Below are 144,179 nucleotides of genomic sequence, written 5' to 3' on the forward strand. Positions count from 1 at the left end.
CAACTCAACATTCCCAGACGCTTTGCTAGATACAGTCTCAAACCTTATTACATTATACTCAAGCCTATGCATTCTTGGGGACCTAAGCATTTGGTTTGACAAACCCAATATGCCCCATCCAAAAGCTACCACCACTGACCTAGTCGCATTGAACCTACATCAGATTGTACACAATCCCACACACATCGCTGAACACATCCTAGATGTCATTTTTGCTAAGCCTGAACTAGTTACCGTTCATGGCATTACGCCAATCACATGGGTCAGACCATCATTTGATAACTTTCCGACATAAAACACCACAAATGAACACACCCCACAACTACTTACATACATGCACCTATCAACCTTGAAGCAAACTCAATTTTGATGACTTAGAAACACAATTAACAGCCAACACAGATCTAGATACAATTAATTCTGTTCCAAAAAATTATGAGTGGCTACAGGAAGCTTTTGATATCCTAATACCACTCAGAAAAAATAAACAGGACAAAAGAAAACCAACACCTTGGAGAAACACAGAACTTAAAAAGATAAAGCAACAAATCAGAAAGTTGCAGCCGACCTGGCACAAAAAAAACAACAGTCAAGACAAACTGCAGCTACACAAACTTAGAATATATAAATCTTCAATCAAAAAAGCTAAAAAAAGGTACTACTCAGACAGAATTCAAAATGCTAAATCTGCAACCAAAGAATTTTATAAAATTCTCAATGAATTTTGAAAACCTACATGCATGGAAGGAAGTCATCCCACTACTCAAGATTTCACAAACAAACTGGCAACTCATTACACAACCAAGGCAGACACATTGCTTTAAAACAGAAGAAAACCATCAGCACCAACCCCTTTCCTTAAATACCCTCTAAGACTAAACCAACCCAGCCTCTACAGTCCTTCAAACAAATATCACAAGGTGAATTTATGGATTTGGTCAAATCAAGCAGACCTTCCGGTTGCCCTTCTGACCGTTGCCCACCACACATCTTTAAGAACATTATTTTATCTACTTCTGCTGCCACACCTGTAAGAAGAATCATCAACAACTCTTTAACTACATGAACTTTTCCTGTAGACCTGAAAAAGGCATACATACAACCGTTATTAAAGAACACAGACCAATCACAAATGGACCTTTCCTGGGCAAACTGACAGAAAGAGCAGCATTCACCCAGATGTCACAATTCATTGAAGACAATTCTATATTTTCAGACGTCCAAACTGGATTCCGCCCAGGAAGAGTCACTGAATCAGCACTCATAGCAATCTGGGATGATCTTAAAAACACAGCTGACCGCAGTGGAGTTGCTGCACTACTTCTCTTGGACCTCTTGGTTGCCTTTGATACGGTTGACCATGAGACCCTAATTCAAAGACTCCATGAAGCCGGCATAGAAGGGACTGCTCTTGTCTGGATTACATCCATCCTTCAAAAAGTAATTAATCTTATCCATTCTCACTCCTTCTCGTCCAAACCCTACCTCACAAAAGCAGGAGTCCCCCAAGGATCAATCGTCTCACCTTTGCTTTTCAACATCTACATGATATCATTAACAGAACTGATCAATGATTTTCATCTCACATGCTACAACTATGCAGATGACACACAAATACTACTTAAATTAGAATGCCCCAAAAACATTGAAAACTCACTAATCTTCAGTTGCCTCAGAGCCATTGATCAGTGGATGACTTGGAGCAATCTCAAACTAAATGCCTCCAAAACAGAAATACTCATATGTAGTGACTGGAAAAATTATGACCCACTGTGCGCCTTGCCTGCCGATCTCGGACCACCTCCTCAATTATCCAAGGAAGTTAAAAACCTTGGAATCACCATGGACTCCAACTTAACTATGAATGCCCAAGTGGACAAATTAGCACAAACAAGCTTCATCACCTTGAAGACTCTACGACGCATCTTCCCCACCTCGGATTTCCACACAAGGTGCAGGCTACTATCTCGCTAGTTCTATCCAAACTGGATTATGCCAATGGCCTCGAACATGGATCATCTCTATCTATTATGAAAATACTACAACGTATTCAGAACTCCGCAGCCAGACTACTATTACATATAAAGCCACAAGCCCACATCTCCCCTGCCTTGAGAGCACTCACTGGTTACCCATTGCCAAAAGATGCACCTTCAAGCTGCTGTGCATCACCCACAAAGCTATACATGGAACATGACCGCTTATTATCAGAAACAAAATAACCAAATACATTCAACAAAGAAACCTCCGCTCAAGATTGGCACCCTGCCTTAGAACACTATACCATACAAGAAAAAGACTATAGGTGGTACATCCTTCTCCGTTCAAGCAGCCAAACTATGGAATTCATAACCCCCAACTATTAGAGCCACAGATAACTATCTAGTCTTCAGAAAACTACTCAAGAGTTGGCTCTTTCCTTCATAACCACCATATTCAAACAGCTATGGACTGCATATGCCTATGTTGATACATATTTGTATCTGATTCTGTGTATATTCTAGTTATACATAGTTCTTTAGAAAATATGTATTGCTACTATGTCAAGTGGGCGAGGCTTCATTGTTGAAGATTCCAAATCCACTGCTGCAAGGCTTCAGGTAGCACAGACTCCAGGGAATAAGAACAGATTCACTGCAACCGAAAAGTTGAAAAATGCCTAAAAAACATTTTACGCAGGAATAATGAGTTTTTGAATTTTGAAATAGCAGCTTCACCAATAACAATTAAGTCAAATGAAATCTAGTTTAATTTTGAAGGCCGGGGTTGCATGCAAACTACTAAGGGTCACAAGCCACAGCATAGGGGTCGCATCTGCGACACTTAGGTGATGTCCATGGTAAGTCTACTCAACCACTTGATAAAGGGTTTGGTTTCTAACTTAGATGGACTGCTGTGATAACTTTCATCAGTAATGGGGAAAGTATCCTATCTGTCATATTACAAGCGCATTTTGCCTATGGCACTTATAATACGTGCAGACCTATTATTTCAGGTAAAGGCGGTCCTACTGAAAAACTGTCTGAATATGTGGATGAATTTTTTAAACCTATAGTGCAAAAATTACCATCGTACATCAAGGACACTATGTATATTTTAAGTATTCTTAATGATGTGGAATGGGAAGAAGGCATGTTAACGGTTACACTAGACGTGGTCTCTTTATATACTTGTATCCAACATAATGTGGGTCTGGAAGCTACAGAATGGTTTCTAAACAAACAACCTGTGAATAGGTGGCAACATACGAGGATGTTATTGGAAATGATTTCAATGATTCTTGAAAATAATTATTTCATTTTTTAGCATGATTGGCTCAGACAAAAACAAGGGGTGGCCATGGGCTCCAGATTCTCTCCCTCGTATGCAGGACTCTTTATGGGCCGATACGAGGAGAGGTGGGTCTGGGGTCCAGGTGCTGCCCACTGACAAACCTTTATCCTCTATTGGGGACGTTATATTGACGATTGTATCATGTTATGGACAGGGGGTGCCAATCAATTATTGGATTTTGTCGAATATTTAAACTCTAACGATATGAATGTTAAATTTACTTGCAAGTACAGTGCGAAATGTATAGAATTTCTGGATGTAGAACTGTACATAGAGAATGGTTGTATAGAGAGCAAATTATTTAGCAAATCTACTGCCTGCAATGCAGTATTACATGCGGCAAGTGTGCATCCCAAACACCAAATTGATTCAATTCCTTATGGAGAGATGGTTAGGTCACGGAGGAACTGTAGCAATGACATGAAATTTGAAAAGTGTATCGAGGAAATGGGTAATCGCTTTAGAAGTAGAGGCTATAGTGGTAATATAATTACCAAGGCACAGAACAGAATTAAACATGTTCCAAGGCATGCAACTTTGATATCTAAAAGCAAGAATGCAAGGGTGCACAAGGAAGAGAAAGTGAGACTGGTTACTGATTTTACAGGTAGTACGGAGATTTTTAAGAAGTTTATCACCAAACATTGGCATATCTTACTTCGCGATGAAACAGTGACCGAGTTTCTAACCAGCAAACCTATTTTTACTTTTCGTAGGGGGAGGACATTGCAACAGATTCTTAGCCCAAGTTTTCCTAGAACTGTTCCTAAAGCCAATTGGTTGCCAAAACAGAGGATAGGATTTTATCGATGCGGAGACTGTGGACTCTGCAAGTGGGCCTGCCATGGGCAGAAAGAATTCTCTAATATATTGGGTAAAACATTTCCCATTAGGTCCAGTATGAATTGCAACTCTTCCTTTGTGGTTTATATATTGGTATGCAAGTGCAAAAGATACTATGTTGGGAGTACAATCCGACCTCTAAAAATAAGAATTGGAGAACACGCCAGAGCACTAGCACAGCAGGATATTAGATACCCTGTGGTAGCACATATGATCAACTGTGTGTCTCAAAATACAAGAGTCGGATTTACGTTCTTTGGTTGTGAACAGGTGTTGAAAGATCAGAGAGGTGGGAATAGGGAATTAACGTTACGAAGAAGAGAAGCAATTTGGATAATGCGGTTAAGGGCAGTAGAAGACGGTCTAAACTCAGATAGGGAATTGGAATTATTTCTGGGAGCATTAATATACTAATCTACAAAAGTCTGGTTGGTAATCTTAACAGCAGCACTGTCAAGTATATTTGAAACGGTAATGTGACTCACATAGGGTATAGTTTAATGTGATGATGTCTTATGTAAGATTTGTTATAAATGAACTACAAATTGTTATTCTTCTTGTTTAAAAAATATGATGGAATCTAATATAAGTGTTACTCATGCATTATCCGTGAACGGGTGGTGGAATTTATGTGAAGGGATATTCTGGGCCAGGCCTAAACACCTTTCTTTTTCATTGTTTTACTCATTCATTTATACTTCATAATTACACTCTATACTTTTCACGTTTTAATTATGCACTAATTACTTTTTCAATGTGTATTCTACAACTGTTTGTTGTCACGCTACAAGTGAATGGACAGGGTTTTACTTGAATACTTATTGTACATTAACACGTGGGCGAATGGTTATTTCTTCCAGAGGTGATATAGGTTATGGTATTTATTGAGACATATTTATTATTTTCAAGTGTCAAGTAAGAGGGAGGTATTATCCTCAATAACTACAAAATGATGTTCGAAATACTTATATTTCCTCTTGGTTGATTAGTATTTAAACTGGCAGTCTGGTGTCTTTAGTCCTCTGTTTATGTTTAGCAAATTACTAGGAGATCAGTCCCTTTTCTGTTTCAATGTAGGATAAGTCTTTATTAGTGGGAGAGGGAGAACGCTGTACACGGCGGTTTTCTGTGTGAGTTGGTAACAACTCTAGTGGAGCGCGAACGGGATGTGATCGGCTCATGTGTTTTTGAGGAACGTCAATAGCGGCAAGGGAATTCGGAGGCGGTTTCCGCAGCAGGACATGATTCCTTTGTTCTGCGTTCTGAGGAATTACAAGAAGGTATTAGCAAACGAGGAGTGATTAGAACTTCTCGGTTAACACTAAGGTAATAGGAGGCGTGTCATGAACGCGGTTATTCAATACAGCTTAGATTTGGGTTGGGGAGCGGTAAATTTAAATAATTTCTGTTGAACCAACACGCTAGCAAGAGCTTAACAACGATGTGTAAATGAAAGAAGGCATAAATATACTTTTTTCATTTCAGGATGAACTCTGGTGAATTTTAATTGAGCTGAGTGAAAGAAAGGCTATAGTTCAAGTGTGACAGCGGATGTGTTAGTTAATTGGAACTTTACTTGACGTGGCGTGTATTTTGGAATATTTGAGGTAACGCGTGACCGGGCATTTCTTTCCCGGGCTACTTTAGATCATCGGTGGCGTTCGTTTCTATTTATTTGTGTTGTGACAACAAATGGGTGTTTCTCTATTATTTGGTTATTGTAGTGCATGCATTTCAGACTTTTTCTTTCTACTTTTTGACAGCGAGACTACTAGTGCATGGTAAGGGCAGTCACATATTGGGTGTTTATATGGATTAATATTGGAATTTTCTTAGAATAATCTGGGCATGTGATACTAATCCTGTCACAAAATCCTATTTGGATATGGACCCTCACGTTTTTACCACTGCTCTACAAATTTGCTTAATTAATCTATCATTACTACATTGAGTATATTTAATATTTCTTCAATGACTCTTGGGTTCCAGAATTACTGTTTAAGTGAAGCAACTATATTCCAGCCCTGAGGAAGTCAAGTGACGAAACATGTGTTGGCTGTAAGATCGTTGCAGAGAACTTGGATAATTTTGTTTCACTATGGATTTTTACCTGAACTTAAGGTGATGATAAGGATTCTGGGAACAATTGTGTTCAAACTGAACGGATTGTGGACTTTGATGGAACGACTCTAACATATCTAATTCATTTGGAAGGAGATGGACTGATGAAATTGGACTTGTGTGATCATGATATTGACATGTAAGGGGTAATAAGTCTGTGGGAGTGAGTATTAAACCAGATTCCTAAAACATTAAGAATACAAGACCTTTTGACTTGTCTATTTTGTGTATATCAATATAACTATTATCTCAAGAAAGTGGCTGCTTTTGCACAAACAGCCATGAGCGGCGGTGATGGGCCACCCAACCCCTTATAAGCACCAAACCTTGCACTGTGCACAGCCTTCACCCATGCGCAGGGGAGGTTGCCCGCAAGACCTGGCCTGCAGCCACACCCTGTGGCCAACACCACCCAAACACACGCTGTGCACAGCTCTTTGGCCTTCCGCGGAGGGAGTTGGCTGCAGCTTTTCTGGGTGTGAGAATAGGTGTGAGATGGTATATCTGGGGGGAGAGTTTGACTGTCAGATTCTCTGTCTGGGTGTTTTAGTGGGTGCGTCAGTGTGTGCGCAGGTCTGTGAGAGGATGCATGAGGGTGTCAGTCGGTCTGTGAGTGGCTGCGTGAGTGTCTGAGTGGGTCTGTGAGTGGGTGCATGAGTGTCTGAGTGTCTGAGTGGGTCTGTGAATAGGAGAAATTGATTGAAAGACAGACAGAAAGCGAGAAAGAAAGAGGAAAAGAGGTTGAGTTTTTCTATGCTTAGAATGAGATATTTGTGTTAGATTTAAAATATAAAATGCATTTATTATTATTAAAAAAACGATTTAAAAAATCTGTCTGAACTGCGGGACTCCACATCCCTAGATATGTAATTTTGTTTTTTCTTTAATTACTCTGAAACTACTGAATGGATTTATAGCAAATCACAAGAAGGGCTCTTTCTGGGCCAAGAGCTAGCTTTTTGCTAAATTTGGTGAAATTTCGTCATGCGATTTGGGCTGCCGTCGTGCTTAAAATCCCTATGGCAAACTGCATGGGGAAAAAGCATTTGGGACTATACCGCAGAACTTTCTAGTCAACTGCCGAAGTGAGTGGCATACTACTTTAAAAAAAATTGTGAAGATTCATCAAATGGTGCCAAAGTTATTGATAAAACAAAAAACGCTTTCCTATGGAAACTAGGTCTTAACTATAACCACCTACTGGTGACTGCCAGTAAGTAGTATAGATATATATATATGCTCCTTTTGATTAGTTTGACCCCCGGGCCTCTAGAGGCTCAGGGAGGGTGCTGCGTGGTCCCCTTCCCCTTAAAAAATACAGTGGGCTCCAGGGATGGGGTTGTCTGGGCCGAATACGGCTTGGGAAGGGAGGCTACATACCCCCTCCCCTAAAAATCACTTCAGGCCCTGGGGAGGGGGTCCTCTTGGTTAGAAGTGGCTCAGGGAGGAGAGCCATGCACCCCCCAAAATTAATAGTGCTGTCCCCCCGGGCCCACCCTGGAGGGTTTAAAAAAGCCTTCAGCCACGTGCAGCAGACAGTTGGCCACAGTGCCTTATGTTTGTCAAAGGGGAGGGGGGGGGCACATGGCCCCTCCCTCCGGAAGCCTTTTTAGGGAGTGGAGACCCTTTCCTGAGGTCCTTATTTTTTTTAAGGGAAGGAGGGAGATATTTCTTGACAGTGGGTGCCCTGGTGTTCACTGAGTGTACCCACCATATACTCGTTGGGGAACCACGAGGCCTCCACAGCCCTAGCCAGCTCCTCATATGCAGCTGAAGACGGCATTGCTCCTGCCCAGAGGGAGCAGTGACTAATGCTGCTCTCTCCGGGCAGGAACAATATCATGATCTGTTTCCCTGTCCGTTTCAGTTCGGGTAGGTAAACAGATCAAAAGTATGCTCCAAGCCGGTGGGAGCATTTTTGAAGCTCCAGTCACTGGGAGCAGACATTGGTGGACATTATAAACATGGCGGTAAACACCGCACCGCCGGCGGTGGTGGTAACTAACCCCAACAGGCTGGCAGTCTGGAACGCCAAATAATGAAGCCCATGAGAAACAAGTAGCGGTCCATCCACACACTGCCATTTTTGTAGTCCCGACGATGACGGAGGAGGCCACCCTCAGGCCAGCAGAAAGGCCCTACCCACCCACCAAATAATGAAACACCACACCGCCATCAGTTCCGGGCGGGAACCACCGCCAGGCAAAGTGTGTCGGGAACAAACAATATAAAAGGAAACACTCACTGGAAGTACCCAGAACACGTCGACGCAGACATGGAGCGAGACTTGGAAATAATGCCAGTGCTTCTCCTTGCCATATTCCTTCAGGACTGTGACCGACGACGAAGACGACAACAGTAAATACCACAGCCTAGTACACACGGGAGGAAAGGGCACAGTTACACACCCACCCCGCAATGCATTCCCAACCCCTCCCACCATCCCAAGCCACACATACCATAACAAAATGTACTTACCAGACACAGGCCAACAAATACCTGAACAAATGTACACACCTGTGCACCCAACACCCCTACAGTGAAACGCTGAACAACGTCACTCTATTGTGCCAACAGCACTGGTGGGCACTCGATTTTTATTACAAATAACATAAGTAATGTCCAAATAAGGCCATTGGCCAGTCCATCGTAAAGTCCCTGAAGGGCAAATATAGCCCAAACATGAACCCCATGTGTGTAAAGGGGAAAGGGGCATCAATGGGGCAGCCAGGAACCTCAGGGAATAGGGTCTGCAAGGGGGGTCTTGGGCTTAGGTTTGGGAGGTGGAGGGGGTTTGGGCTTGCTCTTGGAAGGAGGTGGAGTGGGCCTAGAATGGGGGTGGCAGAGGGACCTGGAGCAACAAGTGGCTTCTTCCTCCCTGGGGAAGGGGCACAGGAATGGAAAGGGCAGAGTGGAGCGGACATAGACGATGAAGGATTGGACTGGGCAAGGACATGGGAACGTTTAGGGACAGGACGGGTGGGCCAGTGGGTACAAACAGGGCAACATGGGATATAAAAAGCTTCTTAGGTGCAGTTGGAGGGGATCTGGAGCCAGGTCTGGGAGTGGAGGTTGAGGGAGTACCAGGTGTAGGTGTGCCGGACGTGGTTGCAGGTGCCTGGATAGTATGCTTATGTGTGGTAGATGTGTGTGGTATGGATGTGTGCAAACGTTTGAGTGTTTTGGGAGGAGGGGGGTGGACACAGTGGGAGAAGACAGGCTGCCAGTGTATATGGATGTTGTCTGGGTGTCTGCAGGTCTGGTGAGTGTGCTGCAAGTTTCTGTCAATGTAGTCGTGGTGAGTGCAGGTGTGGTGTCTAGGGTGCATGTCTGGATGTCAGATGTTGTGGTGACTTCATGAATGGGGGCAGCAGCAGTGACTGAGGGTGCAGTGCGTGTGGGTGTGCATGGTGAGATGACAGACAGGGTGGAGGGGGAGGATGACACACTGGGGAAAGTGGATGTTGTTGTGTGTGCTTTGGTATGTTGGGTGTGTGCCTGCCTGTGGTGGGAAGTGTGGTGCTTCTGTTTGTCTGTGTGCTTCTTGGGTGTTGATCTGTGTGCATGGCTGTCTGTATGTGTGCTTGGGATGGGTTAAGGAAGTGGGGTGCTGGCAGGGGTAGAGGTGGTGGGGGGGGGGGGACGGAAAAACCAGGGACACTGGCTGACGCTAAAGAGGAGGCCAGAGCCTGAAAAGATCTCTGTAGGCCAGACTTGGCACCGTGAATGCCTTCCAGGTATGCATTTCATTGCTGCATCTGGGATGCTAGCCCCTGGAGAGCATTCACAACGGTTGTCTGCCCTACAGAGCTGGTTCTCAGGAGGTCAATAGCCTCCTCTGAGAGGGCAGCTGGGCTGACTGGGGCGATGGAGACGCTCTCCCTCCAGGGTGAGCGGGCAACTCAGTGGGGAGCAACTGGAAGGGCAGTGATGGAATGGGGGGTAGTGGAAGATGGCAAAGAATGGGTGGGCCCAGTAGGGTCCACCACCACCAGGGAGCTGCCATCGGAGGAGGTATCAGAGTCACTATCTCCAGTGGTAGTTCCCTCTCCCGTGGTACTACCCTTGCCCTCCAACCCACTGGTCCCCCTTGGCGTCGGTCGACTCTGCCTCCTTGGAACCGTGGGCTGCTGCATCCCCACTCGCTGGTGCCTCAGCTCCCTCGCCAGATGATGCTAATGTACACAGGGACACAAGAGCACAGGGGTGGGGAAACAAGAAAGAAGTATGTCAAATCCTGAAAATATGTACATTTTGGGTCACAGACATCCCCACCCAGGTTAGGTACTAACCCTCAGCAGACACACCATATGTTATGAATGTGCCCCTGACTAGTAGGTATGACCCCAGCATATACCATATAACCTTAATGAAACACGACTCTGATACACTGTGTGAAGTACACCCATGAGAGGCCAAGCCAATGAAATTACAAGTTCATAAGGCCACAATGAATACCAGATGACAAAAAGGGGACCCCTCATAGGCCTACAGACCCTGCCAAAACTAGCTATGACACTATCCCAGGGATGTGGAGGGGGGCCGGACTGCAGGGACACACCTGTCTAAGTGCCTGGCAATACAATGCATGCATCCCACAGCACCCAAATACACCAATCAAAGTGGTATCACAACAGTGTTGGTACTCACCCCCTTGTGGCTGCTGTGCTGCCTTCAAGTGTCTCTCCAAATCCGGATAGGCCACCGCCAGAATGCACACAGGCCTTTCTTTTGTTGGGCGCTGACCTACATGGGACACACAGAGCAAAGAAACAGATGTCAGTGTGGGTACTCCGTACACAAATGCCATGCCCTTTCATACTGACATGGCCCATGTAGACATGCATATGAACAAATTACAAGCAGAAAGTGCCAGACAACCTACAGCTGGGCAGTCACACATCAAACACACATGCATACAGGCATCTGCCACAATCACACACATTTAAGGATGACAGATGGCAACTCACCTGCTCCTCTGGTCGCCCATACAACTTCGCATACAGGGGTAGGACCCCGTCCACCAGCTTATCCAGCTCTTCCACGGTGAAGGCCGGGGCCCGTTCCCCTGTGACACGTGCCATCTCAGAGACCAGAGTCAGGACACAGCAGCACACGCAGTGGAGTACTACCCTCCATGTGACGCAGGAGTCAAGGGTCTGTTAAAATGGCAGTAGATACTGTGGCGGTGTGCACCATCACCGCCGGCGGCGGTGATCATGATTGGCCCAGGTTCCCCATTGACAACCATGTAATCCAATGATCAGGTGCACGGCGGTGAACACCGCCTTCCGCCATGACGACTAACACCAGCGGAATGAAGTCACTTCCACACTACCATACCTGGATGGCCGGAGGATGATATTTTGCATCCACCACGTCTCAATAGCTTTGCTGGGGCCCCACTCTCTCTCCCATTCGTCGACACTGACATGATTCCTTGATCCACACATGTAGTCCCGGTTAGAAGTGTGTATACAATGTGATGCCATTGTGACAGAGAAACCTCAGCACACATTAGCCTCACAGTGGCCCATATTTATACTTTTTGACGCAAAACTGCGCTAATGCAGTTTTGCGCCAAAAAAATTAGCGCCGGCTAACGCCATTCTGAAGCGCCATGCGGGCGGCGTATTTATTGAATGGCGTTAGCCGGCGTTAGCCGACCGGCGCTGCCTGGTGTGCGTGAAAAAAAAACACGTACACCAGGCAGCGCCGGCGTAGGGAAAAATGGCGTTTGGGCGTCCAAAAATGGGTCAAGTCAGGCTGAGGCAAAAAAATCGTTTTAACCCGATTTGCGCCATTTTTTTACGATGCCCATCCCCCATTGAAATTACTCCTGTCTTAGCAAAGACAGGAGTCATGCCCCCTTGCCCAATGGCCATGCCCAGGGGACTTCTGTCCCCTGGGCATGGTCATTGGGCATAGTGGCATGTAGGGGGGCACAAATCAGGCCCCCCTATGCCACAAAAAAAAAAAAATATATACTTACCTGGACTTACCTTAATGTCCCTGGGGTGGGTCCCTCCATCCTTGGGTGTCCTCCTGGGGTGGGCAAGGGTGGCAGGGGGTGTCCCTGGGGGCAGGGGAGGGCACCTCTGGGCTCATTCTGAGCCCACAGGTCCCTTAACGCCTGCCCTGACCCAGGCGCTAAAATCCGGCGCAAATGCGGGTTTTTTAGACCCGCCCACTCCCGGGCGTAATTTTTGCCCGGGAGTATAAATCTGACGCAATAGCATCGCAGTCATTTTTTAAGACGGGAACGCCTACCTTGCATATCATTAACGCAAGGAAGGTGTTCACGCAAAAAAATGACGCTAATTCCATGAACTTTGGCGCTAGACACGTCTAACGCCAAAGTATAAATATGGAGTTAGTTTTGCGTCGAATTTGCGTTGAAAAAAACGACGCAAATTCGGCGCAAACGCAGTATAAATATGCCCCAGTGTACCTCATTCTTTCTGTTTGTGTGCGTTACCTATGCGACGCATTTTGAAAAGCACAGTGACATCATGTGATGCAAGTGTATGTTGACACTCAAAATGTGTTCTTTCCTCCCCCCTAGGTACAGACCCATGTGGCGAGGGAGGGCCCCATCTGTTGACAGACTTCTGGTAGATCTGGCCACTATGGAGGAACATCACATCAGTATCACCTACCGACTTAATAGAGCTCCAATCCATGACCTTTGTGCATTAATGGATCATGTCCTGAAGCCAGCCAATCGGAATCAGCATGTCATCCCTACAACTGTGCAAGTGCTATCTGTGCTCGCTTTTTTGGCCACGGGCTCATTTCAGGTGACAGTGGGCACGGCAGCAGGGGTCTCACAGCCAATGTTCAGCCATATCCTGTCCAATTTCCTGGATGCATTCGGTCAACACATGCAAACTTATGTCCAGTTTCCCCAAAGGGCTGAACTCACCACCATCAAATCTGGATTCTATGCCTTTGCTAATATCCACCATGTGATAGGTACCATTGATGGAACCGACATAGCTCTCATACCCCCAAGAGTGAATGAACAGGTGTATAGGAATCGTAGAACTATCACTCCATGAATGTACAATTGGTGTGTACTGCTGATCAGTACATTTCACAGTTCAATGCCAGGTTCCCAGGATCAGTCCATGATTCATTTGTCCTGAGAAACAGCAGTGTGCCACACATGATGGGACAACTACAGGGGGACAGAGCTTGGCTCATAGGTGAGTGTGTATGACACTGGATGAGTTACATAGCTAACACCCTGGCTGTATACAAGTAAAAGCAGTTTATTCAAGTCCTCTTTCGCCCACTTTTGCAGGTGATTCTGGCTACCCCAACTTGCAATGGCTCCGGACACCTGTGAGGAATCCCAGGACAGATGCAGAGAGGCATTATAATGAGGCCCATGGTCGTACTAGGAGGGTGACAGAGCACACTATAGGACTCCTTAAGGCAAGATTTAGTTGCCTCCATCTCTGTGTAGAATCCCTGTGCTATGTCCCTGACAAGGTATGTAAGATAGTGGTGGCCTGCTGCATGCTGCACAACTTGGCTGTGAGGAAAGCTATCCCCCTTCTGGAAGAGAAGGGTGCTGTCCAACCAGCCCTGCAACCTCAGAGGGGGAAGAGAGTGATGGTGAGGAGGAAGAGGGGGAAGATCTCAACTCCGGGACCCAGCTTATCCGGCTATACTTCCAGTGACTCTAAGGTACTGTTCAATGATGCTGATGTCTTCACTACATAGTTTCAGTCTGACTCATGTAATAAGTACTGTGGTGTCTTTTGTCAGTGACAATGCTAAATCATGACTGAAGTGGCATGTGCCAGGGAACGCAATTTTAGGTACAGTGCAACATACTTCAGACACTAACGTGTATTGTATCCCCTCCTGCAATAAAAGTGGGATTATGATAGTAACTGGCTAATGCATTCACATTCACAATTGATCTCTCATATTGATTAAGGACATATAATTTGAGGGCATAGGTGTATTTATTCAATAGCAATATATACATAAGTGTTGGGACAGTGAAAGGGAGTGGGCACATGGAGAAAAACATACTCAGGTACATATGCTCACCTGTTGGTTGCACTGGGGTATAGTCCATGTGGCTATTGGAAGATGGTGTGATGGCAGTGGCATGTCAACAAGGTAGCCCAGTGGCACACAAGGGAGACAGTTCAGGGCAGAGTCACTTCCTGGCGCTGGGCTTGGTCTTGGCTAGTGTTTCAGTGGCATATCTGGGTCTGAGGGCACGTTTGCGAAGGTGCAGCTGGGCTGCAGGGATAGGGGTGCTGGTGTCCTCTGCGTCCTCAGGCAGTGCTACCAGTCCAGTAGATGCTGCAGATGTAGATGGCAGGGCAGTGTCCTAGCTAGTGGTAGGGGCTTGCAGGTGGGTGGAGGACTCAGGCTGGCCGTGGTACTGGTGCTGCAGCACCCCTGCAATAGAGGTCATGGCGGCATTGAGCTGTTTCCGTTGCTCCAAGGCCTCCTGGTGGTGTGCTATCTGCAGCCTCTGATTCTGCTCCAGGGTGGCCAGGATCTGGCCCATCCTGTCCTGGGTATGGCGGTATGCTCCCAGGACCTCAGAAATCACCTCATGGGTTGCAGCATCCATCCTTTGGCCACCCCCCCGGGCCACTGATGCCCTCCCACTGGCCCTAGCCCCCTGTGCCCCCTGCACAGGTCTGGCAGTCCCACTTGCACTGGGCCTTTCATTATCTTGCCTGTTGGTGGGTGGAGACTCTGGCCTCAGTACATGTGGGCAGCCAGCCCGTGGCCGGAAGACACTGGTGTGGGGTCGTTTGTTCAGAGCTGAGGATGGTGGCTGAGTGGTAGGGGTGTCAAGGTGGGGCTTCTGGAGGGTGACAGTCCAGGGGTGTGGGATGGGCCAGGGATTCCCTCTGTCCAGACATCCCTCTGCACTCTCCTGAGTGGGGCCTCCGTCTTCAGGTGGAGGACTGGCACTCCTTGACGTCTCTGTCTGGGTGGCATGGGTGGTGGTGCCTGCGTGTGGGAGAATAGACATGTGGGTGTACTGTACTTTTTGGGCAATTGCTGCACTGGTCTGCACTATTTGATGCTTATATTCCCCTGTAGTGCTATGCATGGTCCCTTCGTGTGCATTTTGGTGCATTTTTTGTGGGAGGTGGAGGTGCATTGTGGGTGCTGTAGTGCCACTGGGATTCCATGCCAGGGGTAGGTGACTGTGCACAGGGGGCTGGATGGAGATTTGTCTGTGGGATTCTGGGCATTCAGGGGACTGGGATGTGGGTGTTGTGGACTGGGTAGGGGATGGGGTCCTGGTGGTAGTGAGGGAATGGGGTGATGCATGCATTACAGGTGTGGTGACTGTTAAGATATTGTAGTTGACTTACCCGAGTCCAGTCCTCCTGTGAGTCCGGTGATGCCCTCTGGGTGCAGGATAGCCAGGACCTTCTCCTCCCTGTCGGTGTATTCGGGGGGAGGAGGTGGGGGACCACCACCAGTCTTCTGTACAGCGATGTTGTGCCTGGATGCCATGGATCGCACCTTCCCGCGCAGGCCGTTCCATCTCTTCCTGATGTCCTCCCTTGTGCGTGGATGGTTTTCCATGGCATTGACCTTGTTGACTATCCTCTGCCATAGCTCCATCTTTCTGGCCACGGGTGTCTGCTGCTGTACCTGTGCCCCGAATAGTTGTGACTCGACCCTGAGTATTTCATCCACCATGGTCCTTAGGTCCCTGTCTGTGAAGCAGGGGTGCTTAGGGGGTGCTATGGTGTGTGTTGTGGGTGGTGTTTTTTAGGTGTATTGGTGAGGGTGCTGTTGTGTGGTTGGGTGTGTGGCTTGTGATGGTGTTTGGGGTATGTATGGGTTTTGGTGGTGTATTTGTGTGTGTGACTTGTGTGATATTGAGTTCAATGTATGCGTGTTCTGTTATCAATATCTGTAGGCTACTGGCGTTGCAAAGGATTGTGGGGTGTGTATGTGAGTGTTTTATAGTGTTGTGGATATGTGTCAGGTGAGAGGGTTTCAAACTTGCCAATGTGTGCATTTGTTGTTGGCCGTGGAGGTCTGTACCCCCAATGGTCGTTCGGCATTCGCTGTCTGTCAAGCTGATTTGTGCATCATTACTTGGTGGGAAGAGGATTTGTCTGCATGGCGGGGTGGGGTGTACTTCCTTTCTGCCGTTGTTGGCTCTGTCCATGGGTGGAGGTTGCAGGATTTTTGGAGGTTTGTCTTTTTGGCATTATTATTTGGCGGTGTACAGTTCACCGCCACTGGAGTTCTTTTGTTCACCGTCAGCACGGCGGTCGACGGTGATTACCGCCAAGTTCATAATGAGGGTCATTGTGTTTGTTCCCACTTGTGGAGGGAGATTCACAAATGTTCCTGCCAAGGGGAGCAAACACAGATTTCCCTACATGCTTCAGTGCAGGCAGGCAACCTGCTATGTCCAGGAGGTGAGTTCCCCAGGACACAGCTAGTGTGCCAGCCCCAGGGGATGTGGTTCCTGGGGCCAATAATGGCTTAGGGAGGGTGGCCACACTCCTTGTTAAAGAGTTTAGCAGCCCTAGGGGAAGGAATCTCCGGGGCCTTTAGAGGTTGAAATCTGGATCTGTGGATTTTTCGGAGGTTTAAAAAAAAAACGGGCGGTCTCCTGCCCATTTCTTTTAATTAGCCCACGGGTGGGCCAGGTCCCAGCGGCATTGGGGCTTTAGAAATGAATAGGGTGCACGGGCCCCCCTCCTAGGGCTTCTATAAGCCCCGGGGACCGACACCTCCCCGGGGCGATCACAATGTAAAATGTGGGGCGGCGCGAGAAGTGCCATCTCCCCTGGCCAAAATACTAATTTCATGTGGGGGAAGCCCTAAGGCCTCCCCCGGACCCCCAGGGACCGCTACCTCTCCAGGGCAAATATAGAATGAAATGAGGGGAGCCGCATGCCCCTCTGCACCCCCCTCCCCGGGGCTTTAAACAAAATGCGTGCCGGGTGACACATGGCCCGCCACAGCCCTGGGGACCTCCACATCCCCGGGGCTTTAAACAAATTGAGTGCAGAGGGGCCACACAGGCCCCCTGCAACCCCAGGGACCGCCACCTCCCTGGGGCTTTAATCATAAATTAATGCGGGGGATTGTGCACCTCCCACAACCCAGGGACCACCACCACCACGCAGCTTTAAAGAAAATGAGTGCAAGGGGCACCACCCCCCACCGCCTTAGGGACCGCCACCTTCCCGGGGCTTTAATTAAAATCAATGCAGAGGCCGCACTTTCCCCGCAGCCCTGGAGACCTCCATCTCCCCAGGACTTTAATTAAAATGAATATGGGTTCTGTGAGACCCCCCACCCCGTAGCCCAGCAGACCGCCACCTCCCCAGGGCACATATAAATGAAATGCAGGGGGGGGCACACCCATGCTGCAGCCCTGGGAACCCCCACATCTCCAGGGCTTTAAACAGAATGAGTAGGGGGACATGTGCCCCCCCCCGTAGCCCCAGGGACCACCACCTCCCAAGGCCTTTAATCATAATTAAGGGGCCCTACAGCCAACCCCGCTGTGCATGGCCAGGTGGTTACAGGGGTTGGCCACAGGGCCTGGTCACAGGCCAGGATCTGCAGCCAACCCCCGTTACGCACAGCTAAAGGCCATGCATGGAACAGGGTTGTGTGGTTATAGGGGCTGGCCACAGGCCAAGCCCTGAAGTCAATATACGCTGTGCGCGGTCAAAGGCCATGCACAGCAGTGGTTAGAGTAACGTATAGTAATGAAAATTACTTTACGCTAAAAAAAACATAGAAATTCACTGAGAAAACCCCCCAGTTTTTTGCGTTGCCTGCTCCTTGACTTTCCCTCCGTCTGACTGCTTTCTCCTTGCTCTCAGCCCCGTTTTGTGCATGCCTAGTGCTTGCCTTTCCCTCCATCTCACTACTTTCTCCTTGCTCTCAGCCCTGTAGTGTCCATGCCTCCTGCTTGCCTTTCCCTCATTTTCACTGCTTTTTCCTTGCTCTCACCCCCCATTTTGTGCGTGTCTGTTGCTTGCCTTTCCCACGTTCTGACTGCTGTCATTTTGGTTTCAACCACGTTTTGTGCGTGTCTGGTGCTTGCCTTTGCTTCGTTCTCACTGCTTTCTTTTTATTCTCAGCCCTGTTATGAGTGTGCCTGCTGGTTTCCTTTCCCTCGTTCTCACTGCTTTCTCTTTCTTCTCAGCCCTGTTATGTGCATGCCTGCTGCTGCCTTTCCCTCGTTCTCACTGCTTTCTCCTTGCTTCCCCCCTTAACATGGTTATCAACATCATTGATGACATCATCAGTGAGTGTGTGTTTCGTAAACATTTCTGAGACTCATGCACCCACTCAGACCCACTCATAGACTCACACACCCACTCAGACACTCACGCATCCACTGACAGAGACAGGCCCTGGGGCCAACTCGCGCCCTAAAGTAATTATAACTCGCCTCTTCACCATGCATAGCTAATTTACTCCACATATTATGTCAATGTTTGGAATAACATTATTGATAAGAAAACTGTGCATGGGGCAAGGGTACAAGTTATATTACCTTAGGGCGCGAGTTACAGTTACTTAAAAGAACTATTGCTATAACTGCTGAATTTCTATGGTTTGTACGAGTAAATTCTGAACCTAACTATAATGTCCCTGTAACCTATGGCTTTTTCAGTGAATACACATATATATATCTATAAAAATGCACACACATATAGTTCAGGTTGCCAGGTTGAGGATGCCGTCTGCAACACCTTACCTAGGGACATGCCTTGAGTCTTGTCTGGCACCACTCCAACATCGAGGAATCAAAAGTCCCCATTTGTTTTGCAAGACTTCGGGGTAGCATTGACAGTGAAGACGGCCAAGGTCAGACAAGCGGTATTGGGACACCAGGACCAGGAAGCTGTTTCCTAATTTGTAAACCAGACAGGATGAAGGAGGGGCCATTTTCATCAGAAGCAGAGCCAGACTTGACAATAAATACGGGATGCAGAGAGGACGCAAGAGACACCACCATTGTGCAGAGAGAAGGGAGATAAGGAGTCAAGACGCCTGAAGTGACCGAAGCCTGAGATAGTGATACGAGGATTGCCGAATCTGAGAGGAGTTGCCAGAAGGCTCTCCCCCCAGCCCAGAAGGAGTGTGGCTTTCTCAGCTATGTGACCGGTTATGATTTCAGCACGCCAAAAAACCTGAGGCGGAGACCTGAAATGAAGGGTTTTGTAGTGGAAGGGTTTTTTTTGCAGGCGGTATATTCAGGTGTGTTTTAGGATTGTAAGATGCTACCTTTCTGAGTTCAGGGGTGCTCCCAAAGGCATAGCACATAGTTGAGAAGACAGTAGGCTATATTGCCCCTGAGGCAAACAAAGCTATACCTTCTTGCGCATGCTGTCCTCACCAGCATATCACAGGCATTGTTGAATCTCTCCTTTCCTTTTCACCCCTGGTGATAGTGGAGGGAGATTATCTCAATTATAAGGCAAGAGGAATGCCTAGAGCGTAGAGATAAATCTCACTCAAATCGGCTCCCAGATAAGAGAGCTACTGTTTCTTTTTCTTTTTATTTGGTTCCTTCGGTCTTACATTTCTTTTGTTTGTTTGGTGATTGATTCTATTTTCTTTATGTCACCGGCCATTCCCCCAACAACCCCTCACAGGACTAATGTCACCGCCCTCTTTACATCCCAGAGAAGACAAGGGCACTTTATTATTAACCCTTCGGGGCTCATTACAAGTTTGGAGGTCAGACGAGCTGACCGCCAAACTCGTGGGGATGAGGCAGGGTCGTAATGTGGCAGTCGGACCCCCTAGAGTGCGGCGGTCCGACCGCCTCTGCGAGTCTGGCAGTCCTTCGACCGCCAGGCACGTAATGAGGCCCTAAATCTGGAAACTCTACCTGGTAAACACTTACCTGAGATCTTTTACTTTCTTGTGGGCACCAGCGAGCCCACAAGAAGAAAAGATTTAGGAAAACTACAGTGCTCTAATAGCTGTAAAAATAAATAAATAATACTGAGAAATCCTGTATCTTGCATCCTGTATCGCATGCCAAGGTTACAGGGACGTTATAGTTAGGTTCTGAATTTACTTGTACAAAAACCATAGAAATTCAGCAGTTATAGTTGGAGGTCTTTGAAGTAAATAAAACTCAACCCCTTCGCCATGCACCGCCAATTACTACACATGTTATATCATTGATGACATATTCTATGCCATCTTTAATATTCACACTGCAACATTTGCAATAAAATTATTGATGAGACAACTGTGTAAGGCGAGGGTGCGAGTTTTAGTTACTTGAAAGAACTCTAACTATAACTGCTGGATTTCTATGGTTTTGTATGAGTAAATTCAGAACCTAACTATAACGTCCCTGTAACCTTTGTTTTTTTTCAGTGAATTTCTATAGTTTTTTAACGTATAGTAATTTTAATTACTATAGGTTTATCTAACAGCCACCACGCATAGCCTTTGGCCGTGCATGGTGGTGGTTGGCCACAGGGCCTGGACTGAGGCCAACCCCTTATAAGCACCCAACCTTGCACCGTACAAAGCCTTCTCCCATGCTCAGTAGAGGGTGACCACAGAGGTTGTCCTGCAGTCAGTCCCTGCTGCCAACTCCTCTTACCACCCAACCCGATGCTGTGCACAGCCCTTTGCACATGCAATGCGGAAGTTGTCCATGACCTCTCTAGGTGTGAGAATAGGTGTGAGAGGCTGTATCTGGGGGTAAGAGTGGCTGTCAGAGTGTCTGTCTGGGTGTGAGACTGCATACATCAGTGTTTTAGTGGGTGCATCAGTATGTGCGTGGGTACATTAAGGTGTCAGTGGGTCTGTGAGTGGGTGTGTGACGTCTGAGTGGGTGTGTGAGTGGGTGCCTAACTATCTCAGTGGGTCCGAGTGGGTGTGTTAGGGTCTGACTGGGGCTCTAAGTGAGTGTATGAGGGTCTGAGTGGGTCTGTGAGTGGGTGCGTGTGTGTCTGAGTGGGACTGTTAGTGGGTGCATGAGTGTCTGAGTGGGGCTGTGAGTGGGTGCATAAGTGCGAGTAGGTGTGTGAGTGGGAGAATTGATTAAAAGAGACATAGAGAGCAAAATAAAGTGAGAGGGAGAGAGATAGTTTTTTAGTCTTTGATGTCTGATATACTTAGAAAAAATTATTTGTTTCCAATTTAAAATCAAATTTTCTTTTAATATAAAATAATTATTTTTTTATTAACTAAAAAAATTGAAATGAGTCCAGCTAAACTCGAAGATCTAAAAGTCAGTGTGAAGGTCTACGACCTTCATACTGAGCTACGGTGTTTTTTTCTCATTTTTTTTTTTTTTGCCCTTTATGGACTACTTGGACCGCGAGGGTGCCCAAAAGGGCTCCCCCGCAGTCCCTCCTTATTTATTTATTTTTTTTAATAAAAGAAATGTTTTATAATAAAATGTCCTTATGGGCTACCGCGCACTGCGGGGAAGCCTTAAGGCTTTCCTCGCAGCACCATTGCTTCAGCAAGCAAGGAGCTGCTTTGACAGCAGCTCCGTGCTTGCTGAAGCATTTCATCCTGTCCCCTGCATGCATGCAGGGCACAGAGATGAAAGCTTTGCTGTTTGACAGTGGGACCTGCTTTAAAGGTCCTGCTGTCAAACAGCAGAGTGTTTGCAGTGGCTTGGTTTGGCTGCAGCCAAGCCACAACAAACAGCTGTGTCCCAGGAGTGGGCACCCCAGGACATAGCAGGAGCCGGCCCTGGGGGGTGGCAGTCCCAAGGGCCTTCAGAGGCTCCACAACGGTGGCTGCGAGGCCACCCTCCAATGAGAATAGCCCTGGTGGGTGGTGGTCCCCGGGGCTTGGGATCCCAAAGGGACTCCCTTTCTTTTTTTCACACTTTGCTCCAGGGGTTCACTGCCCCCGCATATACTTTCATTAATGCCCTTAGGGATTGTGATCCCCAGGGCGTGGTTGGGCTGTGGTCCCCCTTATTTATTTAACTAGAAGCCCTGGGGGGGTGGTGGTCCCCTGGGCAGGCGGTGGTCCCATAGGGACCCCCTTCACTTTTTTCAAGCTTTGCCCCAGGGGTGGTGGTTCCTGGACCCTGTGGGGGCCACAGGCCCCCCTACATATATTGAAAGTAAAGCCCCGGGAGGTGGTTGTCCCTGGGGCACAGGGGAGCATTGGGCCCCCTCACATATACTTAACTGGAAGCCCTGGGGAGGTGGTGGTCCCCTGGGCAGCGGAAGGGCTGCAGCCCCGCATATAAAAAAATAAAAGCTCTGGGGAGGTGGTGATCCCTGGTGCTGTGGTGGGGCCGGAAGGCCCCCCCACACTAAATTTCAAATGACCCCGGGACTTGGCCTACCTGGTGGCCTATAAAAGAACAAGCGCTGGAGCACAAGCCTGTTTTTTTTTTTAAAATGCCACAAATTCGCGAATATTGCAATCTCGAGGCAAAAAAATAAATCATTAAAAAAAATTGTTTTTGATTTTTTGATCTGGGGGTGTCCCTCTGTGACCCCCCATACCAGTGCTAAGGGGTAAGGGTGTCTCTACCCTGGACCCTTTTATTTTATCTTTACTTTTCTTTTCTGGAACTCGGCTCCAGCTGAGTCCCAAGATGGCTGCCAAACACTTCCTGGTTTGAAGCCAATCAGCCAATCAGAGCTGTACATTTCCCTGCACAAGCTCGTCTTTGTTCGTGAATACTTCGTGGCCAGAAATATACAAATTTGAATTTCCCTAAATTTCTCTAAAACTACTGAATGGATTTACTCCAAATACGCGAAAGCGTAATCTATTTACTGGCAGCTAGCTTTATGCCAATTTTGGTGTAATTCCGTCCAGTAGTTCGGGCTCTAGTCGTGTCTAAACAATCTTATGGAAATTAACATGGGAAACGCAACCTTTTTTGTGCCCCCTTTTTCTCGGCCCCTGCTTGACGGATCACCCCAAAACTTTCTATGCGCAACAAGAATCACCGCAACACAAGCAGACATGTTATTTGCAGAATCAAGTTGCTCCAACCAAAGCAGGGTCGTTGCTGAGCAATGGGTGCAGTTACCCATTCACAAATCCAAAAAATCAATGTGTTGCCATACTACGACACAAAATGCTTACCCTCCAAAAATCATTTCCAAATTATATATGTACACATATATATATATATATACACATACATATTCACTGAAAAAAACAAAGGTTCCAGGGACATTATAGTTGGGAAATAGAATTAAAGAAAATATAGAAATTTTCTTTAAAAACAAAGGTTACAGGGATATTATAGTTAGGCTCACATTTCAAACATACAAAACCATAGAAATTCTGTTGTTATAGTTAGTTATAACTTGTGCCCTAATGTAACTCATGCCCCCGCCATGCACAGTTCTCCTCAAAAATGTTATTGCGAATATTACATTGATATTATCAATTATGTTATAAAATATGTCCTGAGTGTTGTAATATGTGGGTTAATCAACAGTGCATGGTGAGGGTGCGAGTTATAGTTTCCTTAGGGCACGAGTTTATTTAACGTAAAGTAATTTTAATTACTTTACATTTATCCAACCACTGACGCACACATCCAAAGGGGGTTGGCCATGGCACTCATGAAGTGCTTCTTTGTTTGGTGGAGATGTGATGATTTTCCTGTCCGTCAAGAATGCGTCTCCAAAATTGGCGGGGAACACGCTCGGGATCCTTTTAGTAAGCTGTCCATCTTCATGGGGAAATGGGGGAAGACATTGAATATCACTAATGTATGTTATTTGGGCCAAAAGTGTGGGGCTTCTAGGCCATTGTACATACTTGTAGTTTTTAAAAGGGATAACACAATCTCTGGTCTCAGCAGCAGATGACAAGAAAGAACCCACTCTTCACAGTCACTACATGAGATGTTGCGCTTGAAAAGAACATGGATGCAAACACCTCCATCAAGGTTTGCATAGAACTTTTCATAGTGGAAATGCAGAGATACACAAATTGTCTGCCTTCACCATGTGCAAGAAATATGGATGTTTAGTACTTCACAGAGGTGAAGCTTCAACTTGGGCCCCTACTTTGTTTATATCTGTAAGTGCTTCCCTTTGAGGTTTCATTTCTGTGAAATGAGCATTGTGCCAGAATGAATTCTGCCCTCCATATTTAGCTAACATAAATACGCAGGACAGGCATTTAAAAAAAAAATATATGTCAGGACCATTGGAGGATCCCCAAGGCCCCCGGCGTCCCAGCTGGCTCCCTGCCTTCTGCAGGGGCTGGTATGGCTCCAACATGCAGGGAGCTGCTGTAAATGCAAAGGGCAATAGTTTCCATATTTTAGTAGCACAGCCGGAACTGAGCATGGGTGATCCCTGCTTGCTCCATATGACACCCTTGGCAGGAAAGTTATATAAGGTGCAGGGGCTGGTTAGACACATGGACTGAATGCTGAGGGAAGATACAGTTGAGCTGAATTTCAACTGCTGAACCAAGGACAGCAAAGGCATGCAGGGCATACTAAAGTTTAGTGAATTAATACAGCCGTTTAGATTGGATGGCCGAAGCCAGTATAGATGTCTAGAGTAGTGAATAGACTAACGGGTTATGTGTGTTGACACTGGGCGGTGGAATTTTTTATTTGCCCTAAATTTCATGTTATGTGCAAGATGCTTAGAATTGTGATCATTCTGATACACTTCTTATGTAGACATGTGCACCATAATAAATGATCATAACACTGTGAAATGTCAATCATTGTGTGTGTTGTGGTACCATGACAGGGCTCCATTTCGTTACCTTCAGATAACAGATTCTCTGACAGGTTTGTCTGATTCCCATTCCCAGTCTAGCACAGAATAACTCACAAGAGGAGGGGTGAGACAGCCTGTCCGTTCTCCTTTTCAACAAAAAGAATAGTTTCCTTTGGGAATTAAGAGCACCTATGGGTCATGACCCCAATAATATTGAAGTGGAAACAAGGAAAGACCTTACTGTTAGAGAACTTGGATTGGGACAAAGGATGACAAGCAAACTGCATGATTAATGCGAAATTCTGAAATCTCTCTAGAAAGGAAAAAAAGCAGACCCTTAGGGAAACCAGGATACGACAAAATACATTAAGCTCAGTTACACAGAAACTGAACTTTCCTCACAGAACTGGTTAAAGTAGTGAACAATAAGAAAGAATACTGACAACACATCTGACCTTTGGCAGATCTATGCACTCGAAAGCAAAACCCATAAACCTCGAACCATGTCCGCTTCAGAAAGGGGGGGGGGCTAGGTCTTGTGACTAGGCGAAAACTTCACACTGAGGAAATATTTAATTACAGGGGAGATGAACAAAGAAATAGGATTATTATGGCCGTTTAAAATTGTGGTAGCTGCAGAATTAAGTAATTAGAGGCCAGATTTGGCAGGTGCCAAAGCAGGGTAGTGCCACATTGCTTAGAGAGTTCTCAGCTCAACTTGCTTCCCACGAATCAGACACAGAACGCTCTTCCAATTGAAAACAAGATAAACTTGTAAAAGGTCACCTTGCTTTTTTCAAGATGTTCCCACAACCCGCAAGATTGAAATGTGGATAGTTAGACAGCAAGGGGGTCTAATTAAACAATGATAGGCTAGAGTGCTGAAACTTCACTGATTTCCTGGAAATGTAGACCAGGCCTTAACATGGGCATACTGTGTGATGCAATCATCAGAAGGGCTGACACAACCACTTAGTCTGCCAGCAAAGGAAATGAGGCTATTTCAAGTCTTGTGCTACTTCAGCTTTATGATCACCATGAACTGGGAAGAGATCCGCAGAGAGGCAGAGGCCAAAAAAATAAAAATCGAACCTGTACCAAATACATTCCTCCTCGAATGTGAACGAGAAACCGCAATGTCTTGGCCCGACTTCCAATTTTCTCATGCAAGGTCACTCAAGAGCACTTTGTCTCCTGCAGAAGCATGAATGGTGTAAAGTCAAACTATATCTATATATATATATATATCATATATCTCAGCAGGTAATTCTGCCTCCCTCGGAGAACAACTCAAGGGCAACTGGAGACTATCATTGTCATCTCCTGTTTTTCAGACTAGACTGGCACTTTATGTTGAGATCTGCTGGCACGCACAATGCCATGGAGCCCAGTAGAGGAAGCCTGTCTGGAAATCAGATGAAGATTTAGAGAGAGTGGAATTCTGCCTTTTGACGACTATATTGCGACACCCTTGAAAACTGAACTGTCCCTAAACACTGAATCCTTTGGACTGGAGCACAATTTACCCAGTTGACTTATAAGCCAAGTCACAAAGGTTGTCTCAAGCCGTTTTTAGGTCCTGTATGGCCTGCTACGCACTTGATTTGATCAGAGCATGCCTCTGCATTGAACTGAAGCTACAGCCCATACCATCCACATGAAAAAAGGAAGAATCCAACTTGAGGCAGAGAGTAGGACCTGACTTGTTGGCTAATGAAACTAAGTCATTGTGCTTTTCTACAAATAACATCTGACAATAGTCTTGCATGTCAGTTAGACTCTGGATGGCTGCAGTCATGCCATTGGTAGAACAGTAGTTGTTATATTAACCACTTGGATCCTATGCATTTTCTTCCTAGAAAGCTGAGCCCTTTTTTGACATTCAGGGTACTTTGTGCATAAGCCTTCATAACTCCCTCCACAACCTCCCCCAAAACGCTAGCAGGCCAGCTTTGCACCCTTCTTTCCCTCCAATTCTTAGGAATACTAAAGGTACCCAAGGATTGTAAATTCCCATGGAAGGAATTGAGAAAATAGCATCTTTTGTTTTTTGTTTTTAAAGGGAAAACGTGCTGTGCAAGAAAAAAGACATCAACTAAAGGATTGCTGTGCTAGGATCACTATCCTAGCTTTCAGGAACAAGCTGATCTGTAATACAACATTATGTCACATTGTTTGCATTTCTCTAAGTAGCAGTCCATTTTCCCTAAATTTAGAGATTACAACCTACTTGCAGTTTGTGAAGGAAACACTTGGCAAACCAAAACGTGATCCTGGAAAGCTATACATTTCTGAAAACTAGATAAGATTCCAAATTCAGTAAGAGGTCATTTGTGTAGACTGCTCATGATTTTTCAAAAGAAACTAATTGTTAATATAATAAGTAGGAAAAATAGAAATTGGTGGCAATATTTTCATCTGTAATTTTTGCCTTGATGGCCGATTTACAAAAGTAACATACTCTTACATCCATCAGAGTCTTCCCTTCAAAGGGATATATGTTTGTTGGTCATTAAAAAACATACAATACTTATCGCGAACAACTAAGCTGCAGTTTGAGCTGTCTATGCTTAAACAGACTTGGAGAGGAGGTGAACTTGAGGTTCCTAACATAGAACTATACTACATGGCAGACCACCTTCAACAAGCGATTCACTTGTTGGACCTGGCAGACAACTGGGAGAAGAGAGTTTTGAGTGGCTCTCATGACGGGGAGGCACTTCTTGAACTGCTGATGAGTGAAGTGAGGTTGCCGGCAGACAGAACCTTCCTTATCAGACAGGTGTTCCAGGAATGGGACACAGCAGTGACGAAGGTGATAAGATGAGCTCCATATGCACTGGGCATGCTGCTAAGGTCTCGAAAGTTGAGTGGAATGACAGAGGCTGCAAATTACTAGGGGACTAGTTCATCACATATGAGAATGCCATTGAGTCCATCGCCCTCTGAACGGGGCAGTACCTAGAGGATGCCAAAATATCTGCACCTGCATGGGAGGTGTAGCCCTGCTTTCCAGAAGAACCACAGCCCTCACAGACCCTAGTATAATTTCTAGCACTGGCGGGAGGGCGCAGACTAATCTGACTTATATATTGAGCACTGCGGAAAGACCTCCCAACAATTAACACCAAGGGCACATGTAAAATAGGAGGAGGACCCTTATCTGCCTAGGACTGGGGAAAAGTACATGAAGGCGTGAAGACAGTTAGCTCTAATGTGTGGTTTAAACTGATCCAATACCACTACATGCCCCACATATGGCTTGCGCCCTAAAACACCACTCTGTCTCCAACAACCGGACAGACCGATGCGCCAGGTGCGGGGGCACATGGTGGATTTCCTACATGTTGTCTGGCCCTGCACCTCACTGACACCTTATTGGAAAAAAGTAGTAGGAACCCTTAATGGAGCCAATGGGTGATCTCTACAGCTCAAAATGTGTTCTGTATTACTGGGATTGATTCTCACCCCAGCCAAGAAGACGCTCAGTAGAAGATTCCTTTTGCTGTTTCTCCTCCTCGCAAACACTGCACTGCAATGAGATGGATGGGAGGGAGGTCCTCCAGCTATGCAAAATGGCTTAGGGACATGGCAGAACAGGCAGTAGCTGAAGAAGTGAGAATGAGGCATGTAGGGCGTGATAAAAGACTGGATGATGACTTAACCGCATGGGCAGCCATGCTAACTACTCTAAGGGAGCCCCCGGACAAAAGTGTGAGGGACAAAGCAAGCAAGAATGAGGGGTCAGCTCGATGACGGGGATGGAGTGCACAGCTGTTGAGGGAAGCCAACATGAGACCTGGGCATAATAACATCGCCCTGTGAGGGGCATACATGGGGAGAACACAAAATACGTGGTGGGCGTGGGTAAGGGACAAGGCACAATTATAATGCCAGCCACAGGGGTTAACCAGAGAACCTGGGAGAGTTTGATGGAACAGACTGCCTGCCTTCATGACATGGTGAATGTATAATACCTTAAATCCTAAAATGGGCACAAAAGCAGAATAGGAAGTGAGGGGAAGAGTTGGGAACAATTTTGTTATTACTGTATCTGTGTGTTACAGTCCATGGGAATACTCTGACTAGAATGGTCATTCGTTATGATTGTAGCTGTACACTGCGAAGAGTATACCACAAAAAAATCTAAGCTGCAGCTTATGGTTTATCCTGGCGTACCGACCATGCAGTAATGTAGATTGTAAAATGTAATAAATGATAAATGGGTGTGAAACATCTTGTATTTAGTAACTATTGTGAACATTTCGCGGAATCCATTTTGTATTCATGGCAGCCATTTTCTCTGCCACATGCTGCCATGTGCTCACCATGTGCTCTGTCCTACCTTTCTGTTAACTACTCTTGAAAATCTGCCTAGTGACAAGTTATATTTAGCATCTCCCACTTTTGCACATGCTCAGTAAGGTCTGCAGCTGTTAGTCCTTGAAAACTGTCAGCTCCTCCTACCTGTCGACTGTGCATTTCCACATGACCTTACATGTATGCAAGTCTTGCTTCTATAATTGTACCACCTCCTTTTGGCCCCTGCGTGGGTATAAAAGGACCATGCTCTCCCAGTTCAGTGTGCTACTTCAAACATTACCGAAGGGTGCTGTTTGAACTGTAGTACCACCTCATGAGGTTTAATAAACTTTGTCTTTTATTTCAGTTTCTGTGCCAACTTCTTCCTACATGGTCTGAGGACTTTGTGCAGAGAAAGGTGAACCCATTGCACTAGTAGGCCTTGCTGAGGCTTACTTTAACAAATTGGCGCCCGAACAGGGACTCATCGGCGACTCGGATGCCCAACGGATTGGTCGCGACGAAGGATTGGGATCTCGCTGCGGACGATCAATCCCTGAGGAGACCCGAGTCTTGGCAACCACAGCGTTTTTCCCTTCTTTCTGTGGCACCGGTCCTCGAATGAGATCCTTTTTGTTCATTTGTCATGCAGTGACCATTTGGTCGATTTTAGAACTTGGCAGTTGGAACCTGGACACCCTGTGATTGGTAAGAGCCGTTTTACGGCACTTGCTGTGGGTTTTGATGCCTTTGTTTGGTAATGTAGTTTAGCACTACTTACTGTGGCTCTCGTGTTTTGGGTGACTAGTCAATTTGTGTCCTTTGAATTGATATATAAATTGCAATTTATATAGGCAGGTAATGAGGAGAATTTTCTCCAATTTAATTTTGATTTGAACGGCACCTTAAGTGCTACTTTGATTATAATATTGCATATTCTGCACTATTTTTGGCATGCCTGTTTTTAGTGCACTTTGTAGGATGTGTTGCTTTTGTAATGGTACCAATTTGAGACTGGAAGAATCGCAACCAGCACCCCCAGAGGGGACGCCAAATAGAGATATGTATGTTAAACATGGTCTTTCTTCTATAATGTACAGCACATTATGGAATAAATACACTTGTGCGGATCCTGAGTTACGGTGGCCTATGCATGGGTCATTTGATTTGCGGAAGATTGAGTATGTGGAACAATGTATGTGTAAACGAAAGTCTAGGCAAGATATGTTTGACTGTGTACGAATGTGGGAGAAAGAAGTGCGTGGACGAGTGAAGCGTGAGCAAGCCTTGCTTGAGAAAGAGCAGCGGAAGAATGTATATGTGAAAGCATTGGAAATGAGAAAGAAAGAAATAAATGACTTAAAGGAGCTTGAAGAGAAAGAACGTAAATTACAGGTAACTGGCCAATACACCGTTAGGCAACCTCTCTATCCTATCCTTAATAAACCACATGATGATTTTTTGTTACTAGATCGCCCTCCACCTCCTTATGTTGTTCCTTCTGCCCCTCATGAGTTAGCTAAGGTCTCCAGTTCGGAACAACAGAAGATGCGAGACAGTCGCTCTATGTTGCCTGCTGACCGTGCGTTTGAGCTTAGATCTACAGTATTGCTCGTAATACAATTCGTAGCGTTGTCTCTGCTTCTGAACTTTTAGACAACATGAAAGGGTGGATGGAAAAGGAGCAGCTATAGTTTACTGAGGCATTTGGCTCAGAAGTTATTGAACTATATCGGAAATATTCTGATGAGTTAGAGCCCGATGATGTAGCAGATGATCACAAGTAAATGCGTGATGGTCTTTTTGTTTTCTCCCAGGTGGCTGATGCAATCAGGCGTTTGGTGAAATTATGTGTTGCGGCAGTCCGCTTGCAAGAGGAGAAAAGAGCTGAGAACGTAGTTGCACGGACATCTCAGACCGGTGGGGTGCAAGCTTCCATCTTTGGAACAGATAAGACTATGATAGTTCACGCGAAACTAATGCAGGAGGCCGCGCCTTTGTATGTTCCTCCTAAAGGATTGGGTACAAGTGATGATAAAACTTCTGTTGATGCTAAGGGTTATTTTATTTATAATTGGGTGTATACTCCTTGGAATAGGGCAGATGTAATGGCACTTAAAACAGCATTACCTGACCCGTGGAAAAATCCAACCGCCTTTTATGAGGAAGTTGAGGGAGCAATTAGTTCTTGTACTATGACTTTGGCTGACATTGATTTATTTTTCGGATTGATATTACCGCCAGATATGTGGAGAACTGTTCGTAAAATTGATGATCGTGTAGTTTTTGGGGCGTCATGGAAAGAATTAGAACAGATGGACGGGGATAGGGAGCCTGCGAAAAAGCCATATCAGTTGATTCTAGATCTTCCTGCAGCCATATTAGTTAAGTTAAAAACGATTATTCCCCCTAAAAAGATAGATTGGACTGTTTTAGCGTCTTGTAAGCAAAAGGCAGATGAATCGGTCTCTGATTTCTTTACACGCTTTGAAGAAGCATTTCATGATTTTAGCGGCCAGTTATTGTCAGATGATACGGGCAAATGTATCGCAAATCTGTTACCAGGAATAGCTAGTCGTCTAAAAGCTAGTGAAAGTTCATGGACTACCTCTACTCCGGTTTCTCTTTTGACTATGGCTCAGTATTATGAACGTCAGGAATTAGAAGCAAAAGGTAGCGAGGATCAAAAGATTAAAGAATTAAAGACCAAGGTTATGTTGGCTCAAGTTTATGGTCCGCCTTTTAGAGGTAGTGATAGAGGTGGACGTGGATCTTATGGTTCTTCTTACACTCGTTCGAATTTGTCTGTTGATCAGTGTGCGTATTGTAAGAAATTTGGGCATTGGGCTGCCGATTGTCCAGCACTACGTGTTCAGCAGTGTTCACGTGGTCGGGGACAAATGAGAAATCGCTCAGGATATTCAGGACCTAGAAGAAGCATGAATAATCATGCTAGGGTTGATGCTAATGTACAAGGGCAGGATGGGTTTAACACTTTTGATAGACGGAACCAATACCAGATGTCTAACCATGTGCAGCCTGATTTCCAAGATTCTGCTTATGCATAGGATTGCCTAGGATGGGGTAAGGAATCAGTTGAAGTTCCAGTAGATCAGAGGGGTCCCTATGTTACAGCACATGTTTTGGGTTCTACTGATCAGTTTCTGGTTGATGCAGGAGCTACTCGTAGCGCCTTGTCTAAACAATTGATTCCAAGGGCTCCCTTGTCTGGCTTAACCATTACATCAATAGGTTTCGATGGAACACCTTCCCCTAGCCCATTGTCACAACCACTTGCATTCCATGTTGATAAATTTACTGCTCCATGTCCATTTTTGCTTTCTCCAAATACACCAGACAATATTGTGGGTCTTGGTATGCTCAAGTATTTTAGGGCTACAATACGATGCTCTCCTGAAGGGGTGCGTGTTATTTTAAATGATAATCATCCTGTGATGGAAAGAGTTTGTCTTGTTAAAGAGGATATTGCATTAGCTTCACTCCCTAGTACTTTGTGGGCTACTTCAGATACTGATGTGGGACAAATGATTATTCCACCGGTACATATTAGTGTCAAGGAGGGAGCTGTATTGCCACGTTTGCCTCAATACAAAATTTCACAGGAGGGCGAAGAAGCACTCACACGAATTGTGCATGATCTTATTGCAGTTGGAGTTGTTGAGGAAGTTCTGTATAATGTTTGTAACAGTCCGATTCTTCCTATTCTGAAAAAGGATACTGATACTAGGATTTACTGATTCATTATTGATTTACGAGAAGTCAATAAGATTGTGATACCACAATATCCTGTGGTATCTGACATCACAACACTTCTTACTTTGGTTCCCCCGACAGCAACTACGTTCTCTGTGATAGACTTGAAGAATGCTTTCTTTTCGATCCCTATTCATCCTGACAGCCGATATTTGTTTGGTTTTACTTTGAATAAACGATCATATAGATTTTGTAGAGTTCCTCAAGGCTATACGGAGAGTCCAAGTATTTATATTCAAGCGTTAAAACGACAACTCAATTCTTTTGTTTTGCCTGAAAGGTGTGGCTCTCATACAATATGTCGATGATATTTTGTTGGCGGCTGATACCCCTGAGCAATGTGAAAAGTGCACTGAGTCCTTACTTTCTTTTCTTGCTTCACATCATAAAGTGTCATGAAAGAAATTGCAATATTGTAGACCAAAGGTAACCTATTTAGGTCACCTTTTGTCTAAGGAGGGCCGTGCACTTACATCAGATCGTATTCAAGCAATTTTAGACACACCAGTACCCTCTACTCAGAAAGATGTTCATGCATTCCTTGGTCTTACTTCTTTTTGTAGGCAATGGATATTAGGGTTTTCACACATTGTCAAACCTTTGCTAGCACTTTTGACTAAAGATACTCCAATGCCCCTCCCATGGACAGATGAATGTGAGACTGCTTTCCGGCAGCTACGACAAGCCCTTTGTTCAGCACCAGTGTTAGGTACTCCAGATTACATGAAGCCTTTTGCACTTTACGTACATGAGAAAGATGGATGTGCATTGTCAGTTTTAGTACAGACACATGGCGATTAGCAGCGTCCCTGTGCATATTTTTCAGCAGTACTTGATCCTGTCGCTCGAGCGGTGCCTGGGTGTTTTCGTTCAGTTGCCGCAACAGCTGTGTCAATACGTCAGAGTGAAGGGATAGTTTTGTCACATAAGCTGTTGGTGTTAGTAGCCCATGCGGTTGATGCTCTTTTAAATCAAACACAGACACAACATTTAACTAGCGCTCGTATAACAGGATATGAGTTGACATTGCTGGCTCCTCACATTACACTGAAGAGATGTGCAACACTAAATCCAGCCACTTTGTTGCCATATCTGGTGACTCAGCCTCAGTCACAAGAAACACATGATTGTATATTCCTTACCGAAGAACAGACAAAGGGTCGTATTGATTTACAAGATACACCCCTTCCAGATGTAGACGGGGAACTGTGGGTTGATGGGTCTTGTTTGTAGTTGCCAGATGGTACGACCTCAGCTGCATATGCAATCACCACAATACACACGGTAGTGGAGACAGCTCGTATACCACAGAAGTCAGCTCAAGCAGCTGAACTAATAGCTTTGACACGAGCATGTGAGCTTAGTACTGACTTATGTGTGAACATTTATACAGACAGCCGCTATGCTTTTGGAGTGGCTCAAGATTTTGGTTTGCTTTGGAAGGAGAGAGGCTTTCTCACATCCCACGGGATGCAGATAATGCACGGAGAATTAGTGCATAACCTCTTGACTGCATTGACATATCCAAAGAAACTAGCTATTGTGAAATGTAGTGCACATAAGAAAGTGACCGATAAGATAGGGCAAGGTAATGCTCTCGCGGACCGCGTAGCACGTGAGACTGCGATGCAGCGAAGTACTACTTCTATGTATGTAGTGAAGTCACAAGCTGAACGTTGGCATAATGCTAGACAAGACGTATTAGATATACAGAAATCTGCTTCTGTGAAAGAACGTGAGCAATGGTCTGAAGATGGAGAATTGGATGATGAGGGCTGTTGGCGGAATAAGCAGATGGATAAATGGAAATTGCCTATAGCTTTTGTACAATCTATGGTTCAGATGGTACATGGGCTGGCACATGTTGGAGCTTCAACAATAACGAAGTTGCTTACGCAAGTTTGGGAGCATCCAGAAATTTCCACTACAGCTAAGAGAGTAGTACAGTCTTGTTTGATCTGTTTACAATACAATCCTGGAAAAGAGACACGTACTCCTGCGGGAGGGTTTGCTACACCAACTGCACCTTTTGAAGTTCTACAAATGGATTATATTCAGCTTGAATGCTGCAACAATTTAAAGTATGTCTTGGTGGTGGTATGTGCCTTCAGTAAATGGATAGAGGCATACCCCACAAAGGATAATACTGCCATTACCACAGCGAAGGTGCTTTTGAAATAATTTTTTTCCTAGGTTTGGTGTTTGCAGACTTTTATGGAGTGATAACGGACCTCATTTTGTTGGGGAAGTTATTAAGTATGTCCTGAAAGGATTAGGGATCAAACAGAAGTTCCATGCGGTTTTCCAACCACAATCAGCAGGGTTGGTGGAAAGGTATAATGTTACTTTGAAGCTGAAGTTAGCGAAGATACAGGCTTCCACATCCTTAACTTGGCCGGATGCATTACTGTTGGTATTATTGTCTATTAGGTCAGTGCCCCACTCTCGAACAGGCCTGACCCCCTATGAAATAGTATTTGGGAGGCCAATGAATATTTGGGGAGTTCCTAAGCCAAATTCTGTATATGATGTACCTTGTGTCCTGATGAATGAATATTTGGCACAGTTAACCGACAATTTGGTTTCTATTCATCAACAGGTTCGAGAAGCACTTCCTGACAGATCTACAGGTGAAGGCCATGAACTCCGACCTGGTGACCAGGTGATGATTAAGTCCTTTGAAAGATCAAGCAGCTTGGAACCAAGGTGGCGAGGCCCAGAACAGGTGCTCCTTGCGACAAGGACAGCAGTTCGAGTGACGAACTGAAAGAATTGGGTCCATAGTACTCATTGCAAGAGAGTGCTACCTACCTTGGTGGAACCTGCTGTGCTGACCGATCATCGAGAGATTTTGACTACGGAGAAAGGCTGTGCTATATCACCTGACGAATCTGCAAAGGTCTTCCCGGACCATACGACTTCTGGAGTGTCGCGATATAATTTGAGACCGAGGAAAGAATCTGATTTTTTTTTTTTAAACTGGTTGAGCTACCGCCCTGGGTTAGTGAAACAGAGAGCCAATGTGGCAAGGGGGGGGATCAGCCATGCATTAGAGTAGTGACACCCGTCTTGGCCCGTGGTGAAGAAATCAGCGGCTGCCCAGGGATAAGAGCTCCAACAATTGTTTTTATTTCATTTCTAAAAGGGTCGATTATCACTGTTGCTAAAATGAATAACAAACTGATCATTAGTACTATGGGGTTTGTTGTTGTTTTGGTGGTTATAGCAATAATCACCTGGTTTGTTGAAAAGAAGGCTCCTGCTCGTGAGTTTTTTGTTGCCACTACTCCAGTACCAGAAGATCACTATTACTTTACGCTTCCCTATCAGGAGCAGAAGCATTCAATACTACTTATTATTCAATAATACTTTCATTCAGATGTTGCATCATACTCATAATGCTACAAATACTACTAACTGTTGGGTATGTGGAATGATACCTGCGCATCAAAAGAAAGGAGGAACACCTTTCATTCCTCTTCCTTTTTCACACAGTGGTTCTTGTCAAGCTTGGTACACGCTTTTGTTTGCATCTGGAAAACGTACAGAGGGCGGACTTCTTTTTCGCCTTAATAAAGTATGCTACCAAGACAAAGATGGGTATCCCCAAGCCAAAGGAACTAAATGGGAATAGGAAGAGTATCAACTGGACAATGTTTCAATACCATATGTTTTCACAAATATAAGAGACTCTGACAAGAAAGAACAATTTGTGATTTCTGTTACAAAAACTAAAGCAGATTTGTTTATATGTAGCATTGGGCGAATTCCAGTAGGGATAAGCGATTGTACCTTGATTTTAACTATTGAGGGTGTAAATAATAGTAGTTTTACAGCTTCACATAATACATATTTTGTTTGTGGTAACTATGGATATTACCAACTACCTGTTGGGTGGTCAGGTGTGTGTTATGTATCTTTTCTATTACCCCCTGTGTTTTTGGACCCTGCATCATATCACCGAGATTTTAAACTGTTCAATGACATTGTTAAAAATAGATATAAAAGGGCAATAAGTACAAATGAGGTAGACCAAACGGATACTAGCCTGCAACAATATGTTGATTTTAATTTAGGGTTATTCCCCTTTGTGGGTGCTGCGTTAAACAGTAGGAAAGTGAGACGATTGACTAGGGTTGTGGAAGCTGTTACTAATCAGGCAACTCTGGCACTTGGGAATATTACTGAGGAGCTCCAAATTGCGAGGATTGTAGCGCTCCAAAATCGTATGGTACTAGATGTGATATTAGCTGACCGAGGTGGTGCATGTCGCATCATCGGTAGTAGTTGCTGTGTTTTTATTCCCGATCACTCACCTTCAGTATATGATGCAATATCTATATTGCATAAAATTGCTGCAGAAATCCACACAGAGACTGGTACTTGGACTTTTTCTGGATGGTTTTGGGCTCTTGTTTCCGCCTGGGGCTGGCTGGAAACTACTGACTATCCTGTGTGTAATGATTGCAATATTTTTCACATGCTGTATCTGTATTCAGTGTGGTCCAATGTTCTGCTCCATGTGTATTACTGCTTGTATGCCTACCAAAATAAATATTACAGAAATGAAAGCACAACATATGTTAGATATGGAAATAGCTGAAATGATGAGCATAAATATACAAGATGAATACTTAGATTATCCCAGAAAGACGAATGTCTTCAGCTAATGCTGAAAGGGTCGTCTGTTGAAGTTTAGCAGCGACTAGATTAAGCATTAGCAGAAGACATCTTGTATTTAGTAACTATTGTGAACCTTTCGCGGAATCCATTTTGTATTCATGGCAGCCATTTTCTCTGCCACATGCTGCCATGTGCTCACCGTGTGCTCTGTCCTACCTTTCTGTTAACTACTCTTGAAAATCTGCCTAGTGACAAGTTATATTTAGCATCTCCCACTTTCGCACATGCTCAGTAAGGTCTGCAGCTGTTAGTCCTTGAAAACTGTCAGCTCCTCCTACCTGTCGACTGTGCATTTCCACATGACCTTACATGTATGCAAGTCTTGCTTCTATAATTGTACCACCTCCTTTTAGCCCCTGCGTGGGTATAAAAGGACCATGCTCTCTCAGTTCAGTGTGCTACTTCAAACATTACCGAAGGGTGCTGTTTGAACTGTAGTACCACCTCATGAGGTTTAATAAACTTTGTCTTTTATTTCAGTTTCTGTGCCAACTTCTTCCTACATGGTCTGAGGACTTTGTGCAGAGAAAGGTGAACCCCTTGCACTAGTAGGCCTTGCTGAGGCTTACTTCAACACCTATGGTGAACAGGGGTGCTCCGGTTCCAGTCTGCTAGCACGTAAGTACCTGCGTCCTCGGGGAGCAGACCAGGGGGGTTTTGCAGAGCACTGGGGAGACACAAACAGGCACACAAAACACACCCTCAGCGGCACAGGGGCAGCTGGGTGCAGTGTGCAAAGTAGGCATCGGGTTTGCTATTGAAAGCAATGGAGGGACCCAGGGGTCACTTTGTGCCCTGCCTGCATTGCTTGAGGGGCTTCTCGGGCCAGCCACTGACTGGGCTAGGAAGAGGGCCACCTGCTGGTCACTCCTGCACTGGAAGGTGGTTCCTCTCTGTCATGGGGGCTGCGGGTGCAGTGCTCTGTCCAGGCATCTGGTTCCTTGTTACCAGGCAGTCGTGGTCAGGGGGAACCTCTTGATCCTCTCTGCAGGTGTCGCTGTGGGGGTGCAGGGGGGTTGAGTCAGGTTACCCACGTTGTCGTAGTCACCTGGGAGTTCTCTCTGCGGTGTTAGTTCTCTGGAGCTCGAGCCGGGGGCATCGGGTGCAGAGTGTGAAGTCTCACGCTTCCGGCGGGAAGAGAAAGTTCTTTGAAACTTGCTTTAAAGTTGCAAAGTTGTTGCAGTTTTTTAACAGTGCCACAGAGTGACAAAGGCGCTTACCCCATGTGGCCAGAAACTCGTCTGGTTGTGGCAGGCTGGCAGAAACTGGTCAGCCTAGCACTAGGAGTCGGACTGGTATTCAGGGGGAATCTCTAAGATGCCCTCTTGGTGTATTTTACAATAAATCCCACACTGGCATCAGTGTGCATTTATTGTGCTGAGAAGTTTGATACCAAACTTCCCAGATTTCAGTGTAGCCATTATGGAACTAGGGAGTTCATGTTTAACAGACTCCCAGACCATATACTCTTTATGGCTACCCTGCAGTTACAATGTCTAAGGTTTTGCTTAGACACTGTAGGGACATAGTGCTCATTCACTTATGCCCTCACCTGTGGTATAGTGCACCCTGCCTGAGGGCTGTAAGGCCTGCTAGAGTGGTGACTTACCTATGCCACAGGCAGTGAGAGGTGGGCATGGCACTCTGAGGGGAGTACCATGACGACTTAGTCATTTTCTCCCCACCAGCACACACAAGGTGTGAGGCAGTGTGCATGTGCTGAGTGAGGGGTCCAACAGGGCCCTTGGTACCAGGTGTACCATTTACAAGGGACTTATCTGTATGCCAGGGCTGTGCCAATTGTGCGAACAAAGGTACAGTTTAGGGTAAGAACACTGGTGCTGGGGCCTGGTTAGCAGGGTCCCACCACACTTTCAATCATAACTGGTATCAACAAAAGGCACAAAGTCAGGGGGTAACCATGCCAAGGAAGACATTTACCATGAACATTCATCTCCTAACCACATTCCCAGAGTTAATTACTCAACCCAGAAGTAGGCCTATCTCAGGTAGAAATCAGCATCACAATCCAAAAACTGAAAAAGGGATATTCAAACCTGGCTCAAATGGCTTCACCCTAGAATTCTAACAGTTTGACTAAGACTTAACTCAAAAACAAAACAAAAAACTGCCATTTTGTTCACAACAAAGCACCACAAGGTTCCTTTAGAGAAGGGAAATATGTGTACTACTCAAAGAAGAAAAGGATCTGCAACACCAAAAGCTACCTGTCTCAAACACTATCTGTAAGATATTTGCAAAAATCAAGGCTTCAAGCTTAGGGGGGTCATTACAACATTGGCGGTAAAAGCCGCTTAACGCCGTGCAGAAGACCGCCAATACACCGCCACGGAAATCCGCCACAGCTATTATGACCCACATCTCGGAATCCGCCGAAATTCAGACACCCACACAAGTCCGCCACACCAAAGGTCAGTGATAAACTGGCGAAAACAAATCCTCCACCGTCACGCCAACAGAAACACGCCCATGCTATCACGACCAACGAATCCACGCGGATACATAATACAAAATACACACACATCTCCAAAACACCGCCACATTGGACAAATCGAAATACACACACCTGATACACATACAAACACCACTCCCACACACCCAACACAATATAAAACACACACCCACATCACCCACAAACCCCTACGACCAAAAATTATTGACGAAGGCCAGAGAGACAGCACAGCATAGACAACCCCACCACACAGAGGCACACAACACCATCACCCACACAACATCCACGCACAAATCACCACACACCACTACACATCACCACACTCATCACCACATACACCACCCCACACATCACCTACACCACCCCATGGCACGGCAAAGACACCCCAGGTTCTCCGAGGAGGAGCTCAGGGTCATGGTGGAGGAAATCGTATGGGTAGAGCCACAGCTATTTGGATCACAGGTGCAGCACACCTCCATAGCTAGGAAGATGGAGCTATGGTGAAGAATAGTCGACAGGGTCAACGCAGTGGGGCAGCACCCAAGAAATCGGGACGACATCAGGAAGAGGTGGAACGACCTACGGGGGAAGGTGCGTTCCGTGGTCTCCAGGCACAACATCGGGGTACGGCGGACTGGCGGCAGACCCCCACCTCCTCCCCCACAACTAACAACATGGGAGGAGCAGGTCTTGACCATTATGCATCCTGAGGGCCTCAGAGGAGTCGGTGGAGGAATGGACTCTGGTAAGTCAAATCTTAACTATCATATCCCCCACCCTACCTGCATGCTATCACATACCCCCATCCTCGCCCCCTCCCCTATCACTCCAACTCCTCACTAATTTACTAATAACACAAACCACCCATCCCAACACCAAGCCCTGCATGACACAACAAAGCATGGACACCCCTCACTAAAGCATGCCCACTGCACATACCCATAACACCCCCCCCAACCATCATCACACAAGCCCCCACACAGGAATGCTAGCACTGGGGTACACACTCACCCACCCATTGCACACCATGACACACACAGATGCAATAATCATGCTTTTACACCCCTGTAGGACCACTACCCAACGTCACCAGACAGGAGGGTCCAGACATCTCTACCTCACTCCCACAGAAGAGGCCCACAGTGATTACAGCAGCTCTGGCCAACTGGATCAAGATGACCAGCACGGACCATCGTGGGCCTCGGGGACAGTCGGTTCCCCTCGCACAGGCACAGCCCAACACAGACCTTCCACCCTCTGGAAACACCAGCACAGCACCCACCCAGCGGGCCCATACCTCCGTCCCCAGGACACGTCAATCAGCTGTGTGTCCACCATTACAGGGAACCCAGGATAACCCACCACCCCAACAACAACAGGGACCTGGGGGCAGTGGTAGTGGGCACACGGTCCAGGGGACGGAGGCACAGGAACACAGGGGAACTGGGAGGGCTGCTATGCGACAGGGGACGGACAGGCCAAGGGAACCCACTCTCCACGAGGCCCTCTCCTCCATCATGGGAGCATACCACCACTCCCAGGAGACGATGGCTATGGTCCTGGCCAAGTTTCAGGAGACCCAGCGACTGCAGGAGGAACAGTATTTGGGGTTCAGGAAGGAACTCAGAGCCATCAGTTCTGCCCTGGGCACCATCGTAGGGGTGCTGAAGGACATACAGAAAACCATGAGGGACACTGTGGCACTCCAAGGGGCCCCTGACACTAGCATGGACGATGAACTGCCCACCACCTCCGCCGGCGCTAGTGGGCAGGACGCCCCACCACAGGACCACCACACCAGCACCCCACCCCCTGCAGACGGAGAACCACCCAGCAAGCAGAACACGATGGCAAGACCCCCACCAAGAAATGAGACCACCCTGATTGTCATCCCACTGTCCCACTTTGTAACCCTGTCCATATTGGAACTGCCCCAGCTCCACTTCCTATGCCCATATGGGGCAGTGCACCTGTGAGACTAATAGACTGGACTCTGGCATTGACATTCCTCCACCATCACCCCTCACCATTTTACCCCCCCCCCCAATAATTAGCACTTCAATAAACACCCTTGAAGCACAAAACAATCTGGAGTCAGTCTGAGATTTAGAAAATGTGTATTAGCTATGACAGTGACAAAATCCGTTCTCAAATGTAATGTCAACATACCTATGTCACACATCACAAGTCCATGAAGGATGCAAGCAGATGACACACATTGGTAACCACACCTGTGAAACCGTAAAGGAAATGTACAACTCAGTTATCAAATACTGCTTGAAATTGACAGACAGGATAGAGGTAGAAGTGTGAAAGTACTTGTAGTAGGCAAGAAAGTGTTCTCACCTGTGTGTCACTGGAAATATTGCTGGATGACTGAGTCCCTGTTGTCAATGTCTTCTTCCTCTGCTTCCTCCTCATCACTGTCCACAGGCTCCACAGCTGCCACAACACCGTCATCTGGACCATCCTCCTGCAGAAAAGGAGCCTGGCGTCGCAAAGCAAGATTGTGAAGCATACAGCAGGCGATGATGATCTGGCACACCTTCCTTGGTGAGCAGAATAGGGAACCACCTGTCATATGGAGGCACCTGAACCTGGCCTTCAGGAGGCCGAAGGTGCGTGCGTTCACCCTCCTAGTCCGCCCATGGGCCTCATTGTAGCGTTCCTCTGCCCTGGTCCTGGTATTCCTCACTGGGGTCAGTAGCCATGACAGGGTGGGGTAACCAGAGTCACCTAATAGCCACACATGGTGCCTCTGGAGTTGACCCATCACATAAGGGATGCCGCTATTCCGCAGGATGTAGGCGTCATGCACTGAGCCAGGGAACATAGCATTTACCTGGGAGATGTACTGGTCTGCCAAACATACCATCTGTACATTCATGGAATGATAATTCTTCTGGTTCCTGTACACCTGTTCACTCCTGTGGGGGGGGGGGGACCAAAGCCACATGGGTCCCATCAATGGCACCTATGATGTTAGGGATATGTCCAAGGCCATAGAAGTCACCTTTAACAGTAGCCAAATCCTCCACCTGAGGGAAAACAATGTAGCTCCTCATGTGTTTCAGCAGGGCAGACAACACTCTGGACAACACGTTGGAAAACATAGGCTGGGACATCCCTGATGCCATGGCCACTGTTGTTTGAAAAGACCCACTTGCAAGGAAATGGAGCACTGATAGCACCTGCACTTGAGGGGGGATTCCTGTGGGATGGCGGATTGCTGACATCAGGTCAGGCTCCAACTGGGTACACAGTTCCTGGATTGTGGCACGGTCAAACCTGTAGGTGATGATTAAATGTCGCTCCTCCATTGTCAACAGGTCCACCAGCGGTCGGTACACCAGAGGATTCCGCCATCTCCTCACATGTCCCAGCTGCCGGTGCCTAGGAAGGACAACAGCGACCACAGAGTCAAGCAACTCAGAGGTATGTACCCACAGCTACACAGAACACGAAACATAATCCAAAAAGTTGTCTGTATGTGTGTTGAGTCCAGGCCTAGGTATGTGTGACGCAGTTGAAAATGAAGCCATGTGGGCCCCTGAAATGGCGGCTGCCTGACCTCTAAAGTGGGACAATGGGATGTGAGGTAACTGCACTGGCGTTGTACACCGTCGCGTTAGGCGTCGAAGACCGCTGCGCAATGCTGCATTGGTTAACACTGGACCCTATGGGTCCCAGGAGCCAATGACAAAGTGCGCCGGCGGTGATGATACGCACCGCCGCGGACGTCACCGCCATTTTCTATCTGTTGAATCACTCGATACCTGATCTTTGACAGGAGAGGACCTATACTGCAAGTGCTGCTGTGACCTCGGTCTGGAAAAGACAATGGCTTGTGCGTCTGGGGAAAGGGCCCCTGCCTTCACTGCACAGGAGTTGGAGAAGCTCGTGGACCGGGTCCTCCCCCAGTACACGCTACTCTACGGTCCTCCAGACCAACAGGTGAGTACATAGGGTGCAAGTTGTATGGGCTATGCCTGTGTGGCGAGGGCTGGTTGTAAGAAGGAAGGGGGCAGAGTTCTGTGAGCATGAAGGACTGTGAATGCATGTGCCACATGGCAAGGGCAGGGATGTGGGCCACTCACTTCGACGGTGCAGTTGGTAATGACTTCTCTTCTTCCCCTGTACATGTCATGTAGGTCAGTGCCCACCAGAAGAAGGATATTTGGCGTGCCATCGCCAAGGACGTCCGGACCCTGGGGTCCACCAGAGACGGAGCACCCACTGCCGGAAAAGATGGGAGGACATTCGCCGCTGGAGCAAGAAGTCGGCGGAGGCTCAGCTGGGGATGGCCTCCCAACGTGGGAGGGGTGCCCGTTGCACCATGACCCCCTTGATGTTCCGGATCCTGGCGGTGGCCTACCCTGAGTTGGATGGGCGCTTGAGGGCATCACAGCAGAGACAAGGGGGTGAGTACACTCTCATTCAGCGGACTTTGCACGCAGTGAAGGTGTCTGGGTGGGGGAGGAGGGCTGTGGGTTTCCCTAGGCCAGGGAGAGTTCCGTAGGCTATGCCCCTCCATAATGCAGGCCATGTGGCACTCCACCCCACCTCTGTAGAGTGCCAAGTACAGGTATACATGCCCCTGTGTCATCTATGTGTGTTGATGTCCACCATAGCCATGTAGGCCATATCCCAGGAACTGCATCAGTAGAGCCCAACAGCGCGGCGTAGTGCAGGGGGCTGCTGTGTCTGTATTGTCCGCCAACGGTAGCTGTAAGCCATGCACTCAACCTGTCTATCTTCTGTCGTCCCCCCCCCCCCCCTTTTTGTACTCTCCCTGTTCTTTTGTGCATCAGCATCATCAGGCGGAGGTACACTGGCACCGGAGCACGAGGGAGCTGCATCCCACATGGCCATGGAGGTCCACACCACAGACTCTGAATACACCAGTGGGACGGAGGGCGAGGGGAGCTTCACGGCGGTCACTGGATCAGCAACCAGCGACACAGACTCGTCCTCCGATGGGAGCTCCCTTGTGGTGGCAGCAAAATCTGTGCCCCCCACTTCTACAGGTACAGCCGCCACCCCCTCCTACCAGCACCGCCCTCCCAGCAGCCCCTTAGCCTTCGCCCTGTGCCCGCTCACCCAGGAGGGTGGGCATCACCTTCGCCCCAGGCACCTCAGCCCCTGTCACCTTTGCTGCCCTCAGTGAGGAGGCCATTGACCTCCTCAGGTCACTCACTGTTGGGCAGTCTACCATTGTGAATGCCATCCAGGGTGTAGAAAGGGAGTTGCAACACACTAATGCATTCCTGGAGGGCATTCATTCTGGTCAGGCTGCCCATCATCGAACCCTGCAATCTCTGGCCTCAGCACTGATGGCAGCCATTGTCCCTGTCTCTAGCCTCCCCCCTCCAAATTCCTCCACCCAGACCCAATCCCCTGTACCTCTGCCTATCCCAATCACACCATCAGACCAGCCTGCACACGTCAACACACAAGGGAAGCTCAGGCAAACATAAGCACCACACATCCCACAGGCACTCACACAAGAATCACACACATACAGACAGAGCAACATCCACTGCCTCCACTGTGTCCCCCTCCTCGTCGTCTCCCTCCCCCCTCCCAGTGTCGTCTACACTCTCACCTCCATGCACTACCACTACAGCCACTAGGTCCCGCACCAGCACACCCACCACCACACCTCGCTCACCTGCACTCACCACCCCCACTACCATTTACACGTCCCCTGTGTCCTCTCCCAGTGTGTCTGTGACGCCCCCTCCCAAAGTACACAAATGCGGCACACACACACCCAACATCCATCCACCTCACGACAGCCTCCAGCGCATGCACCTGCACCCAAATCATGAAAAGTTACACCTCCTACAACCACCTCCTCTTCCTCCACTCCCAGACCCCCTCCAGCTACCCGTCCCAGTGTTCGTGAGAAACTTTTCCTCCAATTCATAGGTCCCATACTAGCACCTCAGCCGGCAAAGCCGCTCACAAGGGTCCTGGGGGGACTGTCCACTCAGCTGTGACTCCTCCCAAGGTGGGGAAGGGGCAGAAGAAAGCGCCAAAGTCTGGGAAGAGCAGCACGGTGGAGAAGCCCGCCATCATCCCCGCTGCCCAGGAGGCCACCGCCAGCCCGATCGTCACTGGCCAGGAGTCTACCGCCAGAGTCAGTTCCCAGGAGGGCAGCCCGATCGTCACGGGCCAGGAGGCCACCGCCAGAGTCAGTGCCCAGGAGGGCAGTCCCATCATCACGGGCCAGGAGGCCACCGCCAGAGTCAGTGCCCAGGAGGGCCCTGGCAGCCGCAGTCCCGCTGGGCAATGAGGGACCGCCATGGCAAACACCGCTGCACAGGTCAGAGACAGCAAAGTCAAGCACCGCTGAACAGGGCAAGCACCGCTGAACAGGGCAAAGACCGCCATGGCAAGCACCGCTGAACAGGGCAAGCACCGCCAACTGAAGCACCGCTAGCCCATGTGCGGCAGGGGCACTGACGGAACTGGGACCGTCACGGGGACAGTGATGCACTCTGGGCACCAGTCCCCCTCCAGAACCAGTGGAGAACAGCATCCACTCCATCTGTCCTTAACAGGATGAAGCACTCTGGGCACCAGTCCCCCTCCAGAACCAGTGGAGAACAGCATCCACTCCGTCTGTCCTTAACAGGATGAAGCACTCTGGGCACCAGTCCCCCTCCAGAACCAGTGGAGACTGTTATCGACTTGAGAGACTGTTGTAGTGTGGTCGGGTATATGTATCCTTTGCACGTTTGCTTCAGGCGTTAGGCCTTTGTGCACTTTGCCCTGGGTGTATTTTATTCCTTTGCTTGCAGCATTGAGCCTTTGTGCACTTTGCTCTAAATGCATTTTATTTAGCTTTGTACTGTTATTTTTCAAATAGCCAGTTCTACGGTCTTGTTTTATTTTTTGATATCACACTGTTTAGCCTACTTCGGCGCTGGAGTTCTCAATAACACATTCTTGCTCACTCTGGGCTCCAGTCAAGGATACAGTCTGGTACATTGCCGATAGACGTGGTAGGAGTTTAGTCTTTGGATACATTCTTGCGTATCGACATTTTGTGATCACACTGACATGTTAGTTATAAAAACACTTCCTTGTCCTAATACACGCAAGAGGGAGATTCCGACCAGGGAACCACAACGAGACGCTGACTGCCTTGTTGCAGAAGCTGGACCAGATCACAGGCATTTGCTCAGGTATGAGGGTTGATGGCTTCCCGGGGAATCTGAAAGGCAAGTTTGTAGCTTAAAATGCTGTGCTCGAAATATAACTTACTGAGAGAGAATAGAATCTATTAACACCATGAGAGCGTTGTTCTTATGTTTCACTCTCATAGTGACTATTTCAATCCTACTGTGTTGTATGGTTCTGGTTATTGCGGCTCACGCCTTATTATCTAAAATGCAGTCATTTTATTAAAAACAATATATAAAACTTAAACTGCCTTTGTCATTTGTATATGAGATCATACTGTAAATGAGAGAGCTGGTTGGGACCTGAGTGACCACGACTTCCCTGAGAAGTTCCCAAGATGTCATGCGCTCGGCTGCCCAATCATCCCTTCCCCATGGGAGAGATGAGGCACTGCTAGTTAGCCGGAGCAAAACCGGATTTAGGGTGACAGAGGTCCTTCCAAGTGGGTCAGACTCAGTCCCCCACACCAGGAACGATCCTGCTACCTAGAAATCCAGTAGTCTCATTTAGGATAATGAGAGCCCACGCGACACTGTGGCTTTGCACTCCCCAGGATTGAACAGTGGGCAACCCACCCACTGTAGAGACTTGAGAGACTGTGGCTTTGCACTCCCCAGGATATGGCAGTGGGCAACCCACCCACTGTAGAGACTTGAGAGACTGTGGCTTTGCACTCCCCAGGATTGAACAGTGGGCAAGCCACCCACTGTAGAGACTTGAGAGACTGTGGTTTTGCACTCCCCAGGATATGGCAGTGGGCAACCCACCCACTGTAGAGACTTGAGAGACTGTGGCTTTGCACTCCCCAGGATTGAACAGTGGGCAAGCCACCCACTGTAGAGACTAGAGAGACTGTGGCTTTGCACTCCCCAGGATATGGCAGTTGGCAACCCACCCACTGTAGAGACTTGAGAGACTGTGGCTTTGCACTCCCCAGGATTGAACAGTGGGCAAGCCACCCACTGTAGAGACTTGAGAGACTGTGGCTTTGCACTCCCCAGGATACATCAATGGGCATGGAGCCCCCTCGTGGATCTGGCATGGTGCTGTCATCCGGCTGAGGTGCCCCCCATTCCCTTCCCCCTGAGGTGCCTGTTGTATTTCTATCTAATGCCCCAGCAGTGTTCTCTCCGTTTTGCTCAGGTATCGTGTGTGGGCCTCGCCCATGCATTTTGGGCCCAGTGGTCCACGGACATTGAATAGTGCATTACCTGCACTACTACTCGTGATGTATATTTTGTTGAATGTGATATTATATCTGTATATATTTGGTTACTGTATTTTGATATATTACAATGGTTGCACTCATTTCCTTTTGTCTTTGCATTCTTCCGGGGGGTTTTGGGGTTGTTACTGTTATGTTTGGATATGCATTGGTGTGTTTTGGATATGCATTGTTGTGTGTGTTGTAGTGGGTGAGGGTGGGGGTGTTGCGTGTGTGTGTCCCTGACTTTTGCCTCTCCCATCCCCTATGTCGTAGGTGCAGTACTCACCGTTGTCTTCGGCGCCGGCGTTGATGATGATCGTACAGGAGCAGGAAGACTATCGCAGGGAGTATTTGGAGTTCTGGCTCCATAGTGTCCTCCTTCCTTGTGGAGTGTGTAGAGGTGAGCGTTTTCCCATTGAAATGGCTGTTTCCGCCGTGTTTTTATCCACGGTGAATCCGCCCCGGAAAAGGTGGCGGATTGGTAGGTTGTGATACTGTGGGCGGTACTTTGTCTTCCGCCTGTCTGTTGGCGGTGACCGCCGCGCTGTTTGTACCGCTGTGGCAGTCGGAGTGTTAAAGTGGCTGTCTTTGTTGGCGGTTTCCGCCACGGTCATAATTCCCTTTTTTTTCCGCCGGCCTGTTTGCAGTCTTACCGCCGCTTTAACACCGTCCGCCAGGGTTGTAATGACCCCCTAGAAGTCTACTCTACATTTAATAATGGCTGAAGAGACAATGTTTTTAAGGGCAGATCATAGGCCTATAAAACCATGGAGACTAGCATTAAAACCTACTTCAAGAAATTTAACTGGAATCACACTGCAAAAAGGCAGAAAAAAACCTTTAACCATGTTGAATGCTTTTACCTATCGGAAGCACAAATTTGGCACAATATATCCACCAGCTTTATTGACTAGAAAAAAATAACCTACAACCGCCAAATGCAAATGTACTTATCATTGGGACACTGAGTACTTCTGCTTAGAAAAGGGTTCAGGACAAGGTTGTCTCTAATCAGCACTACTCTTCATCTTGGCTTTGGATACCTACTAGATAAACAAATAACAATAAATATGAAATTGCTATACTGGCGAACAACATTGTAGTACTAGTTTGAAAATTCTTGAACTCCTACTTGAGAAATCTACCCCAGACTTGCTTAAGTATTTTGCTACATATGCCAAGATATCAGGCAACTAATTACACTGGAAATCAGACGTTTATCCTCCAAGCTATGCGTGACACCCCATAGCAAATACAGCAAATTTAAAAGAAACCCCAGCAACATTACATAAATCCAAATTTCGTTTACTGATCACTCTAAATCAACTATATTATACTATATTAAAAGAAATAAGAGAGAAGACAACAAAATTGTCTCCTCTAAACCACGCACAGCGAATCAGATTTTACACCATGAGAATTATGCTTACCTCTGCAATTCTTTAGCCCATAACAATGCTTCAATATCCCTTTACACACTCCTTCTTAAAAGAACTGAACAAAAGATTGTACAAATTCTTAAGGAATGGTAACACTCTACATTGCTTCAAAAGCTACAAAAAGGAAAGGATGTGGTGGTCAAATTCAAATTTAAACATTTTTATTCAGCCATATTAGCTCATAAAAGAACAACACACAGAAACATGATAAAAAACTCTACATTCAGTCATCAATTTTAACATTCTTCTAAATGGCATAAACTGCACATTCTAAAAGGTAGCAACACTGACCAGGAAACAGCAAGGTTAGCAGCTTCCAAGACTAAAAAATTCATATATCTTATTGGGTTGGGCATTTGATAACCAAGTTAATAAGATCATTCAATCATACTAATAATAAATACCATTCCTAAAAACACTAAACATTTACAAAGTCAGTGATTGTTTGAAACAAGTGTGATAGGTGTAATTACACGCCCAACGAATTTCTAGCTCTGATGCAGATTTGAGAAAGGTGCCAACCAAAAACCATATGTTGGGGGAATTCAATAGTTGTAGGTGTAACAAAGCTTCTCTGCGTCTCTGATACCCTAAGGTCCTTAATAATGGCTTTAAAAAGTATGTGCGAGAAAAACTAAATACACTACAAAAGAACACAAAATGCAACAATGTTTGTTTGCTAATATTATAGCAAGGACAAGGTTGCTGTTAAAAAAACAGTGCTGCCATGTTGTTCCTGCTGTAAAACAAAAGAGAAAAAGATCCCTCCCAGTGGGTAAGGTCTACTGACAAATAGATAACAAGTTCCATCGACACCCAAAAACTATAATAGGTCAATACTGAGTACTTAGGTAATTCCTTTCTTAGCCTCGATTCCTCGCTGTATTCCTAAAAAAGAGACGTGACCCTTGCCTTATCCTCTTTGATAATACTCTTCTGATTTGAAAACAGAGAGGACAAGTCAAGGGCCTGGAATGTTTTGGCAATATATCTCAGCCAGGGAATAAAGGACCCCTTAACCATGCTAAGGCAATCCAAAATTGTATTTCTGCTAAATGAAGCAGACCCTAACCCATATGAATAAGGGGGCTAAAATAATCTTATCTGCGATATAGTCTAGATTTCATTCTGCGTGAATGATAAAACTAGAACTAAACGGTGGAAGGTACAAAATCTTCTGACGGATACGATTTTCTTCAGCTTGAAGAGAGGCAGCATTTCCAAGGCTCCAAACACCTGACCCATTTGTGGCGGCAGTAACGCACTTTGCATTAAACATTTTCAAAAGGGGGAGATGCCCCCTTTCACCGTAGGCCTCATGAGATTACAGGTTGATTCAGCAGATCTGCTAAACTTAAGGAGTTAGCTGTTGAGTTGGGAATGCCACATCCCAGATGAGCTAAATAACAAGTGATTGACCTTTGATGGTAAATTTGGGTAAACAGGTTTTGCCAGGCCCACAAGTCATGATATGTAACTTCCCATAGTTGGTCACTAAATCAGAGCTGGACATAAAGGAGACAAAGCAGTCCACCAGGAACTGCTAAGCATGCGGAGTACGGGCCAGGAGGACTACGTCACCTGCATAAACTAATGCAGGCACCAGACAGCCAGCAATCCCTAGGGTGTCTACCAGATTTGAGGCCAAGTAAGAGCCTAGGCCATTGAAACAGATTCTAAAACATAGGGGAGCTAGAATAAATGAATAAATACATCCTTGATGCACCCCTCGCATTAAGGAAAACTCGAGGGATATTTTCCTCTTACTACCCAGGCTCCCTTGTGCTACTAGGTTTACATGGACAGAGTGCAGAAAGTTCACTGAAGGGAAAATCCACCCCCAGATCCAGCAGCATCAGCCACAGCTTGGCCCTATTCACTGAGTCAAAGGCTGTAGACAGGTCCATAAAGGTTAGAGTCAGAGGGCAATGCTTGACGTGAATATATTTGCATTCTATCAAACCAATTTCAAATATTGCTCCACAGTACCAAGCTTGAATGGAACCCGAATTGAAAGGGGGAAAGGATGTTGTACTCTTGGGTCAAGGTAACAAGACAATTACAGACCACTCTCTGTAATATTTTAACTATACTATTGATGAGTGATTTAGCACGATTGCCTTTTGGAGATATACAGTCTCTCTTTTTAAATATAGGGACAATAGTGGACAGTGTCCAAGGAAGGGGAATATTTCAAGTGAGGGACTCATTAAAGACGTTAGTAATCAGTAGTTTCCATAGTTCGGTTCTGCATTTTATGAGGTCGATTGGGACCCCGTCTGGGCTAGGTGCTTTCCCACACGAGCACTGCCTTATTGTATTGTATTGTAATCGTATTTATATAGTGCTTACTACCCCTGACGAGTCGTCGAAGCGCTTTTCGGTGAGTAGCACGCTACTCTGAAACCCAACAAGAATTAGTGATGGATTAGTATCGGGAAATAATGAGTACCGTTTTAGTATTATTATGAGTTAATTTGAGGCGCGGATATGAGAGTTTGTTAGTTAGATTGACTGGAGTAATGGAGGGGTGGAGGAGGAAAGAAATCCAGAAGTGTTAATTGGGAGTATATTCCTTAATTTACTCAACCCAAAGGCTTGGGATGAGTAAAGGGGGATGGAGGAGGGAAGAGTATGTGGAAGGGTTAGGGAGAGCATAGTAGCAGGGTGAGATAAATGCGGGAGAATTTAGTAGGGTTGTGTGGGAGGTCACAGTAGTAGAGTGAGGTTTGGTGAGTTCGAAGTGGAAGCAGAGGGAAGAGCTTAGGCAGAGTTATTCAGGAGATGAAAGTAGTAGAAAAGATTTGGGGTGAGTCAGAGTGAGAATGGAGGATAGTTTGATAGACATGACATATGATGATGGGTAGATAAGTGTGATAAGATGAGAGCAGGAATTCATAGATATCTAGTATAACAACCCACCCAGGAGCCATGCAATGACCCACGAACATGCCAAGCACAGAAACAACATATACACATACATACATACAAATATATATATACATACACACACACATACAAACACACATGAATACACACACATATGCACATACAATACATAATTAGAACCATGGGTAAAATATACTTAATCAAACAGGTTTAAAGAGTGTGTGTGTATTTTATTGTTATGACATAGTAGCGATACATATTTTCTAAAGAAACTATACATAACTAGAAATATACACCTAATCTGAAAAAAATATTTATCAACATAGGCATATGCAGTCCATAGTTGTTTGAATATGGTGGTTATAAAGGAAAGAGCCAACTCTTGAGTAGTTTTCTGAAGACAAGAAAGTTATCTGTGGCTCTTATAGTTGGGGGTAATTAATTCCATAGTTTGGCTGCTTGAACGGCGAAGGATGTACCACCTATAGTCTTTTTCTTGTATGGTGGTGTTCTAAGGTGGGGTGCCAATCTTGAGCGGAGGTTTCTTTGTTGGATGTATTTGGTTATTTTGTTTCTGATAAAAAGTGGTCCTGTTCCATGTATAGCTTTGTGGGTGAAACAAAGCAGCTTGAAAGTGCATCTTCTGGCAACGGGTAACCAGTATAGTGCTCTCAAGGCAGAGGAGATGTGGGCTTGCGGCTTTACATGTAATAGTAGCCTGGCTGCAGAATTCTGGATACGTTGTAGTTTTTGTCATAATAGATCGAGATGATCCATGGTAGAGGCCATTGGAATAATCCAGTTTGGATAGTACAAGTGAGATAGTAGCTTGCACCTTGTGTGGAAATCCGAGGTTGGGGAAGATGCGTCGTAAAGTCTTCAAGGTGATGAAGCTTGTTCGTGCTAATTTGTCCACTTGGGCATTCATAGTTAACTTGGAATTCATGATGATTCCTAGGTTTTTAACTTCCTTGGATAATTGAGTAGGTGGTCCGAGATCGTAAGGCTAGACGCACAGAGGGTCATTATTTTTCCAGTCACCACATATGAGTATTTCTATTTTGGAGGTATTTAGCTTGAGATGGCTCCAGGTCATCCACTGATCAACGGCTCTGAGGCAACTGAAGATTTCTGAGTTTTCAATTTTTTTGGGGCATTCTAATTTAAGTAGTATTTGTGTGTCATCTGCATAGTTGTAGCATGTGAGATGGAAATCATTGATCAGTTCTGGTAAAGATATCATGTAGATGTTGGAAAGCAAAGGTGAGCTGATTGATCCTTGTGGGTCTAGGTTTGTTTTCTTTAATAAAGGTCGTATGTATTCCTTTTTCAGGTCTACGGGAAAAGTTCCTGAAGTTAAAGAGTTGTTGATGATTCTTCTTACAGGTGTGGCAGCAGAGGTAGATAGAAGAATGTTCTTGAAGATTTGTGGTGGGCAAGGGTCAGAAGGGCAATCAGAAGGTCTGCTTGCTTTGACCAAATCCATAAATTCATCCTGGGATATTTGTTTGAAGGACTGTAGAGGTTGGGTTGGTTTATTCTTAGAGGGTATTTTAGGAATGAGCATTTTGAATTCTGTCTGAGTAATACCTTTTTTTAGCTTTTAGCTTTTTAGCTTTTTTGATTGATGATTTGTATATCCTGTTAAGTTTGTGTAGCTGCAGTTTGTCATGACTGTTGTTTGTTTTGAGCCAGGTCCGCTGCAATTTTCTGATTTGTTGCTTTATCTTTTTAAGTTCTGTGTTTCTCCAAGGTGTTAGTTTTCTTTTGTTGTGTTTAGTTTTTCTGAGTGGTATTCGGATATCAAAAGCTTCCTGTAGGCACTCACTTGGCACAGAATAAATTGTATCTAGATCTGTGTTGGCTGTTGGTTGTGTGTCTAAGTCATCCAAATTGAGTTTGCTCCATGGTCGATAGGTGTATGTATGTAAGTAGTTGTGGGGTGTGTTGATTTGTGGAGTTGTATGTCGGAAAGTTGTCTAATGGTGGTCTGACCAAGTGACTGGCGTGATACTATGAATAGTAACTAGTTCAGGCTTAGCAAAAATGACATCTAGGATGTGACCAGCGATGTGTGTGGGATTGTGTACAATCTGATGTAGGTTCAATGCGACTAGGCCAGTGGTGATAGCTTTTGGATGGGGCATATTGGGTTTGTCAAACCAAATGTTTAGATCCCCAAGAATGCATAGGTTGGAGTATAGTGTAATAAGGTTTGAGACTGTGTCTAGAAAAGCATCTGGGAATGTGGAGTTGTTAGGTGGAGGTCTGTAAAGGAGGAGAAAGTTACAGGAGGAAGTTGGACTAGGGTGGCATCTGGTAAGGAGGGCTTCACAACCTTGTTTGGAGATGTTGTCTGTTTTACTGAGGTTCAATGCCTGTTTGAATATAATAGATAGTCCACCTCCTCTCTTGCCTATACGGTTTTGTGTGATGGTTTGATAGCTTGGAGGAACGGCTTCGTGCAACACTGGGGCCATGTCATCTCCTAACCAGGATTCAGTTATGAATAGTAAGTCAGGTTGTGTGTCTGTGAGCAGGTCGTAGATTTGGTGCTTGTTTTTTGAGAGCGATCAAGCATTTATGAGCTGGCAGTTTAGAAAAGGTGTGTTAATGGTAGTGTTGTTTTGTTTAGGAGAAGGGTAAGTAGTATAATGTGAGCTTGAAGCAGGAGTGTTGCTAGTTGTGATAACTGTTTGGGGGTCACAATAGTCTTGCTTTTCAATATAGTGTTCCTCTTCCAGCAGTTTAAGGAGGTATTTTGTTGGGTCTGTGTGTTTGGGTGATGGACTTGGTGGCTGAGAGAGCCATGAGGAGTGTACTGTTTTTTGTAGGGTAGTTTTATTATGTAATAGACAAGGGGATGCGAGGTTGCTATGAGTGGCATGTTTTTTATTTTGTTTGCGTTTGTTTAGTGTGGATGGAGTATGGGTTGGGGTGGTGGAGGAGCATGTGGATCATGATGTAAGGCTCTAAATTGTGCAATGGAGGAGAGGCGAGTGAATGAAAGTTGCTGGGTTGGGGTGCTTGTGGTAGGTGTTTGTCAAGAGTGAGAAAATAGGGGTGGAGATAGGATGGAATTTGTATTCTTTGTGTAGTCCTGAGGGTGGGAGTGGGTATGAGGATAAGTGTAATGTAAGTTTGTGTTGATTTGATGTGCTGGTGTTTGTGGTCTGTATTGTTTTTGTGGAATAGTGAGAGGGGATATTGGTGTAGTTGTTTTTGGTGAGGGATTTGTATGTGAGTTAGTGGTGGTGAGTGGAATTTGAGTGTTAGATGGGGTGTTGATGTGTTTTGGAGAAGAATGTACGAGATGTGTAAGAGATGATGGATGTGTGTCAGGGGAGTTAGGTGGTCATTACAACCCTGGCGGACGGTGTTAAAGCGGCGGTAATACCGCAAACAGGCCAGCGGAAAAAAAAGGGAATTATGACCGTGGCGGAAACCACCAACAAAGACAGCCACTTTAACACTCTGACCGCCACAGCGGTACAGACAAGCAGCGCGGCAGTCACCGCCAACAGACAAGCGGGAGACAAAGTACCACCCACAGTATTACAACAGGGCAATCCGCCACCTATTCCGGGGCGGATTCACCGTGGATAAAAACACGGCGGAAACAGCCATTTCAGTGGGAAAACGCTCACCTTAACACACTCCACGAGGAAGGAGGGCACCATGGAGCCGGAACTCCAAATACTCCCTGCGTTAGTCTTCCTGCTCCTCTACGAACATCAGCAACGCCGGCGCCAGTACTGCACCTACGACATAGGGGAGGGGAGAGGCAAAAGTCAGGGACACACACACGCAACACCCCCACCCCGACCCTCGCACACTACAACACACACACCAATGCATATCCAAACATAACAGTAACAACCCCCCCGGAAGAATGCAAAGACAAAAGGAAATGAGTTCAACCATTGTAATGTATCAAAATACAGTAAGCCAATGTCTACAGATAAATATATACACAGTCTAAAAATTATGCATCACGATTAGTAGTGCAGGTATGCACCATACAATGTCCGTGGACCACTGGGCCCAAAGTGCATGGGCGAGGCCCACACACAATACCTGTCCAGAAACGGAGAGAACACTGCTGGGGCATTAGATCGAAATACAACAGGCACCTCAGGGGGAAGGGAAGGGGGGGCACCTCAGCCGGATGACAGCACCACGCCAGATCCACGACGGGGCTCCATGCCCATTGATGTATCCTGGGGAGTGCAAAGCCACAGTCTCACAAGTCTTTGCAGTGTGTGGTTTGCCCACTGTACCATCCTGGGGAGTGCAAAGCCACAGTCTCACAAGTGGATGCTGTTCTGCACTGGTTCTGGAGGGGGACTGGTGCCCAGAGTGCTTCATCCTGTTAAGGACTGAGGTAGTGGATGCTGTTCTCCACTGGTTCTGGAGGGGGACTGGTGCCCAGAGTGCTTCATCCTGTTAAGGACTGAGGTAGTGGATGCTGTTCTCCACTGGTTCTGGAGGGGGACTGGTGCCCAGAGTGCTTCATCCTGTTAAGGACAGAGGTAGTGGATGGATCTCTCCACTGGTTCTGGAGGGGGACTGGTGCCCAGAGTGCATCACTATCCCAGTTCCGTCACTGCCCCTGCCGCACATGGACTACCGGTGCTTGATTCTGCGGTGCTTGCCATGGCGGTCTTTGCCCTGTTCAGCGGTGCTTGACTTAGCAGTTTCTGACCTGTTCAGCGGTGCTTGCCATGGTGGTCTTTGCCCTGTTCAGCAGTGCTTGACTAGCAGTTTCTGACCTGTGCAGTGGTCTTTGCCATGGCGGTCCCTCATTGCCCAGCGGGGCTGTGGCTGCCGGGGCCCTCCTGGGCACTGACTCTGGCGGTGGTCTCCTAACCAGTGACGATTGGGCTGCCCTCCTGGGCACTGACTCTGGCGGTGGTCTCCTGACCAGTGATGATGGGGCTGCCCTCCTGGGCACTGACTCTGGCGTTGGTCTCCTGACCAGTGACGATTGTGCTGCCCTCCTGGGCACTGACGCTGGCCTCCTGACCAGTGACGATTGGGCTGCCCTCCTGGGCACTGACTCTGGCGGTGGTCTCCTGACAGTGATGATTGGGCTGCCCTCCTGGGCACTGACTCTGGCGGTGGTCTCCTGACCAGTGATGATGGGGCTGCCCTCCTGGGCACTGACTCTGGCGGTGGTCTCCTGACCAGTGACGATTGTGCTGCCCTCCTGGGCACTGACGCTGGCGGTGGTCTCCTGACCAGTGACGATTGGGCTGCCCTCCTGGGCACTGACTCTGGCGGTGGTCTCCTGACCAGTGACGATGGGGCTGGCGGTGGCGTCCTGGGCAGCGGGGATGACGGCGGCCTTCTCTGCTGTGCTGCTCTTCCCAGACTTTGGCGCTTTCTTTTGCCCCTTCCCCACCTTGGGAGGAGTCACGGCAGACTCGACCCTCCCCCCGGGACCCTTGTGAGCGGCTTTGCCGGCAGAAGTCTTCCCCCTCTCCCGTCGGGCACTGTCCAACTTCTGGTGCTTCACAGGGGGGGGACTGGCTGTGCTTTGGCTCCGTGTCACACTGGCTGCCCTGGTGGCCGGTGCACTCCACATACCTCTAACAGGCACCACTGGTACCAGAGATTTTTTGGCTGAGGTGCTAGTACGGGACCTATGAATTGGAGGGGGGGGGGGGGAAAGAGGTCAACGTTGCTCAGGAAAAGTTTCTGACAAACACTGGGACAGGTAGCTGGAGGGGGTCTGGGAGTGGAGGAAGAGGAGGTGGTTGTAGGAGGTGTAACTTTTGATGATTTGGGTGCAGGTGCATGTTCTGGAGGCTGTCGTGAGGTGGATGGATGTTGGGTGTGTGTGTGCCCGTGTTTGTGTACTTTGGGAGGGGGCGTCACAGACACACTGGGAGAGGACACAGGGGATGTGTAAATGGTAGTGGGGGTGGTGAGTGCAGGTGAGCGGGGTGTGTGGTGGGTGTTCTGGTGCGAGTCCTAGTGGCTGTAGTGGTAGTGCATGCAGGTGAGAGTGTAGACGACACTGGGAGGGAGGAGGGAGACGACGAGGAGGGGGACACAGTGGAGGCAGTGGATGTTGCTGTGTCTGTATGTGGGTGATGCTTGTGTGAGTGCCTGTGGGATGTGTGGTGCCTATGTTTGCCTGAGCTGCCCTTGGGTGTTGAGGTGTGTGCAGGCTGGTCTGATGGTGTACTTGGGATAGGCAGAGGTACAGGGGATTGGTCTGGGTGGAGGAAGTTGGAGGGGGGAGGCTAGACACAGGGACAATGGCTGCCATCAGTGCTGAGGCCAGAGATTGCAGGGTTCGATGATGGGCAGCCTGACCAGAATAAATGCCCTCCAAGAATGCATTAGTGTGTTGCAACTCCCTTTCTACACCCTGGATGGCATTCACAATGGTAGACTGCCCAACAGTGAGTGACCTGAGGAGGTCAATGGCCTCCTCACTGAGGGCAGCAGAGGTGACAGGGGCAGGGGCTGAGGTGCCTGGGGCGAAGGTGATGCCCACCCTCCTGGGTGAGCGGGCACGGGGCGAAGGCTGAGGGGCTGCTGGGAGTGCGGTGCTGGTAGGGGGGTGGCGGCTGTACCTGTAGAAGTGGGGGGCACAGATGTTGCCGCCACCACAAGGGAGCTCCCATCGGAGGACGAGTCCGTGTCGCTGGTTTCAGCTCCTGTCACCGCCGTGAAGCTCCCCTCGCCCTCCGTCCCACTGGTGTATTCTGAGTCCGTGGTGTGGCCCTCCATGGCCATGTGGGATGCAGCCCCCTCGTGCTCCGGTGCCACTGTACCTCCGCCTGATGATGCTGATGCACAAAAGAACAGGGAGAGCACAAAAAGGGGGGGAGGGGGGAACAGAAGAAAGACAGGTTGAGTGCATGGCTTACCGCTACCGTTGGCGGACAATACAGACACAGCAGCCCCCTGCACTACGCCGCGCTGTTGGGATCTACAGATGCAGTTCCTGGGATATGGCCTACATGGCTATGGTGGACATCTGCACACATAGATGACACAGGGGCATGTATACCTGTACTTGGCACTCTACAGAGGTGGGGTGGAGTGCCACATGGCCTGCATTTTGGAGGGGCATAGCCTACGGAACTCGCCCTGGCCTAGGGAAACCCACAGCCCTCCTCCCCCACCCAGACCCCTCCACTGCGCGCAAAGTCCGCAGAATGATCTTGTACTCACCCCCTTGTGTCTGCTGTGATGCCCTCATGTGCCCATCCAACTCAGGGTAGGCCACCGCCAGGATCTGGAACATCAGGGGGGTCATGGTGCGACAGGCACCCCTCCCACGTTGGGAGGCCATCCCCAGCTGAGCCTCCGCCGTCTTCTTGCTCCAGCGGCAAATGCCCTCCCATCTTTTCTGGCAGTGGGTGCTCCGTCTCTGGTGGACCCCCAGGGTCCGGACGTCCTTGGCGATGGCACACCAAATATCCTTCTTCTGGTGGGCGCTGACCTACATGATATGTACAGGGGAAGAAGAGAAGTCATTACCAACTGCACCGTCGAAGTGAGTGGCCCACATCCCTACCCTTGCCATGTGGCACATGCATTCACAGTCCTTCATGCTCGCAGAACTCTGCCCCCTTCCTTCTTACATCCAGCCCTCTCCACCCAGGCATAGCCCATACAACTTGCACCCTATATACTCACATGTTGGTCTGGAGGACCGTAGAGTAGCGTGTACTGGGGGAGGACCCCGTCCACAAGTTTCTCCAACTCCTGTGCAGTGAAGGCAGGGGCCCTTTCCCCAGATGCACGTGCCATTGTCTCTTCCAGACCGAGGTCACAGCAGCACTTGCAGTATAGGTCCTCTCCTGTCGAAGATCAGGTATCAAGTGATTGAACAGATAGAAAATGGCAGTCACGTCCGCGGCGGTGACGTCCACGGCGGTGCGTATCATCACCGCTGGCACACTTCGTCATTGGCTCCTGGGACCCATAGTGTCCAATGTTAACCAATGCAGCATTGCGCAGCGGTCTTCGACCGCCTACCGCAACGGTGTACAACGCAGGCGCAGTTACCTCACATCCCATTGTCCCAGTTTAGAGGTCAGGCAGCCGCCATTTCAGGGGCCCACATGGCTTCAATTTCAACTGCGTCACACATACCTAGGCCTGGACTCAACACACATACAGACAACTTTTTGGATTATGTTTCGTGATCTGTGTAGCTGTGGGTACATACGTCTGAGTAGCTTGACTCTGTGGTCGCTGTTGTCCTTCCTAGGCACCGTCAGCTGGGACATGTGAGGAGATGGCGGAATCCTCCGGTGTACCGACCGCTGGTGGACCTGTTGACAATGGAGGAGCGACATTTAATCATCACCTACAGGTTTGACCGTGCCACAATCCAGGAACTGTGTACCCAGTTGGAGCCAGACCTTATGTCACCAATCCGCCATCCCACAGGAATCCCCCCTCAAGTGCAGGTGCTATCAGTGCTCCATTTCTTAGCAAGTGGGTCATTTCAAACAACAGTGGCCATGGCATCAGGGATGTCCCAGCCTATGTTTTCCAACGTGTTGTCCAGAGTGGTGTCTGCCCTGCTGAAACACATGAGGAGCTACATCGTTTTCCCTCAGGTGGAGGATTTGGCTACTGTTAAAGCTGGCTTCTATGCCCTGGGACATATTCCTAACATCTTAGGTGCCATTGATGGGATCCATGTAGCTCTGGTCCCCCCCCACAGGAGTGAACAGGTGTACAGGAACCGGAAGAGTTATCATTCGATGAATGGACAGATGGTATGTTTGGCAGACCAGTACATCTCCCAGGCAAATGCTATGTTCCCTGGCTAAGTGCATGACACCTACATCCTGCGGACTAGCAGCATCCCTTATGTGATGGGTCAACTCCAGAGGCACCGGGTGTGGCTATTAGGGGACTCTGGTTACCCCAACCTGTCATGGCTATTGACCCCAGTGAGGAATCCCAGGACCAGGGCAGAGGAACGCTACAATGAGGCCCATGGGCGGACTAGGAGGGTGATCGAACGCACCTTCGGCCTCCTGAAGGCCAGGTTCAGGTGCCTCCATATGACAGGTGGATCCCTATTCTACTCACCAAGGAAGGTGTGCCAGATCATCATCGCCTGCTCTATGCTTCACAATCTTGCTTTGCGACGCCAGGTGCCTTTTCTGCAGGAGGATGGTCCAGATGACGGTGTTGTGGCAGCTGTGGAGCCTGTGGACAGTGATGAGGAGGAAGCAGAGGAAGAAGACATTGACAACAGGGATTCAGTCATACAGCAATATTTCCAGTGATACACAGGTGAGAACACTTTCTTGCCTAGTACAAGTACTTTCACACTTCTACCTCTATCCTGTCTGTCAATTTCAAGCAGTATTTGGTAACTGAGTTGTACATTTCCATTACGGTTTCACAGGTGTGGTTACCATCGTGTGTCATCTGCTTGCTTTCTTCATGGACTTGTGATGTGTGACATAGGTATGTTGACATTACATTTTCAAACGGATTTTGTCCTTGTCATAGCTAATACACATTTTCTAAATCAAAGACTGACTCCAGATTGTTTTGTGCTTCAAGGGTGTTTATTGAAGTGCTAAATATTGGAGGGGGTGGTAAAATGGTGAGGGGTGATGGTGGAGGAATGTCCATGGCAGAGTCCAGTCTATTAGTCTCACTGGTGCATTGCCCATATGGGCATAGGAAGTGGAGCTGTGGCAGTTCCAATATGGACAGGGTTACAAAGTGGGACAGTGAGATGACAATCAGGATGGTCTCATTTCTTGGCGGGGGTCTTGCCATCGTGCTCTGTCCTGTTCCTGGATCTCAGGGACCGCTTGCGGGGTGGTTCTCCGTCTGCAGGGGGTGGGGTGCTGGTGTGGTGGTCCTGTGGCGGGGCGTCCTGTCCACTAGCACCGGCGGGGGTGGTGGGCAGTTCATTGTCCAGGCTAGTGTCAGGGGCCCCTTGGAGTGCCACGGTGTCCCTCATGGTGTTCTGTATGTCCTTCAGCACCCCTATGATGGTGCCCAGGGCGGAGCTGATGGTTCTGAGTTCCTCCCTGAAGCCCAAATACTGTTCCTCCTGCATGTGCTGGGTCTCCTGAAACTTGGCCAGGACCGTAGCCATCGTCTCCTGGGAGTGGTGGTATGCTCCCATGATGGAGGAGAGGGCCTCGTGGAGAGTGGGTTCCCTTGGCCTGTCAGCCCCCTGTCGCACAGCAGCCCTCCCAGTTCCCCTGTGTTCCTGTGCCTCAGTCCCCTGGACCGTGTGCCCACTACCACTGCCCCCAGGTCCCTGTTGTTGTTGTTGGGGTAGTGGGTTATCCTGGGTTCCCTGTAGTGGTGGACACACAGCTGATTGACGTGTCCTGGGGACGGAGGTATGGGCCCGCTGGGTGGGTACTGTACTGGTGTTTCCAGAGGGTGGAAGCTCAGTGTTGGGCTGTGCCTGTGCGAGGGGAACCAACTGTCCCGAGGCACACGATGGTCTGTGGCTGGTCATCTGGATCCAGTTGGCCAGAGCTGCTGTCATCTCTGCGGGCCTCTTCTCTGGGTGGGGTAGAGATGTCTGGACCCTCCTGTCTGGTGACTTTAGGTAGTGGTCCTGCAGGGGTGTAAAAGCATGATTATTGCATCTGTGTGTGTCATGGTGTGCAATGGGTGGGTGAGCGTGTACCCCAGTGCTAGCATTCCTGTATGGGGGCTTGTGTGATGATGGTTAGGGGGTGTTATGGGTATGTGCAGTGGGCATGCTTTAGTGATGGGTGTCCATGCTTTGTTGTGTCATGCAGGGCTTGGTGTTGGGATGGGTGGTTTGTGTTATTAGTACATTAGTGAGGAGTTGGAGTGATAGGGGAGGGGGTGAGGGTGGGGGTGTGTGATAGCATGCAGGTAGGGTGGGGGATATGATAGTTAAGATTTGACTTACCAGTGTTCATTCCTCCACCGACTCCTCCGAGGCCCTCTGGGTGCATGATGGTCAAGACCTGCTCCTCCCATGTTGTTAGTTGTGGGGGAGGAGGTGGGGGTCCGCCACCAGTCCGCTGAACCGCGATGTTGTGCCTGGAGACCACGGAACGCACCTTCCCCCGTAGGTCGTTCCACCTCTTCCTGATGTCGTCCCGATTTCTTGGGTGCTGTCCCACTGCGTTGACCCTGTCGACTATTCTTCGCCATAGCTCCATCTTCCTTGCAATGGAGGTGTGCTGCACCTGTGATCCAAATAGCTGTGGCTCTACCCGTACGATTTCCTCCACCATGACCCTGAGCTCCTCCTCCGAAAACCTGGGGTGTCTTTGGCGTGCCATGGGGTGGTGTAGGTGATGTGTGGGGTGGGTATGTGGTGATGAGTGTGGTGATGTTTTGTGTGTGGATGTTGTGTGGGTGATGGTGTTGTGTGCCTCTGTGTGGTGGGGTTGTCGATGCTGTGCTCTCTCTCTCGCCTTCAACTATATAATTTTTGGTCGTAGGGGTTTGTGGGTGATATGGGTGTGTGTTTAATATAGTATTGATTGTGTGGGAGTGGTGTGTGTATGTGTATCAGGTGCGTGTATTTGGAATTGTCCAATATGGCAGTGTTTTGGAGATGTGTGTGTATTTTGAGTGTGGCGGTGTGTACCACCAATGGAATACCGTTGAAGGACCGCCGCGTGGATTCGTGGGTCGTAATAGCATGGGCCTGTTTCTGTTGGCGTGGCGGTGGAGGTTTTGTTTTCGCCAGTTTATCACTGACCTTTAGTGTGGCAGACTTGTGTGGGTGTCTGAATTTCGGCGGATTCTGAGATGTGGGTCATAATAGCTGTGGCGGAATTCCGCGGCCGCGGCGGTGTATTGGCGGTCTTCTGCACGGCGGTAAGCGGCTTTTACAGCCAATGTTGTAATGACCCCCTTAATGTTAGTTGCGATGACCGGAAGAGGTAATATGTGTGGTGGAGTGAAATGTGGGGATTGTATGGTTGTGTGTAATGGGTGAAGAGAGGGGAAGAGTGTTTGTAGATGGTGTGTTTGAAGGCAGGGTTTGGGCATTGTTATGATGACAGGTGGTCTGTGTGGAGCAAACAGCGGATAGTGTTGTTGGTTAGTATGAACAGAGTGTGTGTATCTGGAAGGCTGAGACTGAGAGAAATGTATACTGTAGTTTTGTGTTGTGTGGGTGATGGCAGGTTGTGTTAGTGGGAGTGGACAGAGTAGTGTTTGCTGTGAGAATGAAGGTGTTTGACTGTTGTAGTTGTGGGGGATATCTGTATATGTGTTGTGTAAAGGGTATTGTGTTGGGTGATGGGACAATGCAATCTGTCTGTGGTCAGTTTGTGATGCATGAGTTGGATGCCTTTGTAGAATATGTGTTTGCATGTTGAGGGATGTGTAAGGGCTGAAACCATTCCTGGCCAATTGAGAACTGGGCAGCATTTCTGGCCCTAGTCCCTACCTGTCCCGAACAGGCCCAAACAGGCAGCTCCCCTTGTCCTCTCCGCCCTTAACCTCGACCCCCAGGCTGAGACACCCTGAATCCTACCCTTTAATAGCCCTACTGGCCAATATCACAGCCCTAGAACCAACAGCCAATCAGAATCACAGCCCTATCCACCAATCACAGCCCTAGAACCAACAGCCAATCAGAATCACAGCCCTATCCACCAATCACAGCCCTAGAACCAACAGCCAATCAGAATTACAGCCCTATCCACCAATCACAGCCCTAGAACCAACAGCAAATCAGAATTACAGCCCATTCCACCAATCACAGCCCTAGAACCAACAGCCAATCAGAATCACAGCCCTATCCACTAATCACAGCCCTAGAACCAACAGCAAATCAGAATTACAGCCCATTCCACCATTCACAGCCCTAGAACCAACAGCCAATCAGAATCTCAGCCCATTCCACCAATCACAGCCCTAGAACCAACAGCCAATCAGAATCTAAGCCCTATCCACCAATCACAGCCCTAGAACCAACAGCCAATCAGAATCTCAGCCCTATTCACCAATCAAAGCCCTAGGAACCAACAGCCAATCAGAATCTCAGCCCTACCCACCAATCACAGCCCTAGAACCAACAGCCAATCAGAATCTCAGCCCTATCCACCAATCATAGCCCTCGAACCAACAGCCAATCAGAATCTCAGCCCTATCCACCAATCACAGCCCTAGAACCAACAGCCAATCAGAATCTCAGCCCTATTCACCAATCAAAGCCCTAGGAACCAACAGCCAATCAGAATCTCAGCCCTACCCACCAATCACAGCCCTAGAACCAACAGCCAATCAGAATCTCAGCCCTATCCACCAATCATAGCCCTCGAACCAACAGCCAATCACAATCACAGCCCTATCCACCAATCACAGCCGTAGAACCAACAGCCAATCAGAATCACAGCCTTAGCCACCAATCACAGCCCTAGAACCAACAGCCAATCAGAATCTCAGCCCTATCCACCAATCACAGCCCTAAGAACCAACAGCCAATCAGAATCTCAGCCCTATCCCCCAATCACAGCCGTAGAGCCAACAGCCAATCAGAATCTCAGCCCTATCCACCAATCACAGCCTTAGAACCAACAGCCAATCAGAATCACAGCCCTATCCACTAATCACAGCCCTAGAACCAACAGCCAATCAGAATATCAGCCCTATCTACCAATCACAGCCCTAAGAACCAACAGCCAATCAGAATCTCAGCCCTATCCACCAATCACAGCCCTAAGAATCAACAGCCAATCAGAATCTCAGCCCTATCCACCAATCACAGCCCTAAGAACCAACAGCCAATCAGAATCTCAGCCCTATCCACCAATCACAGCCGTAGAACCAACAGCCAATCAGAATCACAGCCCTAGCCACCAATCACACCACTAGAACCAACAGTCAATCAGAATCTCAGCCCTATCCACCAATCACAGCCCTAGAATCAACAGCCAGAATCTCAGCCCTATCCACCAATCACAGCCCTAAGAACCAACAGCCAATCAGAATCTCAGCCCTATCCACCAATCACAGCCCTAAGAACCAACAGCCAATCACAATCTCAGCCCTGCCCACCAATCACAGCCCTAGAACCAACAGTCAATCAGAATCTCAGCCCTATCCACCAATCACAGCCCTCGAACCAACAGCCAATCAGAATCACAGCCCTATCCACCAATCACAGCCCTAGAACCAACAGCCAATCAGAATCTCAGCCCTATCCACCAATCACAGCCCTAAGAACCAACAGCCAATCAGAATCTCAGCCCTATCCCCCAATCACAGCCGTAGAGCCAACAGCCAATCAGAATCTCAGCCCTACCCACCAATCACACCACTAGAACCAACAGTCAATCAGAATCTCAGCCCTATCCACCAATCACAGCCCTAGAACCAACAGCCAGAATTTCAGCCCTAGCCACCAATCACACCACTAGAACCAACAGCCAATCATAATCTCAGCCCTATCCACAAATCACAGCCCTAAGAATCAACAGCCAATCAGAATCTCAGCCCTATCCACCAATCACAGCCCTAAGAACCAACAGCCAATCAGAATCTCAGCCCTATCCACCAATCACAGCCCTAAGAACCAACAGCCAATCAGAATCTCAGCCCTATCCACCAATCACAGCCCTAGAACCAATATCCAATCAGAATCTCAGCCATATCCACCAATCACAGCCCTAGAACCAACAGCCAGAATCTCAGCCCTATCCACCAATCACAGCCCTAAGAACCAACAGCCAATCAGAATCTCAGCCCTATCCACCAATCACAGCCCTAAGAACCAACAGCCAATCAGAATCTTAGCCCTACCCACCAATCACAGCCCTAGAACAACAGCCAATCAGAATCCCAGCCCTATCCACCAATCACAGCCCTAGAACCAACAGCCAATCAGAATTACAGCCCTATCCACTAATCACAGCCCTAGAACCAACAACAAATCAGAATTACAGCCCATTCTACCAATCACAGCCCTAGAACCAACAGACAATCAGAATCACAGCCCTATCCACCAATCACAGCACAGCCCTAGAACCAACAGCCAACCAGAATCAATCAGAATCTCAGCCCTATCCACCAATCACAGCCCTAGAAACAACAGCCAATCAGAATCACAGCCCTATCCACCAATCACAGCCCTAGAACCAACAGCCAATCAGAATCACAGCCCTATCCAACAATCACAGCCCTAGAACCAACAGCCAATCACAATCACAACCCTATCCACCAATCACAGCCCTAGAACCAACAGCCAATCAGAATCACAGCCCTATTCACCAATCACAGCACAGCCCTAGAACCAACAGGCAATCAAAATCAATCAGAATCTCAGCCCTATCCACCAATCACAGCCTTAGAACCAACAGCCAATCAGAATCACAGCCCTATCCACTAATCACAGCCCTAGAACCAACAGCCAATCAGAATATCAGCCCTATCTACCAATCACAGCCCTAAGAACCAACAGCCAATCAGAATCTCAGCCCTATCCACCAATCACAGCCCTAAGAATCAACAGCCAATCAGAATCTTAGCCCTATCCACCAATCACAGCCCTAAGAACCAACAGCCAATCAGAATCTCAGCCCTATCCACCAATCACAGCCGTAGAACCAACAGCCAATCAGAATCACAGCACTAGCCACCAATCACACCACTAGAACCAACAGTCAATCAGAATCTCAGCCCTATCCACCAATCACAGCCCTAGAATCAACAGCCAGAATCTCAGCCCTAGCCACCAATCACACCACTAGAACCAACAGCCAATCATAATCTCAGCCCTATCCACCAATCACAGCCCTAAGAATCAACAGCCAATCAGAATCTCAGCCCTATCCACCAATCACAGCCCTAAGAACCAACAGCCAATCAGAATCTCAGCCCTATCCACCAATCACAGCCCTAGAACCAACAGCCAGAATTTCAGCCCTAGCCACCAATCACACCACTAGAACCAACAGCCAATCAGAATCTCAGCCCTATCCACCAATCACAGCCCTAAGAACCAACAGTCAATCAGAATCTCAGCCCTATCCCCCAATCACAGCCGTAGAGCCAACAGCCAATCAGAATCACAGGCCTATCCACCAATCACAGCACAGCCCTAGAACCAACAGGCAATCAAAATCAATCAGAATCTCAGCCCTATCCACCAATCACAGCCTTAGAACCAACAGCCAATCAGAATCACAGCCCTATCCACTAATCACAGCCCTAGAACCAACAGCCAATCAGAATATCAGCCCTATCTACCAATCACAGCCCTAAGAACCAACAGCCAATCAGAATCTCAGCCCTATCCACCAATCACAGCCCTAAGAATCAACAGCCAATCAGAATCTCGGCCCTATCCACCAATCACAGCCCTAAGAACCAACAGCCAATCAGAATCTCAGCCCTATCCACCAATCACAGCCGTAGAACCAACAGCCAATCAGAATCACAGCCCTAGCCACCAATCACACCACTAGAACCAACAGTCAATCAGAATCTCAGCCCTATCCACCAATCACAGCCCTAGAATCAACAGCCAGAATCTCAGCCCTATCCACCAATCACAGCCCTAAGAACCAACAGCCAATCAGAATCTCAGCCCTATCCACCAATCACAGCCCTAAGAACCAACAGCCAATCAGAATCTCAGCCCTACCCACCAATCACAGCCCTAGAACCAACAGTCAATCAGAATCTCAGCCCTATCCACCAATCACAGCCCTCGAACCAACAGCCAATCAGAATCACAGCCCTCTCCACCAATCACAGCCCTAGAACCAACAGCCAATCAGAATCTCAGCCCTATCCACCAATCACAGCCCTAAGAACCAACAGCCAATCAGAATCTCAGCCCTATCCCCCAATCACAGCCGTAGAGCCAACAGCCAATCAGAATCTCAGCCCTACCCACCAATCACACCACTAGAACCAACAGTCAATCAGAATCTCAGCCCTATCCACCAATCACAGCCCTAGAACCAACAGCCAGAATTTCAGCCCTAGCCACCAATCACACCACTAGAACCAACAGCCAATCATAATCTCAGCCCTATCCACCAATCACAGCCCTAAGAACCAACAGCCAATCAGAATCTCAGCCCTATCCACCAATCACAGCCCTAAGAACCAACAGCCAATCAGAATCTCAGCCCTATCCACCAATCACAGCCCTAGAACCAATATCCAATCAGAATCTCAGCCATATCCACCAATCACAGCCCTAGAACCAACAGCCAGAATCTCAGCCCTATCCACCAATCACAGCCCTAAGAACCAACAGCCAGAATCTCAGCCCTATCCACCAATCACAGCCCTAAGAACCAACAGCCAATCAGAATCTTAGCCCTACCCACCAATCACAGCCCTAGAACAACAGCCAATCAGAATCCCAGCCCTATCCACCAATCACAGCCCTAGAACCAACAGCCAATCAGAATTACAGCCCTATCCACTAATCACAGCCCTAGAACCAACAACAAATCAGAATTACAGCCCATTCCACCAATCACAGCCCTAGAACCAACAGACAATCAGAATCACAGCCCTATCCACCAATCACAGCACAGCCCTAGAACCAACAGCCAATCAGAATCAATCAGAATCTCAGCCCTATCCACCAATCAGAGCCCTAGAACCAACAGCCAATCAGAATCTAAGCCCTTATCACCAATCAAAGCCCTAGGAACCAACAGCCAATCACAATCTCAGCCCTATCCACCAATCACAGCCCTAGGAACCAACAGCCAATCAGAATCTCAGCCCTATCCACCAATAACAGCCCTAGAACCAGCAGCCAATCAGAATCACAGCCCTATCCACCAATCACAGCCCTAAGAACCAACAGCCAACCAGAATCAATCAGAATCTCAGCCCTATCCACCAATCACAGCCCTAGAAACAACAGCCAATCAGAATCACAGCCCTATCCAACAATCACAGCCCTAGAACCAACAGCCAATCACAATCACAACCCTATCCACCAATCACAGCCCTAGAACCAACAGCCAATCAGAATCACAGCCCTATTCACCAATCACAGCACAGCCCTAGAACCAACAGGCAATCAAAATCAATCAGAATCTCAGCCCTATCCACCAATCACAGCCTTAGAACCAACAGCCAATCAGAATCACAGCCCTATCCACTAATCACAGCCCTAGAACCAACAGCCAATCAGAATATCAGCCCTATCTACCAATCACAGCCCTAAGAACCAACAGCCAATCAGAATCTCAGCCCTATCCACCAATCACAGCCCTAAGAATCAACAGCCAATCAGAATCTCGGCCCTATCCACCAATCACAGCCCTAAGAACCAACAGCCAATCAGAATCTCAGCCCTATCCACCAATCACAGCCGTAGAACCAACAGCCAATCAGAATCACAGCCCTAGCCACCAATCACACCACTAGAACCAACAGTCAATCAGAATCTCAGCCCTATCCACCAATCACAGCCCTAGAATCAACAGCCAGAATCTCAGCCCTATCCACCAATCACAGCCCTAAGAACCAACAGCCAATCAGAATCTCAGCCCTATCCACCAATCACAGCCCTAAGAACCAACAGCCAATCAGAATCTCAGCCCTACCCACCAATCACAGCCCTAGAACCAACAGTCAATCAGAATCTCAGCCCTATCCACCAATCACAGCCCTCGAACCAACAGCCAATCAGAATCACAGCCCTATCCACCAATCACAGCCCTAGAACCAACAGCCAATCAGAATCTCAGCCCTATCCACCAATCACAGCCCTAAGAACCAACAGCCAATCAGAATCTCAGCCCTATCCCCCAATCACAGCCGTAGAGCCAACAGCCAATCAGAATCTCAGCCCTACCCACCAATCACACCACTAGAACCAACAGTCAATCAGAATCTCAGCCCTATCCACCAATCACAGCCCTAGAACCAACAGCCAGAATTTCAGCCCTAGCCACCAATCACACCACTAGAACCAACAGCCAATCATAATCTCAGCCCTATCCACCAATCACAGCCCTAAGAATCAACAGCCAATCAGAATCTCAGCCCTATCCACCAATCACAGCCCTAAGAACCAACAGCCAATCAGAATCTCAGCCCTATCCACCAATCACAGCCCTAGAACCAATATCCAATCAGAATCTCAGCCATATCCACCAATCACAGCCCTAGAACCAACAGCCAGAATCTCAGCCCTATCCACCAATCACAGCCCTAAGAACCAACAGCCAATCAGAATCTCAGCCCTATCCACCAATCACAGCCCTAAGAACCAACAGCCAATCAGAATCTTAGCCCTACCCACCAATCACAGCCCTAGAACAACAGCCAATCAGAATCCCAGCCCTATTCACCAATCACAGCCCTAGAACCAACAGCCAATCAGAATTACAGCCCTATCCACTAATCACAGCCCTAGAACCAACAACAAATCAGAATTACAGCCCATTCCACCAATCACAGCCCTAGAACCAACAGACAATCAGAATCACAGCCCTATCCACCAATCACAGCACAGCCCTAGAACCAACAGCCAATCAGAATCAATCAGAATCTCAGCCCTATCCACCAATCAGAGCCCTAGAACCAACAGCCAATCAGAATCTCAGCCCTTATCACCAATCAAAGCCCTAGGAACCAACAGCCAATCACAATCTCAGCCCTATCCACCAATCACAGCCCTAGGAACCAACAGCCAATCAGAATCTCAGCCCTATCCACCAATAACAGCCCTAGAACCAGCAGCCAATCAGAATCACAGCCCTATCCACCAATCACAGCCCTAAGAACCAACAGCCAACCAGAATCAATCAGAATATCAGCCCTATCCACCAATCACAGCCCTAGAAACAACAGCCAATCAGAATCACAGCCCTATCCACCAATCACAGCCCTAGAACCAACAGCCAATCAGAATCACAGCCCTATCCAACAATCACAGCCCTAGAACCAACAGCCAATCACAATCACAACCCTATCCACCAATCACAGCCCTAGAACCAACAGCCAATCAGAATCACAGCCCTATTCACCAATCACAGCACAGCCCTAGAACCAACAGGCAATCAAAATCAATCAGAATCTCAGCCCTATCCACCAATCACACCCTTAGAACCAACAGCCAATCAGAATCACAGCCCTATCCACTAATCACAGCCCTAGAACCAACAGCCAATCAGAATATCAGCCCTATCTACCAATCACAGCCCTAAGAACCAACAGCCAATCAGAATCTCAGCCCTATCCACCAATCACAGCCCTAAGAATCAACAGCCAATCAGAATCTCAGCCTTATCCACCAATCACAGCCCTAAGAACCAACAGCCAATCACAATCTCAGCCCTATCCACCAATCACAGCCCTAGGAACCAACAGCCAATCAGAATCTCCGCCCTATCCACCAATAACAGCCCTAGAACCAGCAGCCAATCAGAATCACAGCCCTATCCACCAATCACAGCCCTAAGAACCAACAGCCAATCAGAATCAATCAGAATCTCAGCCCTATCCACCAATCACAGCCCTAGAAACAACAGCCAATCAGAATCACAGCCCTATCCACCAATCACAGCCCTACAACCAACAGCCAATCAGAATCACAGCCCTATCCCACAATCACAGCCCTAGAACCAACAGCCAATCACAATCACAGCCCTATCCACCAATCACAGCCCTAGAACCAACAGCTAATCAGAATCACAGCCCTATCCACCAATCACAACCCTAGAACCAACAGGCAATCAAAATCAATCAGAATCTCAGCCATATCCACCAATCACAGCCTTAGAACCAACAGCCAATCAGAATCACAGCCCTATCCACTAATCACAGCCCTAGAACCAACAGCCAATCAGAATATCAGCCCTATCTACCAATCACAGCCCTAAGAACCAACAGCCAATCAGAATCTCAGCCCTATCCACCAATCACAGCCCTAAGAATCAACAGCCAATCAGAATCTCAGCCCTATCCACCAATCACAGCCCTAAGAACCAACAGCCAATCAGAATCTCAGCCCTATCCACCAATCACAGCCGTAGAACCAAGAGCCAATCAGAATCACAGCCCTAGCCACCAATCACACCACTAGAACCTGCAGTCAATCAGAATCTCAGCCCTATCCACCAATCACAGCCCTAGAATCAACAGCCAGAATCTCAGCCCTATCCACCAATCACAGCCCTAAGAACCAACAGCCAATCAGAATCTCAGCCCTATCCACCAATCACAGCCCTAAGAACCAACAGCCAATCAGAATCTCAGCCCTACCCACCAATCACAGCCCTAGAACCAACAGCCAATCAGAATCTCAGCCCTATCCACCAATCACAGCCCTAAGAACCAACAGCCAATCAGAATCTCACCCCTATCCCCCAATCACAGCCGTAGAGCCAACAGCCAATCAGAATCACAGCCATAGCCACCAATCACACCACTAGAACCAACAGTCAATCAGAATCTCAGCCCTATCCACCATTCACAGCCCTAGAACCAACAGCCAGAATCTCAGCCCTATCCACCAATCACAGCCCTAAGAACCAACAGCTAATCAGAATCACAGCCCTATCCACCAATCACAGCACAGCCCTAGAACCAACAGGCAATCAAAATCAATCAGAATCTCAGCCCTATCAACCAATCACAGCCTTAGAACCAACAGCCAATCAGAATCACAGCCCTATCCACTAATCACAGCCCTAGAACCAACAGCCAATCAGAATATCAGCCCTATCTACCAATCACAGCCCTAAGAACCAACAGCCAATCAGAATCTCAGCCCTATCCACCAATCACAGCCCTAAGAATCAACAGCCAATCAGAATCTCAGCCCTATCCACCAATCACAGCCGTAGAACCAAGAGCCAATCAGAATCACAGCCCTAGCCACCAATCACAGCCCTAGAATCAACAGCCAGAATCTCAGCCCTATCCACCAATCACAGCCCTAAGAACCAACAGCCAATCAGAATCTCAGCCCTATCCACCAATCACAGCCCTAAGAACCAACAGCCAATCAGAATCTCAGCCCTACCCACCAATCACAGCCCTAGAACCAACAGCCAATCAGAATCTCAGCCCTATCCACCAATCAAAGCCCTAGAAACAACAGCCAATCACAATCACAGCCCTATCCACCAATCACAACCCTAAGAACCAACAGCCAATCAGAATCACAGCCCTATCCACCTATCACAGCGCTAAGAACCAACAGGAAATCAGAATCACAGCCCCATCCACCAATCACAGCACAGCCCTATAACCAACAGACAATCAGAATCAGAATGTCAGCCCTATCCACCAATCACAGCCCTAGAAGCAACAGCCAATCACAATCACAGCCCTATCCACCAACCAACAACCAATCAGAATCTCAGCCCTATCCACCAATCACAGCCCTAGAACCAACAGCCAATCAGAATCACAGTCCTATCCACCAATCACAGTCCTAAGAACCAACAGCCAATCAGAATGTCTGCATTATCCACCAATCACAGCCCTAGAACCAACAGCCAATCAGAATCACAGCCCTATCCACCAATCACAGCCCTAAGAACCAACAGCCAATCAGAATCTCAGCCCTATCCACCAATCACAGCCCTAGAACCAACATCCAATCAGAATCTCAGCCCTATCCACCAATAAAAGCTCTAGGAACCAACAGCCAATCAAAATCTCAGCCCTATCCACCAATCACAGCCCTAGAACCAACAGCCAATCAGAATCACAGCCCTATCCACCAACACAGCCCTAAGAAGTAACAGCCAATCAGAATCACAGCCCTATCCCCCAATCACGGCCCTAGAACCAACAGCCAATCACAATCACAGCCCTATCCACAATCACAGCCCTAGAACAAACACCCAATCAGAATCTCAGTCCTATCCACCAATCACAGCCCTAAGAACCAACAGCCAATAAGAATCACAGCCCTATCCACCAATCGCAGCCCTAAGAACCAACAGCCAATCAGAATCTCAGCCCTATCCACCAATCACAGCCCTAAGAACCGACAGCCAATCAAAATCTCAGCCCTATCCACCAATCACAGCCCTAGAACCAACAGCCAATCAGAATCATAGCCCTATCCACCAATCGCAACCCTAAGAACCAACAGCCAGTCAGAATCTCAGCCCTATCCACCAATCACAGCCCTAGAACCAACAGCCAATAAGAATCACAGCCCTATCCACCAATCACAGCCCTAGAACCAACAGCCAATCAGAATCACAGCCCTATCCACTAATCACAGCCCTAGAACCAACAGCCAATCAGAATATCAGCCCTATCCACCAATCACAGCCCTAAGAACCAACAGCCAATCAGAATCTCAGCCCTATCCACCAATCACAGCCCTAAGAATCAACAGCCAATCAGAATCTCAGCCTTATCCACCAATCACAGCCCTAAAAAACAACAGCCAATCAGAATCTCAGCCCTATCCACCAATCACAGCCCTAGGAACCAACAGCCAATCAGAATCTCAGCCCTATCCACCAATAACAGCCCTAGAACCAGCAGCCAATCAGAATCACAGCCCTATCCACCAATCACAGCCCTCAGAACCAACAGCCAATCAGAATCAATCAGAATCTCAGCCCTATCCACCAATCACAGCCCTAGAAACAACAGCCAATCAGAATCACAGCCCTATCCAACAATCACAGCCCTAGAACCAACAGCCAATCACAATCACAGCCATATCCACCAATCACAGCCCTTGAACCAACAGCTAATCAGAATCACAGCCCTATCCACCAATCACAGCACAGCCCTAGAACCAACAGCCAAACAGAATCTCAGCCCTATCCACCAATCACAGCCTTAGAACCAACAGCCAATCAGAATCACAGCCCTATCCACTAATCACAGCCCTAGAATCAACAGCCAATCAGAATATCAGCCCTATCTACCAATCACAGCCCTAAGAACCAACAGCCAATCAGAATCTCAGCCCTATCCACCAATCACAGCCCTAAGAATCAACAGCCAATCAGAATCTCAGCCCCATCCACCAATCACAGCCCTAAGAACCAACAGCCAATCAGAATCTCAGCCCTACCCACCAATCACAGCCGTAGAACCAACAGCCAATCAGAATCACAGCCCTAGCCACCAATCACACCACTAGAACCAACAGTCAATCAGAATCTCAGCCCTATCCACCAATCACAGCCCTAGAATCAACAGCCAGAATCTCAGCCCTATCCACCAATCACAGCCCTAAGAACCAACAGCCAATCAGAATCTCAGCCCTATCCACCAATCACAGCCCTAAGAACCAACAGCCAATCAGAATCTCACCCCTATCCCCCAATCACAGCCGTAGAGCCAACAGCCAATCAGAATCACAGCCATAGCCACCAATCACACCACTAGAACCAACAGTCAATCAGAATCTCAGCCCTATCCACCATTCACAGCCCTAGAACCAACAGCCAGAATCTCAGCCCTATCCACCAATCACAGCCCTAAGAACCAACAGCTAATCAGAATCACAGCCCTATCCACCAATCACAGCACAGCCCTAGAACCAACAGGCAATCAAAATCAATCAGAATCTCAGCCCTATCAACCAATCACAGCCTTAGAACCAACAGCCAATCAGAATCACAGCCCTATCCACTAATCACAGCCCTAGAACCAACAGCCAATCAGAATATCAGCCCTATCTACCAATCACAGCCCTAAGAACCAACAGCCAATCAGAATCTCAGCTCTATCCACCAATCACAGCCCTAAGAATCAACAGCCAATCAGAATCTCAGCCCTATCCACCAATCACAGCCCTAGAACCAACAGCCAATCAGAATCTCAGCCCTATCCACCAATCACAGCCCTAGAATCAACAGCCAGAATCTCAGCCCTATCCACCAATCACAGCCCTAAGAACCAACAGCCAATCAGAATCTCAGCCCTACCCACCAATCACAGCCCTAGAACCAACAGCCAATCAGAATCTCAGCCCTATCCACCAATCACAGCCCTAGAACCAACATGCAATCAGAATCACAGTCCTATCCACTAACCACAGCCCTAGAACCAACAGCCAATCAAAATATCAGCCCTATCCACCAATCACAGCCCTAAGAACCAACAGCCAATCATAATCTCAGCCCTATCCACCAATCACAGCCCTAAGAATCAACAGCCAATCAGAACCTCAGCCCTATCCACCAATCACAGCCCTAAGAACCAACAGCCAATCAGAATCTCAGCCCTACCCACCAATCACAGCCCTAGAACCAACAGCCAATCAGAATCTCAGCCATATCCACCAATCACAGCCCTAAGAACCAACAGCCAATCAGAATCTCACCCCTATCCCCCAATCACAGCCGTAGAGCCAACAGCCAATCAGAATCACAGCCATAGCCACCAATCACACCACTAGAACCAACAGTCAATCAGAATCTCAGCCCTATCCACCATTCACAGCCCTAGAACCAACAGCCAGAATCTCAGCCCTATCCACCAATCACAGCCCTAAGAACCAACAGCCAATCAGAATCTCAGCCCTATCCACCAATCACAGCCCTAAGAACCAACAGCCAATCAAAATCACAGCCCTATCCACTAATCACAGCCCTAGAACCAACAGCCAATCAGAATATCAGCCCTATCTACCAATCACAGCCCTAAGAACCAACGGCCAATCAGAATCTCAGCCCTATCCACCAATCACAGCCCTAAGAATCAACAGCCAATCAGAATCTCAGCCCTATCCACCAATCATAGCCCTAAGAACCAACAGCCAATCAGAATCTCAGCCCTATCCACCAATCACAGCCGTAGAACCAACAGCCAATCAGAATCACAGCCCTAGCCACCAATCACACCACTAGAACCAACAGTCAATCAGAATCTCAGCCCTATCCACCAATCACAGCCCTAGAATCAACAGCCAGAATCTCAGCCCTATCAACCAATCACAGCCTTAGAACCAACAGCCAATCAGAATCACAGCCCTATCCACTAATCACAGCCCTAGAACCAACAGCCAATCAGAATATCAGCCCTATCTACCAATCACAGCCCTAAGAACCAACAGCCAATCAGAATCTCAGCTCTATCCACCAATCACAGCCCTAAGAATCAACAGCCAATCAGAATCTCAGCCCTATCCACCAATCACAGCCCTAGAACCAACAGCCAATCAGAATCTCAGCCCTATCCACCAATCACAGCCCTAGAATCAACAGCCAGAATCTCAGCCCTATCCACCAATCACAGCCCTAAGAACCAACAGCCAATCAGAATCTCAGCCCTACCCACCAATCACAGCCCTAGAACCAACAGCCAATCAGAATCTCAGCCCTATCCACCAATCACAGCCCTAGAACCAACATGCAATCAGAATCACAGTCCTATCCACTAACCACAGCCCTAGAACCAACAGCCAATCAAAATATCAGCCCTATCCACCAATCACAGCCCTAAGAACCAACAGCCAATCATAATCTCAACCCTATCCACCAATCACAGCCCTAAGAATCAACAGCCAATCAGAACCTCAGCCCTATCCACCAATCACAGCCCTAAGAACCAACAGCCAATCAGAATCTCAGCCCTATCCACCAATCACAGCCCTAAGAATCAACAGCCAATCAGAATCTCAGCCTTATCCACCAATCACAGCCCTAGAACCAATATCCAATCAGAATCTCAGCCATATCCACCAATCACAGCCCTAGAACCAACAGCCAGAATCTCAGCCCTATCCACCAATCACAGCCCTAAGAACCAACAGCCAATCAGAATCTCAGCCCTACCCACCAATCACAGCCCTAGAACCAACAGCCAATCAGAATCCCAGCCGTATCCACCAATCACAGCACAGCCCTAGAACCAACAGCCAATCAGAATCAATCAGAATCTCAGCCCTATCCACCAATCACAGCCCTAGAACCAACAGCCAATCAGAATCTCAGCCCTATTCACCAATCAAAGCCCTAGGAACCAACAGCCAATCACAATCTCAGCCCTATCCACCAATCACAGCCCTAGGAAGCAACAGCCAATCAGAATCTCAGCCCTATCCACCAATAACAGCCCTAGAACCAGCAGCCAATCAGAATCACAGCCCTATCCACCAATCACAGCCCTAAGAACCAACAGCCAATCAGAATCAATCAGAATCTCAGCCCTATCCACCAATCACAGCCCTAGAACCAACAGCCAATCAGAATCACAGCCCTATCCAACAATCACATCCCTAGAACCAACAGCCAATCAGAATCACAGCCCTATCCACCAATCACAGCACAGCCCTAGAACCAACAGGCAATCAAAATCAATCAGAATCTCAGCCCTATCCACCAATCACAGCCTTAGAACCAACAGCCAATCAGAATCACAGCCCTATCCACTAATCACAGCCCTAGAACCAACAGCCAATCAGAATCACAGCCCTATCCACTAATCACAGCCCTAGAACCAACAGCCAATCAGAATCACAGCCCTATCCACCAATCACAGCCCTAGAACCAACAGCCAATCAGAATCACAGCCCTATCCACCAATCACAGCCCTAAGAACCAACAGGAAATCAGAATTTCAACCCTATCCACCAACCACAGCCCTAAGAACCAACAGCCAATCAGAGTCACAGCCCTATCCACCAATCACAGCCCTAGAACCAACATCCAATCAAAATCTCAACCCTATCCACCAATCACAGTCCTAAAAACCAACAGCCAATCAGAATATCTGCCTTATCCACCAATCAAAGCCCTAGAAACAACAGCCAATTACAATCACAGCCCTATCCACCAATCACAGTCCTAAGAACCAACAGCCAATCAGAATCACAGCCCTTCTCCAGCTATCACAGCCCTAACAACCAACAGCCAATCAGAATCTCAGCCCTATCCACAAATCACAGCCCTAAGAACCAACAGGAAATCAGAATCACAGCCCCATCCACCAATCACAGCACAGTCCTATAACCAACAGACAATCAGAATCAGAATCTTAGCCCTATCCACCAATCACAGCCCTAGAAGCAACAGCCAATCACAATCACAGCCCTATCCACCAACCAACAACCAATCAGAATCTCAGCCCTATCCACCAATCACAGCCCTAGAACTAACAGCCAATCAGAATCACAGCCCTATCCACCAATCACAGCCCTAGAACTAACAGCCAATCAGAATCTCTGCCTTATCCACCTATCACAGCCTAAGAACCAACAGCCAATCAGAATCACAGCCCTATCCCCCAATCACGGCCCTAGAACCAACAGCCAATCAGAATCTCAGCCCTATCCACCAATCACAGCCCTAGAACCAACAGCCAATCACAATCACAGCCCTATCCACAATCACAGCCCTAGAACCAACACCCAATCAGAATCTCAGTCCTATCCACCAATCACAGCCCTAAGAACTAACAGCCAATAAGAATCACAGCCCTATCCACCAATCGCAGCCCTAAGAACCAACAGCCAATCAGAATCTCAACCCTATCCACCAATCACAGCCCTAAGAACCAACAGCCAATCAGAATCTCAGCCCTATCCACCAATCACAGCCCTAGAACCAACAGCTAATCAGAATCATAGCCCTATCCACCAATCGCAGCCCTAAGAACCAACAGCCAGTCAGAATCTCAGCCCTATCCACCAATCACAGCCCTAGAACCAACAGCCAATCAGAATCACAGCCCTAGAACCAACAGCCAATAAGAATCACAGCCCTATCCACCAATCACAGCCCTAGAACCAACAGCCAATCAGAATCACAGCCCTATCCACTAATCACAGCCCTAGAACCAACAGCCAATCAGAATATCAGCCCTATCCACCAATCACATCCCTAAGAACCAACAGCCAATCAGAATCTCAGCCCTATCCACCAATCACAGCCTTAAGAATCAACAGCCAATCAGAATCTCAGCCTTATCCACCAATCACAGCCCTAAGAACCAACAGCCAACCACAATCTCAGCCCTATCCACCAATCACAGCCCTAGGAACCAACAGCCAATCAGAATCTCAGCCCTATCCACCAATAACAGCCCTAGAACCAGCAGCCAATCAGAATCACAGCCCTATCCACTAATCACAGCCCTAAGAACCAACAGCCAATCAGAATCAATCAGAATCTCAGCCCTATCCACCAATCACAGCACTAGAAACAACAGCCAATCAGAATCTCAGCCCTATCCACCAATCACAGCCCTAGAACCAACAGCCAATCAGAATCATAGCCCTATCCACCAATCGCAGCCCTAAGAACCAACAGCCAGTCAGAATCTCAGCCCTATCCACCAATCACAGCCCTAGAACCAACAGCCAATCAGAATCACAGCCCTAGAACCAACAGCCAATAAGAATCACAGCCCTATCCACCAATCACAGCCCTAGAACCAACAGCCAATCAGAATCACAGCCCTATCCACTAATCACAGCCCTAGAACCAACAGCCAATCAGAATCTCAGCCCTATCCACCAATCATAGCCCTCGAACCAACAGCCAATCACAATCACAGCCCTATCCATCAATCACAGCCGTAGAACCAACAGCCAATCAGAATCACAGCCCTAGCCACCAATCACAGCCCTAGAACCAACAGCCAATCAGAATCTCAGCCCTATCCACCAATCACAGCCCTAAGAACCAACAGGCAATCAGAATCTCACCCCTATCCCCCAATCACAGCCGTAGAGCCAACAGCCAATCAGAATCACAGCCCTAGCCACCAATCACACCACTAGAACCAACAGTCAATCAGAATCTCAGCCCTATCCACCAATCACAGCCCTAAGAACCAACAGCCAATCAGAATCTCAGCCCTATCCACCAATCACAGCCCTAAGAACCAACAGCCAATCAGAATCTCAGCCCTACCCACCAATCACAGCCCTAGAACCAACAGCCAATCAGAATCTCGGCCCTATCCACCAATCACAGCCCTAGAACCAACAGCCAATCAGAATCTCAGCCCTATCCACCAATCACAGCCCTAGAATCAACAGCCAGAATCTCAGCCCTATCCACCAATCACAGCCCTAAGAACCAACAGCCAATCAGAATCTCAGCCCTATCCACCAATCACAGCCCTAAGAACCAACAGCCAATCAGAATCTCAGCCCTACCCACCAATCACAGCCCTAGAACCAACAGCCAATCAGAATCTCAGCCCTATCCACCAATCATAGCCCTCGAACCAACAGCCAATCACAATCACAGCCCTATCCATCAATCACAGCCGTAGAACCAACAGCCAATCAGAATCACAGCCCTAGCCACCAATCACAGCCCTAGAACCAACAGCCAATCAGAATCTCAGCCCTATCCACCAATCACAGCCCTAAGAACCAACAGGCAATCAGAATCTCACCCCTATCCCCCAATCACAGCCGCAGAGCCAACAGCCAATCAGAATCACAGCCCTAGCCACCAATCACACCACTAGAACCAACAGTCAATCAGAATCTCAGCCCTATCCACCAATCACAGCCCTAAGAACCAACAGCCAATCAGAATCTCAGCCCTATCCACCAATCACAGCCCTAAGAACCAACAGCCAATCAGAATCTCAGCCCTACCCACCAATCACAGCCCTAGAACCAACAGCCAATCAGAATCTCGGCCCTATCCACCAATCACAGCCCTAGAACCAACAGCCAATCAGAATCTCAGCCCTATCCACCAATCACAGCCCTAGCACCAACAGCCAATCACAATCACAGCCCTATCCACCAACCAACAGCCAATCAGAATCTCAGCCCTATCCACCAATCAAAGCCCTAGAACCAACAGCCAATCAGAATATCAGCCCTATCCACCAATCACAGCCCTAAGAACCAACAGCCAATCAGAATCTCAGCCCTATCCACCAATCACAGCCGTAGAACCAACAGCCAATCAGAATCACAGCCCTAGCCACCAATCGCACCACTAGAACCAACAGTCAATCAGAATCTCAGCCCTATCCACCAATCACAGCCCTAGAATCAACAGCCAGAATCTCAGCCCTATCCACCAATCACAGCCCTAAGAACCAACAGCCAATCAGAATCTCAGCCCTATCCACCAATCACAGCCCTAAGAACCAACAGCCAATCAGAATCTCAGCCCTACCCACCAATCACAGCCCTAGAACCAACAGCCAATCAGAATCTCAGCCCTATCCACCAATCATAGCCCTCGAACCAACAGCCAATCACAATCACAGCCCTATCCACCAATCACAGCCGTAGAACCAACAGCCAATCAGAATCACAGCCCTAGCCACCAATCACAGCCCTAGAACCAACAGCCAATCAGAATCTCAGCCCTATCCACCAATCACAGCCCTAAGAACCAACAGCCAATCAGAATCTCAGCCCTATAAACCAATCACAGCCCTAAGAATCAACAGCCAATCAGAACCTCAGCCCTATCCACCAATCACAGCCCTAAGAACCAACAGCCAATCAGAATCACAGCCCTATCCACCAATCACAGCCCTAGAACCAACAGCCAATCAGAATCACAGCCCTATCCAACAATCACAGCCCTAGAACCAACAGCCAATCACAATCACAACCCTATCCACCAATCACAGCCCTAGAACCAACAGCCAATCAGAATCACAGCCCTATCCACCAATCACAGCACAGCCCTAGAACCAACGGGCAATCAAAATCAATCAGAATCTCAGCCCTATCCACCAATCACAGCCTTAGAACCAACAGCCAATCAGAATCACAGCCCTATCCACTAATCACAGCCCTAGAACCAACAGCCAATCAGAATCACAGCCCTATCCACTAATCACAGCCCTAGAACCAATAGCCAATCAGAATCACAGCCCTATCTACCAATCACAGCCCTAGAACCAACAGCCAATCAGAATCACAGCCCTATCCACCAATCACAGCCCTAAGAACCAACAGGAAATCAGAATTTCAACCCTATCCACCAATCACAGCCCTAAGAACCAACAGCCAATCAGAGTCACAGCCCTATCCACCAATCACAGCCCTAGAACCAACATCCAATCAAAATCTCAACCCTATCCACCAATCACAGTCCTAAAAACCAACAGCCAATCAGAATATCAGCCCTATCCACCAATCACAGCCCTAGAACCAACATCCAATCCAAATTTCAGCCCTATCCACCAATCAAAGCCCTAGGAACCAACAGCCAATCAAAAAATCTCAGCCCTTTCCACCAATCACAGCCCTAGAACCAACAGCCAATCAGAATCACAGCCCTATCCACCAACACAGCCCTAAGAACCAACAGCCAATCAGAATCACAGCCCTATCCCCCAATCACGGCCCTAGAACCAACAGCCAATCAGAATCTCAGCCATATCCACCAATCACAGCCCTAGAACCAACAGCCAATCACAATCACAGCCCTATCCACAATCACAGCCCTAGAACCAACACCCAATCAGAATCTCAGTCCTATCCACCAATCACAGCCCTAAGAACTAACAGCCAATAAGAATCACAGCCCTATCCACCAATCGCAGCCCTAAGAACCAACAGCCAATCAGAATCTCAGCCCTATCCACCAATCACAGCCCTAAGAACCAACAGCCAATCAGAATCTCAGCCCTATCCACCAATCACAGCCCTAGAACCAACAGTCAATCAGAATCATAGCCCTATCCACCAATCGCAGCCCTAAGAACCAACAGCCAGTCAGAATCTCAGCCCTATCCACCAATCACAGCCCTAGAACCAACAGCCAATCAGAATCACAGCCCTAGAACCAACAGCCAATAAGAATCACAGCCCTATCCACCAATCACAGCCCTAGAACCAACAGCCAATCAGAATCACAGCCCTATCCACTAATCACAGCCCTAGAACCAACAGCCAATCAGAATATCAGCCCTATCCACCAATCACATCCCTAAGAACCAACAGCCAATCAGAATCTCAGCCCTATCCACTAATCACAGCCCTAAAAATCAACAGCCAATCAGAATCTCAGCCTTATCCACCAATCACAGCCCTAAGAACCAACAGCCAATCACAATCTCAGCCCTATCCACCAATCACAGCTCTAGAACCAACAGCCAGAATCTCAGCCCTATCCACCAATAACAGCCCTAGAACCAGCAGCCAATCAGAATCACAGCCCTATCCACCAATCACAGCCCTAAGAACCAACAGCCAATCAGAATCAATCAGAATCTCAGCCCTATCCACCAATCACAGCCCTAGAAACAACAGCCAATCAGAATCACAGCCCTATCCAACAATCACAGCCCTAGAACCAACAGCCAATCACAATCACAGCCCTATCCACCAATCACAGCCCTAGAACCAACAGCTAATCAGAATCACAGCCCTATCCACCAATCACAGCACAGCCCTAGAACCAACAGGCAATCAAAATCAATCAGAATCTCAGCCCTATCCACCAATCACAGCCTTAGAACCAACAGCCAATCAGAATCACAGCCCTATCCACTAATCACAGCCCTAGAACCAACAGCCAATCACAGTATCAGCCCTATCCACCAATCACAGCCCTAAGAACCAACAGCCAATCAGAATCTCAGCCCTATCCACCAATCACAGCCGTAGAACCAACAGCCAATCAGAATCACAGCCCTAGCCACCAATCGCACCACTAGAACCAACAGTCAATCAGAATCTCAGCCCTATCCACCAATCACAGCCCTAGAATCAACAGCCAGAATCTCAGCCCTATCCACCAATCACAGCCCTAAGAACCAACAGCCAATCAGAATCTCAGCCCTATCCAATAATCACAGCCCTAAGAACCAACAGCCAATCAGAATCTCAGCCCTACCCACCAATCACAGCCCTAGAACCAACAGCCAATCAGAATCTCAGCCCTATCCACCAATCATAGCCCTCGAACCAACAGCCAATCACAATCACAGCCCTATCCACCAATCACAGCCGTAGAACCAACAGCCAATCAGAATCACAGCCCTAGCCACCAATCACAGCCCTAGAACCAACAGCCAATCAGAATCTCAGCCCTATCCACCAATCACAGCCCTAAGAACCAACAGCCAATCAGAATCTCACCCCTATCCCCCAATCACAGCCGTAGAGCCAACAGCCAATCAGAATCACAGCCCTAGCCACCAATCACACCACTAGAACCAACAGTCAATCAGGAATCTCAGCCCTATCCACCAATCACAGCCCTAGAACCAACAGCCAGAATCTCAGCCCTATCCACCAATCACAGCCCTAAGAACCAACAGCCAATCAGAATCTCAGCCCTATCCACCAATCACAGCCCTAAGAACCAACAGCCAATCAGAATCTCAGCCCTACCCACCAATCACAGCCCTAGAACCAACAGCCAATCAGAATCTCGGCCCTATCCACCAATCACAGCCCTAGCACCAACAGCCAATCACAATCACAGCCCTATCCACCAACCAACAGCCAATCAGAATCTCAGCCCTATCCACCAATCAAAGCCCTAGAACCAACATGCAATCAGAATCACAGTCCTATCCACTAATCACAGCCCTAGAACCAACAGCCAATCAGAATATCAGCCCTATCCACCAATCACAGCCCTAAGAACCAACAGCCAATCATAATCTCAGCCCTATAAACCAATCACAGCCCTAAGAATCAACAGCCAATCAGAACCTCAGCCCTATCCACCAATCACAGCCCTAAGAACCAACAGCCAATCAGAATCTCAGCCCTATCCACCAATCACAGCCCTAAGAACCAACAGCCAATCAGAATCTCAGCCTTATCCACCAATCACAGCCCTAGAACCAATATCCAATCAGAATCTCAGCCATATCCACCAATCACAGCCCTAGAACCAACAGCCAGAATCTCAGCCCTATCCACCAATCACAGCCCTAGGAACCAACAGCCAATCAGAATCTCAGCCCTATCCACCAATAACAGCCCTAGAACCAGCAGCCAATCAGAATCACAGCCCTATCCACCAATCACAGCCCTAAGAACCAACAGCCAATCAGAATCAATCAGAATCTCAGCCCTATCCACCAATCACAGCCCTAGAAACAACAGCCTATCAGAATCACAGCCCTATCCACCAATCACAGCCCTAGAACCAACAGCCAATCAGAATCACAGCCCTATCCAACAATCACAGCCCTAGAACCAACAGCCAATCACAATCACAACCCTATCCACCAATCACAGCCCTAGAACCAACAGCCAATCAGAATCACAGCCCTATCCACCAATCACAGCACAGCCCTAGAACCAACGGGCAATCAAAATCAATCAGAATCTCAGCCCTATCCACCAATCACAGCCTTAGAACCAACAGCCAATCAGAATCACAGCCCTATCCACTAATCACAGCCCTAGAACCAACAGCCAATCAGAATCACAGCCCTATCCACTAATCACAGCCCTAGAACCAACAGCCAATCAGAATCACAGCCCTGTCCACCAATCACAGCCCTAGAACCAACAGCCAATCAGAATCACAGCCCTATCCACCAATCATAGCCCTAAGAACCAACAGGAAATCAGAATTTCAACCCTATCCACCAATCACAGCCCTAAGAACCAACAGCCAATCAGAGTCACAGCCCTATCCACCAATCACAGCCCTAGAACCAACATCCAATCAAAATCTCTACCCTATCCACCAATCACAGTCCTAAAAACCAACAGCCAATCAGAATCTCAGCCCTATCCACCAATCACAGCCCTAGAACCAGCAGCCAATCAGAATCACAGCCCTATCCACCAATCACAGCCCTAAGAACCAACAGCCAATCAGAATCAATCAGAATCTCAGCCCTATCCACCAATCACAGCCCTAGAAACAACAGCCTATCAGAATCACAGCCCTATCCACCAATCACAGCCCTAGAACCAACAGCCAATCAGAATCACAGCCCTATCCAACAATCACAGCCCTAGAACCAACAGCCAATCACAATCACAACCCTATCCACCAATCACAGCCCTAGAACCAACAGCCAATCAGAATCACAGCCCTATCCACCAATCACAGCACAGCCCTAGAACCAACGGGCAATCAAAATCAATCAGAATCTCAGCCCTATCCACCAATCACAGCCTTAGAACCAACAGCCAATCAGAATCACAGCCCTATCCACTAATCACAGCCCTAGAACCAACAGCCAATCAGAATCACAGCCCTATCCACTAATCACAGCCCTAGAACCAATAGCCAATCAGAATCACAGCCCTATCCACCAATCACAGCCCTAGAACCAACAGCCAATCAGAATCACAGCCCTATCCACCAATCACAGCCCTAAGAACCAACAGGAAATCAGAATTTCAACCCTATCCACCAATCACAGCCCTAAGAACCAACAGCCAATCAGAGTCACAGCCCTATCCACCAATCACAGCCCTAGAACCAACATCCAATCAAAATCTCAACCCTATCCACCAATCACAGTCCTAAAAACCAACAGCCAATCAGAATATCAGCCCTATCCACCAATCACAGCCCTAGAACCAACATCCAATCCAAATTTCAGCCCTATCCACCAATCAAAGCCCTAGGAACCAACAGCCAATCAAAAAATCTCAGCCCTTTCCACCAATCACAGCCCTAGAACCAACAGCCAATCAGAATCACAGCCCTATCCACCAACACAGCCCTAAGAACCAACAGCCAATCAGAATCACAGCCCTATCCCCCAATCACGGCCCTAGAACCAACAGCCAATCAGAATCTCAGCCATATCCACCAATCACAGCCCTAGAACCAACAGCCAATCACAATCACAGCCCTATCCACAATCACAGCCCTAGAACCAACACCCAATCAGAATCTCAGTCCTATCCACCAATCACAGCCCTAAGAACTAACAGCCAATAAGAATCACAGCCCTATCCACCAATCGCAGCCCTAAGAACCAACAGCCAATCAGAATCTCAGCCCTATCCACCAATCACAGCCCTAAGAACCAACAGCCAATCAGAATCTCAGCCCTATCCACCAATCACAGCCCTAGAACCAACAGCCAATCAGAATCATAGCCCTATCCACCAATCGCAGCCCTAAGAACCAACAGCCAGTCAGAATCTCAGCCCTATCCACCAATCACAGCCCTAGAACCAACAGCCAATCAGAATCACAGCCCTAGAACCAACAGCCAATAAGAATCACAGCCCTATCCACCAATCACAGCCCTAGAACCAACAGCCAATCAGAATCACAGCCCTATCCACTAATCACAGCCCTAGAACCAACAGCCAATCAGAATATCAGCCCTATCCACCAATCACATCCCTAAGAACCAACAGCCAATCAGAATCTCAGCCCTATCCACTAATCACAGCCCTAAAAATCAACAGCCAATCAGAATCTCAGCCTTATCCACCAATCACAGCCCTAAGAACCAACAGCCAATCACAATCTCAGCCCTATCCACCAATCACAGCTCTAGAACCAAAAGCCAGAATCTCAGCCCTATCCACCAATAACAGCCCTAGAACCAGCAGCCAATCAGAATCACAGCCCTATCCACCAATCACAGCCCTAAGAACCAACAGCCAATCAGAATCAATCAGAATCTCAGCCCTATCCACCAATCACAGCCCTAGAAACAACAGCCAATCAGAATCACAGCCCTATCCAACAATCACAGCCCTAGAACCAACAGCCAATCACAATCACAGCCCTATCCACCAATCACAGCCCTAGAACCAACAGCTAATCAGAATCACAGCCCTATCCACCAATCACAGCACAGCCCTAGAACCAACAGGCAATCAAAATCAATCAGAATCTCAGCCCTATCCACCAATCACAGCCTTAGAACCAACAGCCAATCAGAATCACAGCCCTATCCACTAATCACAGCCCTAGAACCAACAGCCAATCACAATATCAGCCCTATCCACCAATCACAGCCCTAAGAACCAACAGCCAATCAGAATCTCAGCCCTATCCACCAATCACAGCCGTAGAACCAACAGCCAATCAGAATCACAGCCCTAGCCACCAATCGCACCACTAGAACCAACAGTCAATCAGAATCTCAGCCCTATCCACCAATCACAGCCCTAGAATCAACAGCCAGAATCTCAGCCCTATCCACCAATCACAGCCCTAAGAACCAACAGCCAATCAGAATCTCAGCCCTATCCAATAATCACAGCCCTAAGAACCAACAGCCAATCAGAATCTCAGCCCTACCCACCAATCACAGCCCTAGAACCAACAGCCAATCAGAATCTCAGCCCTATCCACCAATCATAGCCCTCGAACCAACAGCCAATCACAATCACAGCCCTATCCACCAATCACAGCCGTAGAACCAACAGCCAATCAGAATCACAGCCCTAGCCACCAATCACAGCCCTAGAACCAACAGCCAATCAGAATCTCAGCCCTATCCACCAATCACAGCCCTAAGAACCAACAGCCAATCAGAATCTCACCCCTATCCCCCAATCACAGCCGTAGAGCCAACAGCCAATCAGAATCACAGCCCTAGCCACCAATCACACCACTAGAACCAACAGTCAGTCAGGAATCTCAGCCCTATCCACCAATCACAGCCCTAGAACCAACAGCCAGAATCTCAGCCCTATCCACCAATCACAGCCCTAAGAACCAACAGCCAATCAGAATCTCAGCCCTATCCACCAATCACAGCCCTAAGAACCAACAGCCAATCAGAATCTCAGCCCTACCCACCAATCACAGCCCTAGAACCAACAGCCAATCAGAATCTCGGCCCTATCCACCAATCACAGCCCTAGCACCAACAGCCAATCACAATCACAGCCCTATCCACCAACCAACAGCCAATCAGAATCTCAGCCCTATCCACCAATCAAAGCCCTAGAACCAACATGCAATCAGAATCACAGTCCTATCCACTAATCACAGCCCTAGAACCAACAGCCAATCAGAATATCAGCCCTATCCACCAATCACAGCCCTAAGAACCAACAGCCAATCATAATCTCAGCCCTATAAACCAATCACAGCCCTAAGAATCAACAGCCAATCAGAACCTCAGCCCTATCCACCAATCACAGCCCTAAGAACCAACAGCCAATCAGAATCTCAGCCCTATCCACCAATCACAGCCCTAAGAACCAACAGCCAATCAGAATCTCAGCCTTATCCACCAATCACAGCCCTAGAACCAATATCCAATCAGAATCTCAGCCATATCCACCAATCACAGCCCTAGAACCAACAGCCAGAATCTCAGCCCTATCCACCAATCACAGCCCTAGGAACCAACAGCCAATCAGAATCTCAGCCCTATCCACCAATAACAGCCCTAGAACCAGCAGCCAATCAGAATCACAGCCCTATCCACCAATCACAGCCCTAAGAACCAACAGCCAATCAGAATCAATCAGAATCTCAGCCCTATCCACCAATCACAGCCCTAGAAACAACAGCCTATCAGAATCACAGCCCTATCCACCAATCACAGCCCTAGAACCAACAGCCAATCAGAATCACAGCCCTATCCAACAATCACAGCCCTAGAACCAACAGCCAATCACAATCACAACCCTATCCACCAATCACAGCCCTAGAACCAACAGCCAATCAGAATCACAGCCCTATCCACCAATCACAGCACAGCCCTAGAACCAACGGGCAATCAAAATCAATCAGAATCTCAGCCCTATCCACCAATCACAGCCTTAGAACCAACAGCCAATCAGAATCACAGCCCTATCCACTAATCACAGCCCTAGAACCAACAGCCAATCAGAATCACAGCCCTATCCACTAATCACAGCCCTAGAACCAACAGCCAATCAGAATCACAGCCCTGTCCACCAATCACAGCCCTAGAACCAACAGCCAATCAGAATCACAGCCCTATCCACCAATCATAGCCCTAAGAACCAACAGGAAATCAGAATTTCAACCCTATCCACCAATCACAGCCCTAAGAACCAACAGCCAATCAGAGTCACAGCCCTATCCACCAATCACAGCCCTAGAACCAACATCCAATCAAAATCTCTACCCTATCCACCAATCACAGTCCTAAAAACCAACAGCCAATCAGAATCTCAGCCCTATCCACCAATCACAGCCCTAGAACCAACAGCCAATCAGAATCACAGCCCTATCCACCAACACAGCCCTAAGAACCAACAGCCAATCAGAATCACAGCCCTATCCCCCAATCACGGCCCTAGAACCAACAGACAATCAGAATCTCAGCCCTATCCACCAATCACAGCCCTAGAACCAACAGCCAATCACAATCACAGCCCTATCCACAATCACAGCCCTAGAACCAACACCCAATCAGAATCTCAGTCCTATCCACCAATCACAGCCCTAAGAACCAACAGCCAATAAGAATCACAGCCCTATCCACCAATCGCAGCCCTAAGAACCAACAGCCAATCAGAATCTCAGCCCTATCCACCAAACACAGCCCTAAAAACCAACAGCCAATCAGAATCTCAGCCCTATCCCCAATCACAGCCCTAGAACCAACAGCCAATCAGAATCATAGCCCTATCCACCAATCGCAGCCCTAAGAACCAACAGCCAGTCAGAATCTCAGCCCTATCCACCAATCACAGCCCTAGAACCAACAGCCAATCATAATCACAGCCCTAGAACCAACAGCCAATAAGAATCACAGCCCTATCCACCAATCACAGCCCTAGAACCAACAGCCAATCAGAATCACAGCCCTATCCACCAATCACAGCCCTAGAACCAACAGCCAATCAGAATCTCAGCCCTATCCACCAATCACAGCCCTAAGAACCAACAGCCAATAAGAATCACAGCCCTATCCACCAATCACAGCCCTAGAACCAAAAGCTAATCAGAATCACAGCCCTATCCACCAATCATAGCCCTAGAACCAACAGCCAATCACAATCACAGCCCTATCCACAATCACAGCCCTAGAACCAACACCCAATCAGAATCTGAGCCCTATCCACCAATCACAGCCCTAAGAACCAACAGCCAATAAGAATCACAGCCCTATCCACCAATCGCAGCCCTAAGAACCAACAGCCAATCAGAATCTCAGCCCTATCCACCAATCACAGCCCTAAGAACCAACAGCCAATCAGAATCTCAGCCCTATCCATCAATCACAGCCCTAAAACCAACAGCCAATCAGAATCACAGCCCTATCCACAAATCACAGCCCTAATAACCAACAGCCAATCAGAATCTCAGCCCTATCCACCAATCACAGCCCTAGAACCAACAGCCAATCAGAATCACAGCCCTATCCACCAATCACAGCCCTAGAACCAACAGCCAATCAGAATCATAGCCCTATCTACCAATCACAGCCCTAGAACCAACAGCCAATCAGAATCACAGCCCTATCCACCAATCACAGCCCTAGAACCAACAGCCAATCAGAATCACAGCCCTATCCACCAATCACAGCACAGCCCTAGAACCAACAGGCAATCAAAATCAATCAGAATTTCAGCCCTATCCACCAATCACAGCCCTAGAACCAACAGCTAATCAGAATCATAGCCCTATCCACCAATCACAGCCCTAGAAACAACAGCCAGTCAGAATCACAGCCCTATCCACCAATCACAGCCCTAGAACCAACAGCCAATCAGAATCACAGCCGTATCCACCAATCACAGCACAGCCCTAGAACCAACAGGCAATCAAAATCAATCAGAATCTCAGCCCTATCCACCAATCACAGCCTTAGAACCAACAGCCAATCAGAATCACAGCCCTATCCACTAATCACAGCCCTAGAACCAACAGCCAATCAGAATCACAGCCCTATCCACTAATCACAGCCCTAAGAACCAACAGCCAATCAGAATCACAGCCCTATCCACCAATCACAGCCCTAAGAACCAACAGGAAATCAGAATCACAGCCCTATCCACCAATCACAGCCCTAAGAACCAACAGGAAATCAGAATTTCAACCCTATCCACCAATCACAGCCCTAAGAACCAACAGCCAATCAGAGTCACAGCCCTATCCACCAATCACAGCCCTAGAACCAACATCCAATCAAAATCTCAACCCTATCCACCAATCACAGTCCTAAAAACCAACACCCAATCAGAATCTCTGCCTTATCCACCAATCAAAGCCCTAGAAACAACAGCAAATCACAATCACAGCCCTATCCACCAATCACAGTCCTAAGAACCAACAGCCAATCAGAATCACAGCCCCATCCACCAATCACAGCACAGCCCTATAACCAACAGACAATCAGAATCAGAATCTCAGCCCTATCCACCAATCACAGCCCTAGAAGCAACAGCCAATCACAATCACAGCCCTATCCACCAACCAACAACCAATCAGAATCTCAGCCCTATCCACCAATCACAGCCCTAGAACCAACAGCCAATCAGAATCACAGCCCTATCCACCAATCACAGTCCTAAGAACCAACAGCCAATCAGAATCTCTGCCTTATCCACCAATCACAGCACTAGAACCAACAGCCAATCAGAATCACAGCCCTATCCACCAATCACAGCCCTAAGAACGAACAGCCAATCAGAATCTCAGCCCTATCCACCAATCACAGCCCTAAGAACCAACAGCCAATCAGAATCACAGCCCTATCCACCAATCACAGCCCTAGAACCAACATCCAATCCAAATCTCAGCCCTATCCACCAATCAAAGCCCTAGGAACCAACAGCCAATCAAAATCTCAGCCCTATCCACCAATCACAGCCCTAGAACCAACAGCCAATCAGAATCACAGCCCTATCCACCAACACAGCCCTAAGAACCAATAGCTAATCAGAATCACAGCCCTATCCCCCAATCACGGCCCTAGAACCAACAGCCAATCAGAATCTCAGCCCTATCCACCAATCACAGCCCTAGAACCAACAGCCAATCACAATCACAGCCCTATCCACAATCACAGCCCTAGAACCAACACCCAATCAGAATCTCAGTCCTATCCACCAATCACAGCCCTAAGAACCAACAGCCAATCAGAATCTCAGCCCTATCCACCAATCACAGCCCTAAGAACCAACAGCCAATCAGAATCTCAGCCCTATCCACCAATCACAGCCCTAGAACCAACAGCCAATCAGAATCATAGCCCTATCCACCAATCGCAGCCCTAAGAACCAACAGCCAGTCAGAATCTCAGCCCTATCCACCAATCACAGCCCTAGAACCAACAGCCAATCAGAATCACAGCCCTAGAACCAACAGCCAATAAGAATCACAGCCCTATCCACCAATCACAGCCCTAGAACCAACAGCCAATCACAATCACAGCCCTATCCACCAATCACAGCCCTAGAACCAACAGCCAATCAGAATCTCAGCCCTATCCACCAATCACAGCCCTAAGAACCAACAGACAATCACAATCACAGCCTTATCCACCAATCACAGCCCTAGAACCAAAAGCTAATCAGAATCACAGCCCTATCCACCAATCATAGACCTAGAACCAACAGCCAATCACAATCACAGCCCTATCCACAATCACAGCCCTAGAACCAACACCCAATCAGAATCTGAGGCTTATCCACCAATCACAGCCCTAAGAACCAACAGCCAATAAGAATCACAGCCCTATCCACCAATCGCAGCCCTAAGAACCAACAGCCAATCAGAATCTCAGCCCTATCCACCAATCACAGCCCTAAGAACCAACAGCCAATCAGAATCTCAGCCCTATCAATCAATCTCAGCCCTAGAACCAACAGCCAATCAGAATCACAGCCCTATCCACAAATCACAGCCCTAATAACCAACAGCCAATCAGAATCTCAGCCCTATCCACCAATCACAGCCCTAGAACCAACAGCCAATCAGAATCACAGCCCTATCCACCAATCACAGCCCTAGAACCAACAGCCAATCAGAATCACAGCCCTATCCACCAATCACAGCCCTAGAACCAACAGCCAATCAGAATCTCAGCCCTATCCACCAATCACAGCCCTAAGAACCAACAGCCAATCACAATCACAGCCTTATCCACCAATCACAGCCCTAGAACCAACAGCCAATCAGAATCACAGCCCTATCCACCAATCACAGCCCTAAGAACCAACATCCAATCAGAATATCAGCCCTATCCACCAATTACAGCCCTAGAACCAACAGCCAATCAGAATAACAGCCCTATCCACCAATCACAGCCCTAGAACCAACAGCCAATCAGAATCTCAGCTCTATCCACCAATCACAGCCCTAGAACCATCAGCCAATCAGAATCACAGCCCTATCCACCAATCACAGCCCTAGAACCAACAGCCAATCAGAATCACAGCCCTATCCACCAATCACAGGCCTAAAACCAACAGCCAATCAGAATCTCAGCCCTATCCACCAATCACAGCCTAAGAACCAACAGCCAATCAGAATCATAGCCCTATCCACCAATCACAGCCCTAGAACCAACAGCCAATCACAACCCTATCCACCAACCAACAGCCAATCAGAATCTCAGCCCTATCCACCAATCACAGCCCTAAGAACCAACAGCCAATCAGAATCTTAGCCCTATCCACCAATCACAGCCCTAAGAACCAACAGCCATTCAGAATCTCAGCCATATCCACCAATCACAGCCCTAAGACCCAACAGCCAATCAGAATCTCAGCCCTATCCAACAATCACAGCCCTAAGAACCAACAGCCAATCAGAATCTCAGCCCTATCCACCAATCACAGCCCTAAGAACCAACAGGAAATCAGAATTTCAACCCTATCCACCAATCACAGCCCTAAGAACCAACAGCCAATCAGAGTCACAGCCCTATCCACCAATCACAGCCCTAGAACCAACAGCCAATCAGAATCACAGCCGTATCCACCAATCACAGCACAGCCCTAGAACCAACAGGCAATCAAAATCAATCAGAATCTCAGCCCTATCCACCAATCACAGCCTTAGAACCAACAGCCAATCAGAATCACAGCCCTATCCACTAATCACAGCCCTAGAACCAACAGCCAATCAGAATCACAGCCCTATCCACTAATCACAGCCCTAGAACCAACAGCCAATCAGAATCACAGCCCTATCCACCAATCACAGCCCTAAGAACCAACAGGAAATCAGAATCACAGCCCTATCCACCAATCACAGCCCTAAGAACCAACAGGAAATCAGAATTTCAACCCTATCCACCAATCACAGCCCTAAGAACCAACAGCCAATCAGAGTCACAGCCCTATCCACCAATCACAGCCCTAGAACCAACATCCAATCAAAATCTCAACCCTATCCACCAATCACAGTCCTAAAAACCAACACCCAATCAGAATCTCTGCCTTATCCACCAATCAAAGCCCTAGAAACAACAGCAAATCACAATCACAGTCCTATCCACCAATCACAGTCCTAAGAACCAACAGCCAATCAGAATCACAGCCCCATCCACCAATCACAGCACAGCCCTATAACCAACAGACAATCAGAATCAGAATCTCAGCCCTATCCACCAATCACAGCCCTAGAAGCAACAGCCAATCACAATCACAGCCTTATCCACCAACCAACAACCAATCAGAATCTCAGCCCTATCCACCAATCACAGCCCTAAGAACCAACAGCCATTCAGAATCTCAGCCATATCCACCAATCACAGCCCTAAGAACCAACAGCCAATCAGAATCTCAGCCCTATCCACCAATCACAGCCCTAAGAACCAACAGCCAATCAGAATCTCAGCCCTATCCACCATTGACAGCCCTAGAGCCAACAGCCAATCAGAATCTCAGCCCTGGAGCCAGCAACCAATGGAAAGACCATCTCCCAACAACCTATCCCAACAACATATGCAACAACCAATAGGAACTTATATAAATGAGCAAGTTAACTGAAGTCCAGTCCCTGTGGTCAGGGGGAAAATGCAACTGCTGCTCTATTCAGAATCTCCTTGGATACAGACAGGCTGAATCCACACTTCCAAGCTAGCAGAGTCTACTTTCCAGCTAGGCGAGAGATTGTTTCTTCAGAAACAAACACTGGAATACTGCTGGGCGCGCACTATGAAATCGCGCTTTTTTAAAGGCAAAAATACAGGGGGCAGGCTGTTTTTAAGCACAATTTAAATCACAGAAACAGACATAAAATAGTCTCCTAAAAACACGCTCTGATGTATGTAGCCTTTTTACTTAGAAGAAAAAAAAGGGAGGGTATGTGCCACAAACTAGCAAGGCAATTCACACAGTAATGGCAAAAACGAATACAAAAAAAAACCCACCACTTTAAAAGAGGCCAGGCTGCCTGAAACACAGAGAGTCCACAGTAAAACAGACACAGGTAGCTGAAATAAACACTTTTGAACAAATAATACTATTTACCCAGAAAACTCTCAGGGCTCCTTACCTAGGTCTTTTTGCAATCCTTGAACACTGGGCTGTATCATGACACAGGGGTGATGCACAGAGGCTCACAAACTGGAGGTGGCTGTCTTGGGCTTCCCTCCACAAACTTAAGGGGCCAGAGCAGGTGTGGGGGGCAGGTCTCAGGTGCAGCAGGGACTCAGGGAGACAATCAGCTAAGTCCAGTCCCTGTAGTCAGTGGGAAAGGCAACTGCTGCTCCATTCAGAATCTCTTTGGATACAGACAGTCTGAATCCACACTTCCAAGCTAGCAAAGTCTTCTTTCCAGGTAAGGGAGAGATTGTTTAAGAAACAAACACAGGAATACTGCTGGGCACGCACTCTGAAATCGGGCTTTTTTAAAGGCAAAAATACAGGGGGGCAGACAGCTTTTAAGCACAATTGAAATCACAGAAACAGATTAAAACAGTCTCCTAAAAACACACTCTGCAAGATGTATGTAGCCTTTTTACTTAGAAGAAAAAAAAGGGGGGATATGTGCCACAAACTAGCAAGGCAATTCACACAGTCATGGCAAAAACAAATAAAAAAAACACTACTTTAAAAGAGGCCAGGCTGCCTGAAACACAGAGAGTTCACAGTAACAGAGACACAGGTAGCTGAAATAAACACTTTTGAACAAATAATACTGTTTACCCAGAAAACTCTCAGGGCTCCTTACCTAGGTCTTTTTGCAATCCTTGAACACTGGGCTGTATCATGACACAGGGGAGATGCACAGAGGCTCACAAACTGGAGGTGGCTGTCTTGGGCTTCCCTCCACAAACTTAAGGGGCCAGAGCAGGTGTGGGGGGCAGGTCTCAGGTGCAGCAGGGACTCAGGGAGCCAATCAGCTAAGTCCAGTCCCTGGAGTCAGGGGGAAAGGCAACTGCTGCTCTATTCAGAATCTCTTTGGATACAGACAGTCTGCATCCACACTTCCAAGCTAGCAGAGTCTTCTTTCCAGGTAAGGGAGAGATTGTTTAAGAAACAAACACAGGAATACTGCTGGGCGCGCACTCTGAAATCAGGCTTTTTTAAAGGCAAAAATACAGGGGGGCAGACAGCTTTTAAGCACAATTGAAATCACAGAAACAGATTAAAACAGTCTCCTAAAAACACACTCCGCAAGATGTATGTAGCCTTTTTACGTAGAAGATAAAATAAAGGGGGGTCTGTGCCACAAACTAGCAAGGCAATTCACACCGTCACGGCAAAAACAAATTAAAAAAAACACTACTTTAAAAGAGGCCAGGCTGCCTGAAACACAGAGATTCCACAGTAAAACAGACACAGGTAGGTGAAAAAAAAACACCTTTGAACAAATAATACTATTTACCCAGAAAAATCTCAGGGCTCCTTACCTAGGTCTTTTTGCAATCCTTGAACACTGGGCTGTATCAGGACACAGGGGAAATGCACAGAGGCTCACAAAATGGAGGTGGCTGTCTTGTTCTTCCCTCTTCAAACTTAAGGGGCCAGAGCAGGTGTGGGGGGGGCGGGTCTCAGGTGCAGCAGGGGCTCAGGAAGCCAATCAGCTAAGTCCAGTCCCTGTGGTCAGGGGGAAAGGCAACTGCTGCTCTATTCAGAATCTCCTTGGATACAGACAGGCTGAATCCACACTTCCAAGATAGCAGAGTCTACTTTCCAGGTAAGGGAGAGATTGTTTAAGAAACAAACACTGGAATACTGCTGGGCGCGCACTCTGAAATTGGGCTTTTTTAAAGGCAAAAATACAGGGGAGCAGACAGTTTTTAAGCACAATTTAAATCACAGAAACAGTCTCCTAAAAACACACTCTGCAAGATGTATGTAGCCTTTTTACTTAGAAGAAAATAAAGGGGGGTATGTGCCACAAACTAGCAAGGCAACTCACACCGTCACGGCAAAAACGATTTTTAAAAAAACATCACTTTAAAAGAGGCCAGGCTGCCTGAAACACAGAGAGTTCACAGTAAAACAGACACAGGTAGCTGAAATAAACACTTTTGAACAAATAATACTATTTACCCAGAAAACTCTCAGGGCTCCTTACCTAGGTCTTTTTGCAATCCTTGAACACTGGGCTGTATCATGACACAGGGGAGATGCACAGAGGCTCACAAACTGGAGGTGGCTGTCTTGGGCTTCCCTCCACAAACTTAAAGGGCCAGAGCAGGTGTGGGGGGCAGGTCTCAGGTGCAGCAGGGACTCAGGGAGACAATCAGCTAAGTCCAGTCCCTGTAGTCAGGGGGAAAGGCAACTGCTGCTCTATTCAGAATCTCTTTGGATACAGACAGTCTGCATCCACACTTCCAAGCTAGCAGAGTCTTCTTTCCAGGTAAGGGAGCGAATGTTTAAGAAACAAACACTGGAATACTCCTGTGCGCACCCTCTGAAATCGGGCTTTTTTAAAGGCATAAATACAGAGGGGCAGACAGTTTTTAAGCACAATTTAAACCACAGAAACAGATTAAAACAGTCTCCTAAAAACTCACTCTGCAAGATGTATGTAGCCTTTTCACTTAGAAGAAAAAAAAGGGGGGTATGGGCCACAAACTAGCAAGGCAACTCACACCGTCACGGCAAAAACAAATTTAAAAAAAACATCACTTTAAAAGAGGCCAGGCTGCCTGAAACACAGAGAGTTCACAGTAAAACAGACACAGGTAGCTGAAATAAACACTTTTGAACAAATAATACTATTTACCCAGAAAACTCTCAGGGCTCCTTACCTAGGTCTTTTTGCAATCCTTGAACACTGGGCTGTATCATGACACAGGGGAGATGCACAGAGGCTCACAAACTGGAGGTGGCTGTCTTGGGCTTCCCTCCACAAACTTAAGGGGCCAGAGCAGGTGTGGGGGGCAGGTCTCAGGTGCAGCAGGGACTCAGGGAGACAATCAGCTAAGTCCAGTCCCTGTAGTCAGGGGGAAAGGCAACTGCTGCTCTATTCAGAATCTCTTTGGATACAGACAGTCTGCATCCACACTTCCAAGCTAGCAGAGTCTTCTTTCCAGGTAAGGGAGAGATTGTTTAAGAAACAAACACAGGAATACTGCTGGGCGCGCACTCTGAAATCAGGCTTTTTTAAAGGCAAAAATACAGGGGGGCAGACAGCTTTTAAGCACTATTGAAATCACAGAAACAGATTAAAACAGTCTCCTAAAAACACACTCCGCAAGATGTATGTAGCCTTTTTACGTAGAAGATAAAATAAAGGGGGGTATGTGCCACAAACTAGCAAGGCAATTCACACCGTCACGGCAAAAACAAATAAAAAAAAACACTACTTTAAAAGAGGCCAGGCTGCCTGAAACACAGAGAGTTCACAGTAACAGAGACACAGGTAGCTGAAATAAACACTTTTGAACAAATAATACTGTTTACCCAGAAAAATCTCAGGGCTCCTTACCTAGGTCTTTTTGCAATCCTTGAACACTGGGCTGTATCAGGACACAGGGGGGATGCACAGAGGCTCACAAACTGGAGGTGGCTGTCTTGGGCTTCCCTCCACAAACTTAAGGGGCTAGAGCAGGTGAGGGGGGCAGGTCTCAGGTGCAGCAGGGACTCAGGGAGACAATCAGCTAAGTCCAGTCCCTGTAGTCAGGGGGAAAGGCAACTGCTGCTCTATTCAGAATCTCCTTGGATACAGACAGGCTGAATCCACACTTCCAAGCTAGCAGAGTCTTCTTTCCAGGTAAGGGAGAGATTGTTTAAGAAACAAACACTGGAATCCTGCTGGGCGCGCACTCTGAAATTAGGCTTTTTTAAAGGCAAAAATACAGGGGGGCAGACAGTTTTTAAGCACAATTTAAATCACAGAAACAGATTAAAACAGTCTCCTAAAAACACCCTCTGCAAGATGTATGTAGCCTTTTTACTTAGAAGAAAAAAAAGGGGGGATATGTGCCACAAACTAGCAAGGCAATTCACACAGTCATGGCAAAAACAAATTTAAAAAAAAGCCACTTTAAAAGAGGCCAGGCTGCCTGAAACACAGAGAGTTCACAGTAAAACAGACACAGGTAGCTGAAATAAACACTTTTGAACAAATAATACTATTTACCCAGAAAAATCTCAGGGCTCCTTACCTAGGTCTTTTTGCAATCCTTGAACACTGGGCTGTATCAGGACACAGGGGAGATGCACAGAGGCTCACAAAATGGAGGTGGCTGTCTTGGGCTTCCCTCCACAAACTTAAGGGGCCAGAGCAGGTGTGGGGGGCAGGTCTCAGGAGCAGCAGGGACTCAGGGAGCCAATCAGCTGAGCAGGCCCTGTGGTCAGGGGGAAAGGCAACTGCTGCTCTATTCAGAATCTCCTTGGATACAGACAGGCTGAATCCACACTTCCAAGCTAGCAGAGTCTACTTTCTGGGTAAGGGAGAGATTGTTTAAGAAACAAACACTGGGATACTGCTGGGCGCGCGCTCTGAAATTGGGCTTTTTTAAAGGCAAGAATACAGGGGGGCAGACAGTTTTTAAGCACAATTTAAATCACAGAAACAGATTAAAACAGTCTCCTAAAAACACACTCCGCAAGATGTATGTAGCCTTTTTACGTAGAAGATAAAATAAAGGGGGGTATGTGCCACAAACTAGCAAGGCAATTCACACCGTCACGGCAAAAAAAAATAAAAAAATAAACACCACTTTAAAAGAGGCCAGGCTGCCTGAAGCAGAGAGTCCACATTAAAACAGACACTGGTAGCTGAAATAAACCCTTTTGAACAAATAATACTATTTACCCAGAAAAATCTCAGGGGTCCTTACCTAGGTCTTTTTGCAATCCTTGAACACTGGGCTTTATCAGGAAACAGGGGAGATGCACAGAGGCTCACAGAATGGAAATGGCTGTCTTGGGCTTCCCTCCACAAACTTAAGGGGCCAGAGCAGGTGTGGGGGGCAGGTCTCAGGTGCAGCAGGGACTCAGGGAGCCAATCTGCTAAGTCCAGTCCCTGCGGTCAGGGGGAAAGGCAACTGCTGCTCTATTCAGAATCTCCTTGGATACAGACAGGCTGAATCCACACTTCCAAGCCAGCAGAGTCTTCTTTCCAGGTGAAGGAGAGATTGTTTAAGAAACAAACACTGGAATACTGCTGGGCGCGCACTCTGAAATTAGGCTTTTTTAAAGGCAAAAATACAGGGGGGCAGACAGTTTTTAAGCACAATTTAAATCACAGAAACAGATTAAAACAGTCTCCTAAAAACACACTCTGCAAGATGTATGTAGCCTTTTTACTTAGAAGACAAAAAAGGGGGGGTATGTGCCACAAACTAGCAAGGCAATTCACACCGTCACGGTAAAAACAAATTAAAAAAAACACCACTTTAAAAGAGGCCAGGCTGCCTGAAACACGGAGAGTTCACAGTAAAACAGACACAGGTAGCTCAAATAAACACTTTTGAACAAATAATACTATTTACCCAGAAAAATCTCAGGGCTCCTTACCTAGGTCTTTTTGCAATCCTTGAACACTGGACTGTATCAGGACACAGGGGACATGCACAGAGGCTCACAAAATGGAGGTGGCTGTCTTGGGCTTCCCTCCACAAACTTAAGGGGCCAGAGCAGGTGTGGGGGGCAGGTCTTAGGTGCAGCAGGGACTCAGGGAGCCAATCAGCTAAGTCCAGTCCCTGTGGTCAGGGGGAAAGGCAACTGCTGCTCTATTCAGAATCTCCTTGGATACAGACAGGCTGAATCCACACTTCCAAGCTAGCAGAGTCTACTTTCCGGGTAAGGGAGCGATTGTTTAAGAAACAAACACTGGGATACTGCTGGGCGCGCGCTCTGAAATTGGGCTTTTTTAAAGGCAAGAATACAGGGGGGCAGACAGTTTTTAAGCACAATTTAAATCACAGAAACAGATTAAAACAGTCTCCTAAAAACACACTCCGCAAGATGTATGTAGCCTTTTTACGTAGAAGATAAAATAAAGGGGGGTATGTGCCACAAACTAGCAAGGCAATTCACACCGTCACGGCAAAAACAAATAAGAAAAAAAACACCACTTTAAAAGAGGCCAGGCTGCCTGAAGCACAGAGTCCACATTAAAACAGACACTGGTAGCTGAAATAAACCCTTTTGAACAAATAATACTATTTACCCAGAAAAATCTCAGGGGTCCTTACCTAGGTCTTTTTGCAATCCTTGAGCACTGGGCTGTATCAGGAAACAGGGGAGATGCACAGAAGCTCACAGAATGGAAATGGCTGTCTTGGGCTTCCCTCCACAAACTTAAGGGGCCAGAGCAGGTGTGGGGGGCAGGTGTCAGGTGCAGCAGGGACTCAGGGAGCCAATCAGCTAAGTCCAGTCCCTGTGGTCAGGGGGAAAGGCAACTGCTGCTCTATTCAGAATCTCCTTGGATACAGACAGGCTGAATCCACACTTCCAAGCTAGCAGAGTCTACTTTCTGGGTAAGGGAGAGATTGTTTAAGAAACAAACACTGGAATACTGCTGGGCTCGCGCTCTGAAATTGGGCTTTTTTAAAGGCAAGAATACAGGGGGGCAGACAGTTTTTAAGCACAATTTAAATCACAGAAACAGATTAAGACAGTCTCCTAAAAACACACTCCGCAAGATGTATGTAGCCTTTTTACGTAGAAGATAAAATAAAGGGGGGTATGTGCCACAAACTAGCAAGGCAATTCACACCGTCACGGCAAAAACAAATAAGAAAAAAAACACCACTTTAAAAGAGGCCAGGCTGCCTGAAGCACAGAGTCCACATTAAAACAGACACTGGTAGCTGAAATAAACCCTTTTGAACAAATAATACTATTTACCCAGAAAAATCTCAGGGGTCCTTACCTAGGTCTTTTTGCAATCCTTGAACACTGGGCTGTATCAGGACACAGGGGAGATGCACAGAGGCTCACAAAATGGAGGTGACTGTCTTGGGCTTCCCTCCACAAACTTAAAGGGCCAGAGCACGTGTGGGGGGCAGTTCTCAGGTACAGCAGGGACTCAGGGAGCCAATCAGCTAAGTCCAGTCCCTGTGGTCAGGGGGGAAGGCAACTGCTGCTCTATACAGAATCTCCTTGGATACAGACAGGCTGAATCCACACTTCCAAGCTAGCAGAGTCTACTTTCCAGCTAAGGGAGAGATTGTTTAAGAAACAAACACTCGAATATTGCTGGGCGCGCACTCTGAAATCATGCTTTTTTAAATGCAAAAATACAGGGGGCAGACTGTTTTTAAGCACAATTTAAATCACAGAAACAGATTAAAACAGTCTCGAAAACACACTCTGCAAGATGTATGCAGCCTTTTTACTTAGAAAAAAAAAAAGGGAGGGTATGTGCCACAAACTAGCAAGGCAATTCACACAGTCACGGCAAAGACAAATGTAAAAAAAAACACTACTTTAAAAGAGGCCCGGCTGCCTGAAACACAGAGTTCACAGTAAAACAGACACAGGTAGCTGAAATAAACACTTTTGAACAAATAATACTATTTACCCACAAAAATCTCAGGGCTCCTTACCTAGGTCTTCTTGCAATCCTTGAACACTGGGCTGTATCAGGACACAGGGGAGAATTACAGAGATTCACAAAATGGAGGAAGCTGTCTTGGGCTTCCTCCACAAAGTTAAGGGGCCAGAGCAGGTGTGGGGGGCGGCTCTCAGCTGCAGCAGGGACTCAGGAAGCCAATCAGCTAAGTCCAGTCCCTGTGGTCAGGGGGAAAGGCAACTGCTGCTCTATTCAGAATCTCCTTGGATAGAGACAGGCTGAATCGACACTTGCAAGCTAGCAGAGTCTACTTTCCAGCTAAGGGAGAGATTGTATAAGAAACAAACACTGGAATACTGCTGGGCGCGCACTCTGAAATCAAGCTTTTTTAAAGGCAAAAATACAGGGGGCAGACAGTTTTAAGCACAATTTAAATCACAGAAACAGATTAAAACAGTCTCCTAAAAACACACTCTGCAAGATGTATGTAGAGTTTTTACTTAGAAGAAAAAAAAGGGGGGTATGTGCCACAAACTAGCAAGGCAATTCTCACAGTCACGGCAAAAACTAATTAAAAAAAAAACACCACTTTAAAAGAGGCCAGGCTGCCTGAAACACAGAGATTCCACAGTAAAACAGACACAGGTAGGTGAAAAAAAAACACCTTTGAACAAATAATACTATTTACCCAGAAAAATCTCAGGGCTCCTTACCTAGGTCTTTTTGCAATCCTTGAACACTGAGCTGTATCAGGACACAGGGGAAATGCACAGAGGCTCACAAAATGGAGGTGGCTGTCTTGTTCTTCCCTCTACAAACTTAAGGGGCCAGAGCAGGTGTGGGGGGGGCGGGTCTCAGGTGCAGCAGGGGCTCAGGAAGCCAATCAGCTAAGTCCAGTCCCTGTGGTCAGGGGGAAAGGCAACTGCTGCTCTATTCAGAATCTCCTTGGATACAGACAGGCTGAATCCACACTTCCAAGATAGCAGAGTCTACTTTCCAGGTAAGGGAGAGATTGTTTAAGAAACAAACACTGGAATACTGCTGGGCGCGCACTCTGAAATTGGGCTTTTTTAAAGGCAAAAATACAGGGGAGCAGACAGTTTTTAAGCACAATTTAAATCACAGAAACAGTCTCCTAAAAACACACTCTGAAAGATGTATGTAGCCTTTTTACTTAGAAGAAAATAAAGGGGGGTATGTGCCACAAACTAGCAAGGCAACTCACACCGTCACGGCAAAAACGATTTTAAAAAAAACATCACTTTAAAAGAGGCCAGGCTGCCTGAAACACAGAGAGTTCACAGTAAAACAGACACAGGTAGCTGAAATAAACACTTTTGAACAAATAATACTATTTACCCAGAAAACTCTCAGGGCTCCTTACCTAGGTCTTTTTGCAATCCTTGAACACTGGGCTGTATCATGACACAGGGGAGATGCACAGAGGCTCACAAACTGGAGGTGGCTGTCTTGGGCTTCCCTCCACAAACTTAAGGGGCCAGAGCAGGTGTGGGGGGCAGGTCTCAGGTGCAGCAGGGACTCAGGGAGACAATCAGCTAAGTCCAGTCCCTGTAGTCAGGGGGAAAGGCAACTGCTGCTCTATTCAGAATCTCTTTGGATACAGACAGTCTGCATCCACACTTCCAAGCTAGCAGAGTCTTCTTTCCAGGTAAGGGAGCGAATGTTTAAGAAACAAACACTGGAATACTCCTGTGCGCACCCTCTGAAATCTGGCTTTTTTAAAGGCATAAATACAGAGGGGCAGACAGTTTTTAAGCACAATTTAAACCACAGAAACAGATTAAAACAGTCTCCTAAAAACTCACTCTGCAAGATGTATGTAGCCTTTTCACTTAGAAGAAAAAAAAGGGGGGTATGTGCCACAAACTAGCAAGGCAACTCACACCGTCACGGCAAAAACGAATTAAAAAAAAACATCACTTTAAAAGAGGCCAGGCTGCCTGAAACACAGAGAGTTCACAGTAAAACAGACACAGGTAGCTGAAATAAACACTTTTGAACAAATAATACTATTTACCCAGAAAACTCTCAGGGCTCCTTACCTAGGTCTTTTTGCAATCCTTGAACACTGGGCTGTATCATGACACAGGGGAGATGCACAGAGGCTCACAAACTGGAGGTGGCTGTCTTGGGCTTCCCTCCACAAACTTAAGGGGCCAGAGCAGGTGTGGGGGGCAGGTCTCAGGTGCAGCAGGGACTCAGGGAGACAATCAGCTAAGTCCAGTCCCTGTAGTCAGGGGGAAAGGCAACTGCTGCTCTATTCAGAATCTCTTTGAATACAGACAGTCTGCATCCACACTTCCAAGCTAGCAGAGTCTTCTTTCCAGGTAAGGGAGCGAATGTTTAAGAAACAAACACTGGAATACTCCTGTGCGCACCCTCTGAAATCTGGCTTTTTTAAAGGCATAAATACAGAGGGGCAGACAGTTTTTAAGCACAATTTAAACCACAGAAACAGATTAAAACAGTCTCCTAAAAACTCACTCTGCAAGATGTATGTAGCCTTTTCACTTAGAAGAAAAAAAAGGGGGGGATGTGCCACAAACTAGCAAGGCAATTCTCACAGTCACAGCAAAAACGAATTAAAAAAAACACCACTTTAAAAGACGCCAGGCTGCCTGAAACACAGACTCCACAGTAAAACAGACACAGGTAGCTGAAATAAACACTTTGAACAAATAATACTATTTACCCAGAAAAATCTCAGGGCTCCTTACCTAGGTCTTTTTGCAATCCTTGAACACTGGGCTGTATCAGGACACAGGGGAGATGCACAGAGGCTCACAAAATGGAGGTGGCTGTCTTCGGCTTCCCTCCACAAACTTAAGGGACCAGAGGAGGTTTTGGAGGCGGGTCTCAGGTGCAGCAGGGACTCAGGGAGCCAATCACCTAAGTCCAGTCCCTGTGGTCAGGGGCTAAGGCAACTGCTGCTCTATTCAGAATCTCCTTGGATACAGACAGGCTGAATCCACACTTCCAAGCTAGTAGAGTCTTCTTTCCAGGTAAGGGAGAGATTGTTTAAGAAACAAACACTGGAATACAGCTGGGCGCACACTCTGAAATCGGGCTTTTTTTAAAGGCAAAAATACAGTGGTGAGGACAGTTTTTAAGCACAATTTAAATCACAGAAACAGATTAAAACAGTCTCCTAAAAACACACTCTGCAAGATGTATGTAGCCTTTTCACTTGGAAGAAAAGAAAAAGGGGGGTATGTGCCACAAACTAGCAAAGCAATTCACACAGTCACGGCAAAAACAAATAAAAAAAAAACACCACTTTAAAAGAGGCCAGGCTGCCTGAAACACAGATAGTCCACAGTAAAACAGACACAGGTAGCTGAAATAAACACTTTTGAACAAATAATACTATTTACCCAGAAAAAACTCAGGGCTCCTTACCTAGGTCTTTTTGCAATCCTTGAACACTGGGCTGTATCAGGACACAGGGGAGATGCACAGAGGCTCACAAAATGAAGGTGGCTGTCTTGGGCTTCCCTCCACAAACTTAAGGGGCCAGAGCAGGTGTGGGGGGCTGGTGTCAGGTGCAGCAGGGACTCAGGGAGCCAATCAGCTAAGTCCAGTTCCTGTGGTCAGGGGGAAAGGCAACTGCTGCTCTATTCAGAATCTCCTTGGATACAGACAGGCTGAATCTACCCTTCCAAGCTAGCAGAGTCTACTTTCAAGGTAAGGGAGAGATTGTTAAAGAAACAAACACTGGAATACTGCTGGGCGCGCACTCTGAAATCGGGCTTCTTTTAAAGGCAAAAATACAAGGGGGAGACAATTTTTAAGCACAATTTAAATCACAGAAACAGATTGAAACAGTCTCCTAAAAACACACTCTGCAAGATGTATGTAGCCTTTTCACTTGGAAGAAAAGAAAAAGGGGGGTATGTGCCACAAACTAGCAAAGCAATTCACACAGTCACGGCAAAAACAAATAAAAAAAAAACACCACTTTAAAAGAGGCCAGGCTGCCTGAAACACAGATAGTCCACAGTAAAACAGACACAGGTAGCTGAAATAAACACTTTTGAACAAATAATACTATTTACCCAGAAAAAACTCAGGGCTCCTTACCTAGGTCTTTTTGGAATCCTTGAACACTGGGCTGTATCAGGACACAGGGGAGATGCACAGAGGCTCACAAAATGAAGGTGGCTGTCTTGGGCTTCCCTCCACAAACTTAAGGGGCCAGAGCAGGTGTGGGGGGCGGGTGTCAGGTGCAGCAGGGACTCAGGGAGCCAATCAGCTAAGTCCAGTTCCTGTGGTCAGGGGGAAAGGCAACTGCTGCTCTATTCAGAATCTCCTTGGATACAGACAGGCTGAATCTACCCTTCCAAGCTAGCAGAGTCTACTTTCAAGGTAAGGGAGAGATTGTTAAAGAAACAAACACTGGAATACTGCTGGGTGCGCACTCTGAAATCAGGCTTCTTTTAAAGGCAAAAATACAAGGGGGAGACAATTTTTAAGCACAATTTAAATCACAGAAACAGATTAAAACAGTCTCCTAAAAACACACTCTGCAAGATGTATGTAGCCTTTTTACTTAGAAGAAAAAAAAAAGGGGGGTATGTGCCACAAACCAGCAAGGCAATTCACACAGTCATGGCAAAAACAAATTAATAAAAAACACCACTTTAAAAGAGGCCAGGCTGCCTGAAACACAGAGACTCAACAGTAAAACAGACACAGGTAGCTGAAATTAACTATTTGAACAAATAATACTATTTACCCAGAAAAATCTCAGGGCTCCTTACCTAGGTCTTTTTGCAATCCTTGAACACTGGGCCGTATCAGGACACAGGGGAGATGCACAGAGGCTCACAAAATGGAGGTGTCTGTCTTGGGCTTCCCTCCACAAACTTAAGGGGCCAGAGCAGGTGTGGGAGGCGGGTCTCAGGTGCAGCAGGGACTCAGGGAGCCAATCAGCTAAGTCGAGTCCCTGTGGTCAGGGGGGAAGGCAACTGCTGCTCTATTCAGAATCTCCTTGGATACAGACAGGCTGAATGCACACTTCCAAGCTAGCAGAGTCTACTTTCCAGGTAAGGGAGAGATTGTTTAAGAAACAAACACTGGAATACTGCTGGGCGTGCACTCTGAAATCTGGCTTTTTTTAAAGGCAAAAATACAGAGGGGAAGATAGTTTTTAAGCACAATTTAAATCACAGAAACAGATGAAAACAGTCTCCTAAAAACACACTCTGCAAGATGTATGTAGCCTTTTCACTTAGAAGAAAAAAAAAAAGGGGGGTATGTGCCACAAACTAGCAAGGCAATTCAGACAGTCACCGCAAAAACGAATTTGAAAAAAACACCACTTTAAAAGAGGCCAGGCTGCCTGAAACACAGAGTCCACAGTAAAACAGACACAGGTAGCTGAAATAAACACTTTTGAATAATAATACTATTTACCGAGAAAAAGCTCAGGGCTCCTTACCTAGGTCTTTTTGCAATCCTTGAACACTGGGCTGTATCAGGGCACAGGGGAGATGCACAGAGGCTCACAAAATGAAGGTGGCTGTCTTGGGCTTCCCTCCACAAACTTAAGGGGCCAGAGAAGGTGTGGGGAGCGGGTGTCAGGTGTAGCAGGGACTCAGGGAGCCAATCAGCTAAGTCCAGTCCCTGTAGTCAGGGGGGAAGGCAACTGCTGCTCTATTCAGATCTCCTTGGATACAGACAGGCTGAATCCACACTTCCAAGCTAGCAGAGTCTACTTTCCAGGTAAGGGATAGATTGTTTAAGAAACAAACACTGGAATACTGCTGGGCGCACACTCTGAAATCTGGCTTTTTTAAAGGCAAAAATACAGAGGGGCAGATAGTTTTGAAGCACAATTTAAATCACAGAAACAGATTAAAACAGTCTCCTAAAAACACACTCTGCAAGATGTATGTAGCCTTTTTAATTAGAAAAAAAAAAGGGGGGGTATGTGCCACAAACTAGCAAGGCAATTCACACAGTCACGGCAAAAACAAATAAAAAAAAAACACCACTTTAAAAGACGCCAGGCTGCCTGAAACACAGAGAGTCCACAGTAAGACAGACACAGGTAGCTGAAATAAACACTTTCGAAAAAATAATACTATTTACCCAGAAAAATCTCAGGGCTCCTTACCTAGGTCTTTTTGCAATCCTTGAACACTGGGCTGTATCAGGACACAAGGGAGATGCACATAGGCTCACAAAATGAAGGTGGCTGTCTTGGGCTCCCTCCACAAACTTAAGGGGCCAGAGCAGGTGTGGGGGGCGGGTGTCAGGTGCAGCAGGGACTCAGGGAGCCAATCAGCTAAGTCCAGTCCCTGTAGTCAGGTAGGGAAGGCAACTGCTGCTCTATTCAGAATCTCCTTGGCAACAGACAGGCTGAATCCACACTTCCAACCTAGCAGAGTCTACTTTCCAGGTAAGGGAGCGATTGTTTAAGAAACAAACACTGGAATACTCCTGTGCGCACACTCTGAAATCGGGCTTTTTTAAAGGCAAAAATACTGAGGGGCAGACAGTTTTTAAGCACAATTTAAATCACAGATTAAAACAGTCTCCTAAAAACTCACTCTGCAAGATGTATGTAGCCTTTTTACTTAGAAGAAAAAAAAAAGGGGGCGTATGTGCCACAAGCTAGCAAGGCAATTCACACAGTCACAGCAAAAACACATTTTTAAAAAACCAACACTTTAAAAGACGCCAGGCTGCCTGAAACACAGATAGTCCATGGTAAAACAGACACAGGTATCTGAAATAAACACTTTTGAACAAATAATACTATTTACCCAGAAAAAGCTCAGGGCTCCTTACCTACGTCTTTTTGCAATCCTTGAACACTGGGCTGTATCAGGACACAGGGGAGATGCACAGAGGCTCACAAAATGGAGGTGGCTGTCTTTGGCTTCCCTCCACAAACTTAAGGGGCCAGAACAGGTGTAGGGGGCGGGTGTCAGGTGCAGCAGGGACTCAGGGAGCCAATCAGCTAAGTCCAGTTCCTATGGTCAGGGGGAAAGGCAACTGCTGCTCTATTCAGAATCTCCTTCTATACAGACAGGCTGAATCTACCCTTCCAAGCTAGCAGAGTCTACTTTCAAGGTAAGGGAGAGATTGTTTAAGAAACAAACACTGGAATACTGCTGGGCGCGCACTCTGAAATCGGGCTTTTTTTAAAGGCAAAAATACATGGGGGGAGACAGTTTTTAAGCACAATTTAAATCACAGAAACAGATTAAAACAGTCTCCTAAAAACACACTCTGCAAGATTTATGTAGCCTTTTTACTTAAAAGATAAAAAAGGGGGGTATGTGTCCCAAACTAGCAAGGCAATTCACACAGTCACAGCAAAAACAAATTTGAAAAAAACACCACTTCAAAAGAGGCCAGGCTGCCTGAAACACAGAGAGTCCACAGTAAAACAGACACAGGTAGCTGAAATAAACACTTTTGAACAAATAATACTATTTACCCAGAAAAAGCTCAGGGCTCCTTGCCTAGGTCTTTTTGCAATCCTTGAACACTGGGCTGTATCTGCACACAGGGGAGATGCACAGAGGCTCACAAAATGGAGGTGGCTGTCTTGGGCTTCCCTCCACAAACTTAAGGGGCCAGAGCAGGTGTGGGAGGCGGGTCTCAGATGCAGCAGGGACTCAGGGAGCCAATCAGCTAAGTCCAGTCCCTGTAGTCATGGGGGAAGGCAACTGCTGCTCTATTCAGAATCTCCTTGGAAACAGACAGGCTGAATCCACACTTCCAAGCTAGCAGTCTACTTTCCAGGTAAGAAAGCGAATGTTTAAGAAACAAACACTGGAATACTGCTGGGCGCGCACTCTGAAATCGGGCTTTTTTAAAGGCAAAAATACAGAGGGGCAGACAGTTTTTAAGCACAATTTAAATCACAGAAACAGATCAAAACAGTCTCCTAAAAACACACTCTGCAAGATGTATGTAGCCTTTTCACTTGGAAAAAAAAAACGGGGGGTATGTGCCACAAACTAGCAAAGCAATTCACACAGTCACAGCAAAAACAAATTTAAAAAAAACAACACTTTAAAAGAGGCCAGGCTGCCTGAAACACAGATAGTCCACAGTAAAACAGACACAGGTAGCTGAAATAAACACTTTTGAACAAATAATACTATTTACCCAGAAAAAGCTCAGGGCTCCTTGCCTAGGTCTTTTAGCAATCCTTGAACACTGTGCTGTATCTGCACACAGGGGAGATGCACAGAGGCTCACAAAATGGAGGTGGCTGTCTTCGGCTTCAATCCACAAACTTAAGGGGCCAGAGCAGGTGTGGGAGGCGGGTCTCAGATGCAGCAGGGACTCAGGGAGCCAATCAGCTAAGTCCAGTCCCTGTAGTCAGGGGGGAAGGCAACTGCTGCTCTATTCAGAATCTCCTTGGAAACAGACAGGCTGAATCCACACTTCCAAGCTAGCAGTCTACTTTCCAGGTAAGAAAGCGATTGTTTAAGAAACAAACACTGGAATACTGCTGGGCGCGCACTCTGAAATCGGGCTTTTTTAAAGGCAAAAATACAGAGGGGCAGACAGTTTTTAAGCACAATTTAAATCACAGAAACAGATCAAAACAGTCTCCTAAAAACACACTCTGCAAGATGTATGTAGCCTTTTCACTTGGAAAAAAAAGGGGGGGTATGTGCCACAAACTAGCAAAGCAATTCACACAGTCACAGCAAAAACAAATTTAAAAAAAACAACACTTTAAAAGAGGCCAGGCTGCCTGAAACACAGATAGTCCACAGTAAAACAGACACAGGTAGCTGAAATAAACACTTTTGAACAAATAATACTATTTACCCAGAAAAAGCTCAGGGCTCCTTACCTAGGTCTTTTTGCAATCCTTGAACACTGGGCTGTATCAGGACACAGGGGAGATGCACAGAGGCTCACAAAATGAAGGTGGCTGTCTTGGGCTTCCCTCCACAAACTTAAGGGGCCAGAGCAGGTGTGGGGGGCGGGTGTCAGGTGCAGCAGGGACTCAGGGAGCCAATCAGCTAAGTCCAGTTACTGTGGTCAGGGGGAAAGGCAACTGCTGCTCTATTCAAAATCTCATTGGATATAGACAGGCTGAATCTACCCTTCCAAGCTAGCAGAGTCTACCTTCCAGGTAAGGGAGAGATTGTTTAAGATACAAACACTGGAATACTGCTGTGCGCGCACTCTGAAATCGGGCTTTTTTAAAGGCAAAAATACAGAGGGGCAGACAGTTTTTAAGCACAATTTAAATCACAGAAACAGATTAAAACAGTCTCCTAAAAACTCACTCTGCAAGATGTATGTAGCCTTTTTACTTAGAAGAAAAAAAAAGGGGGGGTATGTGCCACAAACTAGCAAGGCAATTCACACAGTCACAGCAAAAACAAATTAGAAAAAACAACACTTTAAAAGAGGCCAGGCTGCCTGAAACACAGATAGTCCACAGTAAAACAGACACAGGTAGCTGAAATAAACACTTTTGAACAAATAATACTATTTACCCAGAAAAAGCTCAGGGCTCCTTACCTAGGTCTTTTTGCTATCCTTGAACACTGGGCTGTATCAGGACACAGGGGAGATGCACAGAGGCTCACAAAATGAAGGTGGCTGTCTTGGGCTTCCCTCCACAAACTTAAGGGGCCAGAGCAGGTGTGGGGGGCGGGTGTCAGGTGCAGCAGGGACTCAGGGAGCCAATCAGCTAAGTCCAGTTCCTGTGGTCAGGGGGAAAGGCAAATGCTGCTCTATTCAGAATCTCCTTGGATACAGACAGGCTGAATCTACCCTTCCAAGCTAGCAGAGTCTACTTTCAAGGTAAGGGAGAGATTGTTAAAGAAACAAACACTGGAATACTGCTGGGCGCGCACTCTGAAAACGGGCTTTTTTTAAAGGCAAAAATACAGTGGTGAGGACAGTTTTTAAGCACAAGTTAAATCACAGAAACAGATTAAAACAGTCTCCTAAAAACACACTCTGCAAGATGTTTGTAGCCTTTTCACTTGGAAGAAAAGAAAAAGGGGGGTATGTGCCACAAACAGCAAAGCAATTCACACAGTCACGGCAAAAACAAATAAAAAAAACCCACCACTTTAAAAGACGCCAGGCTGCCTGAAACACAGAGAGTTCACAGTAAAACAGACACAGGTAGCTGAAATAAACTCTTTCGAAAAAATAATACTATTTACCCAGAAAAATCTCAGGGCTCCTTACCTAGGTCTTTTTGCAATCCTTGAACACTGGGCTGTATCAGGACACAGGGGTGATGCACACAGGCTCACAAAATGAAGGTGGCTGTCTTGGGCTCCCTCCACAAACTTAAGGGGCCAGAGCAGGTGTGGGGGGCGGGTGTCAGGTGCAGCAGGGACTCAGGGAGCCAATCAGCTAAGTCCAGTCCCTGTAGTCAGGTAGGGAAGGCAACTGCTGCTCTATTCAGAATCTCCTTGGATACAGACAGGCTGAATCCACACTTCCAACCTAGCACAGTCTACTTTCCAGGTAAGGGAGCGATTGTTTAAGAAACAAACACTGGAATACCCCTGTGCGCGCACTCTGAAATCGGGCTTTTTTAAAGGCAAAAATACTGAGGGGCAGACAGTTTTCAAGCACAATTTAAATCACAAAAACAGATGAAAACAGTCTCCTAAAAACACACTCTGCAAGATGTATGTAGCCTTTTCACTTAGAAGAAAAAAAAAAGGGAGGTATGTGCCACAAACTAGCAAGGCAATTCAGGCAGTCACCGCAAAAACGAATTTGAAAAAAACACCACTTTAAAAGAGGCCAGGCTGCCTGAAACACAGAGTCCACAGTAAAACAGACACAGGTAGCTGAAATAAACACTTTTGAATAATAATACTATTTACAGAGAAAAAGCTCAGGGCTCCTTACCTAGGACTTTTTGCAATCCTTGAACACTGGGCTGTATCAGGGCACAGGGGAGATGCACAGAGGCTCACAAAATGAAGGTGGCTGTCTTGGGCTTCCCTCCACAAACTCAAGGGGCCAGAGAAGGTGTGGGGAGCGGGTGTCAGGTGTAGCAGGGACTCAGGGAGCCAATCAGCTAAGTCCAGTCCCTGTAGTCAGGGGGGAAGGCAACTGCTGCTCTATTCAGATCTCCTTGGATACAGACAGGCTGAATCCACACTTCCAAGCTAGCAGAGTCTACTTTCCAGGTAAGGGATAGATTGTTTAAGAAACAAACACTGGAATACTGCTGGGCGCACACTCTGAAATCTGGCTTTTTTAAAGGCAAAAATACAGAGGGGCAGATAGTTTTGAAGCACAATTTAAATCACAGAAACAGATTAAAACAGTCTCCTAAAAACACACTCTGCAAGATGTATGTAGCCTTTTTAATTAGAAGAAAAAAAAAAGGGGGGGGTATGTGCCACAAACTAGCAAGGCAATTCACACAGTCACGGCAAAAACAAATAAAAAAAAAACACCACTTTAAAAGACGCCAGGCTGCCTGAAACACAGAGAGTCCACAGTAAAACAGATACAGGTAGCTGAAATAAACACTTTCGAAAAAATAATACTATTTACCCAGAAAAATCTCAGGGTTCCTTACCTAGGTCTTTTTGCAATCCTTGAACACTGGGCTGTATCAGGACACAGGGGAGATGCACACAGGCTCACAAAATGAAGGTGGCTGTCTTGGGCTCCCTCCACAAACTTAAGGGGCCAGAGCAGGTGTGGGGGGCGGGTGTCAGGTGCAGCAGGGACTCAGGGAGCCAATCAGCTAAGTCCAGTCCCTGTAGTCAGGTAGGGAAGGCAACTGCTGCTCTATTCAGAATCTCCTTGGATACAGACAGGCTGAATCTACACTTCCAACCTAGCAGAGTCTACTTTCCAGGTAAGGGAGCGATTGTTTAAGAAACAAACACTGGAATACTCCTGTGCGCGCACTCTGAAATCGGGCTTTTTTAAAGGCAAAAATACTGAGGGGCAGACAGTTTTTAAGCACAATTTAAATCACAGAAACAGATGAAAACAGTCTCCTAAAAACACACTCTGCAAGATGTATGTAGCCTTTTCACTTAGAATAAAAAAAAAGGGGGGTATGTGCCACAAACTAGCAAGGCAATTCAGGCAGTCACCGCAAAAACGAATTTGAAAAAAACACCACTTTAAAAGAGGCCAGGCTGCCTGAAACACAGAGTCCACAGTAAAACAGACACAGGTAGCTGAAATAAACACTTTTGAATAATAATACTATTTACCGAGAAAAATCTCAGGGCTCCTTACCTAGGACTTTTTGCAATCCTTGAACACTGGGCTGTATCAGGGCACAGGGGAGATGCATAGAGGCTCACAAAATGAAGGTGGCTGTCTTGGGCTTCCCTCCACAAACTCAAGGGGCCAGAGAAGGTGTGGGGAGCGGGTGTCAGGTGTAGCAGGGACTCAGGGAGCCAATCAGCTAAGTCCAGTCCCTGTAGTCAGGGGGGAAGGCAACTGCTGCTCTATTCAGATCTCCTTGGATACAGACAGGCTGAATCCACACTTCCAAGCTAGCAGAGTCTACTTTCCAGGTAAGGGATAGATTGTTTAAGAAACAAACACTGGAATACTGCTGGGCGCACACTCTGAAATCTGGCTTTTTTAAAGGCAAAAATACAGAGGGGCAGATAGTTTTGAAGCACAATTTAAATCACAGAAACAGATTAAAACAGTCTCCTAAAAACACACTCTGCAAGATGTATGTAGCCTTTTTAATTAGAAGAAAAAAAAAAGGGGGGGGGTATGTGCCACAAACTAGCAAGGCAATTCACACAGTCACGGCAAAAACAAATAAAAAAAAAACACCACTTTAAAAGACGCCAGGCTGCCTGAAACACAGAGAGTCCACAGTAAAACAGATACAGGTAGCTGAAATAAACACTTTCGAAAAAATAATACTATTTACCCAGAAAAATCTCAGGGCTCCTTACCTAGGTCTTTTTGCAATCCTTGAACACTGGGCTGTATCAGGACACAGGGGAGATGCACACAGGCTCACAAAATGAAGGTGGCTGTCTTGGGCTCCCTCCACAAACTTAAGGGGCCAGAGCAGGTGTGGGGGGCGGGTGTCAGGTGCAGCAGGGACTCAGGGAGCCAATCAGCTAAGTCCAGTCCCTGTAGTCAGGTAGGGAAGGCAACTGCTACTCTATTCAGAATCTCCTTGGATACAGACAGGCTGAATCCACACTTCCAACCTAGCAGAGTCTACTTTCCAGGTAAGGGAGCGATTGTTTAAGAAACAAACACTGGAATACTCCTGTGCGCGCACTCTGAAATCGGGCTTTTTTAAAGGCAAAAATACTGAGGGGCAGACAGTTTTTAAGCACAATTTAAATCACAGAAACAGATGAAAACAGTCTCCTAAAAACACACTCTGCAAGATGTATGTAGCCTTTTCACTTAGAATTAAAAAAAAAGGGGGGTATGTGCCACAAACTAGCAAGGCAATTCAGGCAGTCACCGCAAAAACGAATTTGAAAAAAACACCACTTTAAAAGAGGCCAGGCTGCCTGAAACACAGAGTCCACAGTAAAACAGACACAGGTAGCTGAAATAAACACTTTTGAATAATAATACTATTTACCGAGAAACAGCTCAGGGCTCCTTACCTAGGTCTTTTTGCAATCCTTGAACACTGGGCTGTATCAGGGCACAGGGGAGATGCACAGAGGCTCACAAAATGAAGGTGGCTGTCTTGGGCTTCCCTCCACAAACTTAAGGGGCCAGAGCAGGTGTGGGGGGCGGGTGTCAGGTGCAGCAGGGGCTCAGGGAGCCAATCAGCTAAGTCCAGTTCCTGTGGTCAGGGGGAAAGGCAAATGCTGCTCTATTCAGAATCTCCTTGGATACAGACAGGCTGAATCTACCCTTCCAAGCTAGCAGAGTCTACTTTCAAGGTAAGGGAGAGATTGTTAAAGAAACAAACACTGGAATACTGCTGGGCGCGCACTCTGAAAACGGGCTTTTTTTAAAGGCAAAAATACAGTGGTGAGGACAGTTTTTAAGCACAAGTTAAATCACAGAAACAGATTAAAACAGTCTCCTAAAAACACACTCTGCAAGATGTTTGTAGCCTTTTCACTTGGAAGAAAAGAAAAAGGGGGTATGTGCCACAAACTAGCAAAGCAATTCACACAGTCACGGCAAAAACAAATAAAAAAAAACCACCACTTTAAAAGACGCCAGGCTGCCTGAAACACAGAGAGTCCACAGTAAAACAGACACAGGTAGCTGAAATAAACACTTTTAAACAAATAATACTATTTACACAGAAAAATCTCAGGGCTCCTTACCTAGGTCTTTTTGCAATCCTTGAACACTGGGCTGTATCAGGACACAGGGGAGATGCACAGAGGCTCACAAAATGGAGGTGACTGTCTTGGGCTTCCCTCCACAAACTTAAAGGGCCAGAGCACGTGTGGAGGGCAGTTCTCAGGTACAGCAGGGACTCAGGGAGCCAATCAGCTAAGTCCAGTCCCTGTGGTCAGGGGGGAAGGCAACTGCTGCTCTATTCAGAATCTCCTTGGATACAGACAGGTTGAATCCACACTTCCAAGCTAGCAGAGTCTACTTTCCAGCTAAGGGAGAGATTGTTTAAGAAACAAACACTGGAATATTGCTGGGCGCGCACTCTGAAATCATGCTTTTTTAAAGGCAAAAATACAGGGGGCAGACTGTTTTTAAGCACAATTTAAATCACAGAAACAGATTAAAACAGTCTCGAAAACACACTCTGCAAGATCTATGCAGCCTTTTTACTAAGAAAAAAAAAAAGGGAGGGTATGTGCCACAAACTAGCAAGGCAATTCACACCGTCACGGCAAAAACAAATAAAAAAAAACACTACTTTAAAAGAGGCCAGGCTGCCTGAAACACAGAGATTCCACAGTAAAACAGACACAGGTAGGTGAAAAAAAAAACACCTTTGAACAAATAATACTATTTACCCAGAAAAATCTCAGGGCTCCTTACCTAGGTCTTTTTGCAATCCTTGAACACTGGGCTGTATCAGGACACAGGGGAAATGCACAGAGGCTCACAAAATGGAGGTGGCTGTCTTGTTCTTCCCTCTACAAACTTAAGGGGCCAGAGCAGGTGTGGGGGGGCGGGTCTCAGGTGCAGCAGGGGCTCAGGAAGCCAATCAGCTAAGTCCAGTCCCTGTGGTCAGGGGGAAAGGCAACTGCTGCTCTATTCAGAATCTCCTTGGATACAGACAGGCTGAATCCACACTTCCAAGATAGCAGAGTCTACTTTCCAGGTAAGGGAGAGATTGTTTAAGAAACAAACACTGGAATACTGCTGGGCGCGCACTCTGAAATTGGGCTTTTTTAAAGGCAAAAATACAGGGGAGCAGACAGTTTTTAAGCACAATTTAAATCACAGAAACAGTCTCCTAAAAACACACTCTGCAAGATGTATGTAGCCTTTTTACTTAGAAGAAAATAAAGGGGGGTATGTGCCACAAACTAGCAAGGCAACTCACACCGTCACGGCAAAAACGATTTAAAAAAAAACATCACTTTAAAAGAGGCCAGGCTGCCTGAAACACAGAGAGTTCACAGTAAAACAGACACAGGTAGCTGAAATAAAAACTTTTGAACAAATTAATACTATTTACCCAGAAAACTCTCAGGGCTCCTTACCTAGGTCTTTTTGCAATCCTTGAACACTGGGCTGTATCATGACACAGGGGAGATGCACAGAGGCTCACAAACTGGAGGTGGCTGTCTTGGGCTTCCCTCCACAAACTTAAGGGGCCAGAGCAGGTGTGGGGGGCAGGTCTCAGGTGCAGCAGGGACTCAGGGAGACAATCAGCTAAGTCCAGTCCCTGTAGTCAGGGGGAAAGGCAACTGCTGCTCTATTCAGAATCTCTTTGGATACAGACAGTCTGCATCCACACTTCCAAGCTAGCAGAGTCTTCTTTCCAGGTAAGGGAGCGAATGTTTAAGAAACAAACACTGGAATACTCCTGTGCGCACCCTCTGAAATCTGGCTTTTTTAAAGGCATAAATACAGAGGGGCAGACAGTTTTTAAGCACAATTTAAACCACAGAAACAGATTAAAACAGTCTCCTAAAAACTCACTCTGCAAGATGTATGTAGCCTTTTCACTTAGAAGAAAAAAAAGGGGGGTATGTGCCACAAACTAGCAAGGCAACTCACACCGTCACGGCAAAAACGAATAAAAAAAAAACATCACTTTAAAAGAGGCCAGGCTGCCTGAAACACAGAGAGTTCACAGTAAAACAGACACAGGTAGCTGAAATAAACACTTTTGAACAAATAATACTATTTACCCAGAAAACTCTCAGGGCTCCTTACCTAGGTCTTTTTGCAATCCTTGAACACTGGGCTGTATCATGACACAGGGGAGATGCACAGAGGCTCACAAACTGGAGGTGGCTGTCTTGGGCTTCCCTCCACGAACTTAAGGGGCCAGAGCAGGTGTGGGGGGCAGGTCTCAGGTGCAGCAGGGACTCAGGGAGACAATCAGCTAAGTCCAGTCCCTGTAGTCAGGGGGAAAGGCAACTGCTGCTCTATTCAGAATCTCTTTGGATACAGACAGTCTGCATCCACACTTCCAAGCTAGCAGAGTCTTCTTTCCAGGTAAGGGAGAGATTGTTTAAGAAACAAACACAGGAATACTGCTGGGCGCGCACTCTGAAATCAGGCTTTTTTAAAGGCAAAAATACAGGGGGGCAGACAGCTTTTAAGCACTATTGAAATCACAGAAACAGATTAAAACAGTCTCCTAAAAACACACTCCGCAAGATGTATGTAGCCTTTTTACGTAGAAGATAAAATAAAGGGGGGTATGTGCCACAAACTAGCAAGGCAATTCACACCGTCACGGCAAAAACAAATTAAAAAAAACACTACTTTAAAAGAGGCCAGGCTGCCTGAAACACAGAGAGTTCACAGTAACAGAGACACAGGTAGCTGAAATAAACACTTTTGAACAAATAATACTGTTTACCCAGAAAAATCTCAGGGCTCCTTACCTAGGTCTTTTTGCAATCCTTGAACACTGGGCTGTATCAGGACACAGGGGGGATGCACAGAGGCTCACAAACTGGAGGTGGCTGTCTTGGGCTTCCCTCCACAAACTTAAGGGGCTAGAGCAGGTGAGGGGGGCAGGTCTCAGGTGCAGCAGGGACTCAGGGAGACAATCAGCTAAGTCCAGTCCCTGTAGTCAGGGGGAAAGGCAACTGCTGCTCTATTCAGAATCTCCTTGGATACAGACAGGATGAATCCACACTTCCAAGCTAGCAGAGTCTTCTTTCCAGGTAAGGGAGAGATTGTTTAAGAAACAAACACTGGAATCCTGCTGGGCGCGCACTCTGAAATTAGGCTTTTTTAAAGGCAAAAATACAGGGGGGCAGACAGTTTTTAAGCACAATTTAAATCACAGAAACAGATTAAAACAGTCTCCTAAAAACACACTCCGCAAGATGTATGTAGCCTTTTTACTTAGAAGAAAAAAAAGGGGGGATATGTGCCACAAACTAGCAAGACAATTCACACAGTCATGGCAAAAACAAATTAAAAAAAAAGCCACTTTAAAAGAGGCCAGGCTGCCTGAAACACAGAGAGTTCACAGTAAAACAGACACAGGTAGCTGAAATAAACACTTTTGAACAAATAATACTATTTACCCAGAAAAATCTCAGGGCTCCTTACCTAGGTCTTTTTGCAATCCTTGAACACTGGGCTGTATCAGGACACAGGGGAGATGCACAGAGGCTCACAAAATGGAGGTGGCTGTCTTGGGCTTCCCTCCACAAACTTAAGGGGCCAGAGCAGGTGTGGGGGGCAGGTCTCAGGAGCAGCAGGGACTCAGGGAGCCAATCAGCTAAGTCCAGTCCCTGTGGTCAGGGGGAAAGGCAACTGCTGCTCTATTCAGAATCTCCTTGGATACAGACAGGCTGAATCCACACTTCCAAGCTAGCAGAGTCTACTTTCTGGGTAAGGGAGAGATTGTTTAAGAAACAAACACTGGGATACTGCTGGGCGCGCGCTCTGAAATTGGGCTTTTTTAAAGGCAAGAATACAGGGGGGCAGACAGTTTTTACGCACAATTTAAATCACAGAAACAGATTAAAACAGTCTCCTAAAAACACACTCCGCAAGATGTATGTAGCCTTTTTACGTAGAAGATAAAATAAAGTGGGGTATGTGCCACAAACTAGCAAGGCAATTCACACCGTCACGGCAAAAAAAAATTAAAAAATAAACACCACTTTAAAAGAGGCCAGGCTGCCTGAAGCACAGAGTCCACATTAAAACAGACACTGGTAGCTGAAATAAACCCTTTTGAACAAATAATACTATTTACCCAGAAAAATCTCAGGGGTCCTTACCTAGGTCTTTTTGCAATCCTCGAACACTGGGCTGTATCAGAAAACAGGGGAGATGCACAGAGGCTCACAGAATGGAAATGGCTGTCTTGGGCTTCCCTCCACAAACTTAAGGGGCCAGAGCAGGTGTGGGGGGCAGGTCTCAGGTGCAGCAGGGACTCAGGGAGCCAATCAGCTAAGTCCAGTCCCTTTGGTCAGGGGGAAAGGCAACTGCTGCTCTATTCAGAATCTCCTTGGATACAGACAGGCTGAATCCACACTTCCAAGCCAGCAGAGTCTTCTTTCCAGGTGAGGGAGAGATTGTTTAAGAAACAAACACTGGAATACTGCTGGGCGCGCACTCTGAAATTAGGCTTTTTTAAAGGCAAAAATACAGGGGGGCAGACAGTTTTTAAGCACAATTTAAATCACAGAAACAGATTAAAACAGTCTCCTAAAAACACACTCTGCAAGATGTATGTAGCCTTTTTACTTAGAAGAAAAAAAAAAGGTGGGGGTATGTGCCACAAACTAGCAAGGCAATTCACACAGTCACAGCAAAAACAAATAAAAAAAAAACAACACTTTAAAAGACGCCAGGCTGCCTGAAACACAGATAGCCCATGGTAAAACAGACACAGGTAGCTGAAATAAACACTTTTGAACAAATAATACTATTTACCCAGAAAAAGCTCAGGGCTCCTTACCTACGTCTTTTTGCAATCCTTGAACACTGGGCTGTATCAGGACACAGGGGAGATGAACAGAGGCTCACAAAATGGAGGTGGCTGTCTTCGGCTTCCCTCCACAAACTTAAGGGGCCAGAACAGGTGTAGGGGGCGGGTGTCAGGTGCAGCAGGGACTCAGGGAGCCAATCAGCTAAGTCCAGTTCCTATGGTCAGGGGGAAAGGCAACTGCTGCTCTATTCAGAATCTCCTTCTATACAGACAGGCTGAATCTACCCTTCCAAGCTAGCAGAGTCTACTTTCAAGGTAAGGGAGAGATTGTTTAAGAAACAAACACTGGAATACTGCTGGGCACGCACTCTGAAATCGGGCTTTTTTTAAAGGCAAAAATACAGGGGGGGAGACAGTTTTTAAGCACAATTTAAATCACAGAAACAGATTAAAACAGTCTCCTAAAAACACACTCTGCAAGATTTATGTAGCCTTTTATAAAAAAGGGGGGGGTATGTGTCCCAAACTAGCAAGGCAATTCACACAGTCACAGCAAAAACAAATTTAAAAAAACACCACTTTAAAAGAAGCCAGGCTGCCTGAAACACATATAGTCCACAGTAAAACAGACACAGGTAGCTGAAATAAACACTTTTGAACAAATAATACTATTTACCCAGAAAAGCTCAGGGCTCCTTACCTAGGTCTTTTTGCAATCCTTGAACACTGGGCTGTATCAGGACACAGGGGAGATGCACACAGGCTCACAAAATGAAGGTGGCTGTCTTGGGCTCTCTCCACAAACTTAAGGGGCCAGAGCAGGTGTGGGGGGCGGGTGTCAGGTGCAGCAGGGACTCAGGGAGCCAATCAGCTAAGTCCAGTCCCTGTAGTCACGTAGGGAAGGCAACTGCTGCTCTATTCAGAATCTCCTTGGATACAGACAGGCTGAATCCACACTTCCAAGCTAGCAGAGTCTACTTTGCAGGTAAGGGAGCGATTGTTTAAGAAACAAACACTGGAATACTCCTGTGCGCGCACTCTGAAATCGGGCTTTTTTAAAGGCAAAAATACAGAGGGGCAGACAGTTTTTAAGCACAATTTAAATCACAGAAACAGATTAAAACAGTCTCCTAAAAACTCACTCTGCAAGATGTATGTAGCCTTTTCACTTAGAAGAAAACAAAAACAGGGGGTTGTGCCACAAACTAGCAAGGCAATTCACACAGTCACAGCAAAAACAAATTAAAAAAAAAACAACACTTTAAAAGAGGCCAGGCTGCCTGAAACACAGATAGTCCACGGTAAAACTGACACAGGTAGCTGAAATAAACACTTCTGAACAAATAATACTATTTACCCAGAAAAAGCTCAGGGCTCCTTACCTACGTCTTTTTGCAATCCTTGAACACTGGGCTGTATCAGGACACAGGGGAGATGCACAGAGGCTCACAAAATGGAGGTGGCTGTCTTCGTCTTCCCTCCACAAACTTAAGGGGCCAGAGCAGGTGTGGGGGGCAGGTGTCAGGTGCAGCAGGGACTCAGGGAGCCAATCAGCTAAGTCCAGTTCCTATGGTCAGGGGGAAAGGCAACTGCTGCTCTATTCAGAATCTTCTTCTATACAGACAGGCTGAATCTACCCTTCCAAGCTAGCAGAGTCTACTTTCAAGGTAAGGGAGAGATTGTTTAAGAAACAAACACTAGAATACTGCTGGGCGCGCACTCTGAAATCGGGCTTTTTTTAAAGGCAAAAATACAGGGGGGGGGGAGACAGTTTTTAAGCACAATTTAAATCACAGAAACAGATTAAAACAGTCTCCTAAAAACACACTCTGCAAGATGTATGTAGCCTTTTTACTTAGAAGAAAAAAAAAAGGGGGGTATGTGCCACAAACTAGCAAGGCAATTCACACAGTCACAGCAAAAACAAATTTAAAAAAACAACACTTTAAAAGAGGCCAGGCTGCCTGAAACACAGATAGTCCACAGTAAAACAGACACAGGTAGCTGAAATAAACACTTTTGAACAAATAATACTATTTACACAGAAAAAGCTCAGGGCTCCTTACCTAGGTCTTTTTGCAATCCTTGAACACTGGGCTGTATCAGGACACAGGGGAGATGCACACAGGCTCACAAAATGAAGGTGGCTGTCTTGGGCTTCCCTCCACAAACTTAAGGGGCCAGAGCAGGTGTGGGGGGCGGGTGTCAGGTGCAGCAGGGACTCAGGGAGCCAATCAGCTAAGTCCAGTTCCTGTGGTCAGGGGGAAAGGCAACTGCTGCTCTATTCAGAATCTCCCTGGATACAGACAGGCTGAATCTACCCTTCCAAGCTAGCAGAGTCTACTTTCAAGGTAAGGGAGAGATTGTTAAAGAAACAAACACTGGAATACTGCTGGGCGTGCACTCTGAAATCGGGCTTCTTTTAAAGGCAAAAATACAAGGGGAAGACAGTTTTTAAGCACAATTTAAATCACAGAAACAGATTAAAACAGTCTCCTAAAAACACACTCTGCAAGATGTATGTAGCCTTTTTACTTAGAAGAAAAAAAATGGGTATGTGCCACAAACCAGCAAGGCAATTCACTCAGTCATGGCAAAAACAAATTTTAAAAAAACACCACTTTAAAAGACGCCAGGCTGCCTGAAACACAGAGACTCCACAGTAAAACAGACACAGGTAGGTGAAATTAACACTTTGAACAAATAATACTGTTTACCCATAAAAATCTCAGGGCTCCTTACCTAGGTCTTTTTGCAATCCTTGAACACTGGGCTGTATCAGGACACAGGGGAGATGCACAGAGGCTCACAAAATGGAGGTGGCTGTCTTGGGCTTCCCTCCACAAACTTAAGGGGCCAGTTCAGGTGTGGGAGGCGGGTCTCAGGTGCAGCAGGGACTCAGGGAGCCAATCAGCTAAGTCCAGTCCCTGTGGTCAGGGAGGAAGGCAACTGCTGCTCTATTCAGAATCTCCTTGGATACAGACAGGCTGAATCCACACTTCCAAGCTAGCAGAGTCTACTTTCCAGGTAAGGGAGAGATTGTTTAAGAAACAAACACTGGTATACTGCTGGGCGCACACTCTGAAATCGGGCTTTTTTTAAAGGCAAAAATACAGTGGGGAAGACAGTTTTTAAGCACAATTTAAATCACAGAAACAGATTAAAACAGTCTCCTAAAAACACTCTCTGCAAGATGTATGTAGCCTTTTTAGTTAGAAGAAAAAAAAGGAGGGGGTATGTGCCACAAACTAGCAAGGCAATTCACACAGTCACAGCAAAAACACATTTTAAAAAAAACACCACTTTAAAAGAGGCCAGGCTGCCTGAAACACAGAGTCCACAGTAAAACAGACACAGGTAGCTGAAATAAACACTTTTGAACAAATAATACTATTTACACAGAAAAATCTCAGGGTTCCTTACCTAGGTCTTTTTGCAATCCTTGAACACTGGGCTGTATCAGGACACAGGGGAGATGCACACAGGCTCACAAAATGAAGGTGGCTGTCTTGAGCTTCCCTCCACAAACTTAAGGGGCCAGAGCAGGTGTGGGGGGAGGGTGTCAGGTGCAGCAGGGACTCAGGGAGCCAGTCAGCTAAGTCCAGTCCCTGTAGTCAGGGGGGAAGGCAACTGCTGCTCTATTCAGAATCTCCTTGGATACAGACAGCCTGAATCCCCACTTCCAAGCTAGCAGAGTCTACTTTCCAGGTAAGGGAGAGATTGTTTAAGAAACAAACACTGGAATACTGCTAGGCGCACACTCTGAAATTGGGCTTTTTTTTAAAGGCAAAAATACAGCGGGGAAGACAGTTTTTAAGCACAATTTAAATCACAGAAACAGATTAAAACAGTCTCCTAAAAACACACTCTGCAAGATGTATGTAGCCTTTTTACTTAGAAGAAAAAAAAAGGGGGGTATGTGTCACAAACTAGCATGGCAATTCACACAGTCACAGCAAAAACAAATTTGAAAAAACAACACTTTAAAAGAGGCCAGGCTGCCTGAAACACATATAGTCCACAGTAAAACAGACACAGGTAGCTGAAATAAACACTTTTGAACAAATATTACTATTTACCCAGAAAAAAGCTCAGGACTCCTTACCTAGGTCTTTTTGGAATCCTTGAACACTGGGCTGTATCAAGACACAGGGGAGATGCACAGAGGCTCACAAAATGAAGGTGGCTGTCTTGGGCTTCCCTCCACAAACTTAAGGGGCCAGAGAAGGTGTGGGAAGCGGGTGTCAGGTGTAGCAGGGACTCAGGAAGCCAATCAGCTAAGTCCAGTCCCTGTAGTCAGGGGGGAAGGCAACTGCTGCTCTATTCAGATCTCCTTGGATACAGACAGGCTGAATCCACACTTCCAAGCTAGCAGAGTCTACTTTCCAGGTAAGGGATAGATTGTTTAAGAAACAAACACTGGAATACTGCTGGGCGCACACTCTGAAATCGGGCTTTTTTAAAGGCAAAAATACAGAGGGGCAGATAGTTTTGAAGCACAATTTAAATCACAGAAACAGATTAAAACAGTCTCCTAAAAACACACTCTGCAAGATGTATGTAGCCTTTTTAATTAGAAGAAAAAAAAAGGGGGGGGGTATGTGCCACAAACTAGTAAGGCAATTCACACAGTCACAGCAAAAACACCACTTTAAATGACGCCAGGCTGCCTGAAACACAGAGAGTCCACAGTAAAACAGACACAGGTAGCTGAAATAAACACTTTTAAACAAAAAATACTATTTACTCAGAAAAAGCTCAGGGCTCCTTGCCTAGGTCTTTTTGCAATCCTTGAACACTGGGCTGTATCAGGACACAGGGGAGATGCACAGAGGCTCACAAAATGGAGGTGGCTGTCTTCGGCTTCCCTCCACAAACTTAAGGGGCCAGAGAAGGTGTGGGAAGCGGGTGTCAGGTGTAGCAGGGACTCAGGAAGCCAATCAGCTAAGTCCAGTCCCTGTAGTCAGGGGGGAAGGCAACTGCTGCTCTATTCAGATCTCCTTGGATACAGACAGGCTGAATCCACACTTCCAAGCTAGCAGAGTCTACTTTCCAGGTAAGGGATAGATTGTTTAAGAAACAAACACTGGAATACTGCTGGGCGCACACTCTGAAATCGGGCTTTTTTAAAGGCAAAAATACAGAGGGGCAGATAGTTTTGAAGCACAATTTAAATCACAGAAACAGATTAAAACAGTCTCCTAAAAACACACTCTGCAAGATGTATGTAGCCTTTTTAATTAGAAGAAAAAAAAAGGGGGGGGTATGTGCCACAAACTAGTAAGGCAATTCACACAGTCACAGCAAAAACACCACTTTAAATGACGCCAGGCTGCCTGAAACACAGAGAGTCCACAGTAAAACAGACACAGGTAGCTGAAATAAACACTTTTAAACAAAAAATACTATTTACCCAGAAAAAGCTCAGGGCTCCTTGCCTAGGTCTTTTTGCAATCCTTGAACACTGGGCTGTATCAGGACACAGGGGAGATGCACAGAGGCTCACAAAATGGAGGTGGCTGTCTTCGGCTTCCCTCCACAAACTTAAGGGGCCAGTGCAGGTGTGGGAGGCGGGTCTCAGGTGCAGCAGGGACTCAGGTTGCCAATCAGCTAAGTCGAGTCCCTGTAGTCAGGGGGGAAGGCAACTGCTGCTCTATTCAGAATCTCCTTGGAAACAGACAGGCTGAATCCACACTTCCAAGCTAGCAGAGTCTACTTTCTGGGTAAGGGAGAGATAGTTTAAGAAACAAACACTGGAATACTGCTGTGCGCGCACTCTGAAATCGGGCTTTTTTAAAGGCAAAAATACAGAGGGGCAGACAGTTTTTAAGCACAATTTAAATCACAGAAACAGATTAAAACAGTCTCCTAAAAACTCACTCTGCAAGATGTATGTAGCCTTTTTACTTAGAAGAAAAAAAAAAGGGGGGGTTATGTGCCACAAACTAGAAAGGCAATTCACACAGTCACAGCAAAAAAAAACAACAAAAAAAACAACACTTTAAAAGAGGCCAGGCTGCCTGAAACACAGATAGTCCACGGTAAAACAGACACAGGTAGCTGAAATAAACACTTTTGAACAAATAATACTATTTACCCAGAAAAAGCTCAGGGCTCCTTACCTACGTCTTTTTGCAATCCTTGAACACTGGGCTGTATCAGGACACAGGGGAGATGCACAGAGACTCACAAAATGGAGGTGGCTGTCTTCGGCTTCCCTCCCCAAACTTAAGGGGCCAGAGCAGGTGTGGGGGGCGGGTGTCAGGTGCAGCAGGGACTCAGGGAGCCAATCAGCTAAGTCCAGTTCCTATGGTCAGGGGGAAAGGTAACTGCTGCTCTATTCAGAATCTCCTTCTATACAGACAGGCTGAATCTACCCTTCCAAGCTAGCAGAGTCTACTTTCAAGGTAAGGGAGAGATTGTTTAAGAAACAAACACTGGAATACTGCTGGGCGCGCACTCTGAAATCGGGCTTTTTTTAAAGGTAAAAATACAGGGGGGGGAGACAGTTCTTAAGCACAATTTAAATCACAGAAACAGATTAAAACAGTCTCCTAAAAACGCACTCTGCAAGATTTATGTAGCCTTTTTACTTAGAAGATAAAAAAGGGGGGGTATGTGTCACAAACTAGCAAGGCAATTCACACACTCACGGCAAAAACAAAGTTAAAAAAAACACCACTTTAAAAGAGGCCAGGCTGCCTGAAACCCAGAAAGTCCACAGTAAAACAGACACAGGAAGCTGAAATAAACACTTTTGAACAAATAATACTATTTACCCAGAACAATCTCAGGGCTCCTTACCTAGGTATTTTTGCAATCCTTGAACACTGGGCTGTATCAGGACACAGGGTAGCTGCACAGAGGCTCACAAAAGGGAGGTGGCTGTCTTGGGCTTCCCTCCACAAACTTAAGGGGCCAGAGCAGGTGTGAGAGGAGGGTCTCAGATGCAGCAGGGACTCAGGGAGCCAATCAGCTAAGTCCAGTCCCTGTAGTCAGGGTGGAAGGCAACTGCTGCTCTATTCAGAATCTCCTTGGATACAGACAGGCTGAATCCACACTTCCAAGCTAGCAGAGTCTACTTTCCAGGTAAGGGAGCGATTGTTTAAGAAACAAACACTGGAATACTCCTGTGCGCACCCTCTGAAATCGGGCTTTTTTAAAGGCAAAAATACTGAGGGGCAGACAGTTTTTAAGCACAATTTAAACCACAGAAACAGATCAAAACAGTCTCCTAAAAACTCACTCTGCAAGATGTATGTAGCCTTTTCACTTAGAAGAAAAGAAAAGCAGGGGGATGTGCCACAAACTAGCAAGGCAATTCACATAGTCACAGCAAAAACAAATTTGAAAAAAACACCACTTTAAAAGAAGCCAGGCTGCCTGAAACACAGAGAGTCCACAGTAAAACAGATACAGGTAGCTGAAATAAACACTTTTAAACAAATAATACTATTTACCCAGAAAAAGCTCAGGGCTCCTTGCCTAGGTCTTTTTGCAATCCTTGAACACTGGGCTGTATCAGGACACAGGGGAGATGCACAGAGGCTCACAAAATGGAGGTGGCTGTCTTCGGCTTCCCTCCACAAACTTAAGGGGCCAGTGCAGGTGTGGGAGGCGGGTCTCAGGTGCAGCAGGGACTCAGGGAGCCAATCAGCTAAGTCCAGTCCCTGTAGTCAGGGGGGAAGGCAACTGCTGCTCTATTCAGATCTCCTTGGATACAGACAGGCTGAATCCACACTTCCAAGCTAGCAGAGTCTACTTTCCAGGTAAGGAAGAGATTGTTTAAGAAACAAACACTGGAATACTGCTGGGCGCGTACTCTGAAATCGGGCTTTTTTTAAAGGCAAAAATACAGAAGGGAAGATAGTTTTTAAGCACAATTTAAATCACAGAAACAGATTAAAACAGTCTCCTAAAAACACACTCTGCAAGACGTATGTAGCCTTCTCACTTAGAAGAAAAAAAAAAGGGGGGTATGTGCCACAAACTAGCAAGGCAATTCAGACAGTCACCGCAAAAACAAATTTGAAAAAAACACCACTTTAAAAGAGGCCAGGTTGCCTGAAACACAGAGTCCACAGTAAAACAGACACAGGTAGCTGAAATAAACACTTTTGAATAATAAAACTATTTACCGAGAAAAAGCTCAGGGCTCCTTACCTAGGTCTTTTTGCAATCCTTGAACACTGGGCTGTATCAGGACACAGGGGAGATGCACAGAGGCTCACAAAATGAAGGTGGCTGTCTTGGGCTTCCCTCCACAAAATTAAGGGGCCAGAGAAGGTGTGGGGAGCGGGTGTCAGGTGTAGCAGGGACTCAGGAAGCCAATCAGCTAAGTCCAGTCCCTGTAGTCAGGGGGGAAGGCAACTGCTGCTCTATTCAGATCTCCTTGGATACAGACAGGCTGAATCCACACTTCCAAGCTAGCAGAGTCTACTGTCCAGGTAAGGGATAGATTGTTTAAGAAACAAACACTGGAATACTGCTGGGCGCACACTCTGAAATCGGGCTTTTTTAAAGGCAAAAATACAGAGGGGCAGATAGTTTTGAAGCACAATTTAAATCACAGAAACAGATTAAAACAGACTACGAAAAACACACTCTGCAAGATGTATGTAGCCTTTTTAATTAGAAGAAAAAAAAAGGGGGGGTATGTGCCACAAACTAGTAAGGCAATTCACACAGTCACGGCAAAAACAAATAAAAAAAAACCACCACTTTAAAAGACGCCAGGCTGCCTGAAACACAGAGAGTCCACAGTAAAACAGACACAGGTAGCTGAAATAAACACTTTCGAAAAAATAATACTATTTACCCAGAAAAATCTCAGGGCTCCTTACCTAGGTCTTTTTGTAATCCTTGAACACTGGGCTGTATCAGGACACAGGGGAGATGCACAGAGGCTCACAAAATGAAGGTGGCTGTCTTGGGCTCCCTCCACAAACTTAAGGGGCCAGAGCAGGTGTGGGGGGCGGGTGTCAGGTGCAGCAGGGACTCAGGGAGCCAATCAGCTAAGTCCAGTCCCTGTAGTCAGGTAAGGAAGGCAACTGCTGCTCTATTCAGAATCTCCTTGGATACAGACAGGCTGAATCCACACTTCCAAGCTAGCAGAGTCTACTTTCCAGGTAAGGGAGCGATTGTTTAAGAAACAAACACTGGAATACTCCTGTGCGCACCCTCTGAAATCGGGCTTTTTTAAAGGCAAAAATACAGAGGGGCAGACAGTTTTTAAGCACAATTTAAACCACAGAAACAGATTAAAACAGTCTCCTAAAAACTCACTCTGCAAGATGTATGTAGCCTTTTCACTTAGAAGAAAAGAAAAACAGGGGGATGTGCCACAAACTAGCAAGGCAATTCACATAGTCACAGCAAAAACAAATTTGAAAAAAACACCACTTTAAAAGAAGCCAGGCTGCCTGAAACACAGAGAGTCCACAGTAAAACAGACACAGGTAGCTGAAATAAACACTTTTAAACAAATAATACTATTTACCCAGAAAAAGCTCAGGGCTCCTTGCCTAGGTCTTTTTTTTCAATCCTTGAACACTGGGCTGTATCAGGACACAGGGGAGATGCACCGGGGCTCACAAAATGGAGGTGGCTGTCTTCGGCTTCGCTCCACAAACTTAGGGGGCCAGTGCAGGTGTGGGAGGTGGGTCTCAGGTGCAGCAGGGACTCAGGGAGCCAATCAGCCAAGTCGAGTCCCTGTAGTCAGGGGGGAAGGCAACTGCTGCTCTATTCAGAATCTCCTTGGAAACAGACAGGCTGAATCCACACTTCCAAGCTAGCAGAGTCTACTTTCCAGGTAAGGAAGAGATTGTTTAAGAAACAAACACTAGAATACTGCTGTGCGCGCACTCTGAAATCGGGCTTTTTTAAAAGCAAAAATACAGAGGGGCAGACAGTTTTTAAGCACAATTTAAATCACAGAAACAGATTAAAATAGTCTCCTAAAAACTCACTCTGCAAGATGTATGTAGCCTTTTTACTTAGAAGAAAAAAAAAAAGGGGGGGTATGCACCACAAACTAGAAAGGCAATTCACACAGTCACAGCAAAAACAAAAACAAAAAAAAACAACACTTTAAAAGAGGCCAGGCTGCCTGAAACACAGATAGTCCACGGTAAAACAGACACAGGTAGCTGAAATAAACAATTTTGAACAAATAATACTATTTACCCAGAAAAAGCTCAGGGCTCCTTACCTACGTCTTTTTGCAATCCTTGAACACTGGGCTGTATCAGGACACAGGGGAGATGCACAGAGACTCACAAAATGGAGGTGGCTGTCTTCGGCTTCCCTCCACAAACTTAAGGGGCCAGAGCAGGTGTGGGGGGTGGGTGTCAGGTGCAGCAGGGACTCAGGGAGCCAATCAGCTAAGTCCAGTTCCTATGGTCAGGGGGAAAGGCAACTGCAGCTCTATTCAGAATCTCCTTCTATACAGACAGGCTGAATCTACCCTTCCAAGCTAGCAGAGTCTACTTTCAAGGTAAGGGAGAGATTGTTTAAGAAACAAACACTGGAATACTGCTGGGCGCGCACTCTGAAATCGGGCTTTTTTTAAAGGCAAAAATACAGGGGGGCAGACAGTTTTTAAGCACAATTTAAATCACAGAAACAGATTAAAACAGTCTCCTAAAAACACACTCTGCAAGATTTATGTAGCCTTTTTACTTAGAAGATAAAAAAGGGGGGATATGTGTCACAAACTAGCAAGGCAATTCACACAGTCACGGCAAAAGCGAAGTTAAAAAAAACACCACTTTAAAAGAGGCCAGGCTGCCTGAAACCCAGAAAGTCCACAGTAAAACAGACACAGGAAGCTGAAATAAACAGTTTTGAACAAATTATACTATTTACCCAGAACAATCTCAGGGCTCCTTACCTAGGTATTTTTGCAATCCTTGAACACTGGGCTGTATCAGGACACAGGGGAGCTGCACAGAGGCTCACAAAAGGGAGGTGGCTGTCTTGGGCTTCCCTCCACAAACTTAAGGGGCCAGAGCAGGTGTGAGAGGAGGGTCTCAGATGCAGCAGGGACTCAGGGAGCCAATCAGCTAAGTCCAGTCCCTGTAGTCAGGGTGGAAGGCAACTGCTGCTCTATTCAGAATCTCCTTGGATACAGACAGGCTGAATCCACACTTCCAAGCTAGCAGAGTCTACTTTCCAGGTAAGGGAGAGATTGCTTAAGAAACAAACACTGGAATACTGCTGGGCGCGCACTCTGAAATCAGGCTTCTTTAAAGGCAAAAACAAATTTAAATCACAGAAACAGATTAAAACAGTTTCCTAAAAACACACTCTGCAAGATGTATGTAGCCTTTTCACTTAAAAGAAAAAAAAGGGGGGTATGTGCCACAAACTAGCAAGGCAATTCACACAGTCACAGCAAAAACTAATTTGAAAAAAACACCACTTTAAAAGAGGCCAGGCTGCCTGAAACACCGAGAGTCCACAGTAAAACAGACACAGGTAGCTGATATAAACACTTTTGAACAAATAATACTATTTACCAAGAAAAATCTCAGGGCTCCTTACCTAGGTCTTTTTGCAATCCTTTAACACTGGGCTGTATCAGGACACAGGGGAGATGCACACAGGCTCACAAAATGAAGGTGGCTGTCTTGGGCTTCCCTCCACAAACTTAAGGGTCCAGAGCAGGTGTGGGGGGCGGGTGTCTGGTGCAGCAGGGACTCAGGGAGCCAATCAGCTAAGTCCAGTCCCTGTGGTCAGGGGGAAGGCAACTGCTGCTCTATTCAGAATCTCCTTGGATACAGACAGGCTGAATCCACACTTCCATGCTAGCAGAGTCTACTTTCCAGGTAAGGGAGAGATTGCTTAAGAAACAAACACTGGAATACTGCTGGGTGCCCACTCTGAAATCGGGCTTATTTTAAAGGCAAAAATACAGAGGGGAAGACAGTTTTTCAGCACAATTTAAATCACAGAAACAGATTAAAACAGTCTCCTAAAAACACACTCTGCAACATGTATGTAGCCTTTTTACTTAGAAGAAAAAAAAAGGGGGGGTATGTGCCACAAACTAGCAAGGCAATTCACACAGTCACAGCAAAAACAAATTAAAAAAAACACCACTTTAAAAGAGGCCAGGCTGCCTGAAACCCAGAAAGTCCACAGTAAAACAGACACAGGTAGCTGAAATAAACACTTTGAACAAATAATACTATTTTCCCAGAAAAATCTCAGGGATCCTTACATAGGCCTTTTTGAAATCCTTGAACACTGGGTTGTATCAGGACACAGGGGAGATGCACAGAGGCTCACAAAATGGAGGTGGCTGTCTTGGGCTTCTCTCCACAAACTTAAGGGGCCACAGCAGGTGTGGGAGGCGGGTCTCAGGTGCAGCAGGGACTCAGGGAGCCAATCAGCTGAGTCCAGTTCCTGTGGTCAGGGGGAAAGGCAACTGCTGCTCTATTCAGAATCTCCTTGGATACAGAGAGGCTGAATCCACACTTCCAAGCTAGCAGAGTCTACTTTCCAGGTAAGGGAGAGATTGTTTAAGAAAGAAACACTGGAATACTGCTGGGCGCGCACTCTGAAATCGGGCATTTTTTAAAGGCAAAAATACAGGGGGGAAGACAGTTTTTAAGCACAATTTAAATCACAGAAACAGATTAAAACAGTCTCCTAAAAACACACTCTGCAAGATGTATGTAGCCTTTTTACTTAGAAGATAAAAAAAGGGGGGTATGTGTCACAAACTAGCAAGGCAATTCACACAGTCACGACAAAAACGAATTAAGAAAAAACACCCCTTTAAAAGACACCAGGCTGCCTGAAACACAGAGAGTCCACAGTAAAACAGACACAGGTAGCTGAAATAAACACTTTTGAACAAATTATACTATTTACCCAGAAAAATCTCAGGGCTCCTTACCTAAGTCTTTTTGCAATCCTTGAACACTGGCCTGTATCAGGACACAGGGGAGATGCACAGAGGCTCACAAAATGAAGGTGGCTGTCTTGGGCTTCCCTCCACAAACTTAAGGGTCCAGAGCAGGTGTGGTGGGCGGGTGTCTGGTGCAGCAGGGACTCAGGGAGCCCATCAGCTAAGTCCAGTCCCTGTGGTCAGGGGGAAGGCAACTGCTGCTCTATTCAGAATCTCCTTGGATATAGACAGGGTGAATCCACACTTCCAAGCTACCAGAGTCTACTTTCCAGGTAAGGAAGAGATTGTTTAAGAAACAAACACTGGAATACTGCTGTGCGCGCACTCTGAAATCGGGATTTTTTTAAAGGCAAAAATACAGAGGGGAAGACAGTTTTTAAGCACAATTTAAATCACAGAAACAGATTAAAACAGTCTCCTAACAACACACTCTGCAAGATGTATGTAGCCTTTTCACTTAGAAGAAAAAAAAAAGGGGGGGTATGTGCCAGAAACTAGCAAGGCAATTCACACAGTCACAGCAAAAACTAATTTGAAAAAAACACCACTTTAAAAGAGGCCACTCTGCCTGAAACACAGAGAGTCCAAAGTAAAACAGACACAGGTAGCTGATATAAACACTTTTGAACAAATAATACTATTTACCCAGAAAAAGCTCAGGGCTCCTTACCTATGTCTTTTTGCAATCCTTGAACACTGGCCTGTATCAGGACACAGGGGAGATGCACAGTGGCTCACAAAATGGAGGTGGCTGTCTTGGGATCCCTCCACAAACTTAAGGGGCCAGAGCAGGTGTGGGAGGCGGGTGTCAGGTGCAGCAGGGACTCAGGGAGCCAATCAGCTAAGTCCAGTTCCTGTGGTCAGGGGGAAAGGCAACTGCTGCTCTATTCAGAATCTCCTTGGATACAGACAGGCTGAATCCACACTTCCAACCTAGCAGAGTCTACTTTCCAGGTAAGGGAGAGATTGCTTAAGAAACAAACACTGGAATACTGCTGGGCGCGCACTCTGAAATCGGGCTTTTTTTAAAGGCAAAAATACAGAGGGGAAGACAGTTTTTCAGCACAATTTAAATCACAGAAACAGATTAAAACAGTCTCCTAAAAACACACTCTGCTAGATGTATGTAGCCTTTTTACTTAGAAGATAAAAAAAGGGGGGTATGTGACACAAACTAGCAAGGCAATTCACACAGTCACAGCAAAAACAAATTTGAAAAAAACACCACTTTAAAAGAGGCCAGGCTGCCTGAAACACAGAGAGTACACAGTAAAACAGACACAGGCAGCTGAAATAAACACGTTTGAACAAATAATACTATTTACCCAGAAAAAGCTCAGGGCTCCTTTACCTAGGTCTTTTTGCAATCCTTGAACACTGGCCTGTATCAGGACACAGGGGAGATGCACAGAGGCTCACAAAATGAAGATGGCTGTCTTCGGCTTCCCTCCACAAACTTAAGGGGCCAGAGCAGGTGTAGGGGGCGGGTGTCAGGTGCAGCAGGGACTCAGGGAGCCAATCAGCTAAGTCCAGTTCCTGTGGTCAGGGGGAAAGGCAACTGCTGCTCTATTCAGAATCTCCTTGGATACAGACAGGCTGAATCCACACTTCCAAGCTAGCAGAGTCTACTTTCCAGGTAAGGGAGAGATTGTTTAAGAAACAAACACTGGAATACTGCTGGGCGCGCACTCTGAAATCGGGCATTTTTTAAAGGCAAAAATACAGGGGGGAAGACAGTTTTTAAGCACAATTTAAATCACAGAAACAGATTAAAACAGCCTCCTAAAAACACACTCTGCAAGATGTATGTAGCCTTTTTACTTAGAAGATAAAAAAAGGGGGGTATGTGTCACAAACTAGCAAGGCAATTCACACAGTCACGACAAAAACGAATAAAAAAAAAACACCACTTTAAAAGACGCCAGGCTGCCAGAAACACAGAGAGTCCACAGTAAAACAGACACAGGTAGCTGAAATAAACACTTTTGAACAAATTATACTATTTACCCAGAAAAATCTCAGGGCTCCTTACCTAAGTCTTTTTGCAATCCTTGAACACTGGCCTGTATCAGGACACAGGGGAGATGCACAGAGGCTCACAAAATGAAGGTGGCTGTCTTGGGCTTCCCTCCACAAACTTAAGGGTCCAGAGCAAGTGTGGTGGGCGGGTGTCTGGTGCAGCAGGGACTCAGGGAGCCAATCAGCTAAGTCCAGTCCCTGTGGTCAGGGGGAAGGCAACTGCTGCTCTATTCAGAATCTCCTTGGATGTAGACAGGCTGAATCCACACTTCCAAGCTAGCAGAGACTACTTTCCAGGTAAGGAAGAGATTGTTTAAGAAAGAAACACTGGAATACTGCTGGGCGCGCACTCTGAAATCGGGATTTTTTTAAAGGCAAAAATACAGAGGGGAAGACAGTTTTTAAGCACAATTTAAATCACAGAAACAGATTAAAACAGTCTCCTAAAAACACACTCTGCAAGATGTATGTAGCCTTTTTACTTAGAAGATAAAAAAAGGGGGGTATGTGTCACAAACTAGCAAGGCAATTCACACAGTCACGACAAAAACGAATTAAGAAAAAACACCCCTTTAAAAGACACCAGGCTGCCTGAAACACAGAGAGTCCACAGTAAAACAGACACAGGTAGCTGAAATAAACACTTTTGAACAAATTATACTATTTTCCCAGAAAAATCTCAGGGATCCTTACATAGGCCTTTTTGAAATCCTTGAACACTGGGTTGTATCAGGACACAGGGGAGATGCACAGAGGCTCACAAAATGGAGGTGGCTGTCTTGGGCTTCTCTCCACAAACTTAAGGGGCCACAGCAGGTGTGGGAGGCGGGTCTCAGGTGCAGCAGGGACTCAGGGAGCCAATCAGCTGAGTCCAGTTCCTGTGGTCAGGGGGAAAGGCAACTGCTGCTCTATTCAGAATCTCCTTGGATACAGAGAGGCTGAATCCACACTTCCAAGCTAGCAGAGTCTACTTTCCAGGTAAGGGAGAGATTGTTTAAGAAAGAAACACTGGAATACTGCTGGGCGCGCACTCTGAAATCGGGCATTTTTTAAAGGCAAAAATACAGGGGGGAAGACAGTTTTTAAGCACAATTTAAATCACAGAAACAGATTAAAACAGTCTCCTAAAAACACACTCTGCAAGATGTATGTAGCCTTTTCACTTGGAAGAAAAGAAAAAGGGGGGTATGTGCCACAAACTAGCAAAGCAATTCACACAGTCACGGCAAAAACAAATAAAAAAAAAACACCACTTTAAAAGAGGCCAGGCTGCCTGAAACACAGATAGTCCACAGTAAAACAGACACAGGTAGCTGAAATAAACACTTTTGAACAAATAATACTATTTACCCAGAAAAAACTCAGGGCTCCTTACCTAGGTCTTTTTGCAATCCTTGAACACTGGGCTGTATCAGGACACAGGGGAGATGCACAGAGGCTCACAAAATGAAGGTGGCTGTCTTGGGCTTCCCTCCACAAACTTAAGGGGCCAGAGCAGGTGTGGGGGGCTGGTGTCAGGTGCAGCAGGGACTCAGGGAGCCAATCAGCTAAGTCCAGTTCCTGTGGTCAGGGGGAAAGGCAACTGCTGCTCTATTCAGAATCTCCTTGGATACAGACAGGCTGAATCTACCCTTCCAAGCTAGCAGAGTCTACTTTCAAGGTAAGGGAGAGATTGTTAAAGAAACAAACACTGGAATACTGCTGGGCGCGCACTCTGAAATCGGGCTTCTTTTAAAGGCAAAAATACAAGGGGGAGACAATTTTTAAGCACAATTTAAATCACAGAAACAGATTGAAACAGTCTCCTAAAAACACACTCTGCAAGATGTATGTAGCCTTTTCACTTGGAAGAAAAGAAAAAGGGGGGTATGTGCCACAAACTAGCAAAGCAATTCACACAGTCACGGCAAAAACAAATAAAAAAAAAACACCACTTTAAAAGAGGCCAGGCTGCCTGAAACACAGATAGTCCACAGTAAAACAGACACAGGTAGCTGAAATAAACACTTTTGAACAAATAATACTATTTACCCAGAAAAAACTCAGGGCTCCTTACCTAGGTCTTTTTGGAATCCTTGAACACTGGGCTGTATCAGGACACAGGGGAGATGCACAGAGGCTCACAAAATGAAGGTGGCTGTCTTGGGCTTCCCTCCACAAACTTAAGGGGCCAGAGCAGGTGTGGGGGGCGGGTGTCAGGTGCAGCAGGGACTCAGGGAGCCAATCAGCTAAGTCCAGTTCCTGTGGTCAGGGGGAAAGGCAACTGCTGCTCTATTCAGAATCTCCTTGGATACAGACAGGCTGAATCTACCCTTCCAAGCTAGCAGAGTCTACTTTCAAGGTAAGGGAGAGATTGTTAAAGAAACAAACACTGGAATACTGCTGGGTGCGCACTCTGAAATCAGGCTTCTTTTAAAGGCAAAAATACAAGGGGGAGACAATTTTTAAGCACAATTTAAATCACAGAAACAGATTAAAACAGTCTCCTAAAAACACACTCTGCAAGATGTATGTAGCCTTTTTACTTAGAAGAAAAAAAAAAGGGGGGTATGTGCCACAAACCAGCAAGGCAATTCACACAGTCATGGCAAAAACAAATTAATAAAAAACACCACTTTAAAAGAGGCCAGGCTGCCTGAAACACAGAGACTCAACAGTAAAACAGACACAGGTAGCTGAAATTAACTATTTGAACAAATAATACTATTTACCCAGAAAAATCTCAGGGCTCCTTACCTAGGTCTTTTTGCAATCCTTGAACACTGGGCCGTATCAGGACACAGGGGAGATGCACAGAGGCTCACAAAATGGAGGTGTCTGTCTTGGGCTTCCCTCCACAAACTTAAGGGGCCAGAGCAGGTGTGGGAGGCGGGTCTCAGGTGCAGCAGGGACTCAGGGAGCCAATCAGCTAAGTCGAGTCCCTGTGGTCAGGGGGGAAGGCAACTGCTGCTCTATTCAGAATCTCCTTGGATACAGACAGGCTGAATGCACACTTCCAAGCTAGCAGAGTCTACTTTCCAGGTAAGGGAGAGATTGTTTAAGAAACAAACACTGGAATACTGCTGGGCGTGCACTCTGAAATCTGGCTTTTTTTAAAGGCAAAAATACAGAGGGGAAGATAGTTTTTAAGCACAATTTAAATCACAGAAACAGATGAAAACAGTCTCCTAAAAACACACTCTGCAAGATGTATGTAGCCTTTTCACTTAGAAGAAAAAAAAAAAGGGGGGTATGTGCCACAAACTAGCAAGGCAATTCAGACAGTCACCGCAAAAACGAATTTGAAAAAAACACCACTTTAAAAGAGGCCAGGCTGCCTGAAACACAGAGTCCACAGTAAAACAGACACAGGTAGCTGAAATAAACACTTTTGAATAATAATACTATTTACCGAGAAAAAGCTCAGGGCTCCTTACCTAGGTCTTTTTGCAATCCTTGAACACTGGGCTGTATCAGGGCACAGGGGAGATGCACAGAGGCTCACAAAATGAAGGTGGCTGTCTTGGGCTTCCCTCCACAAACTTAAGGGGCCAGAGAAGGTGTGGGGAGCGGGTGTCAGGTGTAGCAGGGACTCAGGGAGCCAATCAGCTAAGTCCAGTCCCTGTAGTCAGGGGGGAAGGCAACTGCTGCTCTATTCAGATCTCCTTGGATACAGACA

This window comes from Pleurodeles waltl, chromosome 3_1 (assembly GCF_031143425.1).
Source record: "Pleurodeles waltl isolate 20211129_DDA chromosome 3_1, aPleWal1.hap1.20221129, whole genome shotgun sequence".
Taxonomy (NCBI): domain Eukaryota; kingdom Metazoa; phylum Chordata; class Amphibia; order Caudata; family Salamandridae; genus Pleurodeles; species Pleurodeles waltl.